Source organism: Rissa tridactyla, chromosome 3 (assembly GCF_028500815.1).
Source record: "Rissa tridactyla isolate bRisTri1 chromosome 3, bRisTri1.patW.cur.20221130, whole genome shotgun sequence".
NCBI classification, from domain to species: Eukaryota; Metazoa; Chordata; class Aves; order Charadriiformes; family Laridae; genus Rissa; species Rissa tridactyla.
This window is the reverse complement of record NC_071468.1, coordinates 60,485,701-60,607,596: the sequence shown is the minus strand read 5'-3', so window position 1 is coordinate 60,607,596 and position 121,896 is coordinate 60,485,701. Positions and strand designations below refer to the sequence as shown.

Here is a 121,896-nt window from a genome sequence, read left to right as displayed (position 1 = left end):
TGAATTGTGAGCTTTTGAGTCATGAAGACTAATGACGGAGTACTCTTCACTCCTGACAACAATACAGAAGTGGGAATTTGAGAAACCATTCCATTGAGATGAGTCAGATACCAGGAAAGGAGTTAAACGGGACAAGTCAGTAACAGAAGCTGTTCAGTGGTTTGGATGGAATGTGATTTTGTGGTTTAGTGGAAAGGAAAATCTTTTACTAAAGCCAATGCACGTGTTCTTTACTAGCACTTAACTCATCTGCTGTTGTACATGTCTAAAGTAACTAATCTTCTGTGGCACATTGTCCTTTTTTCCAGATTTCTCATTACTGATTCAGTGGTATTGTGCTTGTACCTACATTTCTTTTTTTAAAAAAACAAAACAAAAAAACCCTGTACCAGTCAAAACCTTGAGGGGATGAGAACAGAGTGAAAGAGAGGGGGAAGGCAGAGGAAGAGACGTGAAATGAAGAGTATAGTCCAGACTAAGCACAGACACACAGAAAGGTGTGGCGTGGGAGCAAAAGTGGAAAGACATTTAAACAGAGGCAATAGAATAAGAGTCAAAAAGGTTTTAGATAGGCTTTGTTCCTCTGCACTTGTAATGAATGGAGCGCTGTAGTAACCTTAACTCTGTGCCTTGGAGTATGGTATAATCTGAAGGAAAAGGTAGAAACGAAAGCAGTCGCACAGCTGCTGCTGCTCAGCCAGACAAGGATTTCTTTTGTTTCAGCAAGCGCAGGTAAGGAACGCTTAAATGAGAAGTCTTTCCCTCTGTAGGTTACAAGTCTCATGAAAAAGGCTCTTTGTTGTTGTTCAAGTTTTCCTAAAAGCTGTTTTTGTTAATACAAGTAATGTTGCTGCTCTGAAATGAGTGTATGTGACTGCCATTGGAGTCAGAAAGGCTTAAAACTACTTTCCATGTAACTTAAAAACCTATTTTTTTTTAAAAAAATTTACTGATTTACGACATCCACAAAGTAAGATCATCTTGGAATGCTGCTTAAGCATGTCATGGAAATGTTCTATCTTAAGAATGAAGATTGTGTCACACTTGAGAGTGCCACCTGCCACCCTGAGCCGTTACTGGGCATCGCAAACTCCTGATGACTTCCAAAGGAAATGGAGTAAATCTGGGTGGGGATTGCCTGCTCTTGCTTTCCAGCCCAGCTCCCAGCATTTAGGCGGCGAAACACCTCAGTACGCTTCCATCATCTCCTCACCCAACCGTGATGCTGTTGTGAAAGGACATACCTGAGCAGTCATGTGGAAAACAAAAAAGCGCTCCACCGTAGTAAAGGAGCGCTTGTGCGTCGTAGGAACGAGATAAAAGAAGGCAGTTGTGCAAAGGGGAGCCCAGGCACGCGGCTGTAGCCGTCCCTTTCTGACAATGAAATAGTGTTTCAGCCAGGGCTGAGTCCCAGCGCCGACGCTGCTGTCGTCACCCTGTCCTGTACTGTGTAACCGAGACTCTTGCATGGTTTGAATTTTACACAGCTGCCCAAAGGCAAGATCTGGCTCCTTGTACAACCTGTGGAAGACATTTTGCGCCAGATGTTCTGGTAAAGCAAAACTTTTTTTTTTTACTTTTTTTTTTTTTTTTTAAATGGGAATATCTATGCGTTTAGCTGGAAGGGGTGGTGAGCGCTGGGGAAGGAGGAGGTGGCTGCTAGTAGAGAAATGGGTTGAACACATGTTTAAACGAGCAAATGATCCAGTGGCTGTTTTCATTACTGAATTTGATGAGAGAATTAACGAATGCCCACAGAAATATTGTGACTTAATCTGCAGTCTTGCACTATCTTAATTTACCTGCTTGTCCAAAAACAGATGTTTACTGTATATTGCATTTAAAATAACATATTATCTCTTGGTGAGACGTAAATTACTAACCTGAAGCTTCCTTTGTGTTCCAGGTTTCTAGGCAGAATGTGTTATTTCAGGCTTCCTGGGAAAAATAGACTAATAAACCATCTGATAAGTAGTCCCTTTGACAGCACAATGCAGGCACCAGGCTCTGTTCCAAAGCCTGCTGAAGTGAATGAAAAGATTCCCCCTGACCTCCCTGATCCCTGGATTACCAACTAAATGGGTGGCTGCACAGTTTGCCCGGCACAACCCAACCGCGGGGGCTTTTCTGCAGGGGGGGGGGGGCTCTGCACACACACACACACCCCCCCCGGCCCTTTGCATTACTGATCCTGCGGCGCTGTGGTAGATCAGATCAGCGCTGCAACGGAACTAAAAACTGATTCGGGGGAAAAAAAAAAAAAAGAAAAAAATAAGAAAAATGCACTGGAAGCTGAGTAACTACGAGCACCGAGATGAAAGTGGAACTACCCCATGTTAGTAGTCCCACGTTTGGTATCTCAGACCCGATACATGAAGAACGTGATGGTTTAATCCAGCAAAATCGTTTGAAAAGATGGCTATCTGTGTTTGCGGGGAGGCGGGAAGTTTCTTGTCGCTATGACTAGCGTGAGATACAAGTCCTGTAGTGCCTCTCTGTGCCCCGATGATGCAGGACTGGTGTGCTCTTTGGTGAGCAAGACAGCTACCTGCCGCCTTCTCGGTCCTGCAGAGGACTCCTCCTCTCGAGTTTCCTGTCAAAAATGTCTAGAAAGAGAAGATAAGGACCTGAAGCACATAAGTAGAAAAGTTCAAAGGGGAATGAGGATGTAGAAATGTGTGCTGTGGTAGGAGCTGCTTCTTGGCCCAGCCGAGCTGTAACCAAAATGCCTTGCTCAGGCTGCTGCTTAACTCAGAGTGGATGGCGTAGAGGCAAGAGAGTGGGTGGCATAGAGAAACCAATGAGAGGATCAAGAAGAATAACTGAGAACAGGAAGAGGGAAGTGAGCAAAGGAAGATAGGAATGGGCTCTTTAATTTACCAGCCGCAGGTGGGCTCAAATAGGTGTGATCCACAGCACAAGAGAGAGGAGGGAGCTCGGCCCTGGCTTTCACAGTGTTCCTTGCAAAGGGGGCTGGCCACCCTGAGGTCAATGCTGAAATCTGAGGCGCTTCTGAGCCTTAAAGCCCCTTTGTTGTGAGGCGTGGCTCTTCCACAAATTCGGCACTGGATATCTACCCGCCTAAAATTTCCCTGTGCTTTCAGCTGCGGGTGGAATCCCTGTTTTTCCTTGTGAGTTGTGGGGCTGGGTGTGCTGGTAAAGCAGCTGCTCCCTTTCAGCCCGGGGCTGCCACTGTTCCAGTGGTGCTGCTGTTTGTCAGGGGAGCCCCCGTCCGCAATACTTACCTAAACTCAAAGAGCTAATATTGTAAAAATCGGCCCCTGGAACAGGATCAGTCTGTTCTCCCCCTTAACCAAGAAAGAAAGAAAACCCAGGGCAGGGGTAGGGAAGGAGAAGTCCAGCGGGATTGTTCCTGTTCACAGACACAGTCTGTTCTTCTCTGCAAGTCGTTATTTGTGCGGGCTTCCAGCATGTCCCTGAGCAGAACAAACTGGAAATGGCTTCTATGTCTTATTTGTGTCGAACTGCAGCTGTACTTGGACAGCTTTTTAAAGTTCTGTTGAATTCCTTCAGGAGTTGAACTGACCCTGAAATAAATACTGCTTCAGCTCCCCGCTCCTGAATAGAAGTAATTTTAAAGCCTGGATAAGAAAGCATCATTAACAAAGCATGACTTCAACCCATAAATGACTGTGTTTCTTTGCATACCAGCTGAGACACGATCCAATATGCAAGAAGGTCTTCTACAAGAAGCGCAAGCCCTTCAGCTCTTTGAAACAGACTGCGGGGAACAGAAATCACCACTGTGAAGCAGCAGCCCCCGCAAAAGGCAATAGTTAAAATTGAAGCGTGGGTGTTACCTCCATATGAAGTCTTTCATTCAGTAATGCTGCTGTTTCCTTCGGGGACAAAGCCTGGATGTTGTGGATGAGTCTCACATATGTGCTTGACTGAGTGCCAAGTTCTTTCCTCCCCCTCCCTGTGCTGCTAGCGTTTGAGAATACTTCTCCGTTAAGAACCCAAACCAGTAGGTGTCATGACTGCTCTGGGCACACGAGCGTCTCTGCTCTTCTAGGAAATGTTCGTGTATGTATTTTAAAGACGACGCGAGTCTCTGTCAGCTTCCTCTTCGCTTAAATCTAAAAGAGCGTGATCCAAGATGGCTGGTGCATCAGTGCCCCAGGTCGAACCTGGGAGCTGTCAATAGCCCCCAGTCTATGGAGCTACGGAGATTCACTGCTATTGAACCCAAGGGTTTAAAAGTGCATTTAAACTGAACGTATTTACAGAGCTTGAGGGGAAGAGGCTTACGCTCTTACTGGAACAAGTTTTTTTCATGCACTGTTGGGGAGGAGGGGAATATGCATGGACCTGTGTGTGTATAATTTTACCCAGAGCTGCCAAATCACTACTGATTTGGTACCCATGCAGACTGCCATTGTAAAATGTCCTTTAAAATCAGTTGTAGAGAGAAACAGAAGCACACAAAGGTTCAAAGCAAGAAGAAGAATCTGACAAGTGTAGGAGAAGGGAAGGCGTTGGTCACAGTGTCTTTTCTATTCCCTCTTAAGCACCCTTTGGTCTGCCATGACCAGGGTGTATTGTTGGAGAGCATTTTTCTTTTATCCATCTTCTGGTGCTGTCAATAGACAGCAAAGGGCTAAACCAGCTTTCCTATGCCTTTCAAAGAAAGCACGCTGCTTTTGTTTGTAATGTTTTTCCTTTCCCTCAGAAAGGAAGAACCCTCAGTCTAAGATTTTTCTCTGTCCATTGCAAGGGGGAAATATAGTTTGTGTCTTCCTTTTTTTCCATTACAGAAACAGCCAGAGAAGAAATCTAACTGGAGGCAGCACCATGAGGATTTTATCAATACTGTTCAATCAGCCAAGCAGGTCACAAAAGCTCTGAAGGAGGGCCACCCTCTTCCGCCTCCTCCCCCACCAAGCATCAATCCAGGTTTGTGGTCTACTTTATCTTCTTAATGTTCTCGTACTGGTCATTGGTAAAGCAGCGACCTCTTATCGCCCACAGCTGGGCTTCAGTTTTGCACCCCCCCAGCACAACACAACGTGAACATTAATTACCTCCATACTCTCTAATTTTCAGCTGTATTTCTTGGCTTAAAGTGAGTAGGACTGCAATGTAGAGGTGGTGGGAAGGAACAGAAAACTAACTGTACCTTTTTAAAGGCAGGAAGTTTGGGGTCTGATATAGACAGCGCTTTGGGAGGAGGGTCAGGATGCCTGTGTTGTAGCACAGGCTGTACCAGTGCGTAACGGAGGGTGAAATACATCCCCTCACCATTCAGAGCAACTGTAGTGCATAGAGGGTTCCCCACTCCCATGTGGTGGCTTTCCACTGTCCCCTTCTCCTGTGTAGTTAGGGGAAGCCAGTTAGAACAAGGCTGGTCTGGTTTACTACTAATACCAGGTGTGGTCTCTGCAGAGAGCTCACTGTGTTGGAAGTTACGGATCCAAAAAAACGCACGTAGAGCCAGTATTTCTCACGATATGTGATTTATGAAACGTGGGAGCAATTTATGGAACATCTCAGTGCAGTCTCGCCTGCGTGAGGGAGGCGGAGGGAGGGGGAAAGGGGGGCTCTCTGGGCTCACTTCCAAAGCAGGAATTCATGACTGATAGCAAAACCAGCTGCCATGATTCCAGCCTTTCTCCTCCTCTAGATGACAGCAGTGTGGTATAAGCAGCGGGACACATCTTCCTTCCTTGATTGGGGTCAAGCTCCTCTCTGAATTTCCACTGCTGAATTCTTTAATGACTCTGTTATTTCTTGTCTGACTCCCAGAGCAGACCCCTCCCTTTCCTTCTCCCTCTTGGAGGAAACCAAGTTGTGCAAGAGCAGCGGTAGTTGTGGGGAAAGGAAACGGAGAACTGCTTTTTAGGAAAGACAAATTGCGGAGGGGCCTAGTGGGGATGTATATCCTGTACTACAGGCCTGGAGAGAAAGCACATGGATTGTGGGGAGGAGGGAGAGAGAGATTCCCCTTCCCTCTCTTCCTCCTCCAAATAGAGCCCAAAGCTCCCTATTTTCCCCTGAAGTGCCAGGTCGCCCTGCCAGCCCCCCAAAGCCGGGCATCTGTCCTCTCTCGTTCTCCGCTCCTGTCTTCAGAACCATTTTGCTCACACTGACGGTCTGGGGCTGGCCTTAGGTGGCTGCTTGGGCCACCTTTTCTGGGCTGTTACGGGGAGAAATGATTTGTAAAGATGCTATAGCTGTAATACTATGATAAGGACACTTGATCTGCTTTTGTAAAAGGCACTGGGCAGGGAGCAGGGGTCTGAGGACAGCAAGGGCAACGCAAGGGCTGAATGGGACTGTGTTGACCCCAAGCGCCAACCATTCATTGAAAAGAGTAGGACTGCACCAGTGATAAATGTAGCTGGGCAGCTTTTAGCAGAATCAGGACTATAACCCTGTGAAAAAGGACTCTAGGAAGCACTGCGGTGTGTTCTTCACAGCGCTGCTCCGCACCCAGAAACCTGGCTCTTGGATGCGCCTCACCTGCTGGGGCACAACTTCTTAAGGAAACAGATTTTGCAAAAACAGCTAACAATCTTAATGACCAATCTGCAAAAGTAGTCTTAAAATCATTGGCTTAGACTACTCAAGGAATTTCTAAATATCGCTTTTTCTGCAGATTTGTTAATTGTGAGGTTGGGGGTGGGAATAAGACAAAGATAATAAAATCTGCTTTTATTAATCCCCAGGGATTTATTTCTGAAAGCAATTACTGTTTGTTTGGGTAATACCGTAAGCATGTATTTTGGGATCCCGAGTGCTTTTTCTAGAGGAGGTTTTTGTAGTTCTCCAAAGTTTGTACTTCAGGAGCTTATGGGAACTCACTGTGGTCACCTGCTGATGGAGCCAGGTTTTGAACTACATCTTGAACGCCCCAGTAAAGCAGGGCAATTCTTCTCCCATAGTGTATAAACTGTGACACAAGTTGTTCCTTTCTCATGATCAGACTATATTCAGTGTCCACACTGCTCACTAAGATTTAATGAGGCTGCAGCACAGAGGCACATGAAGTTTTGTGAGGAACAAGCTGCCCACCGTGCCTTTGCTGCAAAGACCGCCAGACAGGCTTTGGTAAGCAAACACAGTCACGCTTGTCTTGTTGCAGAGGCAGATTTGCCAAACTGTAGTTTATGGTGAGTAAAGACCTATATTAATATAAAACTTAAGACTCCAGAGAAGTTGGTGAATTGTTAAGAGAAGGTACATGCTGAACATCAGCTAGGGAGGTCCCCAAAACTGGAGCCCTTTGTCTGATATAAAAAGGGACAGAATATGATTGTACGAAAAAGTTGGACAACAATTCCTTCAGACTCTTCTGCGCTTCCAGGGTAACAGCTGCAGGGAAGCAGAAACCTGGCAGCTTTTGCAATATGTAGAGAAAGCTCTTCCTGTTCATTAGGGCTCCCGGCTGTCTGCAGGTTTGCTCTTCCCTGCAAATGTATAGCTGATTTACTCCCTGGGCTCTAGACACAAGGCCAAAGGTCTAAGCCCCTTTAGGGAATCAGAAAAGTGGAGGTAGTTGGCAGTGTCTTGAAGTGAGCTCCTATTTTATTACAGAAAAAAAAAATAAATGTAAACAGTTCCCTTAGGAGAGTACTGATTTTTGTATTTCTTTTGGAAGATACTTGAAAATCTTATTACTCTCTTACCTATTTTGGGCAGGAAAAATGGCTTCCAGGTGGTGGTGGGGGTGCACCTTTTTCTTGTTCCTTCCTAGCACTGCTTCAACAGTGATTTGGAGAGTTGTCACCAGGTTCCATAACTTGCTAGATTTGAGTGTGGATTGCGCATCTTCTTTTACTATGGCAAGCAACCAGTGACTCAGAGAAAACCCCCAACCTTAACAACTGCTGTGTCATCCCTTCCGAAGCGAGTACAAGAAGGTGCCAATACAGTCAAACCTGGGCCAGGTAAGGAGTTCACTTCGCCATACTTATGTTTTTCTTATAACAAACTCTGATGTATTTGAGGTGGGGGGTGGCATTTTTAAAGCAGATCCTTGGCTTTGGAATCCAGTTTTCTGATAGAATAATAAAGTTTGATATTTTTTTACTTTTTTTTTTTTCTTTTTTTGCAAATCTGGGCCTTGACATGAAATCCTAAACTCATTTCCGTACAACACTAGTTAGAAATGAGAAGGGTCAAAAATTTCCAAGCGGATGTTGTTGGTATTGAATGGCTTTCCAAGTCATCATCCTGATCCGTTGTGCCGAGTGTATACACAGGGGTTTTCATGTGGGTTCTCAGGAGGGGCTTCTTAGTCCTTTCAAATAGAGGTCCTCAAACAGAAGTGTCTATATAGCCCTAAAATATGCAGTCTGGGTGTGAGGTTCCTTGTGTCCCATAAAAGACTCCATAACCTTTCATCTTTGATGTTAAGATTTATTCCATCTTCTTTATCTTTTCTTAAATCCGTTTAGATGACGCATCAAGCTTTGTGTGTTGTTCATTCCATATGACTTTCCCCCTGTTGGTTCAGCCTTCAAATTAACAGCACCACATGCCTAAAACAGTTCCCGCTAGGCAGCATACCATATGATATGTTTGCTAGCACCCATCGCTACTGGTAATCACGACCCGTACTCAGTCTATATTTAGAAGATGTTTTATAAAGTTATTTTAATGCTTATTTGTAGTATAACCTGTGAATGATAATACATACTGCTCTCGATCCCTACATTTCTGGGGTTTATGTTGAATCTATGTAGGTTATAATTTTTTATGGTCAATAATTTTTTAAAAATAATAATCTGCAGAGAACTCTCCAGGAATAGTGCAGAAAACCAGAAAAACTTCGGGTGTATCACCTGGAAAAAAATCTTCCAGAGAGTTTGGGTAAGAATTTTATTTTTTTTTTTAATATCAACAGAATAACATAAAAGAACCCCATTTGCTTTTGTGTATATACAATATCCAGTTGCAGTGCACTGCAAATTTTTGCAGAGCTCCTCGTGTCCCCAGTACAGGCTGCTGAGAAGATTCATTTTGGTGTTAAATGTTCTTTGATTTGGAGCAGCTCCGTCTCGAGTAGGCAGTGACTGCGTTCTGCCGTTAACAGGTGTCTTGAGAGGATTTGCTGCTCTCTAGCAGGTCTTGTGCTCTCATGATGTGCTTCCATTTTCTGAGTGAGGAAGATGCCAGCATCCATTTCCATAATCACTGTCAGGATGGCGGTGTGGAGGTTCTTCCTTCTCCTCAATATTTACTTTCACAGACCACGATGTTTGGTGCTTCTGCTCTTCAGATCGTGCAGTCAGTTGTTCCCTTCTCTGGCTACGCAGAGTCATGTCAGAGCAGCAAGGCCTTCCGGCCCCTGCTTAAGGTGGTTGTAGTGCTGCTGTACAAGGAGATGGCTCACATGATCAGCATCTTGCACCACTGTCAGATGCATACCACTGCAGAAAATGAGATCCTGGCAGGAAATGTGGCCAAGATGGATTCCCTGTAGCTGGCAAGATATTTTGAGCCTGGAGATGAGCTTGTAAGAGAGGTTGGAGTGTGGCATGACCAGTAACATGCACAAAACAATCTGTTGCAGACACTCACTGCAACATTCGAAGTCTTTGCAAGATCCTTCTATGTGGAGTTCTGCTGCCCTTGATTGCTACTGGTATGTGGCTAACCACCTTCAACTGTGGGCAAGTCTGCAATGGGCGAGGTGGCATTCAGTCCATGGTGCCATCATCAACTCTACCTCCTTGATTTTGCCAGCTACAGGAAAAAACTCTTGATGGTACCCAGTGATCTCATCTGGTGTCCTCCAATCCCTGGTTACTTGTGACTATGTCAACAGTGTAGTAACTCTTACGGTTGTCACGCAGGGTCTTGCAGACCACCAACAGGGATTTATTGATACCATGATCATTCCCAAGGTTTAATCACTGAGTTCTGAAACTTGGGGCTTGGCAGAGTTGGGGAGGAGACACCTCTTTCCCTAGGGATACTGGTGAGTCCAGGTACTGCTGGGGTTGTAGTTGCAGCCAGTTTGCAGTGGCTTGGGACAGCTTGTGCCTCCAGCAGTCCCCAAGTCAGACATCCACGCTAGCGTCCAAAATACAGGAGAGTGTCCTGCACGTTTCAGGGAACTGTGGAAGCCACTGGCCTGGGTGAGCTTGTAGGTGTCGGACTGTTGGCAACTGCTGTGTTTTCTGTAAAATTTGAGGTTTTCCAGGTGCTTTCCATCTGGAGCACTTTGGGCTAGTGAGAGATCAGTTTCGGTGCTACAGGAGATGATTGCTTTTTAGCTGAGAAAGCAGACACGAATAACTAGCTTTGAGTGCTGCAAATAAATGTTCTCATCCTTCAAGCGTCTGGAAATGGTTTCCAGGATGAGCCGCTCCATCACCTTCCCAGGGATTAGGTTTAATCTTCTTATGTAAAATGGAGTAAATTATAAAAGCTGTTTCTACGCAAATAACAAGTATATGGCTTGTTGCTGCTTTCAGACCACAAACGCGCAACAGAAGATAGAGTGGCTGGTTGGCACGGATGTGTTAAGGTTTTCTTGTGAAGCATTATGGAAGACCTTAAGCAACACAATTTTCCAGCACCTCTTCCACTCCGAGTGCTACAGCTAACATTCAATAAAATAAACAAACTGAATTTCACTTTTTTTTCCTTTTTCTTTCCCCCCACCTTGGCTACAAAGCTTATAATGCTGTCCTTTTTAAAGCTGTGAGATTATTTGTATATCGGTTGCTAAAATGTCATTATCTGATCGCCTACAAGTAGATGGATGTGGTTCGTTCAATGGTTTCAAGAAAATGTACGAAGACCCGATATCGTGATTTTTTTCCCCCGCTAATGCTTTGCTTTGATATATTGAACAAGACAAATTAACATTTTGGAATTTAATGTATATATTTAATAGAATCTTCTAGTAAACAATAAATGATAAACGTTAGTGATTGGTAAGTGATAAATGGCTGTGTATGCACTTCAAGTTTAGACTAACTGAAACCAAATCTCCTTCTTGCATTAAAAACTTCAATTGCTTTTAGAAATTGATTGATAAGATGGAAATGTCGCAGAGGCATATGCCGCCTTATTTTTCGGCCACCCGATCTATTACCAGCCTTGGATCACCCTGGATAAACTTTCAGCGTTGCAGTATGTTGGGTTGTTTGGCTTTTTTTAAGCCCAACAGTTCCCAATAAGACTTTCAATTAAAATCCATAAGGAATTTTCTTGCCTATTAAATGTTCATAAAGTAAATGATGACGAAAAATAGTTGGACGCAGCAATAATAAATACCAGTCTTTACAGAGTCTAATTAAACTCTACTTAGGCTCTGGCTAATAGTGATTAGATACAGAAAGGATGACACTGAAGCAAGTGTAACTCCTACAGATGATAAACTTAGAAACAACAGGCATGAAGTTAGCCCAAATACATTAACGCAGTGCTTCTTGGCCTTTTTTTTTCAATCCAGGAATAAAGGGTGGGGGAACAACCCCATACCAGACTGTCTTGTGCAATGTTATCACAGCTGTTTTATTTTACACCTGAATAAATGAACCCTCAAAAGTTAAAGCAAGCTTTACCATGTTTGGGGGGGTCCTCCCCCATTATTTGTGTGTGTAGAGCTGTTTGGTATCGATTCCACAGACCATTTCCCAGTGTCTTACAGAAAATGTAACTATAGGGACAGGAACCATGTATTGGAGAGGAGCACTTTAAAATTATGCTAGCAGAAAAAGAATCAATCAGTAATATATGGAACTTACCATCCTATTTCAGACTGGCTGTGAAAAACTCTTGGGAATTAACAGTAAGCCATTTGTTAAGAAAAGAGTCCCAACAGGAAGCGTTGGTGAATAAAACTGAAGAAATGAACATGGTTTCTGGTAGGGGATGGGAACTCAGCACTAGAAATTGTTGTTGGTTTTTGTTTTTTTCTTACATAGAGGACGCAGCCTTTTGTTCCACGTAGTGTAATTTTAGCTCCTTATTTCAGGTTTACATGGCTTCCTTTTCTTTATAAAATGAGCACTTTCTTTTTTTTTGTATGAGAGGAAATATGTACTAAGTTTCTCTGTATGTTATGGTATCATTTGATTTTAGTAATTCTGCTGTTTAGTTGGCATGTATCACTCTGCTTCTACAGCTTTCCAAGCAGAGTTCCGAGGAAAGAGTGTTTTTTTTATTGCTACAATGACATGAGGTAAAATATCCTCACATCTCCCAGGGGGCCAGGTTTGTTTTTTTCTGTCCCTTAGGTGCTATGCCATGGTCTATCCTACCTTCCCCACGCCACCTCTCTGCCCTTGCATCCTCCTCTCCCATTTGGAGAATGGGCTGTTCCAGAGAGGAGGAAGCGCTGGCCACTGGTGGAGCTGCCGCCTGCTTCCACCATGCTCACAGCGTGTGTGGGGCCACCTCTCCCCACACCAGTGCTGTCACAGCCCTGCATCGGCGAAAGACAGTGCCACCAGAGATGTCCTTGCTACCTCCTCCACTGCCACTGCCTGAAGCCACGCCTGCCAGCCCCATCCTCTCAGACACCACAGGTAAGCCCAGGGAGAGCTGGCTAAAGGAGAGGTGTGGAGAGACCTCCTGCCATCTCTCCACACCTCTCCATGGGGTTCTTGCTTTCCACCCGAACTCCACCAAAACCAAACTATTCTTCTTTCAGAAATGAGATATTCAGGCCCACACCAAGCAGGACTACCGAGCCTGAAGAATTTGCTTGCCCAGAAACAAAGTATTCACGAGCCTTGAGAGCTACTGATGGCCTCTCAAAAATGCTCACAAAAAACTTCCCTAACAACAGCTAGAAGAAATTCCAGCCCTACACTAAGTATTAGATGACTCAGGGGCATCTCCTGAGTCGTGAGAATTTTAAAACAAAACCATTCTTCTGCAAACGTGACCTTTTGAAATAATTTGTCTGCCTTTGTGATGGGACACCACCAGCTTCCTCTACATTTATGATGTCAAGATATCTGGAAAAAGAAATCTGAAGGGGCTGAGGGGTAAAAGCTGCAGCATTACGCATTTAATGCGTGTTTTACTTGTAGACATCATCATAGCGTGCTTTTTAAGTGTTTTAATATCAGAAGTGGTTCTTTTTCTTTTTTACTTGAATGAGACTCGGACTTTAACTCGTAGTTACGTACGATAAGCATCTCTTGCCAATGCATCTTTCCAGGTTTCAGAAGAGGCTGAGGCCAGGCAGCAGCAGCACCCTCCGGGCAGCTCAGAGCTCAGCCACCCCCCTGCACTCGAGCAGCTCAAAGAAGGTTGGGTGCCCGTCTAGTTCAGCATTTGCATAACATTTTCTTCTTAACATCAGGTTTTAATTCAAAGACAAGTATTTCAGTAATTAGTTACACCTCTTATAGAAGCACAAACCAAAATGACAAAAATGTCTATTAACAGTATATGATCAGGCACTGCTACAAAATTTGTGTTGTTTTTTTTCTTTTTTACAAGTACATAAACTTGGATGAAGCCAAGTGAATACAATTTGCATGAACAAAGAAAACAATGCAGTAAGTGAATACACACACCCCTTTCCAAGTCTGAATGAAAATACGAGCCTAGCTGTAGAACGTACATGTAACATTGTCTGCAACCTCTTCCCTATTCTGGAACTCATAATTTAAATAACTTCTAACTGGGCATGACTGTGCAGCACCTGCTCTTCCTATTGCGGTTGTCATTAAAAGAATATTAAAATTCCTTCTGATGCCTTATGCCAGAAATGTGCGTAACAAAAGAATACTACTCAACAGTGTCTCTGAAGAAGATATTCCTGCATGAACTGCAATAATACAACCTTTCCTTAAACCAAGTACTGATAAACTTGTAAGAACGTTCAGATCTTTGTAGTTGTGCAATGTCGTTGTAGATCATTAACAGCAAAACAGCAAAAATTTAAAAAATATATTTTATTTGAAGCTATCTGGAAATATTTCTGTGATTAATAGGGGAGTAGAGAACATGCTCAGTCAGGGTTTGAGAATTTACTCAGACTCAGAAAGTCTGTGTCTGTTTTAGCTGCAACTGCATCCCTTAGTAATTGCATCATCCACTCAAACCAGGATTTTATTTTTTTTATAAGCATGGATTAGGCAAGAAAGTAAATTGTGAAGAATGTGGCTGGTTGTTTTTTTAATAATGTCATCTACTGGGAGTTGTGATTTTTGCGATGTATCAGGTGATATGACTCACACCATCAACTAGACGCACCATCAACTCGCACCATCAACTAGAAACGTACATGGACAATTTACCCCAGGAAACAAACCAACGTCCCGGTGGTTCTGGTCTGGAGGAAACAAAAGGCTGGAAGTCCAACTGCAGCTGTGCCAACGCTACTGAGCAAAACCCCCAGGACTGAAATTGCCTCAATTACACCCACTAATTTCAGGTGACACTTGTGAGGCAGGTTCATAACCTGGTTTTGAACACAGCCAAGCAGGAGCTCACCACCACAAACCTTCTGTACGTGGACCTGTCCCACCAGAGGTCCTGCATGGTCGCAGCCTGCCTTCGGCAAGCTGCCTGGCCAGGGCTGGCTTTCCATAAAGGAATCCACATTTCAGATGGCTACGATTAATAATCATTTCCCAGACTAAATAAAGGCCATTTTTTAATCAACGAAAGGTGAATAAAGGCCCCTTAAGGTAGGAAGCATTAGTTTTTATTGAATGTTAAATCAATCAAGCTGTTGACCCAATGGGATAACATATGCTTAAATTTAACCAACTGCTTAAGTGCTTTACTAGAGAAAGACGGGTGCTGATACCTTGCCAGATACAGCTCTAAGTGAAAATTAATGTTTTGCTCTAACCTTTGAGACAATTCATTTCCCATTCTGAAAACTGCATGTATACAAGACATCGGTTCTCACACAATCATGCTGAAGTGGGAGTTATTTCCAGCCCTAGGAAAAAATGCAGGAGATGCACATATCTGAAGTGATCATCTTCATTTAAAAAAGTGGAACAAGGAGGTAAGATTTATTCGTGGAATGATTTTGATTTCAATGAAATATTCATAAAGTTCAGTAATTAAATGCTTAACAGAAATCTATGTGACGTTCATAAATTGTTTGTTACATTTGCCATGTGTATAAATTTGCTGTGATTTATGGCTCATTAAAATGATTTTTCTGTGATTTCCCCCTTCTTCCCATTCACCCTAAGCCTATTTCTCCTACTGCAGCAGCCATAGTTTTATTGTGCCTGTTATGATGCTTTGCTATCATTGCCGGTATTTATTCAGTTGTTCGCGTGAAAGGTAAGAAACAAAAATATAGAGGGTGTTGAGGGAAATATGTTAGTTCTACTGTTGTCATATGCTAAAAAACTAATAGTAGTATGAAAAATAGAGCTTCTTGTTTATTAACGTCCTGAATTTAACTACCACGTTCATAACGTGCTTTGAAAACTTTTGGGGCAGTTTTTCTTAAAAACAACACAAAACCAAAACAAAATCACCCCATCCTAAGAGATTTAAGTAAGAAGCACAGTCTTCAAAAAAGAAGGAAAAAAACCCCCAAACATGGTGATAGTTATTTGAAGGCATGATGAAAATGAGGCAACGTTACAGAATTTGTAGTGGATGGAAAGGAGCGAGGAAGATGATGCAGCTGGTTTATGGCCATCCCACCAGTTGCTAGCTGAAGACCTTGCTGTTGGCCAAAGCCATTCAGCCTGTGTGATGGTTCCTCTGAACCAAATGCCATTGTGATGTCCCCAGTAGTGTTCTGGTTGTCACCTGGTGGGAGCTGCCAGAAACTCATCACATGAGTGAGATCCATGAAAGGCAGGCTCGGAGTTTCAGCTGCTGCCTCTGTCTCCTTGTGCACTGGGTACTTGTTAGTATCCCCTACAGGCCCTGAGGAAGCTTCTTCCAGACTGATTTTGTGGAGAGATTGAGGTTCTGGTAATGGCAGGTCCTCAAGAAGATGCACATTGTAACCTTTAACATCCACTTTGATTGGTAGACTCTTGAGGGATCCTGCTGCAAATGAGGTAGAACTAAGGTCATATTTATTAGGCTGATGAAGGTTCAGGTTGGCAGGAATGGCTGTTGAGCATGGTGTGGGATGGACAGCTGGAAGGCTGTCTGCACAGCCCATCCTTTGCAAATGAGGAGGAGATTCAAGGGGAAGAGCAGTTTGTAAGCTTGGCTGGGAATGAAGATGTGAACAGTTGTATTCCTCTGACTCTGAACTATTCAAAATCCCATTCTGCACAGAGACCCTTTCAGGAAAAGGGGACAGTATGCCAGCATCTTCCTTCAGTCTGAATGGAAAAAGCTGGTCCAGGAGACCCACTGAGTCACCATTCTGCAACCTGCTCTTCAGCAGTTCTTGTGGATGAGTCTTCCTAGTATGGCGAGTCAAGTGGTCCTTCCGCCCAAACCTCTGGGCACAAAACTGGCACAGAAAGTCTTTGCAGCCTGTGTGAACTACCATGTGACGCCGCACATCTTTACGGGTATAGAAGTGACGCTCACAGTGGTCACACTTATGTTTCTTCTCCTTGGTATTACCAGTTGGTTTCCCTGCATGGCTTTTGAGGTGTTCCAACAAAACTTCAGTACCGCCAAACTCCTGGGCGCATACCCTACAGGTAAGGTCCCCACTGGTGGCTGCGTGAAGAGCCAAGTGTCTCTTATAGCCTAGCTTGGTGTTGTACTTCTTTCCACACTCTTCACACTTGAAGGCCATCTTGTTAGGGTCATGAGTCTGAAGGTGATTCTTCAGATGGTCTTTCCTGTGAAAGGTTTTTTCACAGTAGCCACACTGGTGAGATTTCTGTGGAGAATGAGTGGCTGAGTGCCTAAAACAACAACAACAAAAAAGTTATTTGCATTTACATTTACTCTACTCTAGTACCCAGTGCAGCTTCAAGACTTGAAAACCCTGGCACTTTTGAAGGAAGGCACTTTCACAAGTTCTCAGATTATTAGTAAAAGCCTAACTTTTTGGGGGGGAAGGTGTTAATCATAAAGCATACAGTAGTTTAAACTGCTCACCATAATCTTTTTCAGTAGCCACTGCAATCGAGGGAGATTAGTTTTCTCCAATTCTACCAAAACAGGAATAAGAAAAACTGGAACTCGGGGATTAACTGTCACTAGGACACTCAAGAGGAAAAAGATGTCCTTGTTTTTTTCCCCACACACCCACCAGAAAAGGAGTCCCTTCAGAGCTGTACCTGAGCAGTTTATATTTGGAAATGAAGGCTTTTGTGCATCCGTGCTGGGAACACTTGTAGGGGCGCTCCCCTTTGTGCACGTAAGTGTGGACTGTGAGCTTGTCAATTGAATCAAATATCTTCCCACAGAGTCGGCAAGGGTAACCGTCTGTCTGCTTCGCTTCTTTTCCCTTCAACAGTGAAGACCGGCCATTTCTCCATTTAGGTATGAACCTCACAAGAGCATCGCAAGTGCTTCCTGAGCTGGTACAGCTTAGCTTTGCAGCAGAGGAACAGGAAATGGTCCCGTAGCACTGGGCAATGCTTTTGCCTAATGTCGCTCCTCTCAGTTTCCCTTTGAGTTTGCTTTTTGCCTTTACAGGTCCCAATTTATTTGGTGGTCTGAACCTGGTGGTAAGGACTCGGTCTTTGTGGATGCACTGGTGAGATTCTAGCAGAGCAAAAGTTGCAAAAGTGCTTCTACAGCTGGAACATATCCAAGGGTCTACGGGCTCTTTCTGCAATGGGAACAGAAACAGGTCTTTTTTATTAGCCATTCTAAGGAAAGGTCATATTCTTCTAACTGACCCTAAATCTTCTCCAGGGCTTTCCCAAGACCTGTCAGTGTCCTTAGTGATATTTACTTCAATGTATTACCTACCATACAGCTACTTGTCTGGAAATGGATTCTCTCTGGGAGTCTACAAACTAGACGGAAAAAATAATGGTTGGCTAAATAGATTTCCATGTTTTTGTTTAGGTGAATCCTTCACCTTTATTTATCTGTGCTTACTGAATTTCAAAGTCTCTACATTTGTTCCTTTTATGGACTTAATCATAAAAGCAGTTGCAAACTGTTGCAAATATCCTTAGACTGACATCATTTATCTCCTACTGCAACCATATAAAAATTGTGTGGGTTTCTGCATATAAATGTAGTTTAGTCGAACAGGATTTCCTTGCTTTACCAGAATGCTGGCAACAGTCAATGCCTCCAGGAGAGAATTCCTCACTTAGCTTGACATTTGGCATTAGACTTTCGTAAACTAGATAAGGAACACCTTAGGTTTGGGGATCTCAAGCCTATCTTGACTTAGAGGCATTAAAACAAAAGGTTTTTAGCAAGCGATGCATTATTTGGAAGTACTATTTCTGTGGAAACAAGAGCTCTACTGGATTTAGTTATTCACTTTATATTTACATTTTAAAAATTCCAATGAAAAACAATTACAAAAAAACCCCTAATCACTGATGAAACGTACTTCCAGTTAATACACAATCATGTATTTCCTTAGCTGTCTCTTAAACTGTCCTTACTTTCCCTTGTTCTTGGGCTAGCTTGCTCTGGAGAACATGGTGAGGCTATGTCCACTCTGTCTTTATTTACAGACAGAGCCCTCCTCTACCTTATCTATGCCTGACGCTGTGGCCCTCCCACCCATTCTTGCTGGGGTATGCTCTAAAGCCCTCATATGCAAACGCAACAATGGGATTACTTCCCTTCCTGGAGCACCTCTGAATTCCCAGTTCTATCATATTCCCTGTTTAACTTTTCCTTCTAGCATAGGTATCAATCTTCATAGTCATGTTTTCAACACTTAGGAACTTTTCCTATCAGTTTAAGGATTCCTGCTATCATACAGAGGGGATGATATTGGTATTAAAGGGTTATTGCACAGGGAAGACTGAAATAATCAGTGCGTTATCTGACCAACCAATCAGAGCCTAACAAAGAGGAACTAGTGAAAGTAGTCTGAGGCTGGACAGCTTGTTAATCTACAAATTAATGCCAATCTTAAGTCTTTTCAACACATCTCACTGGTGCCAGTTACTTCTGGCTATATCTAATGGCTCTGTTGGACTAAAAACACAGGAGAGGAAGAGCAGCCTTTCTCTGAGTAGCTGTTTGGTTAAAATTGCTCTTGGTTTTGTGTTAGCCTCCTACTCTATGGTCTACTCTGGGATTACCAGAGTTACATAAACAGAGAAAGCATGTAAATTGTAATTTATTATGTCTGGTGATGTCTTGAATGCAGATTAGGGGTACTTACTGCTACTGGAGGCAAAGGACAGACGTCAGATTCTTCTTTAATGAAGACTGCAGAAGCTTCCATAAATTTGGCATAATCGGCAGCATACCATACTTTCAATTCTGTGTGAGGTTCAATTGGCTGTGAATGGAAGAAAATAGCACATGTTTACTTGTGCCAGTTTTCCCTATACCAAATAATACTGAAGACCAGAGGGGTGTGCGTGCGCAATTTGTCTCCTTACCCAAGTTGCATTCTTTGAATCTCTTTAAATTAGTGGTAACATAGTTTCACAATTCAAGCACTTTTTGAGCCTTTCTATCCACTAACGTTTGACACTTTCACAGTTTCTGAAAGCAGAAATCCATATGCACAAAGAATTTGCGGGACGGTAGCAGGAGGGGGTGCCTCAGCCTTCATGACCTTTGCTCAGTGAGATCTATTTGTCTGCAATATCCAGACATCCAGCAGTCTTTCCAAAAAATATCCCATGCCTATTCCTCGATGTTTCAAAGCTCGATGAACACAACACTTAACTGTAGGGTACAGGCAAAGGAAAAATGCATCACAAATGCACAACAGCTTGGGTGCCTCCTGGATGCGTTGCACTCGCGGAGCGTGGGTGCAGAGTTGATCAATATGGGGACTACAAGTCAAACTTGCATGTTTTGATGCACTGGCTCTAATGTGTCAGGCTCGCTATGTAAGCGCTCTGTTGTACCCTGCTCTCCTTTCACTGAAACCTTCCCACACAGTTCTAAGGGAGCCCATAAACTGCAATCTCCCATCCAGTCACACCTGCACAAATTTTTTCTTTGGACTGGACTATGACCTCCTCTGACAAATACTTTCAGTCAATAATACAGCAAATAGAAAAAGAGAGGAGTGATTACACTCACTGGTTAAAGATCCATTAGTTATTTAAAGGCAACGGAGAAAACTAACTTTGGGGACTTGATTTATATGACTCCCTGGCCCTGTACACAATTTTCTTCATCTATAATAAAAACCTACATTGCTGCTACAAGGCTAGAGCCAATCTGCACTGTACTTGTAGCTTTATTTAAACTAAACGTGTGCCACTGAAGAGAACAAATCAGCCTGGAGGGAGAGCAGCAGCTGAGTCTTATTCCACAAAATGTGACATCTTAAAATGCAATTATTTTTTTAACATTGGTGTTGGATGAGCATGGTAGGTGAAAGACAACTTAGACTGCGAATGCTGACAGGTGACAGGTAACTGTGTGTATAATGTTGAAAACTTAACTTTTGAACTCCCAAGCACAAGCCTGCTTGCTAACTACAACCAGTATGCGTTGGTTGTACATTTTGGTAACACCTGGCCTAAACAGAAATGATATGTGCTGAATTCTCCACTCAATAAAGGACATGAAGCAGAGCCACCAACAGGAGGCCGATCATGCATTGTGCTCCTGCATATAGTCTATTTAGATGGAGAAAATCAAGTCTGGGGAAGCTCCATAGAGACAACTGCCTGGCGATGTCCTGGAGCCTTGGCCAGTGACACCTGAGACTGGTACCCACGAACAGCTGCACAGCATGATACCATCCATGACTTTCTGCCTGACATTCCTGGACTAGCAGCGATCTGGGAAGGGATAGGGAAGCTGAGACCTAGTCAATGTGACTTTGGAGGGCGAGCAAAGTGCATCAGTGTGTGAAATAGTCAAGTAAGGTAGAAGCTCTGATCTCAGCAAAACTCAGATTAAACACCAGTATTCAAACCCTCTACAAGCTGTCATTTACTCTGTCTCACCTGTGACAATAAGAGAAAGCTCTGGCAACCCCCCATGAAACTCTCCCGTGATCAGACAGACAGCGACTGTGGATGATTTTTACTTCACCATAATTCTATACTTTTTTAAAGCACCTATTTCTAGGGACTGCAGTCATTAGGTCAGCAAGCATATTAACCATGCTGTTAGCGTGCCGCTTACATGTATGCTTTTGTTAGCTGCAGTTTCACATCACCAAAATCCCATCTCTGTGTAAAAACAGTGGGGAAAGGAACCAATCTTTCTAATCCCAATTTAACACACTTTATTCAAAGTATCTTGAGAAAATATCTTCATAATCAGCCCTATGGCAGCCTCATGCCATTACCAGCAGGGTGTGCCTAAGTGTAGCAAAAGGCTATCACTTTCACTGACAAGGACAACATTTGCAGGATACCACAGTATCAGGAATGGTACTGGGAGATACTTAGAAGAAATAAACCCGAAACCATTCCCCATAATACGCGGCACATTAAAGGTTCCAAGACACATTCCTCATCCTAAAATGCTCTTCATGTCAGTATACAGGATGCAACTCTCCATTAATATCAATAAGCAGAGTTCTGCTGAAGTCAGCAGAGAGCTGGTTCAATAGTATTTAAATTATACTGGAAATTGTAAATTGCCAGTTCATAACTACAACTTCTTAGAAAAGCATTTGTTCATGCTTCCCAAATATAGTATTATTAATTCTGTCAGTTCTACAAGTATAGCATGCATTTAAAATGAAACTGAAATTTCAAATGATATGGAGTGCATCAGAATCTCAAACACAGCCTAAACAATGTCTCAGATTAGCGTATGCTGGTTTACATCAATTTTATTATTTAAAAAAAATTATTTTAACATTCATCCAAAAGCAACTATACTTCATACTCTTATAGAAGACTTTGAAGGTGTAAAATGTTATCACTGTTAACTTATTCTCACATTATCACTTTGTCGTAAATGTTTTTCTCACTGTGTAGGTGGAGAAGCAAAAATAGAGGAACAAAAGTAAACACTACTTCCCCACAGAAATGTGTGCCAATCTTGGAAATGAAACTGAAATGCTGGATTTCAATCCCACAATAATTTCTTTCGACTAATATTCTCTCTTTTTTTATTTTTAACGTTGCTTACGATGACATACAAACATTAACTTAAGAATAAAAAAGAAAAAATGTTCGACATACAGACTTCAGTTTCCTAAGTGTACAAAAAAGTAAGTTCTGATTGAAACAAGCTTTGCCTGAGAAAGTGGCCAAACCCACAAAAACCAAGACTGTACGTTCCAGTATCATTTATAAATACAGAGTACTTTGTTCTCTCTCCTCAGATGAAGACACAGCCCAAAGTCTCTAACATAAACTGATCATTTCACGGCAACACTGCAGTATTGTAAGTTCTGCAGTTAAGTCTTCAGATTTAATGAGAGCAAAAAATAGTATATAAAGGTTATGCTTAGCACCCTGTTCCTGAGCACCTGGTAACGTGCTCAGAATATGTGTGTCCAAAAATGTAATAAAGGAAAGGATTGTGCGTGTTCTTTCCAGGATGAAGTACTGTTGAATGTAACAATGCTAGATAATCTCGCCATGTATCTATCTGAAACTGAAGAACTTTACAACATTCATGTTTAAGCGCTGCCATATCTGAACATCATTCATGAGAATTCAGAATGATTTCTGTTTCTCTCTTAGTTTCTCCACTACCCACAACAGCAAGTACACACTGCTTTTTACTGGAAAACCCCATACGCTGCTTGCTTTACTACAGATTAAGTGATATAAAAGTCAGTATGTAATAAAGATCCAGTTGGCAGAATATAATCTCACTTTCACCTGTAAAAGGGCTAGGCTTTCAGAACCTTTGCCTATAAATTTCCATTTGGACGATGGGTGAAGCAATGTGGGTTTAACTACCTTAACGGTTGTGAAGTAGACTTCTCCACAATGCTGATAAGCCACAAGGGTCTGTTCTTCTTGGTTCCGGGCTAGCCGGACAAACATCATCCAGTTTCCACAGTCTTCATTGGGAGTGTCCAGAAAGTACTTTCCTCCATCTTTCAATACCTGAAACAAAGGGGAAGGACAGGAGAAAGAACATGATAAAACCAAGTCCTGTGTAGAGCCACATTAGTTTTCTTTAACTTGGAATCATGGCTATCAGTTATTTACCCTGTCTTCGTCCTTTGAAATTGTGGTTGTTTTGAAATAGATCACTCTTAAAGAATACTGAGTGCAAAAGAAAGTGAAGAACGAATACCTGCCAAGGCACCCAGCTACTAAAATAACCATAGGCATTTGTATGCCTTTCCAGTTTATAGTTCATCATTTTTATGTTATATCAAGATAATATTATAAGAACTAAGTGGAGGCAGGTAGAAAGATAAGCTTTATGCCTTAATGTACTTCCTGAGTACTTGATAATCTCAAAATTTAGTGCTGTATTAACGCTACATTTTGCACTGAACAATTGTATAACTTGTGTAATAAGTCCAGAGAGGTAGCATACAACATAATGGCTTTTTAACAGTCTTCTCTTTTTCCCCTTAACAATGCAAAAGTAAATACGAATGAAAAATTGTGCCAGAAAGACCTCTTTCTTTTTGCTTTACTTCATTCTTCCTAGATTCCTTTCCAAGAGAATGCCTTTACGAGGCAAATGCTCCCCACCTCATACAAGACAGTTGCTTTTCTGCAATACAGTCTCAAACATGGACAACTGAAGCTGCACAACAGACGTCAGCACAGCACGTGTCTGTTCTACTAACCACGTAAGTGAGCAATTAATTCCAAAAATGTTGCATTTCCATTGCTTCTTGGAGCTATTTTATCATTTTGTCATTATCACTTTGTCATATTTCCAATGAAAACACTTGCCTGTTGGACAAGTTTGGTCACATACTCAGAATGCTGCTAGGGAGAAGTCGAGACAGCTACTTCCATCGGGTACTGAAACATGGGACTCTAGTCTCCTCTTCTGAAGAAACAGCCCATTCATCAGAGAGAGCTGTGCTTATCACCGCATACTTTTAAGCAAACTGATAGAGGATAGGGTGTGGTTTACAATGGCCTGGTGAAGAGGAAGGAACTGGGTGCTTAGCTCATCCATGCTCGCAAGCTTATTAGAGAAGTACGTTTTCTCCATTTGTAAGAATTAAAGCATCTCATAAAAAGACAGAAGAAATATAGTTATGGAGAAGAACAAAATCCTCTCCGGTGCCGGCATTCCATGAAAACCCCACAGAAGGACAGTGTTACTTTCCTGGCAGACCACTCACATGACTTCCATGAACAAATTAAGTTCACAGCAATTACTGAAGCTATTACTTTTGTTATCAAACAAAATTACAGAAGTATCTGTATGTATGCCTTCCTCCACAACACACAGTGTTTTCCAGTCCCAAGCTCCTGGAGAAAGCTCAAATGAAGACGTAAAGCATGTCACAGGACAGCTGCTGCTGGTCCCTCTCTCCTGGGGAGTGAGAGGACCTGATATGAAATGCAGGGTCTGGAAGAACCGTGACATGTCAGGAAGTCCTGATGGAGGCTGTGGCTTGACCACGGACTCTCTGTATGACAGAAAGGTGCGTGTGCCCAGGTGCAACCCCGTGCAGCAAAATGCAAAGACCAGGGCGTAGAGGATTACCATCAACTATCACTCCCAAGGAATTCCTGTGGGAAAAGATGTGCATGCAAATATGTCTAAGCTAGGCTAGTCCTGAGAGGCCACTATTTGTGCTGGATAAAGTACAAACAATAGTGTCACGGTCCAGATAAGGAGATCAGTGTCTGTACATGCAGCAAGGGATGGTACCAGCCCTAAATAACAATTTGACTAAATAAACTGAGTTAGTGCACTGGGTGTCAAAGTTTATATATAACCACATCATTAAGAAGCGTTTCCCCGTCCCTGCACTGTTCCTCCTTACTAAGCAAGTGCCTTAGTGCGTATTTCTGCCACTACTGCTAACTCAGTGCACAGACTTAACCCTCCCAGTGGCACGGTGTTAAGCACAAATCCTTTTGTTTTATCTGGGAAGACAGTACTATCCTTGGACGCTTTCACTAGCTGTGCTCTGTGAAAAATTTATCAAGAGCTGTTAGTCTGATAGGTAAATCACCCTGGAAGCAATAAAACTAGAAAGCAGGAAAGTAAACTACAAAACACAATATACAGGAACATTATGGTACTTCAGGTTATGCTGTGCTGTCTAATAATGTGATTTACATTCATACATACAGATCAGACGCACAATTCATTAACTAGATCAGACAGATAATTGACTGGTTAAAATACATAAATACATATGAAATGTTAAAGGCACATATGCACTTCATAGTAAGTCACTGGGTTTTTACCTGCAGGACTAGCCTGCTCTCATCATAGCGGGTCAGTTTTGTAGACAGTTGACCAACATAAGGACCAAACTGTGTTCTCTTCTGTATTACTTTCTTTGCAAATACTCCAAGGACTGTGAATAAAAAAAGACCAGTCTAATATTAATACAGATATCACAAACTATTGCTTTTATATTTACAAGAATATGTAAAAATGGACATAAACACATAGTGCAGAACACATGAATTCTTCTAGACAAATAACCCAGGTAAATAATTCTAACGGGAAAAATCTAAAAAGGATGTAAATATGTACAGAGATTTTTTTTTTTAAATGGCTATTACATTGAATACAGAAGTGTCTAAAATCCATGACAAGATATTAAACTGAGTATGAAACACAAATGTGTTGATACTCTTCAATCTACAAGCTGATGTTATCATAGTGCTCTGCTTGTTGGCAGAGTTTGTTATGACGTTGTTCTCTCCCAGTACGAGTGGAGAGAATCTATAAAAACACAGTATTAGCCATCTTAATCATTCTAGTTATTCCCCTACCTAATACCAATGGTGCGACACAACAGGCATCTTGTCATTCTCTTTCTGAAACGCAATCTAGGCAGGACTAATTTTACACAGGTAGCCATGGAAAATTTGCTTGCTAAGGATGTAGTTCCCTTGTTCAGGCTTGGGCATTTAAATTGCCCTGCCCTCAGAAGGAAACAAGAATCTTTCCATAATACGACCTGATGTTGCAAAAGGTAAATTAACCCACTGTGTTCTTTTGAGTTTGCAGGGGGTGGATGAGGGATGTTATTTACCATTTTGTTTCTGACCTTTCATTGAATACTCTTTCCTGTTTTGCATGCTTGGGGAAAAGAAAAAAAATAACGTAACACTGCATGGCTGTTACTATTAGATACAAATTCAACATTCATTAAACTTGTATTGACTGAACAGAGCTAACTGATTACAGCTAAATGTCACATCCGCTCTGGCTAATGTCCTGCCATCAGTCTATGCATTGAGGTTACTAGAAATCAGTCACAAAAAACAGTAGCTGAAAGTGAGCTTTAGCTGTGCTCAGGTGAAAATAAAGTAGTCTTCATACTGTTAATACCCAATGATTATGCCTTGAGTTACCCATGAAGACAAGCCCCTGTTAATACTTTTGTCTCTTCTTTCTCAAATGTGGGAAAAAGAGCTAAAATACTTACTCTGCTGGTTTCCAGCTCGCAGCTCCAACACTCGCAAAGTGAGGTAATGAGGTAGGGTGAGACGGGCTCGGCTAGGAATAACCCTATCTTTAGCCCTGATGAGTGGTCCGTGGAGTTTGCATTCTCCTATAAGGCTTTTGCCGCAATCCTCACACCCTACAAATCCAGAAAAGGAAACCTGTTACTAAAAGTGACATACTGCTCTCCAATTTAGTCTCTTCTAATTTTGTCACCTTGAGAACACATCTTGAATTACCAATGCTTTTCTTCACACTGCTGTTCTAGATTAGGTAGTGAAAAGATTATCTGCAAACCAAAACCGAACTAGGGAGGTTTGAAATAAGACTTCCAGTTTGTGCATTCTCTACTATGCGAACTGGTGGGTCCTGACCTCCAAAGGTTTATACACATGTTCATTTGGAAGTGTCGTAAACCATGCCTTTGAAGACCAGGATGGCAGCAAAACTGGAGCTTGCAGCATGCACACCTATAAATCAAGATGCATGTATTTATATAGAAATGAGAAGGGCAAAGTTGCTAGTAATAAACAAGGTAATTTGCAGAGATCCAAGGAGTCCAAGAAAGATGACTGCGAGTCTGCACAAACCATTCTCCATAGAAGATAAGACCCTTGGTACCATGAGAAATGAGTATGACGGGTCTTATAGTCACAACTCAGTTGACAATAACGCGAGGGCAGCCTTCTCATAGACTGTGCTGCCTGTGAAAGTAAGCAAAAGAGCGCACTGCACCTCCCAGTCATCAGTTCACACTAACGACATCTGCAGGCTGTACGCACGAACCATCCAGAGAAGTCATTAATGAGAAATGCATGTCTGCAAACTGACTTTCCCCCAGCACAGTGCACAGTGAGGTATTTTTGGTTCAGTGTAGCTCAAACTGGTTGCCAGGGAAACTCATACGGAGCAGTGACACAACTGAGCAATGAGACTCTCCATCAGAAGGTCATCCCAGCACTGGTGTCACACAGGGCAATGGGAAAAACGGGACTGCTTGCAGAAAAACTTTTTATAGACAGTAGAAACCAAACCAGTGAGCCAACAACGCTTTACAACTGAGTTAAAAGGAAAAGCTGATATTGGTCATCCATGACTACCTTGTTTTGTTTTACTTCTGAAAACTCTGCTGAGCAAGTCTATTCAGTAAGCAACAATAAGGAGCAGAGGAGGGGAGCCAGAACTGCCAAGAGAGTCCAAGGGAGCCATGGGACACTGTAGCAGAGACCGGGGCAGGAGAGGTGAGGCTTCACCACAGGCAGGGGCTCGTAGCCAAGGAGAGGTCAAGAGAAGTGTAAGGGCTCAGGAGACACTGCACGCAGAGACATCGGAGATGATCTTTGAGAAAGGAGAGTAGCACCACAAATGCCATATTCAGGGTAGCTCGAAAAGGTTTCAGTTAGTAAACACAAGCAGGTGCCTGACTAAATTACACACTCAAGAGTCTAGTCTAAAGTCTCCCCAGATAAGCCTGCAGCGTTCCTACTGAGTTCTTTAGGCTCTCCATCAACTCTAAACGAGAAGCTAGACTTGCATGTTGGTCAGGCTGCAGGCACTGCAGTAGTCCATATTTTTCAATAATTTGGGGACCATGTAATAGTTTTCTTCTGCCCAGAAGAAGGAGAAGAAAGGCTCCTAGACTGCACACCTGCACTATGAATAGCTGAAATTCATGATTTTTTTTGCTAGCGCTACAGATAAAGAACATACCACTCTACAGCACTAAAATGCACAAAAAATAAATAATACACCTGCAAGGCAGATTTTTCTTGTTACACACTGGTTTATGTACCTGAAAGTCCTCTACAACCAGGCTACAAAAAAAAAAATATTTTCTTGGTGATTTAACTTAATTGGCTTTTAAATAAATTGCCAACAATCTATGTCTTCTGAGGGCAACAAAATTATGAGGGCTTCCTGAGCTTACCTAGAATAATAGCGACTTTGTCGCAAGTCAAACAGCTCCTGCTTGGAGAGTCGTTGTATGCAAACTGCGAAAAAACATTACCAAAAGCAAAATGGAGACAAAGAACCACAGTTAGAGGGAGGATGTATCTAATCGTAAAGTACACGACCTTATCAATCCATGCCATGCCTCTGTGATTCATCATCACCGAGCTCCTGAGCAAACCTTCCAGCCACCCCCGGGGCAGTGCCCGCCACAGAGGCCCCAGGGTGGGAAGGGTGGAAAGGGAAAGCAGGGAAAAAGGGTCTCCCTTACATCGGCCTCCAAATTTGGCACTAGTGCCCCATTAGCTAACCAACCTTGGTCCTCCGGATCCAAGAGGTAAGGTTTGAAACGATTCAGGCGCTGTGAGCACTGGAGAGGCACTCCTCCAAAATCAGGGACCGCTTTGCATCTGAATGGGTGCCGAGCATGCCACCGAGCTCAGTCGCCCGCTCCCCAGGTGGCACACCGAACTGGCATGATGAAGCCATCAGCCAGTGCTGAATGAAATTGGCTCCAGAGCTCTAAGTGTTTTTTAAGCATCTTGCTAGTACGGCTTGGGATTTTGAACTGGCATCGCCGTGCGGCACCTCGAAATATCCAGAGCTGCCCAAAGCTTGTTCTAGAATTTTCTGTTTCATTACATAGGATATGAAGGCAACTAGATAACTTAATTACTTAAGTTACATCCCAACATTACATTCACTACACTATTTCTGAGCCCACACCAGCATATTAGTAGCCTGACTCTGAGTTTATTGCACATTAAAAATTGCCAGGTGCACCAGAAGCACAGGACTGGACCACTGTAAATATAATAACTTTAGGGACTACCCTGCGGAACAGGGGTCTTTGTAATTTCTTCCCCCCAAACTAACTGTGCAAAACTGTCAAGTTCACATTATTTCTCAGAGATAATTACAGAACAAATCCTTTGTATTTCAATGCTAAATTACAGATGTCATTGGCAAAGGAATGTACGCACTATCACAGCTGCAGCACGGCACCAGTTTGCAAAGCTCACATAAATTTTATGCCCCTTTTAACTTGGCTGCTTATGTAAAATGGAATTTCTTCAACAAAAGCCTCAGACACACTCTAACCTGTTCTGTAATATGGAGCATCCAGCTATGGAAACAACACATACCTTTTTGTATTAGCACTAGGAATGAAATACACTTGGTTAGAAAAATCACTTTCTGTGAAGAAGATTTTTTCTGCTTTTTGTTAGGCACTTTAGTACCTCACTTGATGCTTTTACAGTTTCCTTGCTCCCTTAAATTGTATTTAAACAAACAAAAGTAATGGATTAGATGTCATGTTTACAGGAATACTTGATAATGTGCAAGCATGAAAGAAAAAGTAAAACTGCCTCCGCTCTTCTGCTTTGCTGTGATTTACATGAGCAGGCAACAAAAAGAAATAAACGAGATTCAGAGGAGTTACAAGCTGTTAAGAGACAGATCATGTAATTTACTATATCCTTAGAGCAGTAGTGATATATTGTCCCCTAGAGTGTATTTCTTCGTTGTTTCTCTATGTCTTTGTAATGATTCTGAAAAAGTTCCAAATAATGCCTTTTCTATCTATCTGTAGCTAAAACTACACAAGCTAATAGATCTTGTAGCTGGTAAGGTTTTTATGTTGCTGAGCCCCACGGCAGCAGTGGGGAGGCACACATACAGAAGAGCCCAGCACGGGTGCAGATGCAGACCCTGACCAGGTTTGGGGTGTGCAGCCACCACCTTATCACACGGACGAGGTGCTCATGCCCTGCGAACAGCCACTGGACGGGCTCAGAGAAAGGTACATCTCCTGTACGCCTCCAGCCAGGTACCCCTACGCCCGAATGCATCTGCTCCCACTTCTGCCCAGCCATTGGGAGGCACTGTCAGCAGCCATGGCTTTCCCCAGCTCCTTGGGTCACTGGAAAAATGACACCCACTGCCTGCAGGATCTACTCCCACCTCCCGGGCTGACCGAAACACTGGCAGCCATGTTCCCAGGGAGGAGAATGGGCTGTGAGTGTGGCTCACCTGTACCGTCCTCACCATGCGGGTGCCTCCTCACAGTCCAGGTCTAGATGACAGCTCTCCTTTGTTGTGGACTACTGCCTGGCAGCCTCCGTGGCCAGCTTGCCTCGTCCTCCAGATGGCTCTGGGGCCAGCCATGCTGCACGGGGACAAGCTCCAGCAGCCAGCAGTAGCCAAGCTGGTGCAGCAGCCTGGGGACAAGCTGGACTTGAGCACAGTTAACAAACTCGGCTTTCCGAAACAGCAGCACCGTCCGAGCAGCGTGCCACCCCCACAGGCACAAGCCCGGCCTCAGGGAGAGCTCATTAGCGTGGGCAAGGAGCCACGGGCTGCGGTTACACAAAGTCCGGCTGCAGAGATAACGGGAGCTATACATAGCCATACTAGGAACTGCAATCACTGTCGTGATAGCTCAAACATACCACCAGCTCCTTAACCAATCAGCAACAGAACACCACTTTTTAAAAACCAGTTTGCTAAAAACTAGATGCCTATCAGGCTGTGCTTCCTGCTTTCTCCAACCTCTACTTTCAAGCGAGGCTTTACAGTATCTGAACACTTCAGTGGCCCACAAGATGCCTGCGGGCATGATTTATGTGCCCTGTGAAAGCAGAGGTAAATCATTCCTTTTAAAATGTCCACTTTGAGCAAAGACACCCGCGAGAAACGACTGTCGGGCTGAGCAGTGCTCGACATTGGCTGTGCTGTTTTGCAGCATTAGAATTAGCTCCCGTGCGCAAAGGGAACAAAGATCAGTGTACATAGCAGTCCAAATCTGAGCCTAATTACAATCATAAGATTTGCATAGCAAACAACAGTAATTTATCCCTGCTCCGTTAGCCGTGTTCAGCTTTCATGTAGCGGAACGCTGCATACGTACCTTGTGGGCATTTTCTGTCGTAAAATACATGGCACGAGCAGTATGCCAGTCCTGGTTCTTCTCACACACAATGGTACATGAGAATTCCCTGCCCTGTGGTTTGCTCTGCAGCACTCCTTGCTGGAAAAGATTGAAAACCTGGTTCTACAATATAATTTATTTGGCAAAAATTCAAAGTACTCAATTAGCAAACTGTTAATCCCAAGTTATTTTCCCATTATTGTGGGCCACTGCCACACATTTCCTCTGTAAAAAGCGTTTATGAAAGGAGCCTTACATGTCCTAAGTTTGATGAGCAAAGTGCATTTACAAAGGAGCTGAAGCTCTTAACTGATTAATAATTCATCCTATTTATATTATAGTAAAATAGAACTTGTTATAATTACCAGAATTCAGAATAATTTTATTCAAATCCCATTAACCTCTGGTACTTCGTCATGCTACATTTTCTACTGATTTTCACTTTTTAACTGTAATAACTGATCCCTAGTCCAACACAAAAATAGGTGAACATTTCTTCAGTGTCTCCTTTTCACACCTCTTCTATCTCATACAACAAAACCTGGTATTAGCAGAGAGCTACAACTGCTCAGCTCTGCATGGAAAAACATTAAAAATAAATAAATCAGGAAATCACACACTGGGCTGACTTTGCAATCTGAGCAAAGACTGAAAACCTGCACGTTCATGCACCACACAGCCTATTATTTGTGAAGCAGGTATTGCATTTTCCATAACCCCACACACCCAAAATAACACCCCCCCAAAAAAGAAGGGGGGGAGATTTACTCCTAAGTGTGTGAGAGGGAAACTTGCAGTACATTTCAAGCAGTGAGTTCCCACGTGTCTGACACAAGGAGACCCCGAAGCCTCATCGTCTCTATCTGGTGGCACCAGCACAGATGCTATGGGACATGTTGCTGGGGGCACACTGGCTCCCTTGCCAAGGCCTTGTGCTGCCCACTGCCATCCCCGGGCTTGCAGGCAAGTGGACCAACAGCCCCTGAGATGCTGGTGGAGGGGGAAGAGGAGTCCTGGTCCTGCGCAGGGATAAGAAGCACCCTACAAGTGAATGCCTATGCCTTTTTTGGGGCCTCCTCTCCCCAGGGAGGAGAACAGGAGGTGGTTTGCAAACGTCCCAGCAATCATTCTTAACATTAAATACATTTATAGGAACATGACCTCACGCTACTAAAATGTAAAACTTAAGAACCAAGTTACTATATTTGTAGACAGAAACAGAGAAATAAAACAGCAAACATGCCTTACTGCCAGCCCATACGTTCAGTCAGACCAGCATGTCGAGCTAGTTCTCTAAAACTGGGACCCAACGCTGCAGGTGAGACCAACCCTTAGACATCCTGACCCAGATGCTGATCTGCAGTGACACTTTCCCTCACCTCTCCTCCATCCTCTCTGTGCCCCCGCCTTCGTTCCCAAGAGGAAAGAAGATTTGGAGGGAGGGTACATCCTCAGGTCTCCAGCAGTGGGAGATCATCTGTCAAGGCACTGGCTCCTGCCTTACAGCGGTATGATCCTGTCTAGCACAGCTGTTTCACAGAGGGATGCCTCTAGAAGGGAGGCTCAGCACTTATCTGATAGTAAAGAAATCTTCTAACGCAAAGTGCACATGCATTTTCCTAGCAGACACAAGTTTAAGTATGTAAACTGTTCAGAACTCCAAAACTATTTGTTATACAAACGTATAAATGATAACGACGACTATGATTCATTACTAGTTCCTAATAGGGAGCAATCACGATGACAGTCAAGCACATCTGGGAACAGTAAGTTTTTTGCCTGGTGACCTTGAAGTACTATGACAGGCATAGTCAGAAGGAATTTAACCAGCCTCCCATAAAGAGTCATCCTCTCACCAACCCCAACGAGGCTTTCTACCACGGTCCTTCATCTAGCAAAACCTTAGGAGCAAAACTGGTAGAGAAGCCTCAAGGAGCACAGACGGGCCGTGAAATTTGACAATGTGACTGTACACAGCAGCTTCAGCAGGTTCCCATGGAGCCTGTGCAGCACAAGGATACCTGTGATCTGCTACATCTTACAAACTTCACAGCCTGGAAGAAAAAAAACCCCACAACTTACCTTCACTGCTTGCACATCTGAAAGGCCAGTAATTTATAGGACTTTCCTGAAAACTTAAATTAAAACCAAAAAAACAACACCAAACAGTAGGAAAAGTATGTAGGTGTGTTTATCAAGTTTAGCTTCACTCTGCAGTCTGAGCAACCTGTTTATCAAAGTTCTTGGTAGGTTCATTCCTCTAAAAATGACTTGAGATCAAAGCATTGACTGATTGATTGAAAACCAGTTAAAAAATAATCTTTTTCTGATTATTCTTGGGGCTAAAATGTACGTGACACATTTCTGGTACACTGCATGGGGTTTGGTTGCTATCAGAACCCAAATACATAACGAGCACAGTTCAAGTGAAGTCACTTCCCATAGTTTACATGTAATAGCTTCTAATCAGCGCAAACAAAGAGACTTCTCTCATTGCTGAAAGCTGAATACATTTCAAACAATCAAATTGAAAAATGCAGTTGGATTTTTCAGAGGGTTTTTTTTTTCCTTCTCTCCCTCCCTCTCCCTCCACTGGCTTGGCGCGAAGTCATATAAAATTAGATCCAGAAACAGGGAAGGAGGTTTAACAGCAAATTCACGGAAACAACTGCTATTTTTTACAAGAGACAGCCTCAGTCAGCATAGCCTGTTCCTACAAAATGCCCAGCAAAAGCTTCTGAGAGCCAAGCCTTCCTGTTGCACTCTGCTCATGTGCCCCCAGCAGCAGCTGATCCTGGTACAAGGCTGTGGCTCCTGGCTGTGACACCTTCTTGCTTGAGGTCTTCATTAGCACTGTCCAAACTGCACTGCTCCAATACTGCAGACATTCCCCCTGACCACAGAAATACAGACAACCATCAAGAGAGTCATACTCAAACTTCTCATAAGCACCCTTTGGCTCCTAGGCCACATTTTGGATACTCCTGGCCTACACGTCCCATAGCAAAAGTAGCTTTAACTGGTCTCACGCACTTTTCTTTTGGGGAGATTTTTGGCCAGCTGGTTGATTTATTTTAGTGTCAGACCTTTTAGCGGATAATGTTAATGCTACTGTTGCAATTTAACACAGACAGCAGAATCTTCTGTCTTCGTTCTAGCAAAAAAACCCCAAGCACATATGTCTTCCTAAATGTATGTATGTATAAATACACGTGCACGCAGCCACACACACCGTATCAAGTGCATTAATACAGTTGATAATTTTATTCATGGCAGGTCAACATCACAGTTTCAATTCTGATAAACGAACTGCAGCAATTCTAATGACTAACACTTAGTATTAATTAGTTGAAATATTTCCAACCCTTGCAACATTCCCTTAAAAGGGAACCTTAGATTGGGTCTCTCTCCTTCACTGAAGTTGGTTGTTGCTGGCCACCAAGTCCAGATGTCATGTGGAGGAGACTGGTGGAGGGCTCGGTGACAAAAGCCACCTCTCCTTAGGAAACCAGCCCAAATTGATCCTTGCTCTTCCACTTGTGACACAACTTCCAGTATGGACTTGTGGGAACCTTCCAAGCAAAGACTCTAGCAGCTGAGATATACTTCTAGTTGCTCACTGGTAGAAAGAACCAGGCAGGTAGACACGCTTTGGAGAAGTAAATATGAGTTCACTGTAGGATGTAATGAGGAAGCCTGGCACGACCGAGCAAAGAGATGATGGCTGGCAGAACTCAAGGTCTTTAGAGGCAGTTACAACTACATGATGCAAGCTACAGATACTGGGAATAAAAGTGCAGTGTAAAAACCATGGGACCCACTTCTGCAGACAGAAGTCCGTACACTGGGCTCTACTGATGTGTGAGTATGAAAGAAGGAAGTCCATGCGGAGAAGTGAATACATGGACACTTAGGACTGGTAGGGACTGAGATCTTGGAGAGCCAATCCTGAAAAAACACTTCTAATCTGTATTACATTCAGTGGAAACCAAGTCTGAATAAAACTGGAAAACCAGTTAACTTCTTCAGTGAACCATCCAAAGCCCCTACAGGTATTCCAATTCACCCCAGGGAACAAAAAAAAGTTGGGTTTTTTTCTTTTATTTTTTTGACTAATGAATGCTAAAGCATATATTTAAAATACTGAAATGTAGGAGTCTTTTAAAAAGCATTGGTTTTTGTAGACAGAGGATCATTAACAGCTTAGCAGAACAGCTTTAGCTCTTACTGTGCATCACCCTCATAACAGAGGACACAGCCAACAACTTCTGTTTCCCACATGAAAAGGATGCTTGATTCCCAGCTTCTCTGGAAACAAAATGGGTAGGAGACGTCATCCCTAGCCCTTATGATCCTGTTGAATCATTGTCCTCTTTTAAGGCATGAAGTGATTTCTTTAAAAAAAACCCAACACATATACATTGGGAAGCTATGCTGCTGAACAAAAACATATTTCTGTGAATAAAAAATACACATGCAAGTGTCATATTTGTGCTTCCTGTGTTAGTTGTTCTCTTTTTCCCTGAGATCTAACATATATTTATTTTTTTCTACTCTAAAGACTTTCAATGGGAAACATAAGATAATTATCTAATATCTTGACTGATACTGTACTAAAGAAAGTATGTCCACCTGAGCTTCTTTAACAGACCGATTAAGAAAGGAAAGTAAAATTGGCAGCAACAGATTAGGTAGTAATACACTACATTTTGCTTACAATAACTATTCTCCTCAGGTATAAGGACAGCCTTGAGTCTAGTTCTCTAAAATACAGAATTACAAAGTATGTGACTATGGAGTACTACTGGAGAATTACATCTGAGAGTTGCAAAAATTTGTGGGGTTAGAAAAAATTGCATATTTTTTTCTGCAGATGAAGCACTCTAAACTCAGATTAGAATGTATCTCCACAAAGTCCTATTCATTCTCCTGTTGACAGTCATCTCAGTTTGAGAGTAAACAAAATCCAAACACTTTTTCTACATTTTTTTCTGATTATTTTGTAGTTTCTTTCAGCTATTTCAAAAAGTCACAAAAATGAAAATAACAGTAGTCTGTATTACTAAAATATGAGAAGCAACTTTGCAAAGCAAAATTGCACAGAATTTGTTCCCATTTTCATACTTTCCTAGCTCGAAGAATAAGATCAACAGACAGTAAAGGCACCACCTTGGAGAAAATGCATCATTTCTCAGATATGTATTTGTATAACCCTGGTCATTTAACATGCACATTTACTAAGAGGTGTGTATGATCACATATGCCGCTTTGGTTTCGGTATCTCTTACTCTATTGGTTGGAAATCAATTATTTTATACTCCTTCCACTTCAACTTAGCCCATAGGTCACAACGGTACTCATATTTTATAAAGATCTTTGATGCTAGAAGAGGCAAAGGGACAAATGTCTTGCCAAAACATCCCCATCTACTTCCCCCCACCATACTTCTGTCTAAACACAGTCCAGTAAGTTAAACATAACACACTCTGCCTTGCCTTATTGCCCAAGTAACAAGAGAACAAATGCCACCTTCTGTGCCATGCATGAATCATCTACTTTCTTCTCCATTATACTAACTAAAAAAGCTCTGATCAACTGAGCTTTCCACAACCCTAATTCTTTCCTATTTACACAATTACGACTACCCAGAATCCCTCACCGGTCAACATTTTCATAACACACCTAGACTATTAAAATGACCTACAAATATACCTCCCTTCCAATTTAAATGTTAACTTTAAATTAGCTTTAGCTTTACATTTTAGCGTCTTCCAATGTCTATCCCATATAAATACACTTAAGTGAGGTCAAAAAACCACTCTTGCCACATTTGGATAACAATAATGACAACAGAGCTCAAAACCATCAGTACCTGCCTGCTTGAGCTCAGTGTTTTTACCTCTTTGTCAAAATCACAAACGCATTTGCTTTTTTTTGCTTTTCCCTCTGAAAATCTTGGAGATTTAGAGGGCAGACGCCACAAGCAACAATGCTGACACTCTGCAGTTAAGCAATGTATTTTCATTTTCAGGATCGCAAAGTGTTCTAAAGAAGGCATGTTTGCATACGGAGCCCAAATGCTTCCAAGAAAAACAGATACGTTATCTGCTGCAGAGAAGAGCAAAATGAGACAAAACTAGTATGATTACCAGCTCAAAGTCACTGAAAGCAAAAATGCCAGACTGAGGAACACAAACTACACTGATAAAATGTGAAACTTCCCAAGCACTTCCCCGGAATAAGGGGATTACTGAACAGCTTTTAAACAACTGCACACACGCACAGACACTTTGAAGCAGGTTCACAACACAAAACCGGCAATTCCTACTTGCACAACAGCGATTATTCCGTTTGCATGCACAGACACTTTGAAGCAGGTCCGCAACACAATCCCAGCAATTCCTACTTGCAAGACAGGGATTACTCCTTTTGGAGCTTGTCCTTACACTTAAACTGTCAAAGGAAGAAATTACATTACTTAACCTTTTTTCCTGCAGTCGTAAATTGGACACACCTGAAAGTTGTAACTACGTGAGCTTTTTCTTCAGTCACCACAGAAACTAATATAAGAACTCTGGCAATTTGTTCTCCTGTTTTCAGTGGAAAATTTACATATGAATTACCCACCAAATTCCTTCGGTCTGATAAACTGTTCTGGACTCGCATGAAGAAAATACTGCTTCTTCATTATCATCCTCTTCATGCTATTCTTTGCTGTCTTTACAAAAAAACTGTACATGTAAAACCAGCAAGTGTAGTGCTAAGTCCACCTCTTGTCTTGAGTCCACACAGAGCAACAGGGGTTTGGAAATATATCCTTACATTTCACGGGCTTTTAGATTCCCAGATTTTCTGCCAGACAGGCCCACTTGTTAGTCACTGCCTTGTGCCTAAGTATTAACGCAGCTATTTGTACCAGTCAAGAAATCATCTGATGCAATTCGGCTGATTCTCAAAGACATAAAGAACTGCATACAATAGCCTACGTAAATGACTGATGTTCAGGACTTGACTGCAAGGCCCAAATACCAAATTATTTCCTATTAATTTTAATATTCATTAATCACCATTAGATAAAGAACAAATGAACATACACAGAGGCTAGAAACAGCACAAGAGCCACTTAGGTGTTTCCCATGACAGAACACAATTCAAACATTTTTGCACTTGAGAACACAAGAGCAAACATTTCATAATCACACTACGTATGGGAAATCAAAACAATCCTTACCTTATTTAACACGGCCTTTTTAGTAAAAAGTCAGGCTATGCTAGTACAAGGTGGCAGGAACCGTGCCATCCTCCTTCGGCAGACTTTTCCAAATGCCCCTGTGTTCAACTAAGTCTAACTCTGCTCTGTTTTGTTTCCCCAAGAGGACCCATTCAGCACCATGTGCTCCTTTTCAGCTGTCAATAAACAGAAGCGGTGAATTCCCCAGCGCTTCACAAAGCTAGTTAGGCATAGCCATTCATTTCTTCAGGAAAACAGGGCATTGATTTCAGCAAATTCCCAGGGAGCAGCTACAACAAAGAGATCAAAGACCCACCTCCTTTCCTGCGCGGCTTTGGCCGGCTGGGCCAAGAGGAGCAGGGACAGGTTTTCCGAAGAGCGGGCTCGAGCCCCACCGACCACCGCGTGCTCCATTCACCCCCGTCGCCTTCCTACGTTCCTGGGACAGCCCCCGGCGCTAACCGTGACAAACCCCTACATTCAGGCAGCATAATATACTGCACGCTAGTTCAACCAAGGATAAAAAGAAAAACAAGCTCCAAGGGGAAGTCCGTTGCTTCCCCGACCGGCCAAGCCTCAGTAGCTGCCAGACATTTTATAAACTTCTCTTTTTTTTTTTTTCCTTAGCTTCTCCATCTAAAACACTTGCTACCTCAAATTCATCGCGCCAAAACTTGACTGGGATGTTGGCTTTTTCGGTTATTTCCACAGGCTTGAAGACTTAGCTGCTGGAGTTTGAGGTCTACCCGCAGCAGCCCTTGTACTGTGCAGCCCTGACATTTTCTTTGTGCAATTTGCCACAGACTGCAGTGTTTTTTGGTTGTTTTTTTTCCCCAGGAATACAAGGGGTTTGGTCTTGTTTGGTTAGATTTTTTTTCTTTTTATTTATACATCTAGTCTTCATTAATGTGACTTGGAACAAGATTTTAATTGTAGAATTTGACCTTGTATTGAACCAAGCACTAGTGAAAGATGATGCTGCGGTCAGGCTTAGGGACCGGGTGGTTAGGCTACCCGTCTACTACTAAATAGTAAGAGCCAGAGACCGTTCCCTGGTGCTGAGACCAGCTGGCATCAGCTCCACGTGTCTAAACGGTCCTCACTTCCTTCCCTTTTCTCCCCCAAACAGTTTGGTTACATGCAAATTCCTTAGCTGGAACAGAGGCTGGTAGATGTTATCCCCAAAACACACTTTGGTGTTGCCTGTTAGCATAGGCCAGTATTAAGCTCATGGGCTGGCTCTGGACTATTTATTTATATAAAAACAGACATAAAGATCTAAAGTCACTTCACATCTGTACAGATATGCCGTATTATTCTTCATTCTCCTGTGCACTGACATTTTTCCAAGGCTGGAAAATGCATGTGTACTCCCACCAGCTGGAACCTTGAAAGCCCCCGGAGCACTGGTACCGCCTCAACACTATTCACACGTCTCCGAGCGAGAAGACAAATGTCTGCCTCTCTAGCATGACCAAGTATCACAGGACCTGCCACAGCACAAGTGGTACAATACTGAGAAGATGAGGGACAGGTGGTAGGGATGACTGATCATTGCACAGAAGATAGCTGAGGACACAAGGAAATACAGAAATGCAGAATTACCTCAGTGGCAAGAGACCTGTGGAAATCAGCTAGCTCAGCCTCCTGTTGAAAGCAGGGCCTTAGATTAGCGTTATGCAGGGCCCTGTCAAGCCATGCCTCGAATATTTCCGGTGTGGGAAATTCCACCACTTCCCTGGGCAGCCTATTCCAATGTTTAATTGACCCCACAGTGAAAATACCCCTTATATCCACAGGCATCTCCCCTGAAGCAACTTGTGGCCATCACCTGTTGCCCTGTTACGGCGCATCCTTGTGAAGACAAGTGCTTCCACCTTCTTCTCCATAACCACCATTTTTCTATTTGAAGACCACAACTAGATTCCCCTGAGCCCTCTCTTCTCCAGGATGAACACACTCATCTCCTTCAACCTCTCCTCAGGCGACAACTCCTCTAACCAACTGATCACCAGGGAAAGCCTGAGAGAGGTGCTGAGCTGAAGAGAGAAAAACTAAACTGCAAGGGCATAAATTAGCTGAAACACTCGAACTAGCTTAAACATCTGAGTAGAGTTGAGAAGTCTTAAGCGATTCCAACCAGGACCACTGTGCAGTCACCCTGCCCTCTCTCCTTTCTTTAACATTTCACTCCTGACATCAGTTATGCCTTTTGTATACAATACAGTCAGGCGTATTACATTCCTCATTTTAGAATTCTCACTGTATCAAAATGGCACTTAAGCGTGCCCCCAGATTGCCACTTAGCAGGTGAAGCTCAAAAATGCACTTTCACAAATAACTTGATCTTGAAGTACAGATATCACCTCCACAGAAAGCCGCTATCTGCCAGTCTGCCACTGATGTTTTTATATTTATTAACAGATTACAGTTATTGACCCCCCAAAAAATTTGTTTTCTTTGCTCCTGTGAGGAAGTATTGGAAACTGATAAAATGGGTTTTTGAAATTCCCCTCTCTTATACTGCACAGTGCGCAGTTGGGCAGCCCTCAGAGGCAATGATAAAAAATGGCAGCTGAGGCACTGGAGGGACTCCAAAAGAAAGCATGTAGACCAGATCAATAGGCATAGAAAACGTGCTGAATGCTGCAGATAGCTCGGGCTGGAGCGAGAGGGTCAGAGTATCAGGGAGACTTGATCGGTAGTTTTTTGTAGCAGTTACAACAGCGAAGTATAGGAATATGCCACTTGTATATTCCTTGGTGTTGAAAAAGAAAGATGGATAATAGTGATGAGGAGTGAGATTTGGATGTGACTTGGATAATGATGCCTTGGAAACACAGGAGTTAAACTCACAAAGTGATTAAAAAACCGCAAGCACATTGCTCAGTAGTCATCTGGGATGGTACTTGTGCCAAAGATAGATAAAACATTTCAGATAGAATTGTAATTTTTTAAGTCTCAATGAACCAGTCTGTTCTTATACATGGGCCAGATTTTTACAATTTTACTCATATTAAGTCATGCCTTACTCCAAGAATAATCCCGTTGATTATAATGGTAATATTGTTCCACAGATGTCTCAGAAGAAACGCAAATGTAAAAGCAGACTTTATGCTTAAGATAAAAGACATCAATCTGGAGCACATCTGGAAATCTGATAAAAACATACGGTACAAAAAAATCACTGTGGGATGACGGAAATGTACTTACATAGCAGGTCTGTGGACATGTTTACAGATCAGGCAAAGGAAACCTACATAAAATAAATGAAAAAAGAATGATCAGTTTTCTGAACTAGTACTATTCACATTTAAACCTCATGCTAGTCATCATATGCACAGTTTTTTAGTTCTTTAGGAAATGAGGAGAATGTATCTAGGAAAATCTAGCAAGGAAGAATTTCAATTTGTAGAGGAAAAGAGGAAATCCATCTGGTTTTTATTCCTTAATAAATGATTCCACTTCATTTCACAAACAATGTGGACTGACAATATTAATGTAATACATTTTAATTAAGAGTAATTCACTGTATCACACATCTTCATTAACATTTATTATTAAAACAGAATTTTAAGCCGCCTTGTATTTTACCCCATTGCATGCCATTCTTTGTTTAAGCCTCCTATTTCTGGTATTCATCTTAAGAGTCCTCACCCTTGCAAAGTCAAAGGGAATATTAAGTAGATACAGGACAAGACATTTTATTTGCTTTCTTGAAAGACTTCTGGAGACTTCTAGCTTTCTGCTGAACTCTGTTCATCTTGTTCCCTGCTGATGAGAATTTGCCAAGGAAGAAGCTGCGATTCTGACAGGTTGTCCACAAGCAGGATGAGGAAGCTGAGATCCAGCTATCTGCTGAAACCTATGAGCACGCTGTAGCGCCATTTCCAAGTTTGAGAAGACTAAGGTAACACTTCTAGTGATCCACTGTAAGCACCTAAGTTGCTGTCTTAGCTTGAGGACGTGTCATTTGTCCCTGCATACAAAAGCAGCCGTGCCGAGCATTACTCCCAGCATTTACTCAAAACCTATGTACATACAGATCATCACTACTGGGCAACGTAACGAGTATGCTGATTACCTTAGCAAGTTAACAATTGATAAACTTCCATATGCTTATTTAAGTGCTTACAGACCCAATCCCAAGACACAAAGCAAGTAAATCAGACTTGGTATCTTACCATGTGTCTCATCACAACACAATCAAGCCCCCAAGGATTTAAATTGTCAACCCTAGCATAATAGACAGTATGTAAAAAAAACCTATTTTATACATGCTCTGCACTCTGGAAGAGTTCTGATGTTGAAATATAAAGAGCTGCCTGGTCTTTCCTTCCCACATGCTTAAACATGTCTTTCAAACCTATGCTGCCTTCACCAAATAGAAGACGAGTACAAGCTTTGCATTTTAGAGTGATTTGCAGTGGTGGGTGGTGAGGCGTAGTTGACAGGTATGTAGTCTTTATTGCAGAAAATTCATATTTTCAAATCAAAACCAAACAGAGTCCTCCCACCTTTGGGATGCACACACTCCCTAACACCAGCGGGATAAAACTGACAGGGAGCAGCTCATCAGAGGCCTTCAGCAGGGAAAACGCTGCAAGGAAAGACGCTTCAATTACCCACACACAGGCATCCCGTGCCTTTTGAGGTGCCCTAGGACATTTGTAGCACCCACATGAAGCTGATAGCTACGATATTGGTTAGACAGGAAAAAGAGTCCCTCCTGGACCAGGAGCTAGAAACCAGGCAGGGCTACCCAGGGCAACCCAGACAGCACTAAATGCTTACGTTTCAGCAAATGAATCAAGTCCTACAGTATTGCAGTTTGTCTGTTTTTATAAGAAGCTAGGCAGAGAATAGGCAGGCTGCTGGTACATCACTTCTGTCTGAGAGCCAGGAGACTGCAGATAAGGCACGAAACACAAATGCCAGCACATCAACTTCTCTTCTGGAATCTCTGTCCTCTGCCAAAACAGCTGTCTCCGGTGAACATACAGTTTATAAACCAGCTTTTGTCTCTGCCTGGGACGTGTAGATGTGAGAGAGAAGCAGTAAAGGGTCCCACACACTATAAAAGGTCATCAGCAAATCCTCTTTTTCCAGGTAAAAACAGCCATGCTGAGAGCAGGCCTTCTAAGCAGCAAGTGTCCTAGTCTGATTTCCATCAGCCAGAAAACACTTTCTTCCTGCAAAAAAACTACTCTGCAGTTTGACTCCATTCTCGCTGAGATCAAGGCACTTGTCTGTGGTGTTAATTTCTAAGAATTTAGGCTTTGCAGAGGGAACAGTGGACTTTAATAGCATCCATATGTGACTGTACACATGCCAACCTTTGTCAGCCCCATAAACAGCAGGCTATGTGTTGTCACTGTCAAAGCAGTGCCATCAACTAATACAGATTTAATCCCCCCACTGACTTACTCGGCAAAATGATTTAATTTTGCTGGCTTTCAATCTGCAGGGCAATTACCTGGTAAATCACCACAACACAACAAGCTCTCCCCTTTCATACGGTGTAAGTCAGTAGCATACCTTCACCCTCCCACATCTGGTCTGCAGCAGTCTCCTGTCACGAGAAAGTCCAGCCCCAGTCCATCCTCTCCCCGTCCCCCACATGTCTGCCACCCAGACAGGTTCCAGTGACACTGTGGTCCATGGACAACCCAATTAAGGTTTGTAGTGTCACTTTGGAGGAGGGGGCATGGAGAAGAAGGAACACGTACACTAGCTAGGACAGAAGACCATATCTCTTGACACAGAGACTGTGACAGGTCAGAATGACATTAGAGGGACTCAGATGAAATGGTCCATGGTCCATGAAACGGTTGCATGGTCCACAGCAACACAAACACATAAGAAATACCTCTGCTGCAATTAAAAGGCTAACCTGCTACTGGGGTGGGGGCAGCTACCAGAAGCATGAGGAGGTTCTCCATTCACTTATTACTCAGAAGCAGCTACAAAAAACACTGCAGAAAAGTGCTATTGCACAGGTTGACTCTTCCCTCCCATCCCTTTTGCCCATCCTAACATGGCTGCCTTCTCCTGCAGTCTGGAGCCAGGAAGGAATCAGTCCAAGACACTGCCATCTACCTGCTGCCCGTCATGGCATTAAAGGCACTTACTAGTACAGGCAGGTCACCTGGTACAGAGCTCTACTCCTAACAGTCCTCCTAGGACATGCTCAAAGGTACAAGACTGCTGCAGAAGATTTGCCCCAGAGAACAAAGGCACTATGAAGAGGATAACGATAAACCACCAAAGTGTTTTTCTCCACAGACCATCAAATCCTGGGAAACCTTCTCATTTTTCTCCGGTATGGTCCTCTGATGAAGCAGCATTAACAGCAGCAACCCCATAGTGCCCAAGTCCAGCCCTTGGGGAAGACACAGAAACTACAGAGCAAGAGGGAACACCTCCGTGAGGGCATCCCAGTCACTGCAGCACAAGCCACTTGCAGAACAACAGAGCAGCAGGTGCACCAACACAAGGAACTGCTCCTCTTCTAGAAGTCAGTTGGGACATTATCTCTGACAGGGTAAGGATAAGCACAGCAAGGTGTATTTGCAGAAGCAAGGGAGTATTTGCAGAGCTACAAGTTCCTTCATAAATTATGCCAGCTCTTCTCCGGTTACCCTCAACACAGACCCAGGAACTCCCTGTCCCCCTAGCTCCATAGAACTACCACCATAAATCCCTCTCCTGCTTCAAGGTCAGCCCTTTGGTGCACGAGGGCACCTCTCGCACAGTGTATTGCCCCCCAGCCAAGGGGGCTCCGACACACGCAGAGTCATAGCAGCCACTTATTCTGTGCACACCAGGCACAGTGCCTGGTGGTTTCTGGCCACATCAGTCACTTGTCCATCTAAACTCAGGTGGTTGGCCAGTGGCCATGCTGGTCTCAGTTTAACAGTCCCATCGGCCAATTTTCTGTGTTTTCGCTCCTTGTAAACCACACTGACGTACCACATTGACCTTTATATGAAGTGTTGCAGGTATATTGGCCAAATTTGCTGTGCTGCCCACACAGCCAAAAGAAGCTGTTTGTGGTTGCTCTTAAATACTGTTCTTTCTCATCAACGCATGGGCAGAAGAGGAGGAGGAGTAGAGTGGGGGATGTTTCCCATACATGAAAATTGCAGCCCTGAAAATTTGAGGCAAAGCCTTATGAGGTTCTTACAGGCTTTCAGGTATCGAGAAATTAGTTTATGTATTTAGGTTGAATAGGGCTTGATGGGTTAAGTATAATAGATGGTTACAGCCTACAGATAGCGAAACAGTAATTACAGGCACATTGGATGATGAAAAGTTCAATGCTTTGTGGTGGTGAAAAGTAGTTATGCACTGGTTCGAGGAAGTGAGGATGGGTTCTGCACTGCCTACGGAGGACAAGGACATGTTGTAGGAGCCAGGATTTTATGTTTTGTTTTGTTTTTCTTAGTTCTTCCACCATTGCCACAAATTTACAGACTACACATTTTGTGTTTCAGAAGTGACTGTAGCAGGCACACCGTGGGCATGTGTGACTTGGGATGGGTACATATTATGGTGGTGGGATTGCCCTGGGAGTCCAGGATCCACAGTGGGAAAGGCAGAGGATGTGGAATTAATGATATCAGCCAGCCAGTTTCCATATATGTTCCACGAGAAGGACCTACATGAGTATCAGGGTCGCTGCTGCACCAGTGGAAAGGTAAATCCTACAAGAAAATGCACAGCAAGGGAAAGCAGCCTGCACAGGACCTCTGGGGCTGTTCATGATGCACATGAGACATCCGTGCAGGCTGCCAGCAACAGCCTTGATAACTACCTTGCTTACCAGTGGTTCGCATTAGAGGCAACAAGAGGGGCAGCAAAGACTCCACTTTCTACTCCTGTGCCTGGAAAATATTGCAATGACACTTGGCTTAAGTTTCTGAATGCAGTCCTCGCCAAAGGCCTGTATCCACTGCAGGTCACTGCAGATTTCTAGGAGGATGACACAGTTTGACCAACCAGCCCTTGTTTCACTGGCCCTGAAGCTCATCTTCACCGGAGACAACAAACTCCACAGCAAAGGAGGTCAGGAAACTGCTCTCTGAGAGACCTTTGCCACGTCTGCAAAGTAAGACTACAACTAGCTGTTCAAGCCAGCTGTTCTGCATGTAACACCACAGCGTTCTCACATGGGTTTACATGACAGAGCTCTTCTGCTGACCTGACTCTCTTCCAGAAGAGGTACATCTGCCTCCCCTGGCATCATGCCCTAGAAAGCCAAAGGAAAACCAGGCACTGATGTGGGAAGAGACATAAGTGGCAACAACAGCAAAAGCTTTCATACTGCCACACTGACCCTGTGGGTGATACCCTTAAGGTTGCATCATGATCCCATCTGCAGATGACAAGAGAACAAGCTATCTGCAAAAGAGATCTATGCCATGCGGCAACAAAGACCTGGATCACAGCTTCTGAATTACGAATCCACTGTGAGCAGAAATGTGGCTGTTCTGAACCGTCATCATCTGCTCTCCTGCCCCAAGCCCTCGGGGGTTATTACAGAATTCCTTACATCGCTTTCCGAACAAAAACAATGTCAAAAACCAATGACAATTGTCAGCATAGGCATACTCTTCCTAACGATCTGACATTATACGGCTCAAAAATACACCTCGGTTTCATGCTGCATGCCAAAGAGATGCACTAGTTAACCCGTCACCAGAAGACTCTTTTCCTGATGCTGTGAAGTCATCTGTCCACCTTACTTGTGCAGCTGAAAAGGGGACACTGCTACGCTTCAGATACTCGGAAGAAGGCCCAGGACAAGCCGTTTATAGATTCACAATGGCCCCAAGTAGATCACATTGTTATCTAAATACCTTTTATCACATTTCAACTGAGTAAAGGTAAAATACAAGTAAAAGCATTTTTTCAAGACATCTGTGGTAAGTAATACGGTTGCAGATGTCTTTAAAATACACAAGCAAAGATGTGACAGGAAAACCACACTTAACCTACTTACACTGAGATTAAATCAGGAAGGACTCTCTTCCCCCATTACAGAAATATGTTGCTGGGGTATAACTTTCAGCATACCTTATGCCTCAGGTTGCATTCATCAGAAGAAAATACACCTTCAGGAGACAACGCATCCATTACGCTGCATTAGCATTCCATTGGTGTCCCTGCTTGTTCTCTTTCGGCTACTGCCAGTGCTCGTGCTGGGCTAACTGCATTTCTGCTGACGTAGTTTCTCTTCTCCCGAATTCATGAACAGGAAGGAAAATCATAATGATATGGAAACGATTTAATTATTAACGGAGTAGTAACAGGGGAAAATGACTATGCAGCACTAAAATCTCCATTCAGAGAAACATATGGAGATTTTCTGAAGTTTGTGTTAGTCCCGCATGTGCATCCCCAATCAGGATTTGGTACATGCTACATACAATTCATCAAATATCCATGCGTTTTGTATCTACATGTAGAGTCACTCACTAAAGAAAACATGACATTATAAATCACTTTATAATTTATCATATAAAATAGCATATATTTGTACTTTTACAAAATTATATTATTTTTTCAAACCATGGAATTATTTTATAATTATAAAACAGAATAACTCTTTCGCCATCATAATGTTTTTCTTTATGTGCAGGATTCCGCATCTTTCCCTTGATTAAGCAAAGAACTTGAGTGGTACAACACATACACACTTGTGTCCCTGATACAGAAGTCTGGCTCACGGACACTGAAGTTCTTCAAATGTAAGTCTTATTTGTGAATGTTAAAGAAATGAAAACCCAGAATTATATATGTAACATCTCTCTCTTTTAAAAAGGACTATGCAGATGTAAAAGAATGGTGCACAAAATCATAAGGCAGACTGTGGGTAGATAAAAGTCACATACTCAAAGATATGTTTTCTCTTAATGTGTTTACTAAGAATATTTTGTATGCCTTCAAGATTATTGTTTTGACGTGTGTATACACACACACAAATACTATTCAAATATATAAACTACTGCTGCAGGAAACTTTATAGCTATATACACATCTCTACAAATTAAATGCCTTGGTATGCAAGCAATCAAGAGCACTGTCAGTTTTCCAGTGACTTCAAGAGGTCAGGCAGTAAGACATCCTACTGACTTTGATAATTTTTTGATAAGTTGGCTATTATTTTGCCAAAGCTATGTTGAGTGTTAAATTTAGATACATAAAAAAAGTCCTTCCTTTCCATTCCCTGCACTAACCAATCAACATTCTAACCTGGTTACGATGACCTCAACATCCAGCATCATCAAATATGGTCCACATATGCACCGAATCTATCAAAGTCTATTTTCAGTTTAAAGCAAAAAACCAATTTTCATTAAAAGTAAATCCATTTTATATACTGTGTCCTGATACCAGAAACACAAAGATCAACAAATCCCACTCCTTGTTTCTAAGCAAGTTTTTCCTGTTCTAAAATATGGCTCTGTCTCTTATCACAATTTTCCTAGCCTTCTATCACTTGATGTTGATTTATTTTGGTCAGCAAAAGACCTGTGGCAGACAACACATCAAATACAAGTCTTTGCCAGTCTCCAGTGCCCTGGTAACAGAAGAAATGCTACTAAATAGTATTTTAAAAAAGCGATAGTAACAAACGGGAAACAAATCCCTAGGGAATGATACCAAATGGCATCTCATGCCAGCCTGCCTTACTGAGGGCTGCTCTTGTTGTTTGGCTTTGCAAAGCACTCAGCATTTTGATTGAGATCCAGCAAAGCATTTCTGTATTTCCCGTGTCTTTCCACCACTGACTTGCCAGGAACTATTTGTACACGTGAAGACAAACCTACACTTCCTATTTTGCTGGGTCAGGGTCAAGGCACCAATCATCCTTCTGGATCCTTGTTTTGTTAAGAAAATTGGTTAAAATAAGCTTAAAAAAAAGTCTTAGAAGCATGAGTTTTAAAAAGCTTCAAGACCCAGGGACATTCCTAAAATAATTTGCATTCCACAGCAAAACCATTTCCATTTCAATGAGCCTGTGTAGAGGACTCTGGTCTAGTCACTGAAACTCAGGACTGAACGGGCACAAAACAAACACCAAACCCACTTGTACGAGGTCGCGTGAAAAAGCACTTTTTCCTGTTCTCCCTCAATACCTTGACTAAACTCTTTTCACGGCTTCAGGCCTGCATCCCAACACTCATTTCAGGAACGGCACTGCTGCTTCTCTCCGCTGGACAGGCTGGTGGCAGGGAGATTTCCTTTCCCTTCCCTGCATCCTCCTCAGGCAGCCTACCACAGAGTCAACAAGTCTCCTGCGGCTTCAAAAATGCTTTTACGAAAACCTTGGCTTTAACACTCTCTCCTTTCATAAGCTCACTACAAATAAAACTCATTAGCAGCCGCCAGCTTTCCAAAGTCAGGTGAGCAAAACCCCGTGGAGACACAAGGACCAGCCGGTTCCCGCACCGTGTAATAGCCGCTCCTGTGATCAGCGAAGGGGGACGTTGCTTCAGCAACGTCAGTAAATTTCAGGAAATCACAAAAACAGATTTGTCATCTGGAAACCAACACCTTAGTTCACACATCTTGCTTAGATTATGGTACTCTAAAACCTCCCAGCCTCGGATGCTCACAAATTTTGCACTTACCTACGTCATCATCATCCAGACGCATCCTGCAGCACTACTGCAGTAATGTAAGGCAGCGTGTAATGTTGCTGCTATATTATGTAAATATTAATACTCAAATTATTTGGTCAAATTTAACTTTCAGAGTCTTGCTCTCACTCTTCAGCAGCTTTAAATTTCAATGCTGTGAAATAACCATTTCATTCAGAAACTAGTAAAACTGAGAAAGTTTTACCTGAAAAAAGGATTTCAAGTTGAGAATATAGGTATTTTTACACGTATTTTAGAGGCAACATACGATCTTAACAGTGATTTCAATGGGTTTAGCAGCTTTGTCTCTTCTGCTGCTTCATAAAAGCTGGATGTCTCTATACATAAATTATGTATCAAAGCATAATTAATGTTCTTCCATAATATGCCCCACTGTTTGTTAACAGCATCTTGGCTACTATAAATGTTTGCTTTCCTCTGTCCACTCCTAAAGGCCTCAGACTTGGAGAACTGCGTCTGAAGGAAGCAATGATAACACTAATACATCCTCAAAACTCAAACTAAAGCATAAGCAAAGAGTTTTCACTAAGACCTTAATACTCGAGGTAGAGAGACAAGAGTAGGTGGTTTGTTTAATTAAATGCCACAAGCCCTGTACTGGGTAACTACTGCCTGTCACATCCCTCGATTTGTTTGCTGCAACCTGCACACTCAGATTTTCTGCCAACAGCAGCTGGATTTGCTAACAGCAAACTCGGCAGCAAAACCACCCACGTCCTTTCACTCAACTGGCTGGAGTGGAATACTGCATGAAAAATGTGATCTACTACTTCATATGTGTGATTATTAAACTACTGAAAAGGAGCCCTCACATTAAATCATCAGGGACTAATTCTGTTGGAATTAAAATGTAACTTCAGGAGTGATTTCTTATTGCCTTTTCTCAAGGGGTATGTTAGTTTTAGGGGTTATATTTTCATAGTAGTGCTTAGAATGCCTATGGTGCACAACTCTAAAATACCCAAATCCTCCAAATACTGTATATATGCTTGATTAATGAAAGCTACACACGTTCCCAAATATTACTTAACTGTTTCCTTAATTTTTCCTTTGATTATGAAGCCATATGATGATTTCAAAACTCTGCAAATTGTGGCTCACAGGTTATTGTTGAATAAATATAGATGCTGATTTAACACAATGGATCACCATTCATATTCAGCACAGTAACCTGTTTCTCAGATAAAAGTGAGAGAAAAAGTTGCTCCCCACTGTCAACTAAAGATCAGTTGAACCTCTTGTTCTCCCATACTGACGGCTTGTAACACAGAGTTATAATTGGACTCCTGCCTTTCCGAGGTCTGGACTGAAAGCCTTCTCGGTAATAGTATGGTATACAAACGTTCTTGAGGTCCTGTGCCGCTTCTTGCATATTACTCAAACAAGAAGCCAAAAAATGTGGCATTACATGCACAGCGTTCATGCTTGTTTAGAGTTTCATCCCGAACAGTAATGTAGTTCTACCCTTCTCTCCAGCAAAACTGAAACTTGAATAAATTAAAAGAGCCAGGCTCTTGTCAACGCAAGCTTCTTTTTAAAGTGTAGGAGAATCGGAAAAAAAATATGAAACCAGAATAACAAGGGCAATGCTGAAGAGCCCTGTAGAGACTGGTAGAGGAAGAATGCAGCCACTACCTCCAAAGAAAGAAAAAACCTCCTTAAAAATAAGTCACCATTAACTCCTATATCAATATTAAATTAGGAACTTGAAATTTGGCGCACCATGGAGTAATGAATGCAAAGTGCAGACAGATATAAAATATACCTAGTATTTCAGGAGTTTGACATTTTTAATACAGTCACTTGCCTGTATACCATTTTTTCAGAGACAGTCTTGGAATCAGTTTAACTTCTCCAAGGGCTCAAGCAACAGAGGAAAAGAACACCATTTCTTCATTTAAAAGTTATCCTCATATAGGAAAGGTTGTTTCAATAATGTAGAAAAAAATTCCCTGATCTCTAACCTTTCATTAAAAGTTCACCAAGAGGTCATTTGTCCTTATTTCTTCAACCACTTACATGACCTCTTCAACTCCAACTTTGACATTTGAAACATCCATTCAGTATGGTTCAGTGAGTTAATGAAAAATAGCCCCAAACAACTCAGACGTTTGACATTTGCACCCCAAGTTACCAGAAGGTCATTTCAGTAATTTATAAAATCTACATGAACATATTCTGTCAGATGTTCATACGGGATGTGAGGTCTGCAAGTGGGAGAACTTAAGAAGAACTCATCTAGAAGTGTCCACTGTCCAATACTTAGATGGTTTCTGTCAACAAACTACTGAAGTATACTTTACTGGTTGCACCATGACATTCTAGTCTCCAACATCTACTACAATGTTAATAAAATCCCAACAGATTTCTAATAAATGATCACTGATGACTTGCTAACCAGATTCGCATTGGGAGAATCAGGACAATTCCAGAGTCAGCGCTCTGCTGGGACAAACTGAAGGCACAGGTCACGCTTTCCACAAAGATGCTGTTTTAAGTTGTCCTGTAAACTCCACTAATTCAACTTTTGAAGATCATCTTTGTCAAAAATAATTAAATTAACATTACAATTTAATGCAATTTAAGATTCTGGGACCCAAACATATTATTTGAAGTATGGTAGTAACCTTAGTACCTAAGTAGATGTGTGACAATTTTTGCTGTCAGGTTGGAATTTAATTTTTAAAATTATAATCTGACTACGGGTTTTTCTAAATTGGATGATGAATAAAGTAACCAGCGCAAATCACTGACCGTGAAGACAAGAGATTTATACAGTCTAAACAATGAGTTAATTTGATAAGAAAAAAGTTTTAAAGTAATATATTCTGCTAATATTTTTACAGATCAAGAGAGACATTCATTCTATATTGTCTTCAACTACTTAGTGAATCATTTAATTGATTTGGGTACAAAATATCTAAAATAACCTTATTTTTATACCCTGATTTCTATACTAATTTTTGTAATGTCCTATTTAAACATTATTTTTAAATGTTGGTATTTTTAATGCTGATAGAAGTGGTATGAAAAACTTCGCAAAACTTTGACAATTTCTTTTGTTAAAAAAAAAAAAGGGCTGAGACCCGCAATCCTTTCTTAACTGAGTCACTTTCATGACCCTAACATCCTCTTATACACTCTGTAACTCAGTATTTCATCTTTGTGAGGGGACCAGAGATTTGTAAATATCTGCCTGTATGGGTGTTGAGGCCTGCAAAGACTGAAGTGCTCTGAGATTCAGGCTTCAACATTGACAAATCACTGAAAATATAAGAAGAACTTACAGAAAAAAAAAAAAAATCACTTACAGTCTTTTCTTTTTTAATAAGATAAAGAGGGAAAAACAATTTACTCTCCCATTTATCCTTGATTTGTTTTATTCCTTGTCAATATCTCTCTGTTTTGGTCAGGGTAGCCTCTCTTCATTTTATGTAATAAATGCTTGAAAACTAGGATACATTTTTATTCACTAAATATACCTTAGCAGACTCGCTGAAAAATCTGCATAGCAAATCCATGCATTAAAAAAGGAAATGATTCCATCTATCACTCATGCTAGGAATATTTTAGAGAGAAGAACAGCGTGTAAATGTGCACAGGTCAAGTAAAGATGATTTCTAAGCGTGAAAATTATTCTTGTCACTGGCAGCTGTTATGCGAGAAGCAATAAGGTCCAGAAGCCTTGCCGGGCATGAACAGTGATAAGAATATCATTACAATCCATCTGCAACCTCCAGAGACGCAAAATGCCTCTGCAATCTTTTGTTCTAAGCAAAAGTAAAAATCCAAAGTGACAGGTTTCCAAACCAGGACATTGTAAGTGTCACCACAGCAGTAAGAAACTTTTCCCAAACATTCCCCCCCCACAACAGGTTCACAGAAGGGAAAGCAGAGAACACTTTTCAGAACTACAGAATTTCAAGATCACAGATTTTATAGTAAACGTGTGCTTGCTTTGCCTGCTTATTTACTTGTTTTGTAGGGAAAGGAGTGTTAGATTTGTAAAAATAAGTGAGTCATGAACAAGTCAAAATATTTCCAGTAAAACTTATTTTTGTTTGAATATGCTGAGTTAACTGAAACCAAAACATTTTACAGAAACGTATCAGTTTCACTGGCTTTGTGATGAATCAGTGCTACAGGCTGTGGTACATTTCACTGAAATTGTTGGCTTCATCCTCCTTCATTTGGGATATAACAGCCTCCCATGCAACTGTGGCATGGTTTTTCTTACTTTCATTGGCACCTACCACTGAGGACCAACCACTGAGCGACCTCTTTCCAGTGCTTGGCACCATCGGAATGAGGAAGGGTTATTTGGCTGTCAGGTCTACAAGAAGCAAATGATGCATCCACTCGGGATACCTCATGTGCAAGTGTTCAAATTTCTGTTCCACCAAAACAGTGGTTTTAGCCTAGTGCATTTGGATTCATTCTGAGCAACCTGATGTAGTTGAGGATGTCCCTGCTCATTGCAGGGGGGTTGGTCTAGATTCTACATGACCTTTAAAGGTTCCTTCCAATCCAAACTGTTCTGATTCTGGCCAGCAGCCCATGTCTTTTCTTGGATAAGCCCTGAGAATACAAAAAGGTAGTGTTTCAACAGGTAAATCACCTGATTTCAGCAGGCAAATCATCTGCCACTGTTTCACTGTGAGAGGTATTAAATCACTTGTTTAATTAACATGGATGATTGCTGAGATACTTAAGTGCAGTTGAAGCAGAAAAGTGTTACGTTACTTCTTCTTAGCTTGTCTTAATCACTTTGAAAGGGTTTAATGACTTTTACTCATTCAATGATGGAGGTGAGCCATGACTCCCACCAAGATACAAGAAAAAAATAAGAAGCCAGAAAGCATCATGGACCACGTATGTAGAGTCTTTTTGCTTTCTAGCAACCTTTACAAAGGTTGCCTCTCTGCACAGAAAGTAGAGCTGGTTGCTAAGACTAAATGAAAATTAAACTAAAATAGAACTTCTTAGGTTAACAAAACAAATCTGGGGTTTTTTGCACTGTTCTTCCATCTAAAGTTTCTCTTTTGTTTACAACTTCAGTTATGTTTTTAGTAACTTCTTTCCTTTAGCTAATACTCTCCTGTATTTCATTATCTTTCCCTTGCCTTTTGCTCACCACCTCTTTCCAGATCTTTGTTCAGCATCGCTGCATCCCTTCCTTTCATACTCGCCTTGGTTCCCTGCACACCGCATCTGTGGTAATGACTCTGGAGATAATTCCACTTGACAAAGAAGGAACATCCACCTCTCTGGGGACAAAATAAACTTTGAATTAGCTTAGCTATGTCTTTAATATGTGCTTCACTAGTCCTTCCACTGTTTATTATTGCAGGACAATAGAATGACTAGATAGATACTTGGTGTCTTCTTTGGGCATCAATCTGTCAAGGCACTGGCAAAACAGAATTTTAATGCTTTATAAATCACTTGTTTATTGCTCAGCCTTGCAGCACTTCTAATTGTAATCTTTAAAAAAAAGCTGTATTGATTCTAATGTTACTTATTTCTCTAGGACAGGACAAACCAATGATGTTGATCACATTATACAGCTGGGGTGATGGAAAAAACATTCTAGCTGAAGTAAACCAACAAAATTGCAGTGACAAAAAGCACGTCAGACTTCTGCTGTTGCAGTTCTCTCTGAAAGATATATGTGACTCTCTTGCAGAAGATATCCTTGCTTATCTTCAGGAGTCCCTCAACACAATTCATGGCAACAGGAACCTGGAAACAAGATATCGAGTGGAGGAGCAAAGTATAATATTGCTCGCTGCACTACATTTGCTTGCTGTTGTATATGCTAGCACAGGTTAGATACTGCTACTCCAGTATTTTCCTAAGTGCAATTCTATTACGTGCCCTGAAGAAAAGCAAAAGCACATCTACACTGACGTTGTTACCTGTGCCGTGGTACAAGACTTGGAGCAAATGCTGTGCCTTGTCTTTGTCTGCTCTAGGTATCAGATGGAGAGGACGGGGGCACACTGGCTGTCTCTCTGTGTGCCTACACTAAAGGAGGCCTGTCACTCTGTGTGCCTAAAGGACTCTTTAGCCTACCTGCACCATGCCCGTGACTTGTACACCCAATGCAGACAGTTGACCACACGGATGGCACCACCCTATGCACTCTATCAGCTGCTATTCTGCATTTGCTACAAACACATTTTTTGCTACAGTTCTTCAGATGATTGTTTGAGAAGCGATGGCATCAGAAGGTTGACAGGGGAACAGTGCCTCCCAGCAGGATGAACGCAGCAAGCTTATTAATCTACGGATGAAGCTTGCCGTTCTGCAGTGACTAGTTCTCCCGAACTGGCAGCACACAACTTTCCCCAACATGGTTAGCGTCGCTGTGAAGACAAAGAGTGGTGCCATCTGCGCACTGAACGTGGTAAGCCATTCCACGCAGCGTGTCTGGGTCGTGCAGGTCATCTGCAAAACACCTCAGCACACAGAGTTGACACTTAGCGCTGAAACAGCTCTATGTGCAACACGCAGGTCTGCGCAGCCACCAGTTGAACAACCTCAGCCATGCACATGAGTTTCCTTGTGAGGAGCCCCACTGCCCCACGTAATGCAAAAAGAGTACGATTGCTCTAGACATCCTGGAGATGACCGCTCTCCTATTGTATCTCATATCTCAACACACAAAAGAGACAACTCCCCTGCTCCTCCCCAAGATACACACAAAATAGGCAACGAAGAAGCATCCTCCTAGGACAGACCCATTCCCACCTCCCTCAGAGCAGGGGAGGAGCAGACAGGAACAGGGGATCCATCCACATTACACAGAGGACTGGCTCCCAGCAGTTGGGCTGGGATGAACGTCGGCACTTACTCTCTGACCCCTGTGGGTCACCCAGAGCTGGGAGGTCCTTCCCAGCACTTAATTTTTGGAGAGTCAGGACTAGGTGCCACTCACCATGGTGATATTCCCAAAACACTCCCTACATCTTCTTTTATACTCCAATAGCAGTACCTAAGTTAAGAATAACAAGATGAAATGCACACAGTTCTTCTGCACAGCTACTTTTTGAGACACTTCACTGATACAGACAAGAACTAGACTTCCCATTTATATTTGTCTAATATCTTCAAGGATTTATTAGCAACTCAAAGAGCCAAATCTTCCTATACCTGAAACTTGAGGCTCTCCAGAGGAAAAAATGACAACAAACAAGGATGCTGAGTTACCAACCCAGCATGACTGATCTTACTTTAAACCCTTTTAAGATCCACCACAAGGACCAGAAATGCATGCTTTCCTGCATTTTATTCACACCACAGTTTTTCAGGGGTTTAAAGTAAGGGAATATACAGCATCAGTGTGTTCAGGGATGTCCTTTGAAAAACCATGAAAGCTGAATGGGAGAAAACACTGTGAGGTAATCAGTGTGATCAAGTTATCTCTCCGACTCATTAGAGCTCTAAATCAATGCCTTATGATACTATCTCTACTGTATCATCATTCCAGCTTGGAATTATGAGTAGTCGATGCCATTTGGAAAGCTTAAATTTTGCTATCTCAAGTTGTTTGTGAAACAGCTGCTCCTAAAATAGCGCTCTAGGCGCAGGAAGCAGAAAGATAAAAGCAAATCTATTCTGTCCTCCAAGACAGAATTAGTTTACGAAAGCATCCTTGATCCTGATTTAGCACTGCAGCTCCCGGCATTTTACAGATCAATCAGTACAGGCAGAAAAGGCAAGAAAGGAGATGAAATATGAGAAGTATACAGACAGAGACCACTGGAAACAACCGTCGCTTCTAGATAGTCATGTCAGAAACATCTGGAACCCAAAATGCTCTTTCACAGCAAATTCCAAATAGCCCATATTCAGAAGAATGCATAGAAGAAAGAGATAAGTCAGCAAAAAAGCAAAGCTAGAAGCAAAATACTTATTTGATTATTCTGGGGATGTGTGTGGAATTACATTTTATGATCAACTTTCAAGCTTTTCCCATACAGAATTCAAGTAGACTGACCTTCTTTCTGTCCTAACTCTTGTTATTTCCTGCTATTTACCATAAAATAGCAGTATCCTTGGCATCATTTAAAGAGATTTCCTACTTCTTTCCACACACGCAAGAAAAGAACAAACAGTGTCTTCTGGGTTTAGTGACAATTAAATGATATGGCCAGTTGTACGGTGGCACGTGCTCAAGTAGAAGTGTGCTACTGCTGTTCTCCTGGCATTTGGAGCAGTCTTGTTTGCTTCGTGCTTATCTTTGAAAGCTGGGACATCTTAAAATAAAAACTCAGTGAAGCCAGTAGGGACCTAGTTGGCAATATGTACTTTAAATATGCCCTGGTTCTGCAAATATCTTGTGAGCCAGATGGCTCTTACTGAAGAGAACTATTTAGGTTCATAAAGTTGTGTGTAATGTCGAGTGCTCAAACACATGAAACTTATATCAAACACCAGCAGAGACTGTCTTAAGTACAGTGTGTGTATTCACTTATGGGTGGGGTGGTAGTTGATGTTTTTGGTTTTTAATCATCAGCCAAGAAGTGAGGAGTTTGAGGGAAAGGGATAGCAGCTCAGGTCCCAGTCCCTGTAACACACTGTACAATAAGTGTGTCTCAACAGTCAGGGGGGAATTATCTTATGCTGTTTCCTTTCCACTGAGTCCTGGCAGAAGATCAGGCAGGGAGAGAAGAAATGCATGTGCTCACAGAGCTTCACAACAAGGAGCTTCTCGCTGCAGAGCAGATTACGGAATTGAAAGGAAATAGAAGTTATTGTCTTTAGTTAGAGAGCATGAATCTGTGACCTGCTGGCTTATGTGTCTGCAAAATGAATGCAAACCAAGTGCCCATGGTAAAAGAAAGTCTACGTACAAGTAATGCACTCAAAATGGCTTAACTCTTCATTTGCATCTTAAAAACTGAGCAATTTTAAATAAACTTGAAGATGCCAATCTAAGGCTTCAACCTGCTTAAACTTGGAGTACTAACTACGTGATTTAATTGCCCCTTCTGCCTTTACGAAATAATTATTTATTTTGTTGTGTTTATGTGCTTTCTTGTATCCAACTCTCCAAACCTCCCACTACTGTTCTCCTCTGATGCGCGGGTCCAGGAAACTGGCATAGTCCTTCTGATCTTATTTCTAGCTTTTATGTCAGCTCATCCCACCTTCCACTTCTTACACAAATAATCCTATTATCAGTTTGCAGTATCTGCATGATCGGAATGATCAGGTCCTGTTTAAATGTCAGACATACACCTTTGAGAGCACTCAACAATTCAAAACGCAGTGGCGATCAGCCTATTACGCAGTTATACTACTCCGGGATCTATACTGGCCCCCATTAGGTCGGCAAATGAGATTTTGACTGCTTTGACTTACAATGCAGGGCAAGTAAGTGCACACTAATGATGGAAAATACAGTGCACATATAGCGGCACCACAACAGCAAACACACACCGTATCAAATAATAACCACACCATTTGTCACCAATCCTGTCACTGCACCCGTACTTCTGTTTAGCAGAACTACTCATGTTCCACCCAGAGCCACCTGCCCGGCACAGCCCCATTTCACATTGCACAGTGCAGCCACTCTCCGTGCACAGAGGTGGAGCGGTGCTTCATGCACTGCTTCTCCAAACCAACAACGGGGGCCTGAAGGACCGGCAAAGGGGAATTCACAATGACAGCATCTTTTATTTCACCCCAACAAAGGGTCAGAGCACAAGAGAGGTGCTGCACCTGTGGGGTCAGCGGGGTACTGCAGACCTCACAAGAAAAAGAGACGCTCTTGTCTTGCAGAAGTTACCATGTCAGGACAGGACAGGACAGGACAGGACCGCTTGACGCTTTGTGCCGCTGCACGTGATTAGATATCTCTGACTTAAACTGACAGATTTTCTGCTAAGCACTGGGACAACCAAGAATCAGGTTGCACGTGTTGGTGTTAGTTTTACAACTGCAATACCGAGAGGTGCAAGTGCTCAGATTGGGAACCTCTTCCTTCCTCGTTCTGCCAGAGCTGGATTTGTTCATCTTCCAGCAATAATGCCAAGCAGACCCTCTCCTACCACCTCTTAGAAAGAGAGTGTATGTACCTTTTGTATTTATTCAGGAAGATCCTCATCATCAAGGTGATATGAATAATCCTGTATGTTGGATGAAGTGGCCACACATGGATACGTATGTGGATATACCATGTACCCAAAAACACAGCTTGGATATTTTCCTATACAGTCCTTTATAAATTAAAAGTATCAGCAGTAGAGAGATTATCTTTAAACTCATATTTTAAAGACAGCTACTACTTTGTGCTCTTCATCAGCTACTTTAAACCTCTTCTACAAAAGCAGTTAGCCTTATTGGCCCTCCTCTGTAAGGAGGAACATACTTGTTATGCTCAAGTCACACAGGGAAAGCAACAGCCCTTAGAGAAGAGTCTGGCTGTCCCAAATTCACCTTTCCAGAAAAATGAACTGTCATTTGGCTATGGGACGCAGACTTTTAATGAGGAAATAAAAAAAACCTCTAAGTTAAATTTTCACAAAGTTATGTACTTTAAGAAAAAATAAATCATATGATGTGGTAAATCCTTCTTCCCCACAGTAAAAAAAAAAAACTAAATAAACAAAGTCACGTCTCCCATAGGAGTCAGTGACAGCTCAAGACTTGACCACAGCAAGCTGTCACCCTGCCGAAGAGGAATAAAAAACTGAAATAAACCCACCACGGCCACTTCTGTCAGCCGGGATTTCAATGTAGGTGTTGAGACCCGTTTGCGGGCAGCAGGTCCCACAGACGTGCCCTCACGGGGGGACAAACCACTCGGACCACAACCCGAGTTTCACGCCGGCGCAGTGCCACCACCCAAGGCACCACCCGCTGCCCCACGCTCTGCCCCGCGAGTGCCGTGGGGCTGAAGAGAGGCACGAAGGGATGATGAAGAGATGGGCCCCTCATTAAACCCCCCGATTCTGGGGCCCTCCTGCTCCCGCAAGCAAGAGGGGCTGGAGCGGGCCCCGGTGCCCACTGGGTGCCCGGGCCGGGGAACCCGTCCTGGGGCTCCGGTGCCAGGCTCAGCGGGCAGACAAGCGGGAGAGCCCGCGCAGCGGCTGGCGCTTGGGAAAAGCTGAGGGGAAGAAGGGATAAATAAATAAATAAGTCAGTCCCCTCCTGAGGGCGGACACATGTGGCGCAATTCGCTTTCTGCGGCGTCGGCGGGCGGCCCTCCCGGCCCGCCAGCCCCGGTGCTCGGTGCTGCCATCCCCACTCCCGGCCCCAGCCCCTCAGCGCGCCTTGCTGCCCCCCGCTCGGCCCGGCCCGGCCCGGCCCGGCCCGGCCCAGCTGCGGGGCGACGGAGTGCCCCCGGCCCGGCTCCGCACGCCGCCCCGCTCACCTGCCGCCCCCAGCGCGGCGCGGCCCTGCTCACCTCATGGCCCAGCTCCGCGGGCCCCGCCCGCCCGCTCCCCCAGCGCCCGGCCGGGGAGCTGAGCGGCAGCGGCGGCAACGGCTCCTCCCGTCCCCGCGGCGGTGCCCGGCCCCGGGGAGACGCCTGGCGGCGGGGCGGCAGCGGGCGGGGCGGAGGAGGGCCGGGCCGAGGGGCGGGCGGGCCGCCTCCCCTCCCCGCTCCGCTACTCCGGAGCGGCGAGGCTGCGGCAGCACTGCCGGCGGGAGCTCGGAGGCCGCCGGGAAGGGCCGGGCCGAGGCGTCCCGGTCGGGATGCAGCTCGTCCGCGGGTGGCCGACGGCTTGTTCTGCCATGGCGCTGCCGGAAAACTTGTTGAAAACGACGTGCGAGTGTCCCGGCCCGCGGCTTTCCCACCGCCGGCGTCGCCACGGCTGTGGAGCGCAGAGGCGTACCTGCTTGTGAGCATCCACACAAACCCCTCACCTGCACTGGCGGTAGGTGACTACTTCCAAGGAAGGCACCTCACAGCATTAACAATTTCCTGCACAGATCTGCTTCGTTATCTTGGGGGTTTTGTTGCAGACTTGTGCCCTGGCAGGTTGAGGGGTGCTGGCATGTCCCCTGTAGGGACTCACAGCTGTTTCTTCTTGTCCTGTTGCAGGTCATCCTTGTGGAGATGCTTCCACCTTCTCCATAATCACCATTTCAGTGCTGGAAAACCACAATCGGATGCAGCTGAGCCTTCTCTTCTCCAGGCTGAACACATCCAGTTCCTGTAGCCTTGCTTCCTATGGCAGGTTCTCCACATTTAACCATCTCTGCGGCGCTCCATGGGACCTTCTCCAGTTTTTCAGGGACTCTCTTGAACTGGGGAAGACCACAGCTGGGCTCAGTCCTCCAGGAATGGACCAACAAGTGCCAAATAGAGTGGAATAATGGCATCCCATGGTCTGTTGCCTATGCTCTTGCAGACACAACCTGGGACACCACAGCTTGCCTTCACAGCTGCAAGGGGTATTCCTGCCTGGCTGCTCAGCTTGAAGGCCACCATGCATCACTGGAAGTGTTCAAGGGCAGGTTGGCCGGGGCTTTCAGCAATCTGATCTAGTGAAAGATGTCCCTGTCCGTGGCATGGGGGTGGACTACATGATCTTTAAAGGACCCTTGCAACTCAAACCATTCTGTGATTCTAGGATCTTAACGTGGGCTATGTTGGGTGACCCTATGTGTTAGCTCCTCATGTTATGAGGACATTTTGCAAAAGGTCGACACCTTTGGGGTTTATCAGAGGAGGGAACTCCAGACAGGTTCATTCCACTAGTGCACGGTGTGCAACAGGTGACATCAGTGTCTTTATATGTCTCCACATCTGGATTGCTGTGGTCTGTCCTGCCCTCTAGTGCCTGCAGTGTCATCTCCCTCTGTCCCCTCTGCTCCTCCTTGCACCCACACACACGCTCAAGAGATGTGGCTGTGGTTCTGAGCAGGGAGTGGAGCTACAGACCCCCAAGCCTCCCCCATGCCACTGTGGGTGCAGAGCTGGCCACCCCACGGCCTTAACCTGCTGGGGACACAGACCAGAGAAAGAGGATTTGGAAGGGAAGGGCATCAGGAGGGGTCCCTGGGGGGAGGTGGTATGAGGGATATGGTGCTCTCACCCAGGCTCCCCTAGCCACCTGCATGCCAGCCCCCGAGCCACCCTGCCAGCAGCAAGTCCTGTGCCGCACAGCCTGCTTGTCTGCATTACAGCACACTCTACCACAATACACAATGCTTGAGTTGTATCTATACATTCTAATGAAGAAAAAATTCAGGGTATACAATTCATTATTTTTTAATAGTAATTTAAGAACACATAATAATGTCACAACCTATGTAAGTAGAATAATTCAACACTTCCAGTAAATTTTCTAGCAATCAAACACAAAGCAGGAGTGACAAAAATGAAGATAGTGCAGGTGATCACCTTCCTCTTGTAACGTTCCTAAACAAAATATTCAAGTCAGCGTTTGCTTGAATGTTGAATGATTCATGGTAGTCCTCTAGGTTATGCTAAGTCTCCTGTAAATACATGACAAAACAATCATTCAGTAACAAGGAATCCTTAAAACTGACATACAGTGTCCCAAAAATGAGCTGAAACATTTACCATTCTCATGAATCATGTCACAAAGCCTTTTTGTTTCTCTAGATAAAGTTAGCCTGAAGTGATTTACCTGATTTACCTAAGTCACAACAGGAGTCTCCAGCATCATGGGAAAAAAAACAATGCAAAATCTTGATCCTACTGAGACTGAGGTTAAACCTCCCACTGACTCCAATGCCTAAACCAGAGTTTCATTTCAAGCCTTCAATTCCAGTCATACGCATAAAAATAAATTCTTCTTAGAAACTTATAGATAGATGTAGCAAGCACCAACTACCTTAATTTCATATTTGTAACACATTTTGCTGGATGCCTTAAGGAATCAAACAAAAACGAAAACACAAGCACGCTTTGTTGAAATACTGTCAACTCAGCAAACAGAGGAGGAGTTTACAGGGGAATATTCCAGCTTTGAAAAGCATCCATGGGTATGTCTATCTACACTCTGTACTGTGTGACTCCAGACACTCAGTTTTAACACATTCATATTGCATCAAACCACTGAGTGGATTTGTTGCGGTTACATCTCATTACTTCTGATTTTCAGCTACCTACAGAGAGAGGTGAATAACTGACACCTTCCAAGGGAGCTCTTCCATGTAACCAACAGCTGCCCTGATTATCACTGGGTGTCCTAGCCCAGCATGGAGGGAAGGCAGGGTCTGCCTGTGAGGCCACAAGTGGTCCAGTGAAAAGTCTGGACGTGCCTTTTGAGGGTATGAGATGCAGAGATGGTACTTATCTCTTCGGGTGTCATTCCTGACATCCCATTCTCAGACTGGGATCTGGCCTGCTGGGTTAGCACACATCTCCTCTGACCTGCAGAGAAGAGGGAGCACTGGAAGAAGAGGAGTCTGGACAAGGCAGGACTTTTTCCACAGGCACAGCTAGCAAGGAAACGATATTGCTGCAATGGAGCACAGATGAGCTTTTATGAGGGGGAATGTCCCACTTGTGGAGTTGGCCTGTGAACAGACAGATATGTGTGGCAGTGCAGGCGCATTTTGTCAGTCATGTCTGGCACCATTTCTAGTGAACCAGCAGGAAAGGACAATTACAAAAAAAAATATGAGGCTGGACTTAGCACATGGCTCCAGCCCCTCACCAGTGCTCTGGGAGTCAGGAGGCTGAGGAGGATTTTGCACTGGACAGAAATTCCCAGTGGCAGATAACTCTTTGAACCTGAAGAGCTTCAGCAACAACAGCCTTTGCTCTATTACCTGCTGAGATGTCCATCCAAATTTGTCAGGAAAGGAGAGGCTAACATGAGTGAAAAGAAATTTATCTAAGTGCCATAGCAGTTACATTTCAAAATAGGGAAAGTAAGGAAATTCTGTTCTGAGAACATTATCAAAGCAACTTGCAAAGGTTATTAGGATGCTCTCAATGTCCTTCTCATGACCATCTAGTGTGGGGTGTGGGACAGCATTACTTTTCAACTGTAAACATCCCAGGTTTTTGATGGATTGGACTGTAGAAGGGGGTAGAATTTCACTGCCATTCATTGCACTAGTAACTTCTGTCTTGCTTCTTACAGCCTGAAATCAGCAATATCAGCATATGGAAAACACGCTTTAATGCTCTACTGTTGCTTAGGCTCATCCTTCAGCATAGCTAGGGCACAATACTTGTAAATAGATAGGAATTTGTTTCTTGTTTCAGGTAAGCCGTTCACCTCCATTTACTTGATGACTTGCCTGTTTGTCACTCAGTTTCCAAATCCTCTGTTCCTGCTTGATCTGATTCTTCTAACTGGGAAGAGATGTGACGTGAAGGCTGCTCCTCAGCAGAGTGGTCAGTCTCTTCATTCTCTGTGACCGGTTGGTCAGCAGTGTCTGTCTCACCAGCCACCTGGGGTGCTGCATCTGTTGGCCTGGGCTCTTCAGCAGGTGCCTCTGTCTGATTAGGCAGAGATTTATGGCTAAATGCATCTAAGCGTTTTTCAACCACTGTACAGATCAAGGCTGAAACAGAGAAAGCCACCATTAGCAAACATGGAGGGAAAAAAAACAAACCTATAATTTGAGATTACTTTATACATTACTGACCTATAACTTCTTAAACAGGGGAAAAAAAACCAAAATAACATTAAAAAGGAAAGAATACTAGAATGAGAAAAAACATCCCTGCTGCTGTAGCCTAGTTCCAGCCAAATGACCAGTTTACACTGAAAGCAGTGATTTGAAAGGGTTCACCTGGATTGTTTTGTTCATTTCCTCACAGTTGTTCCTTACTTCTGGAGCAGGTCACCTCGCCAGTAACAAGGACTAGCCAGGTTGCACACAGCATGATGGTTTTGGCAGTAGGAAATACTGGAACTATGGGAGCGATTAAAAGATTTTTATCTTTCTGAAAGGCAGCAGTAAAGCACCTATTGCTGTTTAGCCTTTGTAAATTTGTCTAAACATTATACCCCTTCCAAATCAAAGAACGTAAAAGAAAACAAAAAATCAACACTCACTTTGATTTACATCATTTAAACATGAAAAACAGAGGCCAACAATGCAGAGAAAGAAGTTTAACACAGGAAATAGGACAATGTACAGGTGCTAAGAAGAGCTTCATTGTTAATTCATGGATTGACTTCTCTGAGAGGACAAACATAGCCACCTTACACTGTGGGTGCTTCCCTTGTAGTTCACAGCTCTTTTATTGGACAGTAGCAAAATAAATTCTTTAAGGATCATCTTCATTCAAATACGTTAAAAATGGATCCTTAGAGATTTTTCCTATGCTTCTGTGTAAGTGGGGGGAAGAAGCCACAAACTATCTCAGCTGAGGCTGTGTCTGCCTCTACAAAAGTTGGAGAATCTAATTTGCAGTTCCTTTTGCAGAGATGATGTTTACTCAACAGTGGGTGATTGGGTGTAAATGGGGAAATACAGAGGGTAAATAGCAAAACAGAGGCTGATGGTGTTACTTATTGGCCTACTCCATATGCTCTGTGTGTCTTAGAACTGGTGCAAGATCACAATATCTGATTAAAAAATTAAACAGATTTAACACGAATATGATAGATGTTCTCATCAATAGTGTATCCTGCAGCAGGATTCTCCTTGGGATGCTTATTCAGTAGTCACATACAATATTTCTTTCTTAAAAGGAGAGAAAATTCCCTCCTTTCTGAAGAGCTACATGAAGTGATCCTGGAGTGTACATACTGGCATATATATCATAGGATGAAACACCTAACAGACCAGCTGTAATTATCCAAATTATACCTTAACAAAGGATCCAGGTTAAACTGAAAATAAACCCAAAGGAAACAAATGCAATTGTAATTCAAACACAAAATCACAGCAGGAGAAAAACTCTAGGAATGAAAGATGTAACGCAAGGATAAAAAGTGGTTTGATCTAGGCCCACAACAGTGGACATGCATTCATCATAATTTGGTGTTTCTACACAAGACAGAGTTTAGATTGTTCAGGTATTCCAACTACAGCCTCTGAAAACTGACTAATAAAAGAACCTGAATACTTACCTTGAACTAGCCCAAAAGACGGGTGATATTTTAATCTATTTCATAAGCAAGGACATTCGCCATCCCTGGAAGTGTTCAAGGCCAGGCTGGATGGGGCTTTGAGCAGCCTGGTCTAGTGGGAGGTATCCCTGCCTATGGCAGGGGGGTTGGAACTAGATCTTTAAGGTCCCTTCCAACCCCAACTATTCTATGGTTCTATGATTCTATGACATGATTATTGATTGCTGAGGAGGTAAGCCCTTGTTTTGATGAAAAGTGGTGGTGACCTGACTTCTCAGTCAGCCATGGCCTACAATTATCCCTCTCTTCTCCTTTCACGTAGGATGAACAAACTACTCCACAGCTCAGGGAGCTTACAAAAACAAGTTAAGAGACTTTTGTGGTATACACATGGCTGTAAGCAGAATGAGCTTTTCTGTTCCCACTGGCACAATCAGGCACACTACAGAAAACAGCACAGCAATGATGGCTGTGTAACACATGAGAAATACAAGTCTTATAGCAGAAAAAATAATTGTTGTTCTTTAACCATTCTGTTCCTGCCAAACATATTGCATCTCCCAGCATCAAGACATTCTCAAACGGTATAAAGCCAGCAGAGAGAGAGTAGTGCAGCATGACTGACACTTCCATTATTTCAGCTGAAAATCAGTTACCTAGATGTATGTAGCAGTAGTTTTCCAACATTAAAAATGTTTTAATATAGTAAAAAAACAAAAAATGCCACCCCCCCACCCCCCCCAAAAAAAAAAAGCCTTGGAGTTCTTACTAAAATGACACCTGCTACCTTAACTCACAATGACCCTGTAAAATGTGATATTTGTTCTGACTGGGAAAAAAAACAATCAAGAACATCAAGCAGCCCAGATGAAATTCCAGGATTTGGTAACTCACAGTCAAGCACTGTCCTCCCCAGAACCTTCCTCTCCAGTGTTTCTTCCACTTCTGTCATCAGCCATGGAAGGAATTCTGTCTCAATATCTGTAAGCATTTAGCAGGAAGAAAGAAAGAAAAAATGTCTTTTTATTAAGGATGAGCAACAGGATCTTGGGGCTGTTTTTCATTTGCTGTGATCATTAAGGGATGAACATCTTTGCCAAAAGACACTTGCTTTGCAAGGGACAGATTAAATCTCTCAGGTGTTGTTGGGTTTCTTATCTCCTGCCTCTCTTACTAAGGTTCCTCATTGTTACAGACCCAGACCAGAATCCTCTCAACTTTAGTTGATTTTCAAAGGGGTCTGGCACCCTTGAAGGGCTGGCACAGATGAGATACACAGTAATGTTCTAGTGAGATGAAAATAACTATCCTGAACAAGTCAGAAGAATAACATTTCCTGCCTTGCTTTCCAAAGACGTCTGGCCTCTGGTCAGCTGAAAGCATTTTCTCTCTCTGACTAAAGAGCTCTTGCTTACCCATGTATTTCTCAAATCATGCCCTTTGTACACCATGGTCCCAAAGCTTGCCCGGTTTTCAAAATACAGTCAGTTTCTGCATTTGCCCCATGACTCATTCTGGACCGAGTGTACCTATTCCCAAGCTGTGGTCTGGGCACCTGTGTGTTGTCTGGGGAAATGGGGTGCAACAAGGTAGCCTATAAGAAATGCTGCTGATTCTAAAAGCTTGGAAGTCACCGATGTACAACTCCAAAATTATTTTCAGGGCCTAATTATAATTGCCTAATTTCTCCATTGCTCTGGTAATAATTAACAAAGGTTCAGAATGACATACAGATTTCTTTGCCTGTCCTATCAAAATACATTTGCTTCAGTTTGAATCTCTCTCTCTCTCTCTCTGCTCTACCAATCCTAACCACCCATTTGTTTCTCTCCAATTCAAAAGCTGTAATGCTGTCAGCTCTTGCTTATTCTTGACTACTTATACAGATGACCAATAATGTTTGTTTTAAAATTTTTAGTTTGGAAACTATCTCTTTAGCCACAAATGTAAATGAATAGTCTCATGAAATTATTCTAAATCATGGGACAATAAGCTATGTTTTATGGTTGTTCTGACCTTTACATTACTCAGTTCACATATTAAAAAATAAAATAAAATACAAACCTCTTTCTACAGGGTCATAAAAAAAACCACTGTCACGAAGATTGTTGAAGACCGAGGGAACGAGATCAGCCAGGTAATGCTGAGCAAATGCCCGGGCTGCAATTTTCTCTGTGGTTTCTTTCTGTTTCTGCAGCATTTGCATGTGCTGGCGTTTGCGACGTTCCTGTCAAGACAATATTGCATGTAAAACTTTCAGGCCTTTAGCCATTACTCCTTTGATCTAGACTTTGAAGAATGGTCACTGTGTGAGAGATAAATAGCAACAATAAGAGTACCAATACATTACGGCCTTTAACTTTCACAAAAACTTCTCTTGTGAACAAGTGCTTGAAAGCAAGCTTGTACTCGATCTATGGAGCACTAAAAACCACAAGGACTAGGGAGAAACACGTTCCTTTGGTATACCTTTTCTGATTTTGGCAAGTCTGTAAAATAAGGGACTTGGAGATGGCCAAATGAAACCCTTCTCTGATACCTTAATATGCATTGATCTTATGATTCTTTGCTTTATTATCACAGATAAAGCTGATTGTTGGCCCCGGAATAAGATAAAGTTGGGTCAGGATTTCCTGAACTTTCATCTTTCCAGTTTTATATCCTATTTGATGTGATTAAAGATTAAAACTCATATTAGTCCAGGAAAACATATACTATGTATATTATTATATGTATTATCTATATATGATTATATTTCTATAATGAAAAGACTTGAGTAACAGCTGCGCCAGGTACAAAGTGCACTGTCGGGTTTGGTTCTCTCCATCAGATGTCCGAGCACACCAGTTCACTGGACCATGACTGTTCTGAATAAACACAACAGCGTGCTGCTGGTGCATGAGAGCAAATGGCAGAGTGCAGCTGTATGGCACCAAAATGCTTTGCGGAATAGCAAACTTGACAATAGCCTTTTGGGCACATCCAGCTTATTTCACAGCTTGTCTTTTGGTACTGGAAATTTTTTTTTTTTCTCTTCTGATGAGCATTCAGACAGGTGTGTTTTGCTCTTGGGAAGTCCTACCTTTTCCTCTCTGTATCGCCTGTCCTGCTCTTCCAGGCGCTGTGCTTCAGCAAGCTCTGCATTACGCAGCTCTGCATAGGCACGCTGACGTGCCCGCAGGTGGGCCAGCTCTTCTTCTTCCATGACTTCCAGCAAAGCTTGCTCAACTGTTTTCCCAATCAACACTTCCAGGATCGGCTTGACTTCAATGTCAAAGTCAAACAACTGAGGATGGGAGTCAGGGAAACAGAGATAAATGACCTTTGATCACAATCACTCCTAGCATCTTGGCAAGGAGAAAAGGAGGATGAACAAAGCCCGTGTGCTGAAGACAGGCCTGAGAAGTGCAGGTGGGGACCCAGTGTCAGCCAAAGCAAGAAGTGTGAATGCAGGTGAGGAATAAGTGATGAGAGGGCTGGAGTGAGACACCACAGCTGCTGTAGGGGCTGCCAGGGAGGAGCAGAGCACTCACCTGGACCCTATTTCTGTTCACCTCTGGGTTCCCAGCCCCTTCTCGGACTGGATCCTATTTCTACAGGGGAGAGCATTTCTTCAACATTGTAGTTCTTAGCTGCAAGCAGCAGAACCTTCCTTAATTTTGCATTTAACCTCACAGCAGACAATGGGGACTTCCCCCCCTCCCACCATGTTCTGTGAAGATAAGTTTCTTTCTGCTTCTGCCTCAATTTTGCATCAGAAATGTGCTTTGTGACAGCACTTGCAGACCTGTCTTCATTTCATACCTCTCCTTCTTCTATTTGCGTGGCCACATCTTTTCCTGTTTTGGCTGGTATGAAGAGTGGAGTGGCTGGTCTGTCCAAAAATGCATCTGTTTGACACTCTGTATCAACCTCTATTATCCGGTCACTAATCTCTTCCAAATACAGCTCTAGAAATAAAAGCGCATCCGATGCTGCAAGTTGGATTCTTTTTATTTTAACTGTCAACTATTTTTGATGACTCTATAGGGTGAATTATATCCAAAGAGTGCAAAAAAAGGTCTTATAGAAAGTAAAAAAAAAAAAGAGACACCTCAACTTAAAATGTAGATCAGTTTGCTGCATAGGCCATCTGATGCCGTGTTCTCTGTAACATCTGGTGCACTTCTTAAAATGGCATTTCACTTAGTAGGTTTCAAAAGTCAGAGTCTAGACCATTTCAGTCCACATTGCAGAATAAGCAATTCTTGGTGGAGTCAACAGGATAGTTAATCATTATCCCTTTTTGAAATTGTCCTATCTACTAACAAGTAATATTGAAAACCTATCTTTTTCTCCATTGTATGGGGCAAACCAGAACACTGGATATTGGGTTAAAAGAATGATACTCTACTTCTGATCCCACCAGGAGTGGCTTTGAGGTAACCACACATCTATAACAACATGTGCTTGATTTGAATTATAACTCTGTCTCCTACTGCAGAGATAAACAGCCTGGCTCAGATAGTAAGATCTGTGAAGTACTTAAAATTATCTGCACTAGTCAGTGGGAAGAATATGAGACCAAGACTTCCACACTAGATAGCCTTCTTCTGCATCCAACAGAATTCGAATGGTGAAAAGCTGCTGTGTGCACTGGAGGTGATATAGGAGGTTCAACGGGGCTGGGGCTGAGGGAACATTCAGCAGCCAAAGACCATGTCTGATTAGCATGTAACACAGCTGTTTTCCCAGTTTGTAAGTCAGTCCAATCTGAACTGATTTTCAGAGGGCACAGCAATACGTTACACTCACCTCATGATTACCCCACTGCCAAATTTTGGTTTTCCTACAAATAAAATAGTTTTCCCACAAATAGGGCAGTTTCCTATTCTAAATTAGGGTGAGTCCCACAGTTTTTAATAGTAGTTTTATTATTACATATGACTGTACTCTTAAGCAAAATTTTTAAAACCCCTCAATTTTAAGCATACACCAAACTTCTCTGGTGATACTGGAAAAGACAAGAATAAATGAAATCTTGACTAGTGTTCAAGATCATACACTGAAAACTGAAAAACAGAGCCTCTGGGAAAATTTCACTAATTAGCCAAATTTATTAAATACACCTACAAATAAGCGGTTATAACGTAAAGGATTAGAGAACCTCTGATTCTAGAATTCTATGATTCTAACCTTAACCCTATGTGATTCTACCAACTGCATCATCAATTTATGAAATGAATATAAATCATCAAGGTTTTGTTTTCAGATGAATTTTAAAAAAAATAAATTCAGCTTTTTACCTGTCTGCACATGAATATGCTCTCTGCCTTCCACAGGCTCAGGTGTTCTTGGTTGCATTTGCTCTTTTGCGCGCTTTCTAGCCAGTGCTTTTTTCCGTGCTTCCCTCTGCCTTTGAATCTCAAGGGGACTGGGTTGGGTACTCTGAGCAGGGATGAAGTAAAAAACACCCAAACCAGATTACGCTTCATACTTGGAAACAATACTAATTTCTCTCAACCGGAAAATTAAGGGGGTTGGTTGATTTTAATGCTACACATCTAGCATTTCAGGTTTACTTTTCTGTAAACCTGACCCTAATTTTTCAGTTACCTTAAAGACTGTAGGGCATGAAACTAATGAGGTATGCTAGCTGCCTACAGGCACATACTAATGGCATCTCACGCTAAGAGCAATCAGTTGCTATTTGGAAGTGGATATTATATACAGAACTTTGCTTTTCAAGATAAAGTACATTAAAATGGCACGTTCTTGCTGAAAAGTGAGAGATTCTAAGTAAAGCTTTAAGAAGCTCACATGGACTTAAATCCAGTTATATTATCAACAGAATTGTTTGCTAGATAAAAATTGTACGTTCATTATTGTTGACGAAGCAAAAGAAACCCATACTTTTACATTCTGTACTGTATTTGTGGATTGAAATGAACATCACTTTCAAACTTCTGAAACAGAACATATGTGAAATTCACCCTAAGAAACAGCTACTGAACAACACAAAGTAGCTTTTAAAAATACAGACTGCTTTAAACTCTTATATCATCAAAGTACCTATATAGAAATATTCTCTGAAAATAAAGTGTCACTAAAACATTTACTACTGTGTCACACAAGCAGCTTTTACATGCAGCAGGACCATCTAGCTCTGCTGCTTTAGTAGGGTAAGCTAAACTCTACCCCAAGACTTAATTTCCCAAGAGCTGCTGTTCTCACTGACACCACCTGTGGATGCATATGGTACCAGATGATGCATGTCAGTCATTGGGGGGGGGGAAATAATCAAGTACCTAATGAGAAAAAAAAATAATGATCAGAACTACAGATGTTCGTGGGAAACTAAATGCTTTGAAGAAAGGCTGAGAACAGTCACGTCCCAGTATAACTGGAGAGTTTGCGACTGTGTGAAATACTTTAAGCAAAATTACAACTTCAGTAGTTAAAATTATTAGCAAGGAACAGTTTTCCAGCCCTACCCGTTACTTTTCAGCAACGCTGTAGTACGATCTACATAAAAGACATACCACGGGTACGACTTGAAGGGCGTAAGTGTTGCCGCGCACCACTCTCCTGTCATACATCAGGTTGGCGTACCGAACGGGTTCCTTCTCTCTGCGACATCAAGCACAGACAGCCGTGGTTACAGAGCTGCCACCTGTACGCTAAGCACCTCAAACAAGCCAGAAGGACTCTGAAAGGCCAGAGGTGTAAGCTTCCCCCGAAGGATTCCCTTCCCCCGGGCAGGGCGGCGAGGGAGAAGGAGCGAAGGGCAGGAAGGGGGCAGCGGTGCCCTTTGGGGGCGCGCAGGCCGCGGCCCATCGGGCACTCACGGCTCGGCGGCGTCCGGCGGCGCTCGGTACTTCGGGCGGGCGGGCAGGGCGCGGGGTCGGCTGCAATAGCTGTAGGGGACGGCGGGGGCCGCCGCCATCTCCGTCTGTCGTGCGGGCAGCATGGCGGGGTCCGGCCGTGGCGCGGCGGGGCCGGACGACTCGATGAGGGAGCCCTAACGGCCGCCGGCGCCGCGGCAACCGTCTCCAGGGCAACGCGCGGGCGGGGCGGGAGGGCGGCCGTTGGCCGTGAGGCGGCTGCGCCGTTGTGGGGCGGCGGTTGGTCCCGGTCTCCGTCCCGCTGGTTTCTCCTGTCAGAAGGAGCTAAAGCCTGAGGGAGATTCCAGGGGGAAGCTGGGGCTCTTAACGGGAAACGATGAATTTTAAGTGCTAACGGCTTTGGGCTTGGCGGCGCTGCGGGGCCCCTCCTGGGCCGAGGCAATGAGGGAGTTTCACCGCCGGGTGTCACCGTCCTCCTTCCGCCTGCGTACATGCCGCTCGGGGACTGGGAGGTTCCCGGTCAAACGCGATTTTAGCCCCATCTGCAGTGCCATCGAGGATGCGAAAACTGGCGGGGGGCTAGCAAGAACCTGTCGGGTGGTGGTCTGGCGGCTTAAGTACCGGTGTCCTGAAGGGCAGTTGTTACGGTTTGAGGAACCCACAACAATTTATTCTCGTTTAGACAATTATTCCTGATATACCCGATGACCCCTCCCCACCTGGGAAGGGGAATTGGGAAAAAACAAGTAAACCCGAGGGCTGAAATATAAACAGATTTAATGGAATAAGACTAAATAATTAACATTAGTAATACCAAAGAACCAATATTGATGCCAATACCAATATAAAATATACAAGGATTATACTCAGATAATTCGATCAGCAGGAAGCTGTGCACTCCCACAGTAAACAGCAAATGTTGGACACTGCGAGCGCTGAGACTTCAGGAGGAAGGGAAGGGATCAGGGGTCCGGCACTGGGACAAGAAGTTCTCAGGATCGCAGCCATCAAGGAAGAGAGAGAGAACTCCTCAGCAAACCGATTTATATTGAATGTGATGTTGATGGTATGAAATAATCATGTTGGCCAGCTTGAGTCAAGTGCTTGGGTCTTGCTCCTCCTCATCCCCACCTGACTAACTCAGAAACACTGAAACCTTGAAACCCGCATACCATAGCTGGGTATAAATATTTTCACAAATTCAGACACTAGAGTCTTTTAAACGTGCAGTTTTACCAAGCATTAGAAGAAACTTTACTGAAAAGTAAAATTACTGGAAGATAAACTAGTCCTGTGTCACTCAAGCCAGGACAAACAGCCCAAACAGCTGCACTCCTAATTTTGGTTTTTCCACACAAGTAGAGGATTTGGATACGGTAAAGGTGGTGTGTGAAGTGAGATAGGAGAGTGAGGGGGGCCCTCAGTATGCCATCCCGTGTCCATAGTGAGCTGCACTCCCTGTCATGACAAATCGTGCGGATGTGTTTTCAGCGTCTGTGAAAAATTTCCACTAAGGGAAATATAAAAGCACTTAAGGGTTACTGATCTAATGATAGCTCTTTTTTTTAAACCTATGTGGGTAGTGATATAAAGGCTTGATTGCTTTGGCAAGACTGAGTATATAAAACAATCCATGCCCTTTGTTTCTGAAATCTTTGGTTCAAATGTAATTCACAAGTGAAATGCTGTTTATTTCAGCACAGTTATATTACTGTGGCAGATGTCTGTGCTCCATGTGTAGACAGTCACAGGCAAGAGAACTGCAAGTAGCAGGGATCACTTCATAGGAGGCTTACAAGGCATGGAGGAAGCTGTATAGCAAGAGAAACTTTTAGAAAAAGAAGTAAAAAAACCCCACCCCAAACCAAAAATAAAAAAACAACAAAAAAGCAAGGCTAAGCGTGGGAAGCAAGGGAAAAGAGGAAGAAACCGTTTTGTAATTAATTAATGGGCAGCTTGCAGAGTCAATACAGGAACAGGAGTTGTGTTGACTACACAGTTACCAGCTGGGTGGTGGGACAAGAGGTTATGGGGCTGCAGGAGCACAGTGCAAGTGTCCCTGGGATAGGAGGGGAGAGCAATCCTTCAATATTTTCTTGTGTCTGGATGAGCAAATTTAATAAATAAGCATCTCAGTCCAGGCAAGCCAGAGCACTATGGCCCTTAAATTTGACCAGAACCAAATCCCCCTTTGATTTGGGCAACCTGACTCGTATTTTCTGAAAATTTGAGTTTGGCTATACAACTATTTTTGCTTTTGAACTGGGGACTTGAAATCTGGGTAGACGTTTCCAGGCATGTGTTTTCTGTTCGCATGGAAAACATCTGCAGCATAGCCTTCAAAAACATCAGTTTATACATGTCTGGTAAGGAATTGTGTGGCTTGCTGAACAACCCTAGAAATCTGGCCGGAATGGACTGGTTAAAGAGGTGACGAGAAGAGGGCCTGTAACCACTGGAGCAAGGATTCCTGAAGAGCTGCCTGTTACACACCCATTGCCTACAGATCTTGTGAAGATGAAGGTGTTGCATCACCGGTTAATTCTGTTAAGCTGGCCCCAGCCTAGTGTCTCACCTGTTGGGTTAACTTTTCATTCACCTAATGCGTGCACTGATTGAATGGCAGCAACTCTCCTACTTATCTCTGTGAAACACTGCTAACTCCTAAGTTACCAGTTTAGTGCAAAAGCATTGAAAGTACTGTGTGGGAGAGGCGAAGGTCTCTGACTTTTCGAGTTAGCAGAGCTTTGTAAGTCATAAAGCCATGGCCAGGAAAAACCTCAGCTCTTCTCCTTTGCCCCATTTTATGATGCTTTTTGCTAAAAATAACCCCTGAGTTCTGAAACATTTCATGTCATCACAAGACTGACTGCAGCAGGAGCCAAAAACACATCAATTGTAATCAGAGGGCTAGGCTGCCATTAGTACCCATAGCTGCACTCCAGATCTCACAGTCACAGTAGCGATTTCACATATTCTTTGGAGAATTGTCTGGGACCCGTACAGATCTCAGCACAGGAGGTACTGCCTGGAAAGCGGGCCTGCCTAGCAAGGAATGCATCAGCACATCTCCCATATGGCAGCTAAGGAAGGTCTTTCGAGGTGCCTTCAGCTGACTTGAAAGCTGCAGAGCAAGGGCTTTGCCTCTTTCCAGGTTTGCTGTTAAAATGCCTTGGAGCCACAAACAGGCTATTTTGTTTGTTTGTTTTCATGAGAATTTCCTGGCATTGTACCATGCCTTATGGCATGCCCCTTGGCTTTCTGGATGTGAAATGAGTTTATTTACAGCAAAGCAAATGTGAAGCAAATGTGCGCATCTAGTAACAAAAGATGCACATCCACTATTTCCTCCAGCATCTGGGATGCATTCTGTAACTACATATAACATCTTGAAATACAGTATAAGGGGGCTACAGTGCTGACACTGGGTTCTCCTGGGACCCTAGCTTGGATGTTGCTGGCTTAGGAGACGTTGTGCCACAGTGCATTTTATAATATGATGCTGAGCAGACTAGCTGTGTCCAGTTTCCACTATCTTAACATTCCGCAGCATTGCATAATTAAGAAAGGAAGGAGGTTTATGGAGCTATTTTGGATATAGACAATGTTTAATTATCAAGGAAGGACATGGAGGGGCATATTGCTTTTCCAGAGCATTGCCTTCTGTCTGGAGAGGACTGTGGCTGCTTTTACATTTACAGGAATGTTTCCTAGAATCCTAGAATATCTGAAGTTGGAAGGGACACATACTTATCTGAAATTTGGGTTAGATTTGGTTCTTCATGGTCCTGAGATAAAATTTTAAGCTGCAGTTCTTACCCCTCTGCAGATAAAGGGTGGAGCTCCCAGTCTTGGGAGTAACTCTACTTGAGGCCAAAATGCCATTGCCTTCAAGTAGCCATCACAGAATCCCAGAGCAGTCTGGGTTGAAAGAGTCTCTGGAGGGTTCTAGTGTAACCCCCTTGCCTAAGCAGGGACCAATTCAAAGACAGATTGGATTGGTCAGGGCCTTCTCCTGCCAGGTTTTGAAAATCTCCAGGGACGGAGATGCTTGGGGTAGCCTTGAAAATCACAGAAAGCATCATGCTGCTGCTAATCAATGCCCTGAGAGGTCTGACAAAAATAGAAAAAAGCACAGTATAGGCATGGAGAACAATCAGTGTGACTGCAAAGATGAAAGAATGACAGAGCCCAAATGAGGTGTATATGAGGTTTGCCCCAGTGCTGCTGGAGAACAATTAATAGCAGTGCGCTGAAACCTGCTTTTAACTTGCTGCAGTGACGTGATCAAAGAGAATCAGTAATACTGCACCAGTATTGTATCGCTAGTGTCTGCCAGCCTGCAGATGGTGTCTTTGCTGCTGTTCATAGGCACTAGGTCCAATGCGTCCGTGATATACAGATATTGCTTACATATAGGCCTGGTCCTAATAGTGAGATACTTAGTTTTAAAAAATATGCACAACCTGAGAGTAGAGACATAGAAGGTAAAATAAATAAATACCTGAGCTAAACTTGAGTCCCTGTTGTGACATTAATATTTTTTTAAGTTAAGTTTGTTAATCTTGATACATCATTGTGAATAGAGAAAAATGCAGATCCTATCACTCATGTCTTCAAACCAAAAGTTTTAAGCTTCCTTTTCTCTGTAGCAGCACAGCTTCCTCTTGCCCCCAGTCCTGAGCTTGTGGGGTTGGGCAGGACTGGGAAGTTCCAGTTCTGAAGGCCTTCATTTTCCCAACACTAATCAAAAAAATAATTTTATTATTCATGATTTCCATCCAAAATTAACAATCCTGCTTCCCCCTACCACTTCACCTCTGACTCTCAGCACCATTTTCCCTAGGTTCCCTTCCCTCCATGTTCCCCATAAGCTTTGTCTTTCAGTGTGAGAAGCCAGCTCCCAGGGCTTGCATTCTTGCCCTATGCCACCGTGGGACTTCAGAGCCTGTGACTGGAAGGAAGGAATTATGGAGGGGTAAGAAAGCACCTTAGAGGGTGGAGCAATGCACACTTAATTTTAAACTACCATTCATTAAACTGCTAATTGGAAAATCACTTGTTGGTGATTTTCCTATTTAAGCTCAAATAGACTGTGTGTTGCTAATCCCTCTCCATCCCCTTCTTACCTCTCCCTTCAATGAACAGGAGTCTCTCAGTTGTCTTCCTTTTGCCCCAGGAAGCTCTGCCTTATTTTCTACCTCCCTGTACTGAGGGCAGTTGTTCAACTGCGCTAAGCTTGCAGAGCAAGGAACAAGATTGATCTGCTTCTGTTGCCCCTTCACTGTAGCCTCGGTGTTTGTCCATCTTGAAATAAATTGCTCTTTATCACATCTCTGGGAGGCAGAGCAGTATCGTCTGGGCTTTATTGGAGTTAAACTGCACAGCCCAAGAACTGCCCTGGGCAGGAGGCATGTGGAAAAAGCAGACCCTGATATTGAATAACCTAACTACAAGTTGCTGGTCTTTATCTCAAGGCCATCCTCCCTGATCACTTATGGAGAACTAGTGACTGCTCTGCTCTTTCATACACCCAAAGACTTCTCAAATGCCATGTCTTCTGGTGCCTGTAGCTCATTAGATGGGTATGCATCTGTATATTATATCATGTAACATTGTATACTTCTTGGAATACAGCGCTCTGTGAAGTTCTTGAGTGATGCTGTGGTTACTTTCTCACCTCGTGACCAGTTATGCCAAAGAAAACTGGTTGGTGAATTGCAGGCAAAGCTGTGCAGCTGCACTTACTGTGTGAAGTCACAGCTTTATGATGGAGAGGCAGAATTCACACCTGGAGGAGTGTGGGGGGGAAGGCGAGTGCAAAAACCTTTTCATCAGTGCATGGAGGAAGTAGACAGGACTATGCCCTATATATGATGAGGTTGAATTGCACAGCCCGACTGTGCCGCAAGCATGTGGAAAAGCAGACAAATCTTTAATCTTTATCATAAGAGCATCTTCTCTGATCATCTGTCCTGGAATCTGTTTGGGTTTGGCTTTAACATTTTTTAAAAATACGGTTTTATAATTTTCAGCTTGCCCTGTGTAATACTGAAGGTGCAGGGTTTGAATTTGGACTGTATCTTCTGTCAAGGAAGTTGGTGGGAGGTTTGTGGGTTGTCGGAAGGAAGAGTTTCAAGCAGCCGTTGGATAAGTTCTGTAAATAGCTGGTTGGTTAAAGGGCACGTTTAGAGAGTGTGAAACCCTTCATCGAAACCTTTTCATATTATGACCCATCAGAGGAAGCAGAGCCCAACGGAATCAAATCCTGTTTGGGACCTCTGAACCATTTGTTCAGACTTGGGGCCTGGCACCTCAGGTTAGAAACAGAAAATAATCTGTGGTTTCCTCTCCCCTTGCAAAAGAACATGAAGAATTTGGAATGGGCTTTGCTCAGAAGTGAGATTTTAATTGCTATATTTATCACAGAAAATGTAAAAGACCGATCTAAAACAATAAAAGTTATGCATTCTATAGAATACAAAAAGGACTAGATAATTAGCATTTGTCGTGGTTTGGGCCCTCAAACCAGGAGAGCATTTCTAAGTAATAGAGGCAGAAAAAACCAATTGTTCACCCAACATCCATGGAGACTTGCAGATGGCTATCTATATGAGACTCAGATGTCCCTATGAGGATTATATTACTTCTCCAATAGTGACTGCCCTTTTCTCGTGGATTTTTCTCTCTATTATTGTCAGACTTTTTATTTAAAAAGTTGCTTCCTCTTTTGAATTTTTAGCTTTCAGAAGTTCCTCTGAAGTTTTCACTTTGTTCTGATGACAAGTGCGATAAGGACTGACTGCTAACAAAATTCAGAGAAAAATGTAACCAGAGCGCCTAACCAAGGTGGGTTTCCTTTTCCTGTAGTCAGAAATTGTCCTCGTGGAAACACGATAGCCACAGTAACTGCTATCTGGCTAATGCTAGCAGACCAGCAGCATGTTTTAATCACCTGAATTTTGCAGCTGAACATGATCAGTTGTGGACATGAAATACTTGCTGGGTTGGACAGCCAACCAAGCCAACTTCAAAGGGAACTTGGTTCACTTCATGGCTGAGTTTCCAAGTTAACATGGTGATTGAGTTTCTATGCTGCTTTCCATCATGGCATATTTGCCATGCAGAGGGAATGTGTAACAAGAAAAAAGCATTTCATGCCTGCTCCACGCAGTTTTCGGTGCCCCCTGAGTCTGCAGAGCAGTGGAGAAGCATGCCTGCTGTCTTGAACATGTCTCAGTGGGCAGGTGAGATGGCTTGTGCACCCATTATGGCAGGCATGATTTACATTGAACAGAAATGTAGGATTGCATGAATGATACTTGAAAACACCCTCTTTTCCTAAAAGAGGGAATAAATTAATGGATTTAAGGGAAGAAAGATAATGTTACGGTCATGGATTTTTTGACAGCGAGCCACTGGTGGTTTTTCTTGGCCTTTTTTATGAAGGGCTTTCCTTTGTAGGAATCCTGTGCAAAGAACTGTCTCTGGGCACATTCAGGTGGCAGAAGGATAAAATTCCTGACAACCGTAATCCCATCTTCCTCTAGGGAATCCTTGAGCTTGGAGGTCCTGGAAAATGGGCACTGGAAATCAGTGGCTCTTTAACTTGAGAACTCTCATCTACTGTAGGCTATCATTCAGGATTCTGGGCTGCCTACCTATATTTGTTCAAAGCTCACCCCTGTGATAGCCAAGTGCTGGAATCTCTTGGCCTCACTATGGCAAAATTTTTGTTCTCTGGGTTGAGACCTGTCTGGGTGCAATGGTAAGCTGAAATTGTCACTTGCGGTGTATGGGTGACGAATGAGTCAGACCGGGAATAAGTAGTGCTGGTGTGGTCCTGCAACAAACCACCTGCTCTCCTGTGATGGATCAGCACCAAAACCAGAACAGGCAGCAGAGAAATAAGAACTCCCATTCCCAGACTAAAAATAACCCAGACAGGATTTTTGTGTGCTGTGATACTTCTTCCTGTTGTAGTTGGAAACATTCAATAGCAGTATTACAAGAGGGAACATTATGATAAAAATGGTCTGTGTGGAACTCCCTTCAATATGGAACTGAGTTACGAGTCAGGAATTTTATCATTAGCTTTTAACATTAGTATTAGCTTTTTAACATTAAAGTATACATAGTCCAAGCAGGAATCCCAAAGCCATCCATTTTGGCTTTAGTGCTACAGGAAAATAGAGAGATTGATTTCTAAGCAAAAGGCTGAAGAGATACAATCCCATTACAAAAAATTTCCTGAATTTTTGGCGTTATTTTACATGTCAGAGTTGTGGAGCACAGTTATATCCTACAGAGTGGTTTAGTCCCAACAGAAACAGAGTTTTGGATGACAAACAGGATGCCCTACCTTCCCTAATACTAGCTGTTGAACTCCAAGTGATGTTTGTCAATGCAGGGCATGCAGTCTGGTTCTCCATTTACGTAATGTCCAAAGAAGATTGAAAATCCTGTTTCATCAAACTAGATAAAGTGTAAGAAACTCTGAGGAGCCAAGTGCACCTGAAAAAAGAAAGCCAAGTGTCTGTGTTGTAAAGAAGTAAACGTCAAATACAAAGGTTGGGCAGTAACATTCCAAGCTACTAGTTAGTATAAAGTTGGTGGTATTCATTCCATTAATATTTTTGCCACTGGTTTGTACCAGCAATCTCTTGTTCCTGTAGTGTACAGGTAGCAATCATGGGAGGAAAATACAGAAGAAAGATCTTGTGTAGAGAAGCGGTTCTGTTCTGTGACTATGTCCAGTGAAGAGCTTTCTTGGGCTATGTTGCAACAGATATTATAGAAGGTGTCCATTGTAGTAACAATTCTCTTGTGCATCATTGTTAAGCAGCCAGCAGTTGTTCTTCCTGAGATATGAAGGATTCACAATCTCTTTAGTTTTTGCAGTTCCCAGAAAGAGATGCCCTTCAGATAACAGCTTTGAGATGGGGTCAGACAGGTGAGAAAGCTTCTTCCCCAAGACCTTGCATGTAGAGGCCGCAAAAATCAACGTACTGACAATGCCTTTTCTCAGGGAACGTAAGCAAATTACTAAAAATATGCCTAACATCATATCTTGTGAATTGCTTTGGTGAGGTGCAGGGAAAAATGGTTTATTTTGACATGTTATTTTACCTTAACCTAGCTTCAAATCTCTTTCCAAAGAAGCTGACAGCCCATCCTTCCCCACAGCAAGAGATGTGCAGACCTCTTGCTGAAATCCCACAAAGTCAAGGACATCCATCCATGGAATTTTCATCCTAGGGGCTCTCCATAGTTACAGCTGTGAATTGAAGTAATCACTGAACTTTATGACTTGTATATTTTCTCCTGTATCTTGCAAAGATGTTTCTTTCATTTATTCTGATTCTCTTCCATATGCAAGAAACAAGGAGGACATGTATGGGACTGAGACTAGATAAGTGCTGGTGGGGCTTATCGCAATAATAACCAGGACAGATATGAGGGAAAAACGTGGACGAAGTGGAAGAGCAAGACAAACTGGCTGACTGAGAGAAGTGGGTCTGGGGATGGAGAGGACAGAAATTAAATTGGGACTTTGACAGCAAGTCCACAGGGGTAGATTGGGTTTGGTTCAATTAAAAGATAAAGCACAGGATGAGGTGAGGAATGCAGGCTGGGAATGGGGAAGCAAGGAAAATGAGGCAGAGATGAGGAGTCAGGAGTGAAGAAGAGGAAGGTATGAGTCAGAGTTGTCTGTGGTGGGATGGAGCAGAAGGACCCAAGCTTTGGAGGGGGACAAGCAGGGAGGGCCTATGCCTGCTCAAGAATGCTTCCCTTGAAGCTTAGATGGAGCCTAAAATCCCAATTTTTACTGTTTCCCTGCTGTCAGTAAAAGTAAGTGTCAGCCCTAGATTATAGAGACCTACATTGAAGGTATCTAAATGTGGCATCAACGTGTAAGGTGGGAGTCTAAGCTCCCATCACAGTCAGAGAAGATTTTAGGGAAAGATTCGGCTGTCTAAATATCTGGACCTGCATCTGCTTTTGATGCCTTAGAAAATTCCTCGAAGTGCCCTAAGTTACCCAAATGACTGTAGACACCTACTTTCAGGCAACTGTGTTCCACCTGCACTCAACTCAGTCCCAGGAGTCCAGAGAGATACTCAAATGCAGACTGTGCAGAAGATGAGGCACAGGCTCATATAAACGCTTGCATACAGATAACTAAATGTGTCTATGCTTGCATGCAGATAACTAAATGTGTCTAGGTCTGCAGTCTGCACCTGAGTGCCAGTCCAAATGTTTGTGAAACCTGCAGGCATGGTATTTCTCCCAGCCGTCACTAACGTTTGGCCATAGCATTGATGACTCTGCTTTTGCTGTAAGTTGCTGTCCTAATTCAAGTGGCAGAGAACAAGAGTTTGCAACTGCTCGGTGCACAACATGGCGATGAAGAGGAGCGTGTTGTTCCATGAGGAACAACTTTGTCCTTCTGTCGTCTCTTTCAAATCCTAGAAATTCAGACATAGCCGTACGTCCAAAGCCTGGGTGCCCTGCTAGGCAAGCCGTGCTGGGAAGTGCCATATTTCAAACTTTGTCCTTTGCTGCCCTACCTTGGTTACTACCCAGAGCAGGTGCGTCCTTGTGGGGAAGAACAGAGTGCACCATGCGATTGAAAACAGCAGGATGCAAACACAAGGAACTGAATTCAGGCTGCAGCAATAGCTTTAATTCCAGCATTGCCTTACACAGCGATGGCTTGGATCTTCTGCTTTAATAGTGCCTTTTGTCCTCTTTCAGTCTTATGTGTCATGCATGTTTGGAGTGTTTTCATGAAATCTAATTTGAAAATTTGATGTGCAAAGCAAGTGATGCAATACTGATGATGGAGTAACCTGTGGAGAATAGGAGGCTTGCAGGCATAATTCACCTCTTGTGCCAAAATCCAGTACAGCTGACCCAGCCGTAAATGGGCATTTGATCTTTCTGGCTAAGGAGTCAAATACAGCTTTGACAAAGGCGCTCAGATAATTCATTTGTTGGCTGTAGCGGTTAAAGGGCCTTACTCTTGGAAGTCAGGATAGTTGGGTTCTATACTTGAATGTGGTATGGTGGTCTGGTAGCATGGGTAAGCTGTTTTCTGAGCTGAAAGCAGATGAGTAAGTGCTAAAGCAAAGCTCTCTGCTTTCTGTGTCATTCTAGTCTTTTGATGCTCCTAAGTGCTTGCATAGAAGAGAAATCCCTTGTTTGAAGGTACGTGACATGAAAATAATGCTGACTGAACAGGCAAGTCTTAAGAGATGGAGGAAGAAAAAAGTTATCTGTCATGAGGGAGTAAATCTCTTTTGGACTCCCTTTACATTCAGATTTCATTTACTCATGGTGTTTCCTGGACTTGAAAAAAAGCAAGAACAAGATGAGGGGGACTGGGCTGCTCTCTTATACAACTCCTTCACCTTACCCCTCATTTGTTAACACTGTGTAGAGCTCCTCTGTGCTACGCTCATCTTCCCTCTTATCCCTCTACTGAAGTGCCTTAAAAGAAATTCCAAATGGACTTTCTTATCCAGGAGCTGGAATATTTAGGCTCATTTGTATTGAATATTTAGAGCTCAGGTAAGCTTTCTCAGTCTGATTGTCATGTCTGCCTTAGGACACCTTGGACCTAAAGAGAGACTTTCCTCATCTCTGAAGTAGCCATGGTCACTTATTCTCCCCGGTTTTCTGGTGTGGTTACAGGACAGGAAACAAGCAGTTCCTCTTCTCAGGATCCTTAGTCTTGTCACAGTCAAAAAGAATGAGTCACTTACCATAGAAGTAGTCATGTTGTTGTTTGAGTACATTTTGAAGTTCATGTTTTCTGTTCTGTGGCTTTTGAGCCTTTCCACTCCACATGGATTATCTCTTCACATTTGTTCTGCCATGAGGGCAAGACACTTCTGTTTTTTATAAAGGAAAGTTGCTGTTCCCACTTGACACAGGCCAAGAGGCAACAGGCACAAATTAAAACATGTGGAATTCCACATGAATGCAAGGAGACAGTTTTTCACTGTGAGGGTGGTCAAACACAGAAACAGGTTGCTCAGAGATGTTGCAGAGTCTCCATCTGTGGAAATATTCAAAAGCCATCTGGACATGGTCCTGGGAAACCTGCTCTAGCTGACCCTGCTTGAGCAGGGGGTTGGAGAGGAGGAGCTCGAGCCTCACCTGTTCTGTGATTCTGTGACTCAGGAGTTGCAGATACCGGAAAATGGCAAATGCCTTTTGCAGTTTGCAGCAGAGCCCTCTCAGTCAGCTTGCTTGGAAGCAGACTGGCACTGCTTAGGGGCTGAGTAAGGTGGCATTTTCTCTAGTTGCAGGCTACCAGTATGGTATTTCTCCTGTCTGACCAGGTACCCTCCTTCCCCTTTCTCTGTGTCCTGTGAACACCTACACCTGGAAAACATCATACCTGAGATCCTGGTACAGTGTTTTCTAATCTGCTCCGCTTTTGGAGCAGCATCACCTCTTTGCAACTCCCTCTCCACCTCACCGATAACTGCTGTTACATGGCAGTGTAACTTATTTTCCTGACAGAGAGGGATTTCTTCCCAAGATCTAGCCTGCAGCCTCTTAGAACAACAATAGTTGTGACAACGATAGTCAATTACTTTCCTTCCAGCTACTTAGATACGCCACGTCATTCAAGCAGACCTGCAGTACCTGCAGAATAGTATAAAAGTAGATACAGTACATGTAGTGCCTGGATGTTTTAAAGACAGACAATGGACGGTTCATGCAGAAAAATGTTTTATTGTAGTGAAGTTACACAGGAGAAAAACAGGTCTCACCGCTCCTGGTTCAAGGCTATGCTAAGCCATAAAAGGGGAGGTAAGTGCTAACCAAAACAAGTTCCTACATGTAAAAACACATTGCACTTCCAGTCATTTTTACAAGGTTATAAGGACAGCGCCTGGTATTTTCTCTTTTGCCTTTTTTTTTTTTTTTTAAATGAGCTGCAGCTTTAGCTATTTGAAGCTGGAATCCAGAATGTTTCCTTGCAGGAATTTTTGTTGTTTGGGGTACTTTTCCCTCATGAAAGCAAACCTGAAGATACTTTTTCTTTCTGCTTAGCCTGTCCAGTTTATTTAGACTAAAAGCACCTCAGGCCTCATGAGGTTTTACTTGATACATTCCCATAATGACCTTGTAGGGCTTCAGTGGCTCTAAACGCAGGCTCGGTATACAACACTAATGCTGGTTAGTTGTCAGATCATTCTTATGACCCGCAAGAAGGAAGAGGGAATGGCAGCACGTTCAGAGGGTTTATGGAAGAGTGCTGAAGTGGCCTTGATGACAGAACAGCTCTTCCTTGGTTGGGGTAACTGCCAGCCCACTTCTTCATGCAGAAAATCAGCAAAGCATTGCATCAGCTTGGCATACACACGTGACAAATCGCATGAGTCTGTGACCGTACAGAAAACAAAAGGAAGGTGGGACAGGTTTTGGACCTGCCAACCTTTTAATTGTCCTTTCGGGGATACAAATACAACACTGTTTATCAACTACTAACTAGTTTTCCGACACAACAGGTTATATACAGCATATTCACTTGCATTTTTACATCATAATATACAGGTCTTCCCCACCACCTCTTGTGGTGAAAGAATGTGACATGTCAAGCTGAGAGACGCTTCAGGACCCTCAAGGAAAAGTTCATGCAGAGCTAGCTTATTGTATCTCTTGAAAGTAAAATCTTACAAAGGATACCAAGATGTCTATTTTTACAATATTTACTTTGTACAGTACGAAGAGATGGAATAGGCTTTTTAAACATAGGATTCCTTAGCATACTGGATCTGGTCTACCTCAAAAACTGGCTGGCTGCACCTCCGAGCCACATACTCAAGTTTGTTCTTTTGGCAGGATTCAGACATGGCTCTCAGTCGGTAGACTCCCGGGGTCACGGGTAAACTCACACGGGAGTTTATTCCCACAGTGATGCTAAGGGTTTCAGTTTCCAGGTCAGAATCCTTTGCTGCAGAAACTCTGCCACTGGGTAGATCCCTTAGAGCTGTACGTGCTGTGTCCTGTGCACAGCTGCTGCATGGATGAGGTGGCAAAGCATCCTGGTTTGACACTTTTGATCTCATAATTTGAACTGTGAGATTGTGGGAGGGAACTTTAGTGTCCAGGCAGTTTTTAGTAGCCTCTTCATAAGAGGGTGGTCTTCCAGGATTCCTCTGGTCTACCTCTCTGAATACTTCATCAGCTGACCTGAAACGGAGCCTTTGCTGATAAGCCACAGGCAATGGTTTGTCATCATCAGGGCTGTTCTCCTGGACAACTCTGCAGGAGAAATGATCTTCTTTCTTTGTGAAACTGTCTCTCTGGAAACCCATGTTTTTTCCAGGCCCCCAGCTCTGGGTTTTTAATAGCGTTTTCCTGCGGTTTGCAAAAGAAAACGACATGGAATGCTTTTTGATCTCTCTGCTAGGCGTACTGCAGTCTTCGGTGGCCTTTGTGGAAAAGGACTGGGGCCTATTTAAAAAGGTTTTTTTGGGACTAGAGGGTGAAACTACTGGGGAGCTGGTGAAGACAGAGCCATCAGAGCTCTCCAGAGAGCAACTGGAGGATGTTTTGGGTAGAGAGTCAGTTGATAATTGTGAAGGTAAGATTGCAAGCCGTTTCTCCAGTGCCTCCAACCCTAGCTGTTTCTGCTGAACAGGAAAATTGTCCTCACTTTTGTTTAGCTTCTGTTTCCTTATCCTGCCTTCAAGGCGGTTTTGGAAGGAGAGATCTGGCTCTGAGTACCTCCTGTCCATCGTGCTGATGTCATTTCTGAAATTAGTCAGTGAAGGGGCAGAGATGCACGTTGGATATCTTCTGCTCACACTGGTGCTCCTCCCTTTGGGCTGCTCCATCTGAGAGGCACAGGGGCTGCCTTCAGCTTCAGGATCTGGGCTGTCATAGGCAGAGTCATTCTGATGAGCAGCACATAGGTGTTCTGTGAAGAGAAAGCACCAGTTAGTTTTCACTGACCACCTGAGGATGAAAGGGAACTACATGGGAAGAGTTGCTGTAGAAGAGCCCTGCAACAGTGTCTTGAACCCTCTGCAACTCTCTGTGTTTCCACAGATGGATTCCCATACCAAAATAAATAATGTAGCCCAGCAGCCCCAGTCTGTGACATCCCCAGCTTGTTCGCATACCTGTGGAGCTGTCTGTGTGCTCTGGTGACTCCTCAGCCGAGGCACAGACAGGCAAGGCAATGTCCTCCCCAAATATCTCTGAGCAATTGTTTATAAGGAACTCCACCAACACTGTCACCTGCACAGAGAAAACAGTTCCAGTCAAAAGGGATGAAACATTCTAAACAATCTTTCCTGCTCCCGCCTGCTGTCTTTGTGTGAAGGGCAGCACAGAGCAGAGTGGCTTCTGTCAAAATCATAGAATCATAGAATAGCAGGTTGGAAGGGACCTCAAGGATCATTTGGTCCAACCTTTCTGGGCAAAAAATCCTCGCTTAAAGTCAGAGGGTGAGTCCACTTTGGAGGATGAGGCCTGATGCCGCAGACAAATTGATCTGCCCCGATACAAACAAACCGCCATCAGCCACAGCTTCAGCCTCACTGCCCAGAGGGCCCGTGGGTGGCAATGCCCACCAGGTGCCCCTTGCTCTCTGCATGACAAATATTCAGGAGCTGTGATACAACGTAGGGGACTGCAGGGCCACTGCTACTATTGCCCAGAGGAGGTGAGACGAGGGACAGCCTTGCCCATCACATTGCAGGCACCTGAGCTGAGGGGCACCCCCGATGTCCAGGGGTGCTCTTTCATTTGGCTTTTGCAGTGGCGGAGGGACCCCTAGGGATGGCTCTGAGCTGCCCCAAAGCGGGTGGCTGCTTGGTGGGTTCAACACACCTTGTCATTCATCTCCTTCTGCACTTCCAGCGGGAGCGTGTTGTCCATCTCTGGGCTCAGCATATTTGGGCCAACGCAGATGGCCAGATTGCTGGAGTCCATCCTGTTGGTCTCGGCGTTTTGGCTGATGTGGTGGAGCAGAGACAGCAAGTGCTTGAGCAAGACGAGGTTTGGTCTAGGCAGTTTGTCAGCCACCCTGCAGGAAGACAAACAAAATGTGACGTTAATGCATGGTGCAGCAGCCACCACTTCTTTATTCGAGCAAGTCTCAATTAAACTCAGACAGATTCCACTTCCTCCAGAGAGAGGCACGCGTGTGCTTTCTTCACTGCTTAGCAGAAGTATCATTCAGAAATCCCCAACGGCAGCTAAGCGTGTGGTTAATTAGAAGATCTTGAATGATGAGATCTTGACTGAAAGGCAAGCATTACAGCAGTCCATGTCTTTGAGTAGATGAGATGGCACCAGGAGATGTCACTGGAGACTTCCCAAAGGCACGTGAAAGGCTGCAGTTGTGCTGTGCAGCTTTCAAAGCACTCCCAGTTGGCCTCCACAGCTGCTCTTTCTAAAGGGCAAAACACGGCCATGGTCTCCACATGCCTGACCTCACCGCCAGCAGATGTGAAGGCTGCCTGTCAGTGCCTGTCCCACAGCGCAGTGACTGCCTTGGCTGAGGCATTGCAGCCTCTCTCCTCTTCCTACACTAGTCCTTTCATAGGGCAATTCAAATAACTTCAGGAAGTGCTGCTGCTAGAGCTCTCCAAACAAATCCCCATGGAGCAATAGCAATGACAGGCTTTTAAATGAGACTCTCAATTTCAGGAGATGTCACTGGACACTACCAGCCAGTCCCTCACATTGGGCCTGGTTGCAAAACTTTCTGGTTGCAAAACTTACTCTTTCAATTCTTCAATTTTTTCCTGCTTGCTTGGCTTCTCCAGAGCTTGCATCCACTTCTCATAGAGGTCGGCCGACAGGAGTTTGGAGGGAATATTTCGGAGGAAGTCCTGCAAGGCCAAGAGATTTAGATGAGGCTTTGGGCACTACCCCTGAGCACACAGGGAGCATCACTGTGACATAGGCTCACTAGGAGGCAGGTCAGCTTGAGCTACCTGACCATCAGCACTGTCAGAGAAGTGAGCTGCACAAGTACTTGCCAAGCACACTTGCATTGGGGTAGTAACGGGACCCAGCTCTTAGCTGCTTTTCGTTCAGCCAAATCTCAGTATTCCTCCCTGGGAGGATGCTGAGGAGGAGGATGCAGTGAGTTTCCTGTGGGCATGCAGGAAATCAGCAGCACAACATGCGGGACTGAAAATCAGGTGGAACATGAAAATGCCAAACTTTCCTAAGCCTGAAACATTTAGTCTGGCTTTGCTCTGGCTTTAGCTTGGAGTCCCACCCAGGTCAGCTCTGGGTGCTGAAGTGGGCCCATGCTGCAGGTCAGAGGAACTCACCTTTAAGACCACTGCCAGCAGGTGCACAGATTTGCTTTTCAAATCAACATTTCCTCCTTTGTTTAGGTCCTCCTTCAACTCCTTTCGTGCTTTCTCATTGGCAGCTTTTCTGAATATCCCTTCAGTGGAAGGTCCTTTCATATACAATATAGCTAGGAGATCCTGCAGGGAAAAAAGTAAGTATGAATGGGAAAAGAGTTACTTGGGTGAAGGAAGGTCCTTTAGCAAGTGAATATTTACTTAGAAACATAAGAAAAATTTTCTGGAGGTACACTGTGCTCTGATTAGGTCAGTGTCTAGTTCTTGCTCCAAGTAGATTGCATATAGGCAATAACCTGATTTTCCCACCACCCACCCTCTTTTTGGACTGGTGAATTCCACTAACTTCAGTGGAGTCATCTCTGCTTCCTTACAGAAGGAAACAAGGGATGGCTTAAATCTTCGTTCAAATCCCCTCTCTCCCAAGCCAGGCAAACACTGCTTAGAAGAGACGAAAGCCTGTCAAACTCAGTGGGAGAACTGTCGCAAGACCAAGACCATTACCAGAAGGTAATGTTTAGGTATTTGTCGGTGGCAGTCCATAGCTGAACACTTTTTTCAGGGAAACACAGAAGTCCTTAGAAGTTTATGCTGCTGAAAGATTTATTTAAATGACTTCTGTAGAATCAGAGATGTTTATACTAAGAAGCAGACCTTCTTCTCCTATTCCTGGTCCTGGGTTGTCTCAACTCAAATTTACTTCCAGTGGACAAAACCCGCAGGCCTGACCCTTTCTACATCTGAGATGGGCCTGAGCTTGTCTCCTTGGTGCTGCAGCACAAGTGCCAGGGATCTTGCCTCACACTGGGAGCCAGAGGTATGACAACCGTATCACGAGGCTTGCTTACCTGGACCGGCTGGGGCAGGGTGTCATCTTCCCCACAGATAATTGCCAGGGGCTGGCCAAACAGAGAGATTTTGGCACCCGAGTCTAGCTGCCCTGGGGAATTCCCATTGGTAGAGCTTCGTCTCAGAGTAAATGACTGTGATATCACCTTCTTTCTTTTCTTTGTGCCATCTGCTGCAAGCAAAAGGAAAACAGAAAATCATTTTTTAAAAAATAAACAGAGCATGCTATGCAGGCTTTCATCTGTGTGCAGATGTTTGTTGAAACAACTCAAACTAAACGGGGAGAAACTGAAAGACAACTTAGTGGTTACTAAGGAAACAACTGCCTGAACTGTAAAACTGTGACCATCTCTCTAAGGACACCACCTTTCCTGTTTTCGGGTTGTTTTTCTTTTACATTCTAGTCACTGTTTCTTCTTAGACAGTGGGAACATACAAGGCACAGAAATAACAGCATTTATAGAGATTTTTGATATTGCAGTGGTTTCTGTGATAGCTATCTGAGGCAGATATGTCACTTGGCAATGACAACAATTTTCACTACACAGTTTGACTGTGCCCCAGCCTTAGGGCGAGAGTGGAAGTAGGGGCTCCTCTTTCACAGGCTGAAATGAAAAAACACAGCTCCAGTTCTGCCAGCTTTGGAGCCAGCTCTAATGGTAGTGGTCCTGTCAGAGCTAGTGCCTGCCAGCCAGCGGAAGGTGATACTTGCTGCAGAGGATGGGAGCATCACAGTAGGGCTTCATTGGCTTCAGGGTAAGAAATCTCTTAGCATGGGTTTTGCATCTGCCTCTTAAAGAGGAGGGCATGCTAGGAATTTGGAGATGATGGTTGTATTGGGAAGAGGTGTGGCTTTTTTCCCCTTCCAGAAACAGTGAGAGAAGGATACTTTTGCTAGAAAGCTTTCTAAAGGAGTCGCCTTCTGCAAATTTCCTATAAAGAACTTGCCTTCTACTCCAAATTGAAGTTGCCTTACGCAGATGAGTTCTCAGGACCTGTATTTGTGGCAGAGCACAAGTCCTTGTAGGGAGGGGTTAAAAGCTATGAGAAAGTCACCTAACATTATAGTGTCATATAGAATGTTTGCTTCTGATACTCCTGAAAAATGGTCTGATATGATGGTCTGCTCCAAATCTGACCCTGCCCTGCTAATGGTCTCCTCCTGGTTGTTTACAGATGCTGAGGTTTTGCATGGTGAGAGAAAACAAGTGCTGTTGCTGCTGTCAAGAGGGCTTATTTACTCTGGCGTGCAACCGCTGGTAGCAGTACTCACTTGCAGTGCCACACCTCAGTGGTGATGCTCAAGTGAGAAAGGAGAACATTTACTTCCCATCACTGCCAGGGAACACAATGATACATGGCTCTGAGGACCAGGGAACAGGGATACAAGACCTCTGGCACTCAGCACCATCACCTCTGCCACTGAGCATAAGGGAAAGAGGTCATTTGCAAGTGAGTGGCACTCCAGGGGTTAAGCCATCTGCTGGATGGGACTGAGGGCTGTGTGTTTCTCTCAGGGAGGTGGAGCGGGCAGTTTCGGGTGGTTTTGCAGAAGTGCCAGCTTGCAAGCATTATGTAAGAAGGCAGTTCCTTAGTTTGTCTTTGAAACTCACCAGTTGAGTGGCAAAGTCCGTCTTCAGTATCTGCTGGGACCAGCGGGGGGCATTTCTTGGCATCCGCCTGCAAGAAGCATGTTAGGATTACAGAGTTGCCACCAGCAGTGAGGGCTACCAGTGAGTCACTGCAGCTCCTCAGAAATCTGTGAGAGGCTCCGGGGAATAACCAGAGCAAACCCAACACCTGCTGAAGAGGTGACACTGCCTCACTGCCCAATAGAGGGGTTTGTGGTAAACCCTGCAGCCAGCCACCCCAGTTCTGCCCGGCAGGCCACAACCCTGTGCTCTTTCAGGCTGCTCTTTTGATCCAGAGAAGCCACAGCCAGACACAGCCTGCTTTTCTGTGTCCTCCCCTGGCACTGGGGATTCCCTCCCGAACTCCTCTGGGGAGCCTTAATGGCTTTGGAGCCTGTCAGATTCCTGAGCAAAGCTCCCCGGGAGCCCAGGGAACACGCTGCTCACAGCAATGCCCAGCTCCTTCTGCATGGTGCTGCACGGAGTTGCCTTCGAAGGGTTCTGCCCGCTCGTGAGTAATGGTATGCAGCTGGCAGCTCTTTCAGGGGCCACCCCCACTTTACTAAGGTATCTCACATCAGTACCCAACAAGGATTGGGGGAAACGTAGCGGCTGCTTACCTCCGACTGGCGTTCAATCAGACTCTCCATGTTACCAGCATTTAGTGTCTTTGACTAGGCAAGAAAACAAAGACACTATATGAGTAATTGAATGCTATCGTTTAGAAATCAGAGCTTTTCAAAATCGCTCTGTTGACAGAGCTGAACCAATGAAGACACTCACAGTATTACAGCTGCTTAACACTTTCATTAGGAGTTTGATCGGGGGAGCTCTGGACACTCTGGTTTCCTTCGGTCCTTTTGTTTGCCTGTTTATCGAACAGGGAATAGACAAAGAAAGAGCTTTGTAAAACTGCACCCTTCTTGTCTTTCCTCCCTGCACGCCAGTCTAGCATTTAAGTATGATCCCAAACCAGCAAGATACCCCACACAAGTCAATCATAAAGCCCTTCTCTGGATGCCCTGCTGCCCTATCTGCCTCTTGATTAAAACTGAAAAAAAGCAGCTTTCCATTTTTAATCCATGCAAAAAATGAGCAAGTGGTGACAGGTACGTATGATTGTTAATCTGCAAACGCAAGGCTAAGCAAGTCAGCCAGCTCTGCCCACGAGCTGCACCTAGCAGTGGGCACACCTCTCCCCCATCTATATTTTTGTACATCCCTGTACAGCTGCATCTGGAGCACTCCACTGACTTCAACCACGATGCCACAGATTTTATCCCGGGCAGTACTTACCCAAGGAATGAGTCCAGCCAGAGCTCCTTCACCTCCTGTGAACTGCAGAGGAAAGGAGAAACAGCATGACTCCCCACTGCTACTAATCCTTTGGACGGAGGCAGGCGACTAAACAGTTCTACCCCACGTGCGCTGCCTTATATACGCAGAAGGGGCAGGTGGAAATTCACAGACAGGAAGAAGCATCATGGGGCAGGACTGAGACGCAATGAAATTTCTGGCTTCCTCTTTCTTTTTTTTTTTTTTCCTTAAAGAAAAAAAAATAGCACCCTTGTATCTGTTATGGATGGAAAAGATGAGACACTCGCCAGGTAAAGGTTCCATCTAGCATCACCAGCATGAGGTGGGATGTGCAGAGGGGGCTACAGTGTGGGCAGCTTCTCCCTACCGTTAAAGGGCAGCGGGTACAGTCTGTCCTGTGACTGCTCGGAGACCTTAGATTTTGCCGTTTAAAGACGCACCACCAGATCAAGTTACACTAAGAACAGTTAAAAGATGGGGGAGTGGAATAGCCAAGATTCAGAGAAATGTTTTTGTATATTTTTTGAAAAGCTAATGGCAACAGTTTACTGTCTGCAAGCAGATGTAGACACACACTTTGCTGGTGCCAAGTAGTTCTTGAGAATCTAAGCATTGGACTTTTATAGAAGAAGTGGTGTTATGTAATAATTTCATAATGAATGACCATATGTAATAAAAGGTCTTGATTAAAATATGTGTTTGTAAGAATTATGTGTCCAAGTAGTAAAGTTTAATTCAACTGAAGAGACAAGAAAATCCAGGAAAAATCTACCTCTGCTCTCCCTGTAACTCTTCAGGGTCTGTTGCTGACTCCCCCCCAACCTGGGCACATCAGGAACATAAGGACAACAGTACTCACTCTACCAGGCCATTATGAAAATTCATCAATGTTTGATGTTAAATGCATGGTATTAGTTCTACCAATTCATTGACAGAGGCAAATTACAACCCAGTATCCTGGGTACCAGTCTTTTAATCTGGTGGAAAAGAGGGGCTAAGGCTGAGAGTCAAAGGGTAGGGAATATTTTAGCGGTGGATTTAGGTGGAAAACACGCTTGTAAAACTGTGGTCTCTCTGCTGCTTCCCCCCGGTGGATGCTCCGTATCATGTGTGCAGGGGACGTTTCTGTGTCGTAGCACAGCTCTTTGCAGATGCACGTTATGGCTACATCCGCTGCTGAATGCACCCCGAAAGCCGTTCTTTGCTTAACCACATCAGACCTGGCCCATGTATTATTGACCCTGGGTTGTCATGCAAAAGAGACGGGTGGTCTCAGCTCAACTCTGCAGGAATCCAAGGGGCAAAATTCCCTTTTGATTAGACAGACGTGTCCAGCAGGGCAAAAGGAGAGCTGCCCTGCTTTTGCAGAGAGAGATGCTGTAGGTGACCTTTGAAGTCCTCCTGAGGCCCATCATTTCCATGTCCTGTAGAGACATCAGTCTGTAGACTTGTTTAGGGCTGAAACTTAGAGGAATCTGAATCAATTACTCTGCAGCCCTGTGCATTTACCACTGGTCTTTTACTCACTGCTGTAACTGTTTTTTTGTTAACTAGCACCCCTGGTGACATCTATCATTTCCCTACTAAATTCCATGGGCCAATGCACATTCTTGCAGAAATATTGTCATCATGCATCGCATTCTCCTGAGAATTTCTTCCGAGGCTCCCTGGCAGCCGCAGCACCCCTGCTGGTCATCCCAGCAGGATTCCTGGGACAAAGGGCATCTACTTTTCAGTACATCTATTAAACATGTATCTAAACATACCTGTCTGTTAAGTATCTCAGAGCTTAGGGGGCCTATGCAATTGAGTTCTGCTTTGCCCTTGCTTCCAGCACTGTATGCGCATGTATTTCTGAGCTCAGTCTGTTGTATGATTAAGCCACAGGGTTTGATCCGGAAAATGTGCGATTCGTGAAGAAAATGGGAGTTTAATGGGTGGTGATTAGCTGGGACAGAAGCTTAGATTACAAATAGGGCACAGCTGTACACGGGGCATAGTGCTTTGAATTTCCCAAGAGGAAAAGATACAGTAATGGGTGGTGCATTGATTGCACATCACCAGACTGTCCGTTGGCACACACTGCTGTATCTCTATCTAATTAGTTCCCATCTATTAACAGTTGTTGGGATATAATGGCCATTGTATGTGGAAGGTATGTGTGTAGGCCTGCCTGCCCATATGGAAAACAGTTTGCTTTTTTTTAACTCTCCTGATATAATTCTATTTTTTACATCTCTTTTATGGTGTGTATCACCGAGACTTAATTTGTGCCAAAAAGACTTTAAAGCAGCTTATTTCATTACAGACAAACATGCCCCATCTGAATAGCAGGCATCCTAAAAAGCTATGGCTTGGCAGAGTAATTGTATAGCCACACAGGACGGAGCTTGGCTTTATTTGTGAAAAGCAGTAAGCGAGCACGTGCCGGCTCCTGTCGTGCACCGCAGAGCTGCATACGCAGGGTCCCGAGGTCAAAAGACCTGCTGCGCCAGGTAGGTAAAGACAGGAGGACCAGCACAGCGTGAGCTGCCCTCACACCTACCAGCCAGGGCAGCTTCACAGCTTCCTCCTGTGTGAAGAGTAGGCCCCAAAGCCAATCTCCAAACTAAATATTAGCAGAAAAGGCTAATTTACAAGTGAAGTTCCCTTACAACAACAACTGCTTCTCTGCCTAAAGAGATTTTCTCTCTACCATCAATTCCCTCTCTACCACCCAGCTCTGCTTTGCAGAGCCTCTGCTATGGCCTGCCCCTCAGTTTGGTACAGGTCTTATACCACGATGCAGTGGAGCAACGTCGTATCCCAGCAGTTGCCCTAGGGTGAGCAGAACAGATGGCAGATGGCCTGGGCACACCTGGAGCTGTTTGCAGGTGATGGGTTTCTCCCAGGCCATCCCTGACTAAGTGAATGCACTCTCCTTCAAAGACACGGGGACGTTTACACAAAGATCAGGGCGTGGGAGAGGGGGTGGACTAACAAGAGTTTTTTAGGACTAGCCCGTGTACGAGCTCTTCCCCTTCTGCACATCAGGTTGCTTCCCTCAGTTCTGCTTGAAGTGCCTTGAATTCACAGGAGGGAAAGCAGGAGCAGGGAGGTTCCGCAGAGCAGCCGACCCTGGGTAGATCCAGGCCTCTTGAGACTGGGTTTGCTCCTCAGGGTGTGAAGCATTTTCCTTGTAAAAGCCCAAACATTGGATTGATGCCTCTGCTTCCGCCCAGGCCCCAGCAGCCCCTTCCCTCTCCCAGGGCATGCCTTCTTTTTTGGTCAATTCTCAAGCAGCTTGTCCAGCCAGTTTTTGGAGAGAAGCCTTATATAGCACTTCCTGCCAGCACAGACCAGATGGTGATTTTCCCCTTTCCATGAGCTAACATCAAGTTAGGTGTTTTCTCCTCTCCCCTCTTACACCATGCCTAGATGAAGGACTCCAGACTGTAGCAATGAAGGGGCAGCATCAGTTGGGAGGAGAAAGGAATCAGGAGCTGATAGTAAACAAAAGAAGAAAAGAAGAAATCTGCTGTGGCTGGAAAGCATCTGTTTTCTTCTCTGCCTATCAAACCACAATTGGGAAAATCCCAGCCACAGCTCACTTTTGTTTATTTCTACTACTTTCGCAAATGTTTGACATGGTGGCTCCTAGAAATGACAGTGTGTGAATGAATCCTGAAACTCGCCTTCGCCCTGTTGTTTTACCAGCAAGGATGCAGCAGGAGCATAGCTGTGAGAAGGGTACAGCAGGACGCGCCCAGAGCAGTGACTCTTTCAAGCCCATATAGAGCAGAAAGAGCCTTCAACAGTGCCCCTCCGTGCAGAAAAGGGGTTGTATTCTAGTTTTGTCTTCACTGGCACAACTGCGGTCTCCCAGGGGACGACAGGAACATTTACCAAAATAAGGAAAGCACTTATGCCAAAGTCAGAGAGTCGCTGGGTGGGGTTTTTTTTTGGAAAGGAAAGCTCTGCACGATCTGTCCATGGACTCAAAGAACAGGGTGGCACGTGGGTTCCTGAGAACAGGTCACATTTTTACACATCTTCTAAGGGCAGCTCTAATTTCCTACCGCTCTCCAGAGTGTCTTGTAGAGGTTTGATCACAGAAAAGAGGGCGGCCTGAGCTTTAACCAGGCCAGACCCGACTTCCTACCTGTAACAGTTCAGAACGAGATCCATCAACCCAGCTGGTGCTGAACTTCTGCAGTTTTAGTCAGGTGGGACCTGGGCTCACGCTAACCCTGCCTTTGGAAAGTGAAACTGTCAGTTTTTCCCAGCTCTGCTCAGCTGATTTCTATCCTTAATCAGATATCAAGGTTAGATTTCAGTGTGGGTTAGATTACACCACCCTTCTACACACTGGGTTCCTACTGCACAGGGAAAAGTTACGAATCAAAAATATCATAAATACAGCCCAAGGTGTACTCTGTGCCCTTCCCATGACTCCCTTTTGGTTGCATTTGCTTTGCAGGATGGTTTGTTTATTCTTTCGTGGGTGCTTCCCCCAAGACTAAGTTGGCACCTCTAAAGTTTTTCACTCATCATCAGGTGACTGGTTCCAATGGGTGTTTTTTAGCTGCGGAGGGCAGGCGTATATAGGCCACTTTCCCAAAGGGTCTGTGTTGATGTTCAGCTGTATCAGAATTCAGCTTGCTGTTGTATCTCGGTGGCGCTTGGGAATCACTCATCCCTTGGGCTCCCTGAGGTGGCCAGCACAAAGGCGTTGAGGAATTGAAGTTGTCCATCATTTCTGACTGAGCGGATGCAGATCTAAATCTTTGCTTGCTTACAATAAACAGCAAGATAATAGAGAATGCGTGTAACTAAGTCTGAATTCTATTATTTTCAAATTTCTGGTTGAAGGTAATCGTATTGAAAAGTGAGATACTACTCACTTTTTTTGTTACTCCAGCAGGTTTCTCACTTATTATGCTTCGTTATGTTGTCCATTTGCAAATCAGAAACAGATGGTGCTTTTCTGCCAAGTTCGTTTGTTCTTAGGGACAGATTATATTTCTTACTGAATCCAGAAAGGTGTGAATCTTGATTTTGCTTTTCAGGATTAATACAAATGTTTTCTTTTCAATTTTGGTTGATGTAGGCTTGTATTTCTGCCGCTTCTGCACCTTGTGTTTTGCTTTGAATTTCAGCTTCAAAATGATCTCAGATCTCAAAATGAGAATCAGTGGAAACCAGAGATAACCTGTATTTCACATTGAGTTCTAACTTGCATGTGATTTTCAGGCATAAGTCATCTCACTTTCACAGAAAAGATGATCTGCAGACTGCCAATGGCCTAGGAGCCAGTCTGGAATAAGACCAAGAAAACTTGACCTGAGTGCAATTTTGTGTTTCGTTGTCTATGTGTCCCATTGATACAAAAACTAGAAAACAAAGCCAGGCTCAGGAGTGGCAAGACCTTACAATTCCCCTGGTAGAGTGGGAGCTGCTCCAGGCACAGCAAGCGCCCATGGCCATGAATAAGGCTGTCACTGTAGGCGCCCAGGAGGAACGACCAGAAGTAGTTGGAATTTCCCCATCGTTTGCCTCCAGTTGGCGTCCTCTAAACCCCAGTGGTATGATGAGAATATCCCCAAACTCTTCTCATAGTGATGCCTTTGTGAGTTTGTCATTCCTGTGTTGTACCTGCGTCCTAAGTAATGAGTAGAACTGCCAGTAACCAGATCCTTATGACCACTAAATTAACCATGAATGGGATCATTTACGACCACACACCTGGACCCCATCCTCCAGGCAAAAGCAGTGTCAGGCAAAGCAAATCTTTCCAAGCACAACTCTGCTGGCTACAGTTAAACTCCCCTGAGCACATTTGACCCTGTTCTTTGGGAATAGTTATTTGCTGTCATGCCCTGTCCTTGTACATGCACATCCACACACAGCAAAATAAAATGTTCTTCTGTGAAGTTTTGGCCACCCATCAAAATCAAGATGATAAATTTGAAACAAACATCTCCATATTAGCTGGTGATTGCCATATTGTTGCTACTGGCAACAGCCGCCGTGTTAGTGTTTTATATAAACACTCCACTTTTGTATTGCTATCCTGTTTTAAAGCGCGACTACCTTATGAGGATTTCAGAAAGCAAATGCTTCTCACGGCATGGGCTCTGCCTCCTGCCACAGGGCACCATGAGGTTTCTGGGCAAACGGGACAGTCTCTACTGCTGTGGAGGGGACACGCGGAGGGTGGAGGTTCATCGCGCACCTCGGGCACCAGCACCGACCAGCACAACTGGGACCAGGGCAGCCAGGTCCTTGCCTCCACTGTGCAAAAGCACGGTGACTCTTCCAGGCCAGGAATAAGAGAGGAATTCCCACCCTCCAGAGCAAGCAGGACCTGGGATCACCTGCTAGAGAGAGTGGGGTGAGGGGAAGAAAAAATGCTTTTGAGATTGAGTTCAGGTCTATCAGCTTGTTGCTGGAGAGGGCTTGGCTTGAAGGCCAGGCTGTTCTGTTCAGGCCTGCGTTCCTGCAGAGTTGGCCATTAATTACTGCTGCTGCCATGCAGATCAGGTGCTGTTATAGCTGCATTTGCTTATTCCACTCGTGTGTGCCTGCTCTGAGCCCTGCCTTTGCTTTCAGACCTGTGGTCACCGCACAGAGATGAGGGTGAGGAGTATGTAGAGAAGGTACCTGCATGCCACCGTGTCCGTTTCCCCATTCAGTGGTGGCTGAGGCTTGAACAGAAGATTTTGTTCTCCCTTTCCACTTCCTTTTAAAGGTTTGTTTGTACTTTGTTTGAGCTTTACCTTTTCTCACATTTATCAGATGAGTATGTTTGTTTGGGATATTTCTCTCTGAAAACAGCCGCTGTGTGTGGTCTTAACAGTCATGAACTGCCTTATTTAGTATTAGCAAGAAAGTTTGTGAGGGAAAGATGTATGTTTAACCAGGCTAACTGATATAGGTACAAAACCCTTCCTCAGGTCTGAAAAGAAATGCCTGTCTTCAGTCTAAGGAGAAGCTGAGAAGAAATGCTCTGAATTTTACTAGATACATTCAACAGTTACATGGTTACTTGGTGAGATAAGATAGGTACCCCAGAAGTACCTCAAGAAGGGTCTTTTCAAAGAGAGATTGAATCGTCTTACCTTTAGGCACCATAAGACATAAAAACGCTAAGCCAAAAGATGTTCAATCCAGCAACTGCTGTAACATTTGTGTAAACCAAAGACCATATTGCTACGGAGAGTCTTAGTATTGCTTGTGCAACACCATGAACCATTTCTGTCCTTCTGTAACTTAATTGAACTTAGTATTCAGAGAGTAAAAACGAACACTCATTATCCTGTAAGTTACGGCAGACCTAAGATGCTGGCACGTATGCAAGGGGGTCCTGCTTCCATTTGGTATGTACAAGGCAAAGTGCCCATTCTTACTCCATTATACACAGATCCCCAGAGTGTGTCTTTCAAACACAACCCCCTGGAATTATTATAGCTCTAAGTTAGTCACCTCCAATGATATAGTCAGCGAAAATGTTTGCTAAACTCAGGCACTGAAATACAACATATCTCTGTAATTGACTCCTGTCTGTGCTATTTTAGGAAAGCCAGATGTGCTAGAAGAGGAGCTTGAGAGGCCTGCGTTATGTCCCAGCGGTTGTCCCTCCTCCCTGCAACATTTCTGTTTGCTTCCAGAACCAAGCATTCCCACAGTTTTCTTTGGATGAGAGTGTGCCGCAACGTAAACCTGTCATAACTGTGAGACTGACGTGAGTAAACAACGCAGATAATATTTCTGTACTGACCTTAAAGGAAAAATCCTAACGAATATCACAAGCATGGAAAAAGTCGTTACTTTAACAACTGAACAGGCTTACTCATCAAACCTACAGTGCTCAGTAATCCCCCTGTTAGGGAATTTTCAGACTAACCAAAAACTGTAATTGCATCTTTGTGTCGGGGTTTTGTGGGTGAACTCCAGGAGATGCTTTGTTTTGCCCTTTGATTTTCCATGCAACATCTGAAAGGCAGCTTGCCTTCTTTCTGCAGCAGTTTCTCATGAACAACGTGCCGAAAATAAAAGGTCACTGCACTGCATAACGTGCTTTGGTATCTTTTGGTGAAAAGTGGTACATACAGGAGAACCCCGTAAAGAGTTTGGCATCTGTTGCCTCTTCTGTCTCCTATGTGCCACGTGGCAAAGAGAGGCCCTTAATTTTAGCTTAGTGACAAATCTTTGACAAATGAAGGCATTTTAAATGCATCGTCTGTGAGGACAATGTGTTATTTTCTGGGCGCTACCTGTGTCCCTCGAGGTCTCTGCAGTTCCACTTACCACATTGAAATGAGACAGTCACCTTCTGGCCAGATCAAATACACGCTTATTTTAAGCATGCAGCTGATTGTCAGGAGGAAATATGACAATGTCACAATGAAATAACCATCCAATATCGTAACTGAACTAACCATTTTATCTAGATTCTGTAATAAAAAAGTTTCCGAGCATGAACTCCCCTTCCTCTGCCTGACCTCTGGGAAGGGATCTGACATGGGAGACTCCTGCACGGTCACAGCAGAGGCTATGCTTTAAACATCAGGTAGATATTGGGATATGGTGTCACACGATGTCTACATGCTCTTTGAGGAGCTACTTCCTTCAAAGTGAGCTTGGGAAGGGCTGCACGGTGCTGCACTCATTGCAGCTGCTGTGTAACTTCAAGCTCCTAACGAGGCTTTAAGCCGCCTTAACAAGAAAGTTCGCAATTCCCCTTAGCAAAAAGTGTCTAATTCTGCATGGGGTTGAGTGGCCTCAGTGGCAGCTCCTCAGAAACCCCCAGCCCACAGATATCCCTTTTAAGACATTGGTATCTAACTTCTCGCATGCAATATTCTTTGTCCTCTAATTTTTACTTTCCTGTGCCAAATTCTTTATCTTTAGCCATACAGAAGTTTTACCAGATTTAACTGGATTTAGTCCTTTGTATGTTTTTGGGCTCCTAGTCTGACAGGCAAGGCTTATGTGACTGAACCTTTTTCTCAGCTGTTTTTTACTCGTCTATCACCAATATCTTTTACTCTCTACACTAATTTCAGTCACAACAGGCAAGTGCGCAACTCTTCCATAAGCCATTGAATTTCCTACAAGCGTTTTGGAAATTAGCGGGTGGTGGGGATTTTTTTCCCCGAGAAAAAGTCGTTAACCAGTCTTGGGTGGCTGATCAGCATACTCATCACAGCCACTCAGTCACTGTGTCCGTAGCTCTGGGCTAGCTGTGCTGTGCCTCACGGAAATGGTATATAATCATGGTGGAGATCAAGATCTTTGCAGAGAGGTGGATCAGGGCACAAAGGACACAAGCCTGAATGAAATGTCAGATGGTTGGTTCCACTGTTCCCAGAACAGCACATTCAGATTTGCAGATAAAGCTTTGGTGACTGCATTCAGGTTTTGAGCTACAAAGATGAGGAAACAGAGGGTGGAAGGTGGTTAGATGGACAGCCAATTCTATCTATCAGCAAGGCCTGTGCCAAGGTGTGCCTCTGTCATCAAATGCATGTCTGGAGGGCTGTCAAAATATGCAAGAACTTCTTGTATATTCAACACACAAGAAGTGCTGAAAGTAAAAGAGGCCAATTTTCATAAACTTCCTATTTAATCTTCTAAAAAAACACTGGGATGGTGACTGGAGGGGTGTGTGTATGGAGGTAGACTTCTTGCTCTATATCCTAACAACAAGTCAGAGAACATCCCTCTCCACCAGTGTGACACTGTCTGAGTGTGAGCACTGAGATGTTCAGAGGGTATCCAAGCACTTGATTCAGTCCATCAGTTTTCAGCAAAGAGCATAGACAACTGCTTAGTTGAACACGCTGAGCTGGAGTGTGAACTGAATACCTTTGGTACCAAGATGGAAATCCCTGTTTTATCCTTCTAATTAATAGGTTTATCCCTTTCCTTTACTCTCATCATGAGCAAATGAAAACTAATGGCATTTGGGCTTATGTATCCCTTCAGAGTTTGAAATTCCCCTCTTCCATTTTCAGTACACTGGGGTACCTGGTCATGAGAGAAAGGCCCATTTTATACCCCAAAGATTACTGATTTTTAACAGTGAGGAAGGAATCCGATAACAAAGGGGAATAATATCCTCTCTTTCGTCAAACAGTGATTTTTGCTTAGCTTACCTTAGAGAATTTTGGCTGAGGTTTGTCGAGTATTCTATGTAGATAAAGTGATTTCAATGAAACTAAGGAAAAAAGATGTCTGTATTTTCCAGTTTAGTATCTAAATGCTGAATTATGTTGTACTGATTGAAAAAACCAAAACTTTCATCAACTTAAAAGTAGTTGCCTGATTTCTTACACAGAGGTAATACTCTAAAAGGAAATTACAGTCAGACACTGTGGTTGGTTTTTTCTCTTCCTTCTCTTTTTTTCCTCTTTATTATTGCTTAGCAGATCCTAGTTTTAGTTCCTAAAAATGCAGGTTTTGTTGGTTCTCTTTTTCTCAATGCACAAGATACCACTAGTTTTGCAGAATGAATTTTCCCGCCAAAAGTGCCTTCCCTCACAGTGTTTTGTGCGGCTGTTTCTGTATCCATGTAGGTATAACCGAAAAGGGCCCAATTCCTGCAGTCTGGCTCTCCATGCACCCCAGGTATAAAGTGCCGCCATTCTGATTTAGGTGGCATTCAAAATTAAACAGGCATAAGTGACAACAAGAATGGGAAAAAAATCCCAGGCGTTTGGTGTGGGATTGTGCCTTTATGAGAGAGCACCTATAAAAGCCTGCTGTCATGAAATATTCTATCACTCTCAGTAAAAATTTCTGTCCTCAAAATGGGGAATTTCCATCAGAAACCACAGACTCTTTCACAGTGATGCACATGTATACGGGCTCCACTTTATATGGTCAAGGTACCACCCTAGTCTCTGTTCCTTGGAAGAGAAGAGGGGATGGAAACAGCGTTTGCCCACTTATGGGATTTTTTTCTCCTTTGCCGTGACTTCTGCACTGTCTTGGTGGGAGGAGGCTGGAGTTTTGGCAGCTGTGGGCAATGCTGTGCTGGGGAGTTACCACTGAGGGCTCTGGTGAGGAAGTGGAGTCAAGGACCAGATCCTCAAAGATACTTAGGGCCTTATTGCCTTTTTAGCCACTTACCTACCCTGATCTTAAATAGGAGCTGGGAACATAACTGCGTTGGCAAATTTGGGATAAGATGGGTGTCAGGGAGACAGCAGGCAGGCTCTCAAGTGTGAGGTATAACTCCCTTTAGTTTGCTCTTCTTCATGGTCGCTGTGCACTGAGCATGGCTGGGATAAAACTAATCTGTGCTTGGGCAGTGCTTTTCATTGTTATCCCTTTTATTTTCAGTACCAGTGAAAGGAGCTACAGAGAGTCTACATGATGCATTCCCCAACTCATTTCTACAGAAAACAGATGGTAAAATCATGACCTAGACTGCATCTGATAATTACAGAGGATGGATTTAATATCAGAGTGCTTGTCTGGAATGCCAGGTCTGGGGACACAGAGAGAAAAGGGACAGAGATCAGCATCTAGGTTTTGATTTGAGTTGTCACAGAAATATTGCGCAGGAATGCTGCGAAGCTGGGATTCAGAGACAAGTTGCTCCGAAGGGTGCTTGAATCAAGTTTCAGTCAATGACTCATCTCTAAAGAAAATGATTTTGATTCAAAGATCTACTACCAGCCAAAATCTTATGAATGAAGAGATTTCATTGTGTCCCTAGTGGAACTCTGCTCTGAATGAACTCTGCCTTGGACTAACTTACGGGGCCGCAGCAAGATGTTTCCTTTAGTGTAATTTCCTTTAGGTGGCCACTGGATCACCGAGATCCTTTGGCATATCTCCACCATGATGCCATGCTGTATAAACCTTTAACAGGACTTTGACATACTAATAATCTTGTGCACAGGCAGAAGCCATTCCTTCTCCACAAACTTTGATGCATTAAATGTGATATGCATGACACCACAGGAAAATGAGGGTGGTACCATTTTCTTTAATAAGTAGTGTTATAATGCAAAGTGTAAAACACAAATCCTGCTGTGGTCTTGCGGGAATTCAGGAAGTGTTTGGATCTGCCCATAAAATATGGAACAATAATAAAAGCATAGAGAAAACGAAGAAACCATCTTATTGTATCATCTGATTATGGATGACAGCACTTGCGCATGTCAGAGCAGATTTGTACTAGACTCCCCAGTCGTCAGTGGGCCTCCCCCCATTAATGCTGGCTGACCTGATTCCTACTAACCAGCTGTCCTGCGGGACAGTGCGTGTGCACTCACACTTCCCTCAACACCTCAGGGAATGGGTACACTTCAACTTAAGAGCAGCTAGTAACAAACCTTCAATGTACCCACTGACTGTAGCTCTCTGTAGAAAGGGGCTAAACACATTTTAAAGGGGAATTGATCGTGATCCCTGTTTTTGCTATATATGAGTTTTAAAACTGTTATCTGAGGGACCTGCAAACCTTCTCAGTGTCTTTGCTGTTCAGCATATGGAAAGCTACAGAGTGATACAAATACCTCTGCATTCTTTTCCTAAAGTCCACTTGGCTTTTGGGGAAGTAGAAAGCACCAGATATTGTCAAAGACCTTCCCAAGCTTGGGTTGCCTTGGGAATGCTTTGTTGGCCTGTCCAAATAACAACTAAATGCAGGAACACACTTCAGGCAAAGTTCCCATCAGCACGAATCCAGCAACAACAGCAGCCACCGTGCTGAGAACATCTGACAGCTGTCAAATCGGCTGCAACGGAGCAGGGAGGAGGGAGATGGTTTAGTCAGTTGAACAGCTTCCACCTGCACTGTGGCACATATTGCTCCTGGGCCCATGAGACGGGGAGGCAGCAGTTGACAGAGATCAATGCATCCTTCTCTTTGCGATATCAGCCCTTCTTCGGTGCAAGCCACCGTCACTTGTTTTTTGACTCAGCCCTTACAACGACAAAGGGCTCAAGTCCCTCATCTGGGGCATAGCGGGAGGGCTTGTGGTGAGGACATTTGGCTGACATCTTCAAGGAGACAAAAATACTAAGTAATTATTATGAGAGAAAAAGAATTCTTTAATATGACATTATTTTATTTTTATCTCTTATTTTATCTTTTCAAACCAAGGTCTGATGGTAGGGTGGAGTAAGAAATGCAGATACTAGTGAAAGTTACATATAAAGATATGCAGAAGTTGGGTAGATGAAAGAGACTGCTCGGTGAGGAGTAAGCAGCTCTGATCACCCCCGTGTTACCCAACTACTCAGTGCCCCTAGCTAAGGGTAGTGGTAGCTTGGATGTCAGAGACCCCCGTGGAAGGTAGACAGGAAAAGTGAGAAGCAGAAAGAACCTGTCCTCCAGCTGGTCAGCTGTTTACGTCTGCTTTTCCATTTGCTATTCCTTTGGGAGACGGATCCAAAGCCACAGTAGAGACTGTCAAGAGGGAAGACAAGCTGGAAGGGGCCTGCAGGCTTTCTCTAGATACACCTGAAGTTAGTGGGAAAAAGCTATGCATCATGCTTGCTCTGAATGAGAAGGACAGGGAGAAAAAGGGTCTCCTGAACCGTATCTGTAGGCTGTCTTTATTAATTCTCACTGTTCCTTTTCTTCTCCTGATTGTGGACACTTTTATCCCAAACAGAAGGGGAACAAGAATCTATGACTTTGGTGGGAATGCCGTCTAGTTATGGCCATCTCCCTGGACTTGGCTTAAGCTGGGTTGTCACTTTTCTTCCATTCCGATTTATAAACATAGCTAATTCTCCTTGACAGGGGCTTGGGAGCCCCAACTTTGAAACTCAGGCTCACAAACAACAAAATCTGAAGTGAAAGGATGCGCGTGCCTGCACAACAAAGCAATAAATGTGTCTCTGGTTTCCCTCTAATAAAGAACTGGAAAATTACATTGAAGAAAGAAAGTGATCTCAATTGCCAAGTCAAACTGGGAAGTGACTGGGAAGTGTCCACTTTATGGTTGCATGGGCAAACCTACGTTAGCTGCTTTCACTCCATGTGCTCTCATAATGTCTCTGCTCACATGACATAGACGTTATTTTCATAAGACCCCTGTCTCATCCTGGATTTGAAACAAAGGCATAAGGAGTGGGCTTAAGATAAATGTAAGTAATATTCTTATCTTCCTTATTTCAAAAGTTTTGAATACATCTCATCGCAACCCACGTGATGTTTTCTAGCACATTTTTATTTCTGCATTGAGATATGCAGTTACCAGACAGTTTTCTGTGATTATGTTTCCCCTCCACACTGTCCAGTTTCTCTTGTCTGTGGCCCATCCAGACGGAGGTATTTTTTCCTGGAAATGGCTCACTAGACATATTATTTCCCTCATGATTTCCTGGAATATGTTTTGCAAGAGGGGCTGAAGGAGAGTTACTTCTGCAGTTTATGGAGCTGTTTTTCTTAGAGGCTCAACATATCCCTGAACTGACATCACAGACAACGATGTTGCAATTAAAATCCACCCACTGAATTTAACTTTCGTTTCACTAGCTCACAACAAAAGACAGGAAAGTGGCCCAATATTGGGACAATTATTGTCAGTCTGTGACTGACAAGTGTCCATCTAGCCAGATTTTCTCATTGCTGTTTATTTCAGTGCAGCTCTTTAATCTTCCCTTCCAGTTTCTTGAGAAATACCTTGCGAAACTCGAGTTCTGTGCAATTTGAACAGAATTTTCATCTGAAAATTTGCAATGAACAAAGGAGATGAAGTGGAAGAAAGGCAGTGTTCCTGCCCTTTGGCAGATTAAGAGCAGAGAAACATAAAATGACTGAAGGCTTGTCAAACAGAGGTGCATGAAGCCAGAAGATGTCTTTACGGTAGTCCCTTTCAATCCTAGATCTCTACATCTTGTATAGCTGCCACTTACTGGTGAGCCCTGACCTGAAATAAAGAGAACTCAGCGGTTTTCGAGATTTTATACAGGCCATCCGTTTCTTTCAGAGCTGTCGCAACCTGCAATTCAGTATTGATAAGAGGAATGGTACTTACTGGTGTTTAACTGGTTTTAGACAACTCACTCTTAGGTGAACGTAAATCTGTGTAGTAAATCTGTGACCAAGAGTGACCACTTTCCACTTGGTAGGAGTAAACAAAAAATGCACCCCTGCACATCTGCCTTTCTTGATCCAGCTGTCTACACATACACACCTCTCAGCACGCTCCCTCCTGCAAACCTGGCCCCGCTGTTGGGGTGATGCATGCTCTCTGCACGGCCTGTTTACAAAGGGGAGAGGAGCAATTCAACGTAATGTGGTCACAGTCTAAATACAAAGTGGTGCCTCTGCTTTCACTTCCCACATTCTGACACAAGCTTGAGATAGCCCAGATGGGATGGCAGATGAATGCTGTGCCAGACAATCCAGCACCGCTGTGTGAAATATCACCAAACTTCATCAGAAAGTGGCAACAGGAAAGCTGGTGGGCCAGACAAGGCTAAAAGAACTACTGCATCTGAAGATGAATACCTCCTGCTCTTCTTCATGCCTGGACACTGCCTTCTCGCTGCACACAACCCACAGCTCACTAAGACCCAGCCTGTACTGCAAGCAGGAGTTTGTGCCACTGCTGCAGAGGGGAGCAGCAGCGACTCGCTTCTAGGTTACCTTCTTAGGGCAACCATGGGAACCATCTCTGGAAGAGTCATTTCAACTTGGGTGAAATGAGTCAAGGTCACCCTGGGAATGGAGGCCCAGAGCCTCAGATGGCAGAAATCATCAACAGTCACTTCTGTGTAGACATGCTGACTAGTACTGACATGGTTTCTGACCTATGACATATGTCTCTATTGTTTCCCTCCATCCTGCCACTTACACTAGCATTGATATCCCAACACTGAATCATAGAATCACAGAATCGCCTAGGTTGGAAGGGACCTTTCAGATCATCGAGTCCAACCATCAACATAACACTGACAGAACCACCGCTAAACCATGTCCCTCAGCACCATGTCTACCAGTCTTTTAAATACCTCCAGGGATGACGATTCAACCACTTCCCTTGGCAGCCTGTTCCAATATTTGATAACCTTTTCCGTGAAGAAATTTTTCCAAATATCCAATCTAAACCTCCCCTGGCGCAAGCATGAGACAAACATACTTTCATTTTTCAGGATGATTGTTCTAATCAGTTTTGTGTGTGATAACGCTAAGGGTTCGCTGAAGGAGCACAGACTGAACTCTTATTGCTCAAGGTGCTGCTCAAGCACAGCACAAAATAACAGCTTTTGCCCAAAAAGGATCCAAAGGCTGAGACTGTGAGTGGACACAGCCAGTCCAGGGGACATCATGAGGAACTGATAAGATGTCCTCGTCAGTGCAAAAGGTAGTGAGCATAAGAACCATTGGCTATTTTCTCTGTCTAAAATGACACATCTACCTCCAAGTTAGTCATCTAGACTCTCTCCATAGTCCAGAGAGAGAGCAAGGCATGTCTACATGGGGAGGAATCCTGTCCTACAGGAGGAACCTAAGGCAGCTCCAAGGGTTTCTGCAGCTGCAACTGCCTCTTTCTCCCCACTGACTATAGAGGGGTTTGAACCACAGGCTCAGATGTTCGGTATTTCCCACAACACTGTACACATGAGGTAAACACATAGTACGTACAGAGTAGCATAGAAAACATGAATAGTAGCATGCTTCCTTCAATCTAAGAGGAAAACTGGATGGAGACTATTTTCCAGATGAAGAAATAAATTGAGGTGGAATAAAAACTTCTTCTTGCTTTTCTCTATAGAAAAATGCTTCTTTCAGTTCCTAATAAAGAAAGACGTTCCCCTTGTGCAGCTCTTGGGAGAGAACACCACCATTTTCCTTCCACCTGTACTGCTCACCTCATAACAGCAGCACCTTGCTCTTAAACTGTTCTCCCCAGCAGCAGCTCTCGCTCTGCTCTTTCACACCCTGTGGTGCATCCCATTTGCTTGCCCAGGTTCCCTTCAGCAGCATGGGTCTGTACCACTCTTGTGCCTCCCTTATGACAAAGGAAGACTGAGAATCCCATGTCTGATTTTTCCCGACAGTTTTGTAATAGCTGCTTTAGGCTCCTGTCATGCTACGGGGGAGCTCCAAGCTGGGTTCTTCCCTACTTTGCCAATGCCACAATGAGTGCAAAATGCTCCCAGGCACAGACAGCAGTTGGGTTTATGCCTCCAGTTTGACCGAGCAGTAGGCAGAAAGGCAAAACCAGGATGAGGGCAGAGCAGACCTGCAGTTGTGATTGCACACGTCAACCAGGGGCTCCTGCAAAGGCTGCATAATAGCGGCGCTGGTGACAGGACACTCCAGCCCACTGTGCATTGAGAAAGCAATTGCTGGGTGACATTTATTCATGCCCTCCTTCTCGTCAGAGAGAAACTGGTGGGTTCTGAGGTGTTAAACTTTTTGTTTGCATGTGGGAGGCTGATAAAGTAGAAGCGGGGTCTGCTTCTTTGTGCTGAGCTAAGCAAGCAAGCAGGGAAAAAACAGTCCCTTTAATCTGACCAGGTATAATCACTTTTAGACTTGAAACAATCTACACTGGCGTATGGAAAGGTAAAAGTTTGCCCACTCTCACCTCACAGAGACTGGGGGCCTTTGCCTGTCTCTGTCTTTAACCCTGCTAAGGACTCTTGAGAACAGACTTTAGGAGGGTTTAAGAATACATAACGCTACAAAATGGGGAAGGTACATAACTTCTCCCAAGAGCCACAGCAGCTAATCTGCTGAGTAACCATCTAAAAGGCACATCAGAGAGGTTTTCTCTGCAAAGCCGGTTCATGTGACCGACGGCGTCATATGATCTGTGGGAGCTGGTCAGTGTCTTGCCTCAGTATCTAGCGGCTCGTTGTGCAAGCCTGGTAGCTTTCTACAACTCGGATATGCCCGGTTTCTTTTAAATAAACTCTTCATTTTGTTGCCAGTCAAGTGACTTAACTTGGCTTGTTTTATTCTTTTGAAAGCGACTACGTGCATTTTGCTGTTTGAGAAACTTGCTGAATTACTCATTCCCATGAGCAGAATTCTCCGTTTGCTGGGACACGATGGTCATCGTGGCCCCACTGGGTCTTCTCCCAGTGCTGAGATGACCATTGCTTGTGTCATCCTCACAGCAGCTGACTGACTACTTAGTGATTAAAAATCACAATATATTTGAAAAAGCCTGAGGTACATTTTCACATTATGTGATTACTCAGAGAACTAGCATTCAGTCAGCCCAAACTGAGGCAAAATCTCTTCTCTTGGAGCCCTGAGAAACTGCTATTTGTCAATACTACCTTTGGGTGACTTCGAGCTATTTTTTTTATATTTTTCACTTAGGGGTTTTAGCCTTTCACAGATGGCTTCAAGGCTTTGCAGACCTTCAGAAACCAGAACACACACAAGAACTTTTGAGCATCTGTATCCATCAGCCCAAATACAAATAACTCTTCTTTTCTGCAACATACTGCTGACGCTCACGCGAGCTGCATTTCTAATACGCTGAACACCATTTGCGTTTATCAGTCCAAGTCACTGGGGCACTTTGTCTCTTCTGCCATGTTCTTGAGGTACCTCAGCCCCCCTCAGATGACAGTCTTGGTTGGTTGCAAGGTTATAGCACAGCAGCACATCTGCCATCCTCCCACCTCCAGGGCAAAAGAGAGATGGAGAAGACAGGCTTTGCAAAGGGAGACAATGACATGCCCAAGGTGGCCGCATTCTTCTCCAGGTCTCCCCAAATCCTGGCTGGCCCCTGGGACCACTGCCAGTCAGCTTACAGACCTCTCCGAGCTTCTTGTCTCTGCTGTATGAGGCATCTTAGCATGGGGTCTCATGAGAGAAACACCCTTGGAGGCAGAGCTGAGGAGATCAGCCAAACAAATCTTCTTTCCAGAGTACGAAACTTAACAGGCCTAAGTGCCTTTTGCAAGTATTTTCTAACCTGGAAGCTGTTGCAGCCAAATCCCAAATCGCAGGCCCAGGAGGAGGGTCAAGGAGCTCTAACTAGTTCTTCAGACACCACCCGCCCTCAGCATGTGCATTTTGTGCTGTGGAGCTGCAATCAGTGCAGATGGTGCTCCCAGCCTTGCGACAGTCTTCCAAGGCTACCAGACGACACTGGGTACACAGCCACTGTAACAGACAACCTCCTGGCCACTGCTCTGAGCCGATGGTGGTAAAGCAGGATTCTGTTTTTGGAGTGGGTGAACAAATTTCACAAAGCAAGCTATTTTTATTCCATCTAGTAATTCCAAATTGAACAAAAAAAATTTGGGGGAGGCTGGGCAGAGGCTCAGAGCTATCTGAGCATTATTATCCTTGTCTCTTTATAAAAACGGATTGTGTAAAGAAAAGACAACAGGATCGGTCCCACTAAATGTGTAATTACATATACAGGCATACATATACACAGATAGGAAGCATTTGTTTGTCTATACGATTCTGACATTTTCACTTGGGAAGAAAAATACAGACACCCAGGGCAGATTTACAGACTGCATTTATAATTCAAATCCATAATAGTTCTGAGCCATACAGCACCCATTTAAGAGGACTACCCCGACCTTTCTCCATGCTGATTGTGTTGAGGTGTCTACAGAACAGATCCCCAAGCCACATGTTCAAACAACCTGAGGACTTCTGCAATGTGGGCTGATCCTGAGGGTTTGTGGTTCTCTGAACAGCCAAACACAGCGCCCTTACATTATATTTAAAACATGCTCAAGGACGGGGAAGCCCAAAAATCTGGGTGGCAGAAGCACTCAACGAGAATGGCATACCTTGTGAATGAGGCTAGGATTTGTACGAGCTCTGGAGGTCTTACCAGCTTTCTTCTACTTCCTGATTTTAGAAACACTTTGGGGAACATAATTTCTTGTGCTATTCTGGAACTTCTGCTTGTAGTTGCAATTGAAACCAAGATCTGTGAAGACGTGTGGTGGTGGGAAGCCCCTACTGGTGACCACAGCTAACTTCTGTATCCAAATATTCTGCAGCTCATGGAAGCCTTGAACACAGCTGAATTTTCAGCTCGAGCCATCTCATCGGGGAAAAAATGGTGTACATAAAACATAGGATTGTAGGAATTAGCAGGTCGGATCAGGCTTGCAAGCCACCTAATTCAGGTTTCTATCTCTAATGGCAAATGATGCTACTTGGTTCAGAAATTGATGCAATTCTTATGCTTTTACAAGAAGCTTTTTCTTCCAAGCCCCTAGTCTACGAATTTTATTTATTCTTGGCAAAAGAATATAGGAGAAGGCTGATTTAGGTTCTTACTCCATTAGAAGCTGTTTGTATGAAAAAAGTAGGAATGATAATACACTGGTAATCATTTCAGTACCCCAGCTTCTGTTTCTGTGGCCGCAAGAGCACAGTGTTCAAAGGAAAGATTGCTGGTAAGGACCTGGAGCATTCTTCTGGGGCATCTTCTACCCTCCAAAATAGAGTCAATTAACAAATGTTTGTCTAATCCATGCAAGCTGTGACACATATGCTGCCCTTTTACATTAAGCATTAAATCTTAGCAGTGGGACTCTGAGCTTGCTGTCCTTGAAGGGAGAAGAGCCTTCCTCTCTGCCAGAGCCTATGCTTTTCGCATCACTCAGTTCTCTCAGTCATATCCAGAGAGACCCTTATCTTGGTTGTTGTCTGTAGAGCAGCATACAGTCATGTTAAAGAGTAACTAACAAAGTGAATTAATGTGTTCTGCTATTACTTTAGTCTTTTCATGCAACATAAGCAAGACAAAAAATGCTTCAATGACCTTGTACTCAAAATTATGGGTTTAATGACTCATTTTTTTCCTTGAAGGCTCCTTAAAATTATACTTTTTTAATGCATTCTGATACGTAAGGTAGATGAAAATGTTTCCATTAAAGGTGCAACCTTTCTTCTCCTTTTAGTGTCAGCTGAGTTCCCATTCACCTTCCTCTGTCACCAAAGAAGAGGCCAAGAAAAACAAAGACAATATTTGCAATTGCCAGTAGCTCTACCAGGAAAAAAAACAACAACCCCAAAGCAAAAAAACACCTCAAAGAACCAGGAAAGACTGTTGCTCTTCCTTGTGCTTCTCAGCAGAAAAAAAAATGGCCCAAACCCATACCATAGTATTGCAGAAGTGACATTGCAAATCAATTTTAAGAATTCTGGTTATAGGTATCATCTAGGGGAATTTCTGATGGGAAGTGTATCTAATACAATAACTGAAAGTTTTTTAACTACCCCAAACAATGGAAATGAAAAACTACATCTGAACTGACTGTGAGAAGAAATTAGACAGGAATACATTTAGATCTTTCTGTTCTTTTTCAGTCAGCTCTCTCTGATAAGTCACTTCTCAGCAGAAATGAATAGCACTGATGGGAAACACAAGATGCGCTGTGTCCATCAGTGAGGCGAATGTTGCAGTTGAGGATGAATCAGGAGGTGTAGCCTCTGTTATTTCCCAGACCTTCAGACTGATAAATTAAGTTCCCCCCTGAGTAATTTACGAAGTGTGGGCTTTATGAAGAAGCACCAACTTGTTTGAATGTAGGAGGAAAGCGAAAAGGCAACAAAGTGCAGTGGGCTGGCTGACCTGTGTGCAGGCTGAATGTTTTGCCTGTGTGAAGAGAGAAGCCGTCCAGGGGTGTTTAAGGTTTAAGATTATGGCAGAGACTCTTTCAGAAAAGCTGGTCCTTTTTTCTCCCCTGAGGATTTAGAGCTCAGGCTAATAATTTTACCTGAGGAGAGGGTCTTTCTATGAACAAAACCGAATCCTTTGGGCCCTGAAGCACAATCAGAGTCCCTTCCTCCAGCGCTGCCAGGAAAAGGACAATTAGACTGATTTATGCTGCATTTCCAAATACGTGGCACAATGACCTGGATGGGACGCAGAAGGAGGATGTGGTCATTTTTACTAAATGTATGAGCCACAAGGAATTTAAATGCATGCATACAGAGCAGCTGCAGGGGGAAAAAAAAAAAAGACAACAAAAGAAACCAAACAACCCCAGAACCCAACCTAAAACCAAATATCAGGTAGCAGGGATCATCACACTTCGTAACGCATTCTGTGTCTGCTAGGGTTCAGCAACCCTTTCCTTCTCTTTCTATAAAAGAGCTGTCTTGGTCCACTGGGCAAATACTTTGCTAAAAGTCGCTAGCCAGCTCTATTTACATATTAGATTGCAACACATCCAGCTGGCACCTGTTTAGAGCGGCAGCATTTTCTGAGTAATGGTCTACGCAGTCTGTTTGACTCCTGATGCATTTTTGTGAGGATAAAGGGCTTAAGAAGCGTTGCTCCCCTCAGAGTGCCCAGCCTCCTTCGTTTTCCTCTAGCTGCAAAACTTGCACAAAACAAGAGCTGGGACCCTGAAATGAGCACTTTACCCAGCAAAGAGTCCAGAGGAACATTTATGATCTGGGAAGCAGATGAAATGTACTTAAAGGTTGGACCTGGCTTTTTCTGTGCTATGGACTTCCCTCCCTGTAGCTGAGCAGCCCCCCTGCACACGCCAAGGGGAGCCCAGGGCCATTCCCCTTCTGCCTTTAGTATCCTCTGGAATGATTACATTTCAAAGGTTCTTTTAAAACAGCAGAGCTGCTGGCTCTCTCACCTCCATATTTTTTTTTTTGAAGGATCTGCTCAATAGATAGCATCTGAACCAGGGCCTGTATTACCAGGGTTTGAACAGAGAAGTCCAACTAGAAAAGTGGAGCTGGAGGAGGAGGAGAGCTGCCCGTGGCTGAACGCCAGCGTGGAAGAGCGGTGGATATCGATGACTTCCTCAGGATGAGCATGGGCTTTGTGCAAGTCACTCTCCTGAAGTGAAAGATTGCACCTTTCATATATAAATCAGGGAACATCAGATGGCTGATTTGAAAACCAGTGATGAATGCCTAAGTGCTAGATAAACAGTGAATCGACTGTTTTGATAAGGAAAGGTTACTGTGTCAGTATGTCAGATAGAGAGAGGCTGGGTTTGGGGTTCGAGGGTGGGCATGCTTGATTGACTCTGATGTTGTTGATCATCTAGCCATGAGCATGATTATTATTAACCTTGCTTATTATAGTGCAGTGCCTGGGGCTCAACCAAATCAGGGCACCACGGGTGAAAAAGGGACCAGGTTTCTGCCTGAGCAGGTTATAGCCCGGACACAGCAGGTACTCGGGGTCCATGCGAGGAGACAGTTACCAGTTTGAAGGGATCTGGTAATCCTTTTCAAACGAAGAACCTGCTACCGCTTTCCCCAGAAATATTTTTATAACCTAAACGTAAGAGCTTGGAGAGGTCTGCCGTGAGTAGGCTCTCTGAGCAAGTCAGGATGTGGGTGGATTTCCTTGGGGCAAGGATGGGGGGCAGTGACGTGCCCATGGGCAGGGTCCGGGTTAGTGAGCAGGGTGCTGATGGGGCAGCTGCGGCCGCTGGACTGTGCTGCTCCCCCCACCCAGCTCCATGGTGAGCCCCCGTCAGGGTCAAAGTGGTAAAAATGCTAAGGAAAAATAGATTAGATTCATCTCTTTGCAAAACAAAGGGAATATTGAAACCGTTTTGGAAATTACTTCTGTATCATGAAAAGTTTAACTGAGTATAAAATGCTTTCACTGAAAAAGGTAAGATTTCCTCAGCTGAAAACCAACTATTTGAAATGTGAGTCAACTTCTTGCACTTCTTCCACTTTCAGCATGGAAGTCCCCTGACAACCTTCCAAAAACAGATTTTGAGCGGCTGTTCTTAAGAAATTGAGCTCCTTTCAAATTTCTTCTTCAAGCCAGCACCAAAAAGACCTGTTTGTTTTGTTTGGTGCAGGTCAGTAAAAGTGGTCACAGATTTACCCGGCTCGCCTGTGGTTGGCTCAGCAGGGCTCCAAGCAGAGCCCAGATTTTCGCTTTCACTTTGGCTCTTAACTCACTCATGCAGAAGTTGAACTTTGAGAAATCCCCAAAGACAAAGCCCAGCCGCAGTATTACAATTAGTCAAGTGCAGGATTTTCCCGTCATCTGTTTATAACTGACTGGAGAGTTTCTTGGGTTTTTTTGTTATTTTTCAAAAAACACTTAAGGTAGGGGGGTTTCAGGGATTATTTTTAGAGATATTATATGAAAAAAAGAGAAGTATGAGCGGTAAGAAAATCCATTTCGCTTGAAATTTGTAAGACATAATCAGTGTCCACATTTTCGTGTGTAGAAGTAGGGTTGCTGCTGCTAGCCAAGGGGAGATGGATGCTCATTGCTGGGTTTCTGGGAGGCTGGGATCCAGGGCCACCACGGGGCCAACCTTGCAACTGTGGATAAGAGCAAAGTGTGGCTGGCTCTAGTTAAATGGTGCTGCTTGCCCAAGAAGGCAAGGAGTTGTCTGTTTCGGTGCCTCTGGATGTGTTTGGTCCCTTTTAGATGCCTATTCTTTTCCCATCTTGTAATTGGGCTCTTATTTTGCAACGAAGCGGTGAAAGTGGCACGTCAGAGTCATGGTCTGAAGCAGGAGAAGGGCCAAGAGTGAGATCTGGCCTTGGCCTCGCAGGATTATGTGAACAGCACTTTGATGAAGCTGATGGAAACTGTGCTCAGGTGAAGACTGCAGGATGAGGGGAGATCAAGTAGAAGAGAGATGGTTTTCTTTTTTCTTTAGGAAAACAGGTAACATGGACACATAGATTCATCCACCATCCCAAGCCAGGGAAGAGTCCACGAAATCTGTCCACTCTGACTGCATGTCCACATTGGAGTTTCTGCTGATTAGTCTTGGAACAAGCCCAGCCAGCAATGTGTGTCTGACTAAAATACCTCTGCTTTTTGTTAACACATATATTCCCCAAAAGGGTCTTCCTTTTGACCTGGGCATTTCAGCAGAAACAATGCCATTTACCTTAATTTTTTTTTTCACTGTGGTTCAAACTTTCACAATTGCTTATTAACAGTGTGTTTATTTACACATTTTAGTTTTTCCCAGCTTGTGCCTACTCTAGTACCTAATTCTACGAACACCTATTTCTGCTACTTTCAAGAGTTCCTTGTGGCAGCTGTTTCCCCTGCATGAATGAATCCACACACATACCCTGAGTCATATTCTGATCTTCCTTGTAGTAATCTATTTGGGCTGATATCCTTCAGATTCACAGTGCAGAGCTTTCTCAAACCCTGCAGCAGTTTTTATGAGATCTTTCTGCAGTTTCATTAAATTTCCAAACCCTTTGAAAAATACGGACACCAGCATGTCGACAGTCCTTCAGTTCCAGTGTGTCAAACACTTCTGTATGGTAAAATTAATGTCCTTACTTCTGTTAATCGTTTTTGATATACCCAAAGGTCACACCAAGCTTTGAGTATATAAAAGCTTCCCTGCAAATGCTTGTCTTCCTAACAAACAGCTGAAAGTCTCAAGGAAACCCAGACTCATACGCAGACAGAACTTATATATTTCCTCTATATGGATCTGTAGAGATCAACTCACAGAGGAGACAAGTTGTTTTGATCAAGAGTGTTTCTAAGAAGCAAAGGGCTTGCATACAGCTGATTGATACATAGTGAGGACAGGGATAAGGCATCCTCCTGGATGAATTTTGTGAGGTCGGGCTGGATACAAGAGGCTTAGAAAATCAATAGCTGACAGTATTTATATTATTTGTATTGATTATGTTGTTCAGTAAGAAGCAGACGCAATGAGTTTGGCTAAAATTCCTTTTCCTGCCCAGCAGGTGGGACTTCATTTTGACATTAAAGCAAATGGCATTTTGCTTTTATGGCTATAACTGATTTACAATGAAAGCACATCCACTGAGGGACAAGTGCGGTTCGGGAAGCACCAAGGAGGTACTTCATCCTCCGGTGGGAGCTTCTCAGGTCCCTTGCTTTTCACTGGGTACTTGAAATCTCAGCAACTGCCATTTCTTTCATATGCAATAACAGCAGCAGTGCCTCAGGCTGCAGCTTTATGGGCCAAATTTCTGTGCCCAGGTCTCCTCTCATTAATCTGCCAATACCTGTGGTGTAGGAGAACCACTGTGACTGCCCACCAGCCCTGGTTCCTTCAATGTCTGAGTTTTAAAAGATGTAATCAGAGGCTAAGAGCCTACCACTTAGCTTCCCAGCAGTGGACAGTGGGATGTGACTTCTGCCTGGGACAAGAGAGGAGACAAGGTTGGTGTCTAAGGATGTAACAGGTCCATCAGCTGGGTTGTGCTTCCATAAAAAACCCTAATGCACAGGCCTATCTGCAGTACTCCAGGGTCTTGGGTGGCCTATAGATGCTTGCACTTGCCCTGGAAAGGCAGTAATGACATTTGCTTCTGGCAAACCACAGGTCTGTCCGTGGCCACAGATCCTCCAGTGAACCAGGCTGAGACCGACTGGGGATCCTGCACCTCCCAGTATGCCCTGTCTCATGGAGGGTTAAGAAGCACAGCTGGATTTTCTACCTCATTTACACCTGGTTCCCATGACAGGTAACACTCAAATCTTCAGGGACCTCAAAAAGAGCAGTCAGAGTGATATGGTGAGGCACACCTTCAGGAGGTTTGAAGGTTCTCCTATGTCAGACAACTGCAGCTTCATCTGGTTGCTCCCCATCTCACTCACGACTCGCCTTTTCCTCTGCAGAGCAGGTGACAGGGTCACGTGTGGAATGAGAAAC

General features: G+C 43.7%; 4 protein-coding genes across 9 annotated transcripts; 1 reads left to right on the top strand and 3 right to left on the bottom strand.

Annotated features, from left to right (window-relative positions):
• The first annotated feature begins 1,026 nt into the window (after positions 1–1,026).
• Positions 1,027–9,401, top strand: ZC2HC1B (zinc finger C2HC-type containing 1B). The gene is given in 8 exon segments (XM_054194924.1): positions 1,027–1,117; positions 1,398–1,552; positions 3,673–3,737; positions 3,739–3,790; positions 4,779–4,917; positions 6,947–7,071; positions 7,778–7,910; positions 8,757–9,401. Coding segments are annotated over 8 exon segments (843 nt in total). The 3' UTR covers positions 8,840–9,401.
• A 4,806-nt stretch (positions 9,402–14,207) lies between these two features.
• PLAGL1 (PLAG1 like zinc finger 1) lies at positions 14,208–61,852 on the bottom strand. 4 transcript variants are annotated; one of them, XM_054196596.1, is made up of 8 exons: positions 61,740–61,852; positions 41,865–41,907; positions 26,522–26,677; positions 25,326–25,438; positions 22,884–23,033; positions 19,205–19,324; positions 17,175–17,671; positions 14,208–16,796 (listed from the first exon to the last, which is right to left on the bottom strand). In XM_054196596.1, exons 2-8 carry the CDS (start codon positions 41,881–41,883, stop codon positions 15,521–15,523), a joined length of 2,331 nt encoding a protein of 776 aa, XP_054052571.1. In that variant the 5' UTR covers positions 41,884–41,907; positions 61,740–61,852; the 3' UTR covers positions 14,208–15,520. The 4 variants fall into 4 exon arrangements, with proteins under 4 accessions (XP_054052571.1, XP_054052573.1, XP_054052572.1 ...); XM_054196598.1 differs by lacking the exon at positions 61,740–61,852 and adding an exon at positions 61,707–61,725; XM_054196597.1 differs by lacking the exon at positions 61,740–61,852 and adding an exon at positions 47,730–50,510.
• A 3,713-nt stretch (positions 61,853–65,565) lies between these two features.
• RSPH3 (radial spoke head 3) lies at positions 65,566–74,296 on the bottom strand. The gene is made up of 8 exons (XM_054196165.1): positions 74,175–74,296; positions 73,869–73,956; positions 72,633–72,774; positions 71,152–71,297; positions 70,430–70,633; positions 69,412–69,574; positions 68,242–68,328; positions 65,566–65,827 (listed from the first exon to the last, which is right to left on the bottom strand). The coding sequence occupies exons 1-8, from the start codon at positions 74,294–74,296 to the stop codon at positions 65,568–65,570; spliced, it is 1,212 nt and encodes a 403-aa protein (XP_054052140.1). The 3' UTR covers positions 65,566–65,567.
• Positions 74,297–86,911: 12,615 nt separating this feature from the next.
• On the bottom strand, positions 86,912–95,412 carry LOC128907719 (T-cell activation Rho GTPase-activating protein-like). 3 transcript variants are annotated; one of them, XM_054196901.1, is made up of 10 exons: positions 95,305–95,412; positions 94,792–94,876; positions 94,629–94,682; positions 93,991–94,057; positions 92,377–92,549; positions 91,490–91,651; positions 90,930–91,039; positions 90,033–90,228; positions 89,321–89,438; positions 86,912–89,115 (listed from the first exon to the last, which is right to left on the bottom strand). In XM_054196901.1, the coding sequence occupies exons 2-10, from the start codon at positions 94,816–94,818 to the stop codon at positions 87,938–87,940; spliced, it is 2,085 nt and encodes a 694-aa protein (XP_054052876.1). In that variant the 5' UTR covers positions 94,819–94,876; positions 95,305–95,412; the 3' UTR covers positions 86,912–87,937. The 3 variants fall into 3 exon arrangements, with proteins under 3 accessions (XP_054052876.1, XP_054052878.1, XP_054052879.1); XM_054196903.1 differs by having other exon boundaries at positions 92,377–92,546; XM_054196904.1 differs by lacking the exons at positions 86,912–89,115; positions 89,321–89,438 and having other exon boundaries at positions 90,024–90,228.
• Positions 95,413–121,896: the final 26,484 nt, after the last annotated feature.

Excerpts from the sequence above, each read along its gene's own strand:
- PLAGL1 (XM_054196595.1), bottom strand. The coding sequence starts at position 38,159 with ATGTACAGTTTTTTTGTAAAGACAGCAAAGAATAGCATGAAGAGGATG. Across the intron at positions 26,678-38,047 it reads TATCAGACCGAAGGAATTTG|GGTGTGAGGATTGCGGCAAA; the intron begins GTGGGTAATTCA and ends CTGGATTTGTAG. Across the intron at positions 17,672-19,204 it reads GTCCTTTGCCTCCAGTAGCA|AAAGAGCCCGTAGACCCTTG; the intron begins GTAAGTACCCCT and ends TTCCCATTGCAG.
- RSPH3 (XM_054196165.1), bottom strand. The coding sequence starts at position 74,296 with ATGCTGCCCGCACGACAGACGGAGATGGCGGCGGCCCCCGCCGTCCCC. Across the intron at positions 72,775-73,868 it reads CCCTTCAAGTCGTACCCGTG|AGTACCCAACCCAGTCCCCT; the intron begins GTATGTCTTTTA and ends ATCCCTGCTCAG. Across the intron at positions 71,298-72,632 it reads GCATATTCATGTGCAGACAG|AGCTGTATTTGGAAGAGATT; the intron begins GTAAAAAGCTGA and ends TTTTATTTCTAG.
- LOC128907719 (XM_054196901.1), bottom strand. The coding sequence starts at position 94,818 with ATGAAAGTGTTAAGCAGCTGTAATACT. Across the intron at positions 92,550-93,990 it reads CGGACTTTGCCACTCAACTG|CAGATGGCACAAAGAAAAGA; the intron begins GTGAGTTTCAAA and ends TTTTGCTTGCAG. Across the intron at positions 91,652-92,376 it reads CCCTGCCCCAGCCGGTCCAG|GATCTCCTAGCTATATTGTA; the intron begins GTAAGCAAGCCT and ends TTTTCCCTGCAG.